Source organism: Ictidomys tridecemlineatus, chromosome Y (genome assembly GCF_052094955.1).
Source record: "Ictidomys tridecemlineatus isolate mIctTri1 chromosome Y, mIctTri1.hap1, whole genome shotgun sequence".
NCBI classification, from domain to species: Eukaryota; Metazoa; Chordata; class Mammalia; order Rodentia; family Sciuridae; genus Ictidomys; species Ictidomys tridecemlineatus.
Window position 1 is genome coordinate 14,945,529 of NC_135494.1, and position 143,788 is coordinate 15,089,316.

A 143,788-nucleotide genomic window follows, 5' to 3' on the forward strand; every position below is an offset into this window, starting at 1 on the left:
TTCACCCCGAATGTTAACTCCTAAAGCTAGAAAGGCATTAAAAATTATTGAGACATATATGGAAAATATGCATTTAGATAGAATTGATATAAGTTTGCCTTTATTATTTATTGTACTACCAACAAGAAATATTCCTACAGGAGTATTTTGGCAGGAAGGTCCATTATTGTGGATACATTTATCTTATTCTCCTAACACTATTCTTACTAGGTATCCTGAGGCTGTAGGACAATTAATACTCAAAGGTATAAGAGCAGCAAAGACAGTGTTTGGAATTTCTCCCAATAAAATTATTACTCCATATACTATGGAGCAAATTGATGAGTTAGCTAATGAATTAAATACTTGGGCAATAATCATGTGTAAATCGAATGTTTCATTTGATAATCATTTACCATCTAATCCTTTGTTGTCTTTTTGGTCTAAGCATCCTGTAGTTTTTCCTAAAATGACAAGAAAAACACCTATCGTGAATGCTCCAAATATATTCACTGATGGGTCTAATAATGGTACAGCTGCAGTAGTTACCCCTGATCAAACTTTTACATTTTTAGTTCCCAAACAGTCAGCTCAAAAGGTAGAGCTTAATGCAGTTCTACAAGCTTTTATGATGTTCAAAGATTCTGTATTTAATTTATTCTCTGATAGCCAGTATGTAGTTAATGCTATAACATCCCTTGAAGATGCTGGTAGGATTTCCCCTTCCTCTACTGTTTTCTCTTTGTTTTCCACTATACAAAGTCTAATCTGGGATAGAAAAGATCCATTCTTTATAGGACATATCAGGGCACATACAGGATTGCCTGGAGCCCTTAGTTTGGGCAATGATTTAGCAGATAAAACTACACATGATATACATATTTTTTCTACTGTAGAAGAAGCTACAAATTTTCATAAAAGGTTTCATGTTAACGCTAATACTTTACAGAAGCGTTTTAAAATAACTAAGGAACAAGCCAGGCATATAATAAAACAATGTCAAAATTGTGTGACCTTTTTACCACAAGTTAATCTTGGAGTCAATCCTAGAGGACTGATACCTAACCATATTTGGCAGATGGACGTCACACACTTGCCAGAATTTGGAAAATTAAAATATTTACATGTTACAGTTGATACTTCTTCCGGATTTTTGATGGGCTCCCTTCATGCCGGAGAAAAAACTAAAGATGTTATAGCTCATTGCTTACAAAATTTTGCCACTGTGGGTGTTCCTAAACAGTTAAAAACTGATAACGGTCCTGGTTATACGTCTAAATCTTTTAAACAATTTTGCTCATCATTTGGTATTACTCATATAACAGGAATCCCATACAATCCACAGGGACAAGGCATAGTTGAAAGAGCTCATCAAACTATTAAAACGTACCTATTAAAACAAAAAGAGGGAATTGGAAAGGGGTATATATCCCCCAAAGATAAACTTAAAATAACTCTTTTTACTCTAAACTTTCTAAATTTGGATTCATCAGGACTTACTGCTGCGGAAAGACATATGTATCCGAAAAATGTACATAAGCCTAAGGTACTTTGGAAAGATATTCTAACAGGACAATGGAAAGGTCCCGACCCAGTTATTGTCTGGAGTCGGGGTTCCGTTTGTGTGTTCCCACAGGGAGAACAGCAGCCGATTTGGATTCCAGAGAGGTTAACCAAAACAATTTCTACAGAAAAAGAAGATGATTTGACTGAAATCCATAACAGCTGAAATCCAGAGCTCCAGCTTGGCTATTCTTACATCTGCGACAGTGATTAACCACGGTGCCTTTTTTCAATATCTATTTTATTATTGCATTTTTCCCACATCATAAAGTTCTATTTTATTTTTTGAGCTCATACAAACCTAGGTTAATGTTTTTCTGATCAGTTTTGTTTTTTGACTGTTTTTTATTTTTTGACTGTGGAGTTTTTAAACATTGCAATGGAGATTTTACCTAGGTAAAGCTACAAGGCCGTTATTATTGTCTTGTATGTTGTATGTTATGTGTGCCCTGTTTTGTGTTGCATGTCAGTATGTGTGTATGTCCATATTTTTATATGAGGAGCGCTCATGAAAAAATGGATCCGAATTTTTTTTTTTATTCACGTGATTTAAGTGGTTTAATCTAATTAGGTAAACAGCTGTTAATGATTGTTTTCAAGGGTGGTTAATAGATCTGTTTGCTTACTATTGTTTTTAAAGGTGATTAACAGATCTGTTTGTTTACTTTCACTTTTCCTTTTCATTATATTTAATAATTCTGTTCAGGATAATGTCTCTTTAACATCATTGCCAGAATTCCCATCTCCATCCCAGTGCCGGTGAAGACAAAGAAAACCAAACTACAGCTTCTATGATAGCTACCACAGTAAACTGTATAAACTGATGCATCAATGAATATAACTCAACAAGTAATGCTCAATCAAGGACTTGATTTACTTTGGGAGGAAATGGACATATTGATAGACTCCTCCGATTTGAACCGCCTGCAGAACTTGCCTGGACTATATATCAGTTGCATGCATTGTGAACTATCGTCTGGTGCAGCGAATTGTGGTACTGCTGGCATATTTTTGCTGATGGTGTCACCAGTGATGCAATTTCCTTGCCAGCGCACCCCATGTTAATTGTGGTAATGCTGACATCTTTGCTGATGGTGTCACCAGTGATGCAATTTTTCCAAAGGAGCCGTCAATTGGCTTGGTGTCGTGGCATTTCTGTATCTTCCTCCCTTCTACTAGTGATGGTCTAAAATTTGGGGGCCAACAGAGGTGAGGCAAGAACCTCACCCCCCCACTGGCACCAAGGTTAAATTTGGGGGCCAACAGAGGTGAGGCAAGAACCTCACCCCCCCACTGGTGCTTAGGCCTATCCACAAGCATGGCTGAATGCTGGACCGGTAGTCAGCGACGGGTTGATCTGATTGCAGTGGATTCAACCTAAGACAGGGGACTGACGCCTAGAGGTCAGTTCATCCGATGACGGGTAAGAACCATATGTTGAATTGGACAACCTACCAGGCACGGTCCTAAGCCACATTGCTTGTTGTTTAATTAATCAGAAGGGGGGAGATGCTGAGGGCCATTACCAAGTAGGAATGACGCATCGAAATTTCCTTGCCAAGCGTACCCCATGCTGCTTAGAGGACATTTGATGGGACATTGCATGCATGCTTTAATGAGGTGACCTTGCTCAAGGACCAAGGCAGATCCGGGTTTAGAGCTGATCAGGTTTGAGGAAGTAACCGGCTCCTTGAGTTTAAGGCGTTGCCAGTTTAAGATAATGGGTTTTAAGGAAGTTGGAAGTTGAAGATTATTGCTGGGATTAGGGTGTTCCTGCTGCTTGTTCCCATTGAGTTCTCGTGAGATAAAAATGGGATTTGGAGAGAGCCTCGTGGAGTAGGTGGTTGGTGCGGGAGACAGCAGAACGCGTTTGCCCCTGGACCTGTGTGGAGGTGGTGTGAGAGCTGGAATAAAGAATTGCTGTTTGAACCTACAAAGCTGTGAGTGCCTCGTGATTCTGGTGCCAAGCCGAGACATTGGCTTTGGCAGACTTCCTTCAAAACCAAACGTAAGCCAATCTCTACTTCATCTGACACAGATCTGCCAAGTGATTATGCCACTCAAATGGTGTGATGTCTATAAAACCACAATATATTGTGCGAAGTAGAAAATCGTTATTCTACTTATTAGAATACTTGTTATTGTTCTAATATTGCTAGAATATTGTTTGACAATTATTTGAATACCTGTGATGTGCCAGATATCTAATATGTATAGGAAATAAAAATGTATTTGATATGATCCTTGCCCTCAAAGAGCCTTCCCTCTAGTAAGAACAAGCTACCTGGGGATATTTGTTTTTCCTAGACGGAGGAAGTGAGGCCTAAGTGGAATATCAGTGAGAAACCCAACAAATCTGAATCCAGCTGAGATGGACCATCCTCAGCACAGCTCAGCAGGCACCCTTCACTGCCCAGTAGCCCACTGCATTCCACTACGGTGGCCTTTGTGTCCGTCCTCATTGACTTCCACCCTGGTCCTAAGTATACCCACAGTGTGCTCCATCCCCAGCCCCTGCCTGACCCCATGGCAGTGAGGCACCATTGAGAGCCACTGGCTCACCAAGCACCTCACTAAGACACCAAGTCCTGGCTCCTATTTGTAGTCCCTTGGGGGGTTGTTTGGATGAACTATTGCCTGGCTCCCTAATCCCTCTGATGATCTATTGAGCTTAAAATTTTCACAAATAATGAAGTGAATTGCAGACATAGCGCCATCACTTTAAAGGTACATTTTGCTGAACTATTACTTTTACCAAACCCACAATGCATTTTCCACATATCCTGATGCTAAACATAAGCCAGTACTTTATTGTGTATCATCTGAAGAAGCAATCTGCCAGTTTCGTCTCCATTGGAAGAGATGGTGGATTTTATGAAGACAATGCAGAAGATATAAAAATTATGTGTGAAAACCAAACCCACATAAGTACAGTTATCTCATACTAGATAAAGGCACCATAAGCCTACATTGAAGAAAAGATAGCCTCTTAACAAATGGTGCTGGGAAAACTGGAAATCCATCTAGAGCAGAATGAAATTGAACTTATATCTACTAGAAGAAAATGTAGGCCCAACTCTTCATCATGTTCACTTGGGAACCAACTAAAATGCATGAAGCAAAATCAAGAATCAATAAATGAGATGGTGCCAAACTAAGAAGTTTAGCAAAGGAAATAATTGAAAACATGGAGAGAGGGAGAATTTTCTCCCCTAAAAATGAGAGAAAATCTTCTTCATCTGCCACTCAGGTAGAGCATTTCTCCAGCATATGCAAAGAAAACCCAAAAGCATAACACCAAAAAATGAAATAACCCAATCAGTAAATAGTTAAAGGAACACAACAGGTACTTCACTGAAGAAGAAATACGAAAGGTCAAATCATATATGGAAAAACGCTCAACATCTGCAGCAATTAGAGAAATGCAAATTAAAACTACACTGAGATTCCATCTCACTTCAGTCAGAATAGCAATTATCAAGAATACAAGTAACAATAAATGTTGACAAGGATGTGAGGGAAAAGGCCTACATCCATTCCTTATGGGACTGCAAATTGGTGCAACCACTCTGGAAAGCAATGTGGAGATCCCTTAGAAAACTTTGAATTAAACTACCATTTGGCCCAGTTATCCCATTCCTTAGTTTATACCCAAAGGACTTAAAAACAGTACTACAGTGACACAGCCACATCAGTTCACAATAGCTAGGCTATGGAACCAACCTAAGTGCCCTTCAACGGGTGAATGGATAAAGAAAATGTGGTATATTTACACAATGGAACATTACTCAGGTATAAAGAAGAATGAAATTATGGCATTTGCTGGTAAATGGATGGAACTGGAAACTATTATGTTAAGTGAAATAAGCCAATCCCAAAAAACCAAGGCCAAATATTCTCTTTGATATGTGGATGCTAATACATAATAAAGGTGGGGGGCAAACAGAAGTTCATTGGATTAGACAAAGGAATGAAGGGAAGGGATGGAAATAGGGAAGACAACAGAATTAATCCGACATAACTTTTCTATGTTCATATATGAATACACAACCAGTATAACTCCACATCATGAACAACCACAGGAATAGAATCCTATGTTATACACCATGTATGTATAATATGTCAAAATACGGTCTACTGTCATGCGTATCTAAACAAATTAAAAAAATTAAAACCATGGGTGGCATTGTAAGGGCAACCAAAGGGGGTCATGAGCTATGGACCTGACTCAGCAATTTGTCTTTCCCTACAGACTCTAAAAAACTTGACCCGTAATTCTGTTCTTGGAGAAGTGCCTGATTCTAGGGGCTGGGGCAAGAAAAATACAAGATAAATCTGGAGCATATTGTGCTAGAAAATTAAGGAAGAATTTTGGGTTTTGTTTTTTCCTATAAGAAAACCAAGAAAGATGTGGCATATCAAAAGAATATAGATGCCAACCTGAATGAGCCAATGGCTAAACCTAGAAAAATTTGAACAATAAGTAGAATAAAGTAATATTGAATTATCACCCAAGAAATAAAACAGATATTGATATAAATAAAAGGGAGCAAAGGATGATTCTTCCTTAGAGAAGAATTCCAAGTGATGTGGAAGGCATCATTAGAGTCCCAATAAAATAAATGCTATAGGCAAGATCCACTAAGGAACAGACTTTTGTGAGTAAAACTTCAGGAAGAAACAGGTACTTCTGGAGCCTCCAAATATCTCACCACTGTTGATTCTGCGGTGGTTTAACATTTGTCCACAAATGCTTTAATGACATCCTAGAAGGTGGAGTTTAATTTACCTCCCTTGAGTTTGGGTAAGACAAATAGAGAATGGGAAAAATAGTTTCCCGTGAGGAAACCTCACAGATGCCTTCTCAGTGATTGGGTTTAACCTCACCAGGAACAAGCCTTGTGGCTAGCTAGCATGCATCCTCACTGTATAATGAGAAGATCCTTTACCCCAAGTTTTCCCCAAAACCTATAATTCTAGTCTACGTGTGAGAAAACGAGCCCAAATTAGGGGGACATTCTGCACAGTTCCTGACTAGTGTTCACAAATTTCAGAGCAAGGAAAGAGTAGGAAGGACTGATAGATGGTCATAAACTAGAGGAGACAAAGTCAACAGGACAGTGGCACACACATGCCATCCTGGACTGGATCCAGGACAGCCAAGGGATATTGGAGGGGACTTGTGAAATCCAGATAAGGACTGATAGCTACAAGTGGTGTTTAACTTTTTGAAATGTGCCAGGATCTAGAAGAAATTGACACTAGTGGGAGCTTAATGAAGGTTATATGAGACTGTGCTACCTTTGTAATCTTTCTATAAACCTGGAATTTTTTTTTCAAATTTAAAGAAAAATGTAGAATTAAAATAAAAAATGTGACCCTTGTGTTGTAGTTCCACTGAGATGTATTAAAGATGAGGGGTAAAATGTTTTTTGGGGACAAAATCTCGCTGTGGTGCTCAGACTGGTCTCAAACTTCACGTGATCCTCTCACTTCAGCCTCCTGAATGGCAGGGATACATCCTGTACCACTGCACCCAGCTTGAAGTCTTAATGTCTTAAATTTCACAGACAAAACAAGAAGATGGCGATTATTTTTCAGCTCCTCCTTTGTTGTAGGAAGTGCCTCATTCTGAAGAGTTTTTGGATGATTCAACCGTCTGGGGTATTCGCTGCAACAGAACACTGGCACCCAGTCCTAAGAGCACAGGGGACTTCACCTCTGCTGCCCAGCTTGCATCTACCCCCTTCCACAAGCTTCCAGCAGACGCAGTGAACAATCTGGAAGATAAAGGTATGCGACATACTTTTTCAGTGTCTGTCTTCTACAAACATTAGTATTAGTTGGTTCATTAGTATTATAGTGTTCTTGAAAATTCAAAGGGGGACGTTCGAAAACCATAAAGGGGCTTGGAATCCATTAATTGTTTTTTTCTTTGGCATACTAACTTCATAAAGTCCACATATTTTGAAAATTTAATAACAGATCATAGGTAGAAATGGGGGAAACTTATAGAAGCATATAAAGGCAAATATACAAAGTCCAAACCATTTGTACAGGAGTATGATTATGTTTTTCAAAAGTCAAGAGGGGAGCACTGCAGATAATTATTTGAATGCTAAAAATACTAAACATGGTTTTTAATGAATAAAAAAATAGCCAATTTTGGTCCTTGATACATTCCTATAAATTTTTATTATTTCAGACATGCAGCCAAGGATACATTACACATAAAATAATTTTGTTTTTTAGTGTTTTGCTTCAAGGGAATAATGACAAAACTCACAAATACTCTTTTATTTCTACTGCATCCCAAATATAGCACCCTATATAAAAGAAATATATATCTCTGAATTGAACCCTGATATGTGGCATTACATTGAGCACAGATAATTATTATTTTTTTATTACCAACATACAGTATAAATACTATGAGATCTGGGACTTCGGTACCATTTCAGTGACTACCAATTTACCAGCCAAACTCTGTCACTGCTGGTACTTCTTAAAAGCAATAATGAAATAACTGCCAAGGAATTTCACTTCACTAATCTCCTGAACCTGGCTGTGACCTGTCACCCATGCCAGTGACCACCTGTGTGGTCATCCTGTCTGGAGTGGACCTGCTGCTCTCTGGACTCTTTGTTCTTGAAGGATCATTATAGATCAGATGTCAAAACTGAAGTGCTCCCCTGTACGAGAGGGTTGAGTGATTTTGATTTTCCGCATCTTATTGCACTTTGCCATGGAACACTATTTTGAAATTATAATGAAAATCATCATATAAAGGAATTCTAGAATTGTAACCATGTCAAATGGTATGCGCGTGCATATACATGCATGTAATGTTTGTGTCTCTCGTTTTTTGTGTATTTCAGAAAACATGATAGCAACGCAGTGCACCCATGTGCCGTTGAGTTCTTGTGTTGAGAATGTGGTGGAGCCCTTGAGAGACAGAAAGTTCAGGTAACTTGCAGTTGTGCCCTTCTCTGCATTTCCACTTGAGCTTTCCTTTTCCAGATGTAAGAGAATGCCTAATCCCATCCTAAACAACTCATAAAATGCTTAACAATTGGCAGCTTATAGTCAGAAGATCCTCTAAGCCCAGTAATGAGCCCCCCTCTTGGTATCAGGACAGTGAGAGAAGCAGCTAGGGTGACAGAGTCTGCAATTGACTTGTACTCTTTTGGGGATTAGAACTGGAAAGCCTTTTACCAAAAAGAGACCCTGCCATGTGAAGACTGTTGCAGAACTGGGCAAACAGAACTGCTTTTCATATCCAGTAAAATTGAGAAAATTGATGACTTCCTTTTAAGAGAAGAGAGGGTACTTAAGCCTCCTAAGGAATAAGCAGTAATGGCAGACTCAGCACCGTAAACCCCACCATGTCTGCGCAGGCTGTAAACCTCAGAGATCCTAACCAAGGCTGCCATCTTCTGGGTAACTATTTTATTCTAGACACAGTACTTACGCTTTTCCTGGACTCTGTCTTTCAGTTAGTCCTTATAATAATTGAGTTGTGGGGACTATTCTTTCTTTTTCCGTTATAGATAAGGAAATTGAGTCTCAGATAAATTATTGACTTAAAGTCATAAGGCTGCAAATTTACAGAATTGGAGTGTGAACCTGTATTTGTCTGAGTGCTGACCCCTTCTTCTCACTGCCTCTTATTAGAAACCCACAAGGCACAAGTTCAATTAAAAAGCAAAAATATATTGAATTTGCATTAATTTTATTATTGATGTTAATCACTTCTATATGTTTAGGTGGATTTATTTTTTTTTCTTAAGTAATTTCTGTTCACATCTTTTATCTAATCATTTGTTTATTTGGGTCACAGTTGAATGAGGTTTTTGATAACAAGAGCCATCAGGAGTGGCTAAGCCCAGCCAGACCTTTGACTCACAAGAATGCCATAAGCCATCCTTGATGTAAGATTAACTTAGAAGTACATAGGGCAGAAATCCCAGTTGCTGGCTGGGTGCATCCTACCCAAGGAACTGTTGTCTTTGGCCCCGTGTGACAGTTCAGTTGCAAGGAAGCAAGGCTCACATGAACCAAGTGCAGGAGCCTCGCTTAAGAGCCTTATGCAACACCTCCATCAGGTCCCAGGGTGCCCATGAGAAAACCCACTGGGCACAATTTCAATTAAAAACCAAAATTTATTGAATTTGCATTATTTTATTATTGGTGAGTTAACCATTTTCTACATGCTTATGCTAATTCTTTTTTTTTCTGAAAAATGAATAACTGAAACTATGGGTTCCTAGCAGATATTTGTAATTCTACTCCAGATACAGTTAACCAGTGAGGGTTATTTTTAACCATAACCAATGGTGACAGAGTAAGTTTTTAGGGGAAAAGAGCTAACAGTTAACAGACTCAGATTCTTATGGACAAGAGAGAAAGATTTTGTTAATCATTTATGCATTGACAGTAATTTGGATACCCATGTTACTAGTATCGGTAATATGAGGTATGGAAACAATTTTTCAATGTACAGGTAAGGTACCCCTAGTGTCTATTTGAGAAGCCAAATAGTGGCCAGTACTATTTGAACTATCATGGTCTTGGGAAACTAGGGAACACTAGGAAATATTTGCAGTTGAGAAAGGGACATATTTATTTGTGATGTATATGTATAGATGTAAGGGTTAAATGTGGGTGTAGAGATATACACGATTGATTCTCATTGTTCCTTGTAGTGTATACTGGACACTTGTCTAGGGGAAATACATGCTTATCCTGTGGGCCTTTGTTGCCATGTTTGTTTAAAGTCACCTTATTTAACACATATTACTCATGACTTACATTGCACTTGTGCCTGGATGAGGCTTACCTGTTTTCACTGTAAGGCATCTCAGAGCCTTCTATGCTTAGGAACAATAGACACACTTCAGCAAAACACCTGAAATCCCAACAAAAAGCACAGAAATGCAAAAACCATGGCATTAGACTCCAAGCAGGGCAGTGAGGAGCATAAGCTGTAGGCTTCACCTTGCTCCACCTGGCCTGGGAACACGCACCCAGATTTTTCATTTCTCTAAAGTCTGCAAATGACTGAAAATTATATGAATGTTGATCTGGATGTTTAAGTAAATTTTAACACATAGGTGCATTCACAAATCTGAAACCTATGAATGGGAATCAGCTGTGTATGCATGTATATACACACACCCATATGTATGGAAATGTGTAGGATTTTGTTAGATTGTGGTTGACATTTTTTTGTTGTCTGAATGTTATAAAAGAAGTCATTTTTAGAAAGAAGTTAGATATCCAGTCTTGATCATAGCAGTGCTGCTGAGATACCCTTTCTCCCGACATTCCCTGCTAAATAATACCAAGCGTATCACCATCCCCATTTATCTAGTATATCATCATGTCTTTGATTTTTATTTCTATTAATATTGGACTAGCTTTGTATTTGCCTATAGTTGTGTAAGAAAATGATTTAATCATCTCAGGCTGTGCAGCATATTTGAAGTGACATTTCTAGAATGAAAAGGAAACTCTGTTGCAGAACTTTTGTGTGATCAAGTCCATTAGGCTTCTAATAATAGGGTGTTTTTATTTTCTCTATAATTTTCTCCACATCCAGTTCAATTCAAGAGAAGAGCCCAGAAGGCACATGCCCCAGAGACCTCTCTTTGGCATCCTTGCACCATTTCAGCCAGCGTGCCCCGGGTGCTGCACTTACCCAGGAAGCTGTACGGGGCCTTGAAGCTTGTAAACTCACAGACACTGACCGTGCCATTGTGGAGGACCCGTCCGATGCCAGTGCCAGGCCCCAAGAAGACCAGATGCAGATGGGTCCCCATGGGGATGTCAGTGCTCCAGGTGTGCACAGAGGCTCAGGCTTAGTCATGCCATTAGGACCACAGCATAGGAAGAGCTGTTCTGTGGAAGAACTCAGAGGGGGACCGGTGTGCCACTGAGTAGAACCTACAGTCAGACACTTCTCACTGTACTGAAGTGCAGTCCAGCAGGAATGTACTTGAAGGGCAAATCGATCCATTTTAATTTTAGATTTCAAGTTAAGTACTGTTGGAAGAGGGAATTGGAATTCGAGGGCCTACTGTGTGTCAGGCATTTAATCTAATGCTGTTTTCCCCACTTTACAGAAAAGTCAACAGAGGGTCAAGATTAAAGAGATCCCTCCTACCACCCCTTGTCACCCAGACAGTCTCACCTACTGGTAGAGAATATGGACTAGAGATGGAGTGGCTAGGGGACAAGGCTAGGTTCTACCCTAGCAGTCCTTTCATAATTGCCACTAATAAGAATACGTTATTATTCTAAGTTGGAGAGAAACCTTCATCTTCCCTTTAGAAATTCTTTTCTATCTTGGACCAAAGTACAACTGATGTGCAAATTGTGTTTTGTGGGTGTAAGTGGGAAAGCAGTTAAAGACAGTGTATCTGTCTGAGCACATTTGAGGTCACTAACCAACTCCATGTGTGCCTTAAATGTGCAGCCATCACTGCTAAAGGCAGGACCTAGCATTTTAGGTGAGCGGAGTGAGATGCAGATGATATCCCTTTGTCATCCTGAATGTTGATTTAAACTTTCAAATCCAAAATGGCAGATGGTCAACTGCACAACTCCCAGTTCTGACTTTTGGAAACAATTCTCTATTACTTGAATCAATGCTCTATAAAGGATGAGACTTTTGAAAGCTTAATTAATGAATGAATGTCTCCACTTGCTTTATCTAAAATTTATTAAGTAAAATCTTTGAATACTGAACTCATGTTTCTTTTCTTATTCCTGTTCCTTTAAGACTTCACTATTGAGAATCCGTGGGATGATAAGTTGATTCTCAAACTTCTGTCTGGGCTTCCTAAACCAGTGAGTTCCTATCCAAATACTTTTGAGTGGCTGTGTAAACTTCCATCCATCAAGCCCAAGACTGAATTTCAATTGGGTAAGAACTTTATGGGTGATATAGCTTTGAATTCTTGTTCATCCATGGAACGTTGATGGTGATTCATGTGTATGTGAGATTCTCCTCCTGTCCCCCAGCCCCAGTAAAGAGTTACAGCTACAGTATTGAGAAATCTTGTTAATCCATGGCAATAGAACCATGAGTGCTGTTGGACTGGAACACATTTAACTCAGAGATCTCTATCAAAGTAAAAATGCACGTGTTTAGGCTGGGGAAGCTCAGCAGCAGAGCACTAACCTGGCATGTGTGAGGCTGCGGGTTTGATCTCCAGAACTGCAAAATTTTAAAAATGCAGTTAGACTATTTAAGAATTTCTTGCAGATTTTATAGTCAAAAACAGGCATTGATAACAAAATAAGGATTTTTTTTTTCCATTCTGACCACTTTTCAATATACTGAGGCACTAAGGACGTTGATAACAAGCACATGTGCAACTGTCACCACCATCTTATTATAAGTTTTTATCATCCGAATGGAAACTTGGTTATTTTATTTTATTTTTTTTTTTTAGTACTGGTGCTTGAACCCAGGACTTCACACGTGCTATGCAAGGACTACTACTGAGCTACATCTTTGGCCTTTTTTATTTTATCTTGAGACAACGTATCCCTACATTGCTCAATCCAGTGTCAAACTTGTGATCCCCCTGCCTCAGCCTCCTAAGTAGCTGGGATTACAATATGCACCACCACACTTGGCAGAATGGAAACTAATTCTGTGTGGACAGTGTGTGTTACATGTTTCTTAAGAAGAGGGATAGTATTATATACTCATTTGATAATATTTCTGGAAAACTCTTGATGAATACTCAAAACTAAAATAGTTGGCTTAGTGGGAGTGGGAAAGTGGGTGGTTGTGGATAAGGCGAGAGCAAGGCTTTTCACACATAGAGCTGCCGTAGGCCTTCAGAACAATTGAGGGGCCATCAGAGTTCCCCATGCCTACCTCCCTGCCCCTCACCCAGATCCTCTGTTAGCGTCTTGAATAAGTGTGCCTGCTGATTGTGACAGTGATGAGCCAGTACCGGTATGTGGCCAAAGTCCACGATTTCCTTCGAGGTTCCCTGTACTGTGCGTTCTGGGGTTTGGAACGCTTGGCAGATCTCCTCGCTGCAGGGCACTTCAGAATAATTGGCCTGCCTTGAGTCTCCTGTGCTTTCCCCTTCTCCCCTTCCTCTGCACCCCAGAAGCCCTGGCAGACACTGACTGGGCCCTTTATTCCACAGTTGGCCTTTTCTAGAATGTCATGTGTTTGAAATTACAGTTTGTAGCCCATCAGGCCATTTCCTGACACTTAGCAACAGAATTTAAGGCTCCTCTTTGCCTTTTCATGGCTTTCTAGCTTTTTTTGAATCACTGAATAGTCCCCACCGTCTGGATGGCCCTGTACCCCACAGCTCATTTACCCATTTACCTACTAAAGGCCACCTCATTGCTTCCAACTTTTGGCAATTATGAATAAAGTTGCTTTAAACATTGTATGTAGGTTTTTCTATGGACGTATTTTTAACCCATTGAAGTAAATACCAAGGAGTGTGATTGTTGGATTTCGAGGCATGAATATACACTCATCCCTCAGGTCTGCACAGGCTAGCTCTAGGAACCCAGTGGGTGCCAAAGTCCATGATGCTCAAGTTTCTCATATAAAATGGGTAGCCGTGCATATAACTTAACATATACTTTAAATAATTTTGAGGTTACTTACAATACTTTGTACAGAGTAAGTAGTTGATATGCTCTATTATTTAAGGAATAATGATTTAAAAATATTTGTACATATTCAATCTATAGTTGGTTAAGTTTATAGATTTGGGGACTGGGGATGTGGCTCAAGCTGTAGCGCGCTCGCCTGGCACGCATGCGGCCCGGGTTCAATCCTCAGCACCACATATAAACAAAGATGTTGTGTCTGCCAAAAACTAAAAAAATAAATATTAAAAAAAATTCTCTCTCTCTCTCTCTTAAAAAAAAAAAAAAAAGTTTAGATCCTCATATACAGAGGGCTGAGTGTTTGCTTATATGAGAAAGTGCCAAGCTCTGCTAGTGTGGCCATACCATCTGTGTCTTTATCAGCAGTGAGCAAGAACTCCCTGCTACACCCTCGCAGCTTTTGCTGTTGTTTTTACCCTTCTGGTAGGTGTGCAATAGTGTCTCACTATTTCAGGGTGACAACAGTGATGTTCACCAGTGAGAGTGAACATTTTTTCATGTGTTTACTTGCTGTCTGCATACTTTTAATGAGCTATGTGTTCAGATCTTTTGCCCATTTTTTAATTGTCATATTGTTAAATATCAAGAATTTCTCAAATAGTTTAGATAGCAGTTCTTTATTAGATACTTGTTTTGCAAAGATTTTCTCCCAGTCTGGTTTGTCTTTCTATTTTTTTTTAAATTGTGTCTTTTAAAGCACAGAAGTTTAAATATTAATGAAGTCCAGTTTATCAGGTTTTTTTTTTCCCCTACAGGTCATGCTTTTGGTGTTACATCGAAAAACTCATTGCACCAGTGGAAACTTAAATAGTCTTCTGTATTCTTTTCTAGAAGTTTTATAGTTTTATTTTTTCCGTTTCGGTCTATGCTCCATTTTAAGTTAACCTTTGTGCAAGGTATAAGGTGTGTGTCTAGGTTCATTGTCACTTGTGCATGTCTGAATGCTTGGCACCACTTACTGAAGACACTGTTTCTCATGTTTGATCCTTTGCCCAAGAGCAGTTCTAAGTCTGTGTGGTTCTGTTCTGGACTCAGCTCTTTTCCATGGGTTTGCTTGTCTCTTGCCAGCACCACAGGGTTATGGTCAGTCTCAGAGTGGGATGAAGTCAGCCCTTTACTTCCTTCTTCCATCTCAATATTGTGTTGACTTTCTGGGTCTTTTGCCTTTCCATATAAACTTTAGAATCAGTTTGTTGGTGTTCACAAAATAACTTCTAGATTTTTATTGAGATTGCATTTAGTCAAATTGGGAAGAGATGACATCTTGACAAAATTGAATCTTATCCCTGTACATGGAAATCTCTCCAATTAAATCTCCTTTGATCTTTCATCAGAGTTTAGGTTTTCTCATATAGATCTGGTACATAATATATATTATTACCTAAGTATTCTTTGTTTTTTAATTTCTCATTCTAATTGTGTATTTCAGGAACATAGAGAAGTAATTGTATTTTATATATCTGCTTTGTGTCCTATAAGCTTTCTGTATCCACTAATAGTTCCAGGAGATTTTGTTAGTGTTGATTCTTTAGATAGTCCTGTCATCTATAAAGAAAGATAGTTTTATTTCTTCCTTTTCCAATCTGTATACTTATTTTTTTAAAATGTCTTATTGCTGGGCTGGGGATGTGGCTCAAGCGGTAGCGTGCTCACCTGGCATGCGTGTGACCCGGGTTCAATCCTCAGCACCACATACAAAGATGTTGTGTCCACCAAAAAACTAAAAAAATAAATAAATAAATATTAAAAATTCTCTCTCTGTCTCTCACTCTCACACTCTTTCTTTTAAAAAAAAATTAAATAAATAAATGTCTTATTGCACTAGGTGGGAATTCTAGTACAATGCTGAATAGAAATGATAAGAGACATCCTCACCTCATTCCTGACCTTGGGGATGCATCTATGTAGTGTATCACCATCAGGTCTGATGCTGGCTATAAGTTTTGTACATGTTCTTTATCAAGTTGAAGTTTCTCTGTTGCTAGTTTGCTCAGAATTGTTATGAACGGATGTTGGATTTTATCAAATGTTTTTCCTGCATATGTTAATATGATCATGTGATTATATTATGTGATTATTCTTAGCCTGTTGGTATGATGGGTCAGGTTAACTGATTTTCAGATGTTGAGCTATCCTTGTGTTTCTTGGATCATTGCTATGGTTTGAATGTCCCCTTCAGATGTCATGTTTAAATTTAATTGCTATTGTCACAGTTTAAGAGGTGGGATCTTTAAGAGTTGATTAAGCCATGAAGGCATACCCTAACGATTGAACTGAGGCCATTGTTGCTGGGTGGGTTAGTTGTAATGGGGGTTCTGGCAGGCCATCTCCCGCCTCACCCTCACCATGTGATGCTCCTACCATCTTAGGATGGACGATGAAGATCCTCACCAGTTCTAGCCCCTCAATCTTGGACTTGTCAGCTTTTGGAACTATGAGCCAAATAAATCTCTTTTCTTTATAATTTATCCAGTTCATAATATTCTGTTATAGCAGCAGAAATCAGACTAAGACAGTCGTGGTATATAACTTACTGTATACATTGTTGGATTTTACTTGCTAATGTTTTGTTAAGATTTTTACATTCATGAGAAGTATTTGTCTGTAGTGTTTCCTATAATATCTCCATCTGGTTTTGGTAACCTGGAAATGCTGACCTCATAGAATGAATTAGGAAGTATACACTACCACTATTTTCTGGTAGAGATTATAGAGAATTTCTATAATTTCTTCCTTACAGATTTGATAGAATCTGTCAGTGAGTGCATCTGAACCTGGTGCTTTCGGCTTTAGAAGGTTATTAGTTATTAATGCAATTTCCTTAATAGATGCAGAACTATTCCAGTTATCTAATTCTCTTTATGAGCTTTGATAGATTTTGTCTTTCAAGGAATTGGTTCATTTCATCTAAGTTTTTCTCACTTGTGAACATTATGTTCTGAATACTCTTATTATGTCTTTAGCGTCCATGAGCCTTTCATTTCTCATTATTTGTGTCTTTTTTTTTTCTTAGCTTACCTGACTTGATGTTTATCAATTTTATTAATCTTCTCAAAAACACAATTTTTGGGGTTTTCTTATTTTTCTCTATTGATTTCTTTCATAATATTTTCTTTTGTTTACATTTAATTAGTTCTTTTTTTTTAAGTTCCTAAGGTGGAACCTTAAATCATTAATTTTGTATCTTTTTTTTGGTTATTTTTATTCTTACTTTTTTGTAAACAATTCTTTTTTAAAATGTGTTATTTTTAGTTATATACTCTTTCTTCTTTTCTAAGTCCTTCATGAGACTTCTTCAATCCATGTGTTATTCAGAAGTGTGTTTAATCTCCCAAGATGTAGGGGCTTTCCAGCTGTCTGCGTTAATGGATCCCCAGTTTAATTCCACTGTGGTCTGAGAGCAGACATTATATGATTTCTATTCTTTTAAATTTGTGAGGGTGTATATTACAGCACAGAATGTGGTCTGTCTTGGTGAATGTTCCAAGTCAGTGTGAGAATGTCATATATTCTGTAAATGTCATTCAGATCCAATTTTCTATTTAATGGTCCATTTCTTTTTTTTTTAATGTTTATTTTTTAGTTTTAGGTGGACAATATATTTATATTTTACACAATATATTTATTTTTTTATTTTTATGTGGTGCTGAGGATTGAACCCAGTGCCTCACGCATGCCAGGCGAGCCCTCTACCAGTTGAGCCACATCCTGAGCCCCTTAATGGTCCATTTCTGATGGAAGGATATAGGAATCTCCAAGTGTAATAGTGAAGTCACCCATTTTGCTTGCATTTCTATCAATGCATGCCTCATATATTTTCACATTCTTTTCATGAGATGTATACACAGCATGTCCTGTTGGAGAATTAACCCCTTTTTCATTCTGTAATGCCCCCTTTTATGCCTGTTAATTTTCCTTGATCTGAAATCTGCTGTATGGAATTAATACAGCTATTTCTGTTTTCTTGAGATAACTGTTAGCATCCTATATCTTATTAACTGTTAATCTGCATTTGTCGTTATACTTTCAATGTGTGTGTTTTCATTGGTGGGTGAAGATCATTGGTGTTCTGAGTGATTATTGATATAGCTGGACTCATATTTCATTTGTTAGTTTTCTAGTCATTACACTTGTTCTTTGTGGGTTTTTTTCCCCCACTCTCTGCCTTCTTTGGCTTTGAATTATTTCATATTCTGTTGCGTCTCCTCTCTCAGCATATCAATAATATTATCTTTGTCACATTTGCAAGTGGATTCTGCAGAGTGTGCAGTATATATACACTCAGAGCCAGTCCAAGTCCACTTTCCGATAGCACGTCACCCCCTCACAGCAGGGCCCACACCATGCGGCAGGGGTGTCATTCCCTCCCTCCTGCCCACCTCTTCTGTCATTGCTGCCGTTGGTTTCACTTATCCACTGGTATGCCACCACTAGGTGGACACTATTGTTTTGAACAAATGGGTTTTTGTTAGATAATTTAGAATAAGAAACATCAAGTATTTTACTTAACACTCTTTGAGTCTAAGTTTCTGGCCTATATTATCTTCCTTCTCTCTGAAGAACAGTGCACGTTTACCAGTGACAGATTCCCTCCATTTTTGTGTAAGAAAGTCTTTATCCTTCACTTTTGAAGGATAGTTTCATGAAGTAGAGCATTCTAGCTGGTGGTTTTTCTCTTTCAGCCCTTTAAATGTTGTACTGCACACTCTTGCTTGTGTGGTTTCTAAGGAGAAATCTGATGTACTTATCCTTGTTCTTCTGGAAGTAAGCTCTTTTTATAGCTATTTCTATTTTGTAGCATTTTTCAAATTTTTCTTTGTCTTTGATTTTCTGCATTTTCTTTGTGATGTGCCTAGGTGTAGGTTTTTCTATCTGTCCTGCCTGGTATTCTCTGAGATTCCAGGATCTGTGGTTTGGTGTTGGTCTTGAATTTTTGAAAACTCACACTTTTTTCTTTTCAATTTACATTTCAGATTTTCTCTTAGGGTGTCCTGGAGCTCACTGATTCTTTCCCTGGCCGTGTACAGTCTACTAAAAGACATTCTTGGTTTCTGGCACAGAGTGGGTATTTTATTTCTAGCATTTCTTTTTGCTTCTTTCTGCTTATTTGACCTCTTTGTTCTTGAAAATTGTCTCCTTTTTCTGTTAGAATCCTTAGCACATTCATAACAATTTTAAAAACTATCCTGGTCTGATAATGCTGAAATCTCTGCCCATTTCCAGTGCTTGCTCTGCCTCCTCAAGCTGTGTTTTTTCTTTTAATATGCCTTGTCAATTTTGTTGCTGGCCAGACCTGATGGACTGTGTAAGTGGAACTAAGATAGTTAGGCTTTGGTGTAACCTTTATCTGGCTAGAAGTTAAGCTGTGTTGTCTTCCCTGTTGCCTTTAAGGTTCCCTAGAGACTTTCTTTTTATACTAGGGATTAAACTCAGGGGCATTTTATCACTGAGCACATCCCAGTCCTTTTAATTTTTTATTTTGAGACAGGGTCTCACTAAGTTGCCTCCTTAGTCACTGAGATTGCAGGCGTGCACCAAACAACCGAGAGTCATCTTCTTAGATAATCTGAGGAGTACTGTCCTTCCCATTGCTAATTCCAGCATGGTGTCTGCTGTGAATCTCTGTGTCTTCCTCTCCATCTCCCCACTTTGGGTGCAGCAGTTTTCCCTCTGATCTCAGTTTTTTAATAGTTCAAGAAGAGCTGTTGAATTTCAGTTGTCCAGTTACTTTCTTGCCATAAAAGTGGAGTGACAGCTTTCAAGCTGCTTATGTGCTAGACTGGAAGTCAGATTTTTTTTTTAAATATATATTTGATTTTGAATGGGAGGATTATTTTTAGAATTTTTAAGAATCAAATGCAACATCACCATGGTCTTTTTCTCCAAAATCAATAACCCCAGTGTAACCACAAGGAAAATATAAACAAACCCAATTTGAAGGACATCTGACTAGTACTCTTTGGAACTATCAAGGTCAATTAAAAAAAAAAAGACAAGAAAAGTCTGAGACATGTCACAGGCTAGGAGTAGCCATGGAGATAGAATGACTAAATATAATGTATCCTGAAACACAGAAAAACTAGTGAGTCTGCAAGTGTGGATTTCAGTCAGCAGCAGCAGCACTCCTCGGTTGGTTCCTTGTCTATGACATAAGAGCCATGTGGGATGCAGAAACTCCGCTTTCTTGGCCACTTTTCTATCAATCAAAAACTATGTAAAATTAAAAGTTGAATTAAGTATTTTAAATTGTCTATTACAAATGTTGCTATCATTTTATTTTGCCCTTTTTATTTTAATTTTTTTGTTTTATTTTAATAAAGTTTTATTTTTCCAAATGCACAGTTGCTTGGACCTGCTAGTGCATCTGCACAGCAACAGGGGCATCTCCATCTCAGTATTTCTGGTGCAAATTACTTGAGCTCTGTGCTTTGACACCAGTTTGAAAAGTCCTTTACTGAGGAGCTCCTGAAGGGCTGCCCTGGCCAAGGAACCGCAAGTCCTTATCCCTCGAAGACCCCAGCTGTGCTTAGAAGCTCGGAGTTGGGAACGTCCTTACAGAGTTTGTCATAAGTAGCTTTGTCAAACAAGACTAGATGTTGAGCTTGCCCTGATCTTTGCCTTCGGACCACTTCTTCTTTTCAGCGTTGCTCCAGATTTATTCACTGGGCCCTTGCCTTTCTTGGCCGACCTTCCGGTATCTCTCTTCTTCTTGTCACCCTTGAGAAGCGTTGCAAAGCCTGGAGAGCAGCACCAGCTATTGGAGCCTGGTCAAGATGTCTTTTTTATTTTTATCCTATTGTAAAATGTGTTTATTTCAAAAAGCTTTATGTATCACTTCAGGGAGGATTTCTCCTGTCATCTGCCTGCAAGATGGGCAGCACAGGTGCTGCTCATTTTAAAATGCGAGAACCTTGATGGGGAGGCACTGAGTGCCCAAACCCACGCACCTTAGTGACCCCCGCAGGCTGCCCTGAACTTGGTAAGGGGGCTCTTGTTGCAGGTATTTACTTCCTTTCATCTAAGCCTGTAAAACATTTCCCAAGCAACTGTGGCCATTTTTATTTATGAAAGCAATTCAAGTACAAAGAAAATTTTACAAATTCTTCATTTGGATAAAGTCCTTAATATTTTGAGCCCATTTGTCATTTTGACACATTTATCTCTTCCCAGGTTCTTCACTGGTCTACATCAATCACCTTGTTGGAGAAGGGGCCTTCGCCTAAGTCTATGAAGCTACCCAGGGAGATGTGAATGAGACCAAAAATAAACAGAAATGTGTCCTAAAGGTAAATGGTGCAAATACATTTTTGAACTGTAGAGAAATGATTTTCAGCCTCTTTTTTTTTTTCCTTTAAGACAGTGATGTTTTTATTGAGCAATTAAGAAATAAAACAATACTATGAGGATCTGGAATTGCTTCCTGCAGAACAAATCATGATGTCATTGCTTTCTCATGTCCCTTATTAGGATACTATTTTCCAGAATGTGACTCTGGATATAAATAACACATACCTGGTTTTGCTTGTAGGTCTAGAAGTCTGCCAACCTCTGGGAATTCTACATTGGTACCCAGCTGATGGAGAGACTAAAGCCAGCTGTGCACCACATGTTTATCAAATTCTATTTTGCCCACTTATTCCAGAATGGGAGCATCTTGGTAGGAGATCTCTACAGCTATGGGACACTATTAGTAAGTGTTCTGTTTTTATAATATGGATATGAATTTAAGTGCATTTCTGGTTTGTGCCTTACCCATATATTTTCTGGTTAGAGCTTTAGTTGGAGTGCTAAACAGGGGCAAAGTCCTTGACTTGAAATTTCATTAATCCTCATCCAACTCAGGATACCATTTGCATTGTTTCTAGAATGCCATTAACCTCTACAAAAATACCCCCGAAAAAGTGATGCCCCAGGCTCTCATCATCTCTTTCGCTATCAGGATGCTCTACATGATTGAACACGTCCACAGCTGTGAGATCATTCACGGAGACATTAAGCCAGACAATTTCATACTGGGAAACAGGCAAGTGTGGACCTCTGAACAGGGTTCTTTCCTGAACATCTAGCAGCCCTTTGTCATTTGTGCTCATTTCTTGTCCTGAATTGTATTTAATCTAGGTTTTTGGAACAGAACGATGAAGATGGCGATTTGTCTACTGGTTTGGCACTTATTGACCTGGGTTAGAATATGGATACGAAACTTTTTCCAAAAGGAACTGCCTTTACAGCAAAATGTCAAACATCTGGCTTCCAGTATACTGAGATGCTCAGTAACAAACCATGGAACTACCAGGTACGGACCTAAAGTAAGAGGTTTGGAAAATTTTCCTCTGTTGTACCTACCAGATTTTCCAAATGAATTTGGAATCTTGTTAGTTTGAACTGGTCTCTTGGACACAGTTGAAGAAGAGATGGGGGCCAGGAACGTGGCTTAGAAGTAGGGCACTTGCCCAGTAAGCATGAGGTCCTGGGTTGACTCTGTAGCATTCAAAGAGAGAGAAGGTAGTAAAGGAGAGATGGGACTTAAGGCTCAGGGGAAGGGAGGTATGAAATTCTGTTCCTGAAGAGTACACTTTTCTTATTATTCACAAGAAGGAAAGCAGATATGTTCTGAGTTTGACCCTAGGAAAGGTATTTAATTATCTGTGAACCCTTCAGAACGAAAGTCTGCCAATTCTACTTTATATGTGCCTGTAACAGATATAAACTGCATTAGAGTATGTCACTCTCTTCCCATTTACCTTGACTTTACCCCTCAGTGTTGGCCGGGGTGGTAGGAAGGGGGGTGCAGAACTTGGTGCCCCTAATCCTCTCACCCTGAGCATCAACTGGCACCTTAGTAGGAGGTGCTGTATTGCGATTGGGCAGAGGGGCTGCTTGGTGCACCAGTGCTTGAGCAGATCACAGTTAATGCTGTGAACTTGTGCCCGGGAACTAAAAACCCAGCTCTCATTACTTAAATAAAAAGGTGACAGATTATTGATATTATCTAATCTTTTGCAACAATATAAATTATTTAAATGAAAAGGCTTGTGATCATAAAGCAGAATGTAAAGTTTAGCTGATTGAAGCTGTTCTTTAAAAATAAAAATACAGAATGCCAGCTTATGTATTCACAATCTGACCTTTATCTGTGAAATAGATTTGAACAGTCAGACCAAACATGACATTCTATGTCAAAGCCAAAGAGGAGGTAGCTGGGTGACATTAATGCCAGGTATCTTGGTTGTCATGCTAGGGTAACTGTCTTCAATTCCACACATCGTATGGGAATGGACCTGGAGACTAGAATACAGTGATTTGAGGGTCAGGTCATATATTTTACCTGCTAGTACTAGTAGTCTTTCATTGAAGTTTTTAAGTAGTTAAGAAAAAAATGCAAATATTTCAAATATAACTTTATGCAAAATTTACCTGAAATAACTGGGTTTGATTTTGAACAGACTATTGAAACTCTGTGTAGGTATATCCATGTAAAAGTTTTCCTTTTTGTATTCTATGTATATCTTCTTAAGCTGTATTTTACAAATGATGCTTTGGAAATGGATTTGTACCACTATTAATAGGTTTTTATGTTTTTCTTTCAGATTAAGTCAAGGCCAAGTCGTGTTTCCTTGATCCTCACCCTGTGGAGCTGTAAGATGATTCCTCTCCCAGGAACGAGCATCCAGGTGCTCAGCAGACATGTTTGCCTCTGTCTGTTTGATGGCAGTAAGGTAAGCTCACTGAGTTGAACCATCTCACACAGGATGATGGAGAAGCCCTTGTGTGGTACCACACATTAAATGTGGAATGCGCTGTGTGTGTGAGTGTGTGGTACCGCAGTGGGTTAACCCTGGCTCTTCAGTGTGTGATGTTGGTACACACACAGTTAACCCATCTGGGCCTTAGATTTCTTCACTTATGAGAGGGACTGGTACCTGTCTTCTAGTGTTGTGTACAGTTCAGGTCTAAGTATAGAGCATTGCATTTTTGAAAATGCAATGTATATCCAGCTCCCCAGACAAGATATGGAGCATCACCATTTCCCGTGAGGTCTCCTGGAATCCTTTTCTGCTCAACTCTTCCCTGATTCCTAAAAGACCATTTTTTACCTAATACCAAATGATAGTCTGAATGACTTCTAAAAAAATAATGTATCTTTCATGAGATGTAGCTTAAGTGGTGCTTAGGTAGAAATTCGTAGCTTTAATTGCATATACTAGAAAGAGGGAAGGTTTAATATCAGTGATCTAAGCTGGGAACTTAAGAGACTAGAAATTGAAGAGTGAGTTAAACCTAAGAATGTAGAAAAAAGGAAATAACAAAGAGTAGAAATTAATGAAATAGAAAACAGATGGACAGAAGAGAAAATCAATGGAGATGAAGGTTGATTCTTTGAAGAGATTAATAAAATTGAAAGATGCCCAGAAAGACTGACTAAAAAGAGTGAAAGAAAGCCGGGCGAGGTGGCATATGCACACCTGTAATCCCAGCAGCTCTGGAGGCTGAGATAGGAGAATCGCAAGTTCAAAGCCAGCCTCAGCAACAGTGAGGTGCTAAACCATACAGTGAGACCCTGTCTCTAAAAAAAAAAAAAAAAAATAGGGCTGGGGATGTAGCTCAGTGGTTGAGTTCAATCCCTGGTACAAAATAAAAAAAACAAAACAAAAAACAAATTATCAATATCTCCCATTGAAATAGAAACATCATTACTGATCCTGCAGACACTGAGGACAATAAGGGATATTATAAGGAATTGTATGCCAGTAAATCTGACAACATTGATGAAATAGATAATTTTATAAAAAACCATAATTTACTGAAACTGACATAAGAAGAAATAGAAAATTTGAATTTCTGTTTTAAAGAAATTACAACTTCAATTAAAAAAATTCCTACAATGAAAAATCCAAGTCCTTATGGCTTCACTCTAGTGACTTCCCACAAACATTTAAGGAAGAAATAATACCCATCTTATGCAAACTCTTCCAAAGAATAGGAGAAAACATTCCCTAACGTATTTCCTAAATCTAGGAAAAACATGACACCAAATGATGACATTACAAGACCAGTATCCTTCATGGATATAGAAACTAAAATCCTAAACAACATTCTCAAGTTGGATCTAGCAATTTATAGAAAGGACAGTAGGTCACGACCAGCTGGAATTTCTCCCCATGTTCAGATGTACACACCTGTGCATCCAGCATTGGACATGCGAAATTGTAATGTTATTTCATCATATTAGTAGACAAGAAAAAATCATGTGAACATCTCAATAAGCAAAGAAAAAACATTGACAAATTCCAGTGCCCATTCACGAGTTTTAAGAAATCCTCTACAAACTAGGAACAGGTGGGAACTTCCTCAAATTTATAAAGAACAAGAAAAACCTAAATTTCTCTCATTGACAGTGAAATGTAGAATTTTTTTTTTTTTAGTCTAAGATTAAGAACAAGTCAAGGATGCTAAGAAATAAAAAGATAACTCAGTTTTTTAAATGAGCAAAAACTTGAACAGGCCCTTCAAAAAAGAAAACATGAGAAACCAATAGGCATATAAAAATATACCTAACATGTAATACATTATTAGGGGAATGTAAGAGTTACAGTGAGAGACCCACTTAGATGCTCCATACAAGAAGCCCACCTTAAATAGAAAAGGTAAGTTAAAGGGAGGAGGGTTCACTATTCAAGATATTAATGTCCGGCTGGGAATGTGGCTCTGTTGTTGAGTGCTTGCCTGGCATCTGCAAGGCCCTGGGTTCAACTCCCAGTGCATTAAAAAAAAAAATGTCAAACAAAGTAGATACATACCCAGTCACACCATGTTAGAGCTTCAAAACACATGACCTAAAAATTGATGGAACTGAAAAAAGAAATGGGAAAAGCCACCATTATAATTGGAAACTTCACTACTGTTCTCTTAGGAATATAGAACAAGCAGACAGAAGATGAGAAAGGATATTAGGAATTGATTAACCTATTGACAAACTAGGTAGGATCAGTATTGAGCAGCACTTCACCTCTAAACAGTAAGAAGCATGTTGTAAGTGCATGTGGAATATCCACCAGTCTACACAGGTGGACCTAGGTCAGAAAATAAACCCCAACAAGTCTAAAATAGAGTTGAGAGCCAGGTATCGTATGGCCTTTGAGCACATGAGATTAAGCTAGATATCAGTAACAGAAAGATCCGTGGGCAAAGTCTTCAAATGCTTGGAAATTAACAGATTTCTAAATAATCAATGAGTCAAAGGGAAATTAGAAAATATTTTGTACTAATCACAAAGTGGAAGTGAAACAGACAGTCTGGTAGATGTCAGCTAAAGCCTAGTTAGAGGGGTTCCCAGAGTGGGTGGGAGCCGCAGAAGAGCTCCTCACAGCCTCACCCCCTGAGCTGAGGAGCCCCAGGCCTCCGTGGGATGTGCAGGCAGAGGCCCTCTGGGGAGGGGACTCCAGGGGGAGCAGGGTGGCCGCCAGTGTGGAATCCTGACAGGGAGTGTCTGGAAAGCAGGCAGTGTGAGAAGCAGTGCGCGTCTGTCCTAAAAACAGCAGAGGGCACTGAAGGAGGTGACATGATGAGATTCATGTTCTAGAAAGATCTCTGGCTCCTCTCCGAAGAATAAATAGAAAAGGTAAGTTAAAGGGAGGAGAGGGCAGCCAGAGGGGACTCAAGTGGACCACTGGGGGCAGGGCCCTGGCATGGCAGGCAGAGGACAATAGGCATCATCTTGAAGAAGCAAAAATCTGGATCCAGCTTGCTTAGGATTGCCCCTGGCGCTGGCATTTGCACAAAATGGGACCTTGACCTTGCTCTCAGGCTCCTCCTCTTGTACCTCCTGGGATCAATGTGAGCAAACTGGGTGATTATAAGTAAAGCATGGAGAACAACACATGGAGCATAATAAGTGCAACCAAAAGAGTGATGACGATTACAGCTTGGGTGGAGATCAGGTCGGGGGAGATGCAGAAGGCGGGAATCAACGGGATTGGTGGTGGGCTGAGTGTGGAGGGTGGAGGGAGAGCAGGTGTGGAGCGGGCAGTAGGTCTCAGACATCCACCCCTGGATAGACCATGGTCACACGCACACAGGTAGGGAGGCCTCCGGGAGGACTGCGTGTGGCGCTGCCCTGGTGGTTTTCTTCCACCTGAACTTGGAGTAAGGGTGACCACAGAGCTACTGTGCACAAAAGCACCACCGCAAATGCGCCAGGAGGTGTCAGCAGTGACCAAGAAGAGAGGACCTGCTGTACTCTCCTGTTCTCACGTGAGAACCGAAAACAAAAACTAGAATTTCACTTTAATAACAGAAAATATGGGATTCATTTTATATCCAGATCCTAGAAGTTCATTTATGAAATTAATTTTTATCAGAGTTCGAAATCGAGAAGTTTTGCATCACATTTAATAGTTAGAAAATTGCATTATTTGCTCTTTGAAGGCTTCTTTAACAAATCTAGCCTATTACAAAGGAAAGCTCTGTTGTCGAGCCTGGGCAGTGCCAATCCAGAACGCCCTCCCAGCACCCACCGTCCTCGCAGGGCAGGTGCACCCACACCTTCAGCGTCGGGGGGAGCCTCAAGCCTCTGGGTCTGCTGCCTGCTTTTCTTTTTTGTTTTATTTTCTAGGGCTGGGAGGGAGCCCAGCTTTGTTCTGTCTCCCTGTTGTCCTCTGTTCTCTTTCCTCCTTCTTGCGTGTGGCTTATTCGTTTCTTAGAACTCCATTCTGAATTATCCGTGGTGTTGAGTGGTCTCTCTGGGTGGCTTCCTGGGTGCTTGCTGTAGGTGTCATTTTATACACCCAGCTAATCACAGTGACCACAGGCAGCGTTCTGGTTGGAGAGAGGCAGAGACTGTCCCTCTCTCTAATTCTCTTTGTCCTCATTCACTCACAACTGACTTGCACATTTCCTCTACATACACTGAAACCACATCATCCAGCCTTACAATTTTTGCTTTAACCATCAACTGAGAAATTAGTAGTATTTAATCAGATCTTTACTGTTCCCATTGATCTCCTTCCTGATGTTCCAAGATTCCTTCTTTAGCTTGTCTCTTCTGTACAGAGAGTGTCCTTTAAACATCCCTTCAGGGTGACAGATTCTCTTAAACTAGCTTTATCTGAGTATCTGTCTCCCTTCCTTCCTAAAGGACCTTTCCACTAGATGTGGGACTCTGGATTGACAGTTCTTTTCGTCTACCACTTAAACACCGTGGTGCCACCTCTTCCTGGCCTCTGGTTTCTGCCGAGACACCCACTGCCATCTGAGTCATTCCCCTGGCTTAACCTGGCTGTTTTTCTCTCTTGCTACCTTCAGTGTATTTTTTTTTCCTGTTTACTTTAGAAGTGTGGTGTACCTGGCACAAATCCTTTTGGATCTCCCCTGTTTGGAATTTGCTCAGCTTCTTAAATCTGTCGGTTTCTGTCTTTGGCTGAAATTGGGGATTTTTCAGCCATTATTTCCTACAGTACCTTTTAAACTCCTCTCCTCTGGGACTCTGATGACACAAGTGTTAGATCTTCTGTTTTAGTCCTCTAGGCTTCTGAGGTTTCTACCTAAAGTGTCACTTCCTCTTCTAGTAAGCATATCTCAGATATTGAGTATTCACTTGATGTGGTTTATTACTGTCACAAGGGCACAAATGTGAATCTATTTTATCAGCTCCTTCATTGTTTTATTAATAAGTATTGGGACCATTGTTTTCACTGTTTGAAAAGTTAGATGCATACTATATTGGATGAAGAAAGAAACCCAGATCTTACAGAACTGCATGAAATAAAAAATGGAAGCCCCTCCTCTCCCTCTGCCCTGACCAATATAGCCACTGGTAATTATCTGGGACTAAGAGGGTGATGTTTCAAAGAAATTCCTACAGCCTGATCTGAAATCGGAAAATCTTTCAGGTCCTGAGCAACATTCACACTGTGAGGGCCACGTGGCAACCCAAAAAGCCCCAAACCTGGACCTTTTCTCCCCAGGTAAGAAATGTGCTGAGTAGCAGAACAGGAAACACCCTGCTTTCCTCCTAGGCGACCAGCAGTTAAGACCTAAGACGAGGCTGTGGAAGCATCACATTCAGCACAGAGCACATGGAGCCACATGTGAACCCTTAGATTCTTTACTGTTCTAGGAGGACTTTGATTAAAGTTATTTGTGTTTCTGACTCACCAAGGTTATAATTCCAATGAATCATCCTATTCATTGGATTTCAATTTTAGGAAATGCCCATTTGATGAAAAATGCAGACAAGAAGATAAAATTTAGGAAGTGAAGTGTTTTTCAGAAATGGAGTCTTACAACTGCACTAATGACAGTTGTGTTTTCCTCTGATGAAATGAAAGGTGCCGCCTAGGGAACCAGTACACTCCGGACTGTCAGAACTGGGATGAGGTTAAGGTTTCTACCACTGAGTCAGTCTCACAGGGATGGATGCTAGTGAATCCAAGATGTCTCTCTGTTCTTTTAATAATACAAATTGTCTGTAGTTCACCTACTTCCACCCCCAGGTTTCATTACTTGAGTGTTTACTTCCCTCCCTCAACTAACTCCCTTTGTTACTGCACCCTAATTACCCTTCTCCTAATAAAGATCTTAACACAAATGGGGGTTCTTTGAGAGGGCACTGGCTGTGAGTGAGGCCCGCAGCTTGCTGGGTGCGACAGGCATCCTTGCTTGACTACAGCACAATGCCTGAAAGTGAGCGTGGCCTCCTGACCTCCTGACCTCCCTGCCTCCAGGGAGACACACCACATATCTTTGGGTCTGTCATTTCACAGTTCTGTGATGCACAGCTGTGTGTCATGCTTTCTCAGGATATAAAGGTGAGCTTTGGGAGGAATAACAAAGTGCTTGTCACCTTCCTGAATGAACTGAGGTATCCTTTACGTGCCCACATTCTTCCTAGTGCATGAGGGTTTACTTGTATGTCAGTGGGGAAGAAACACAGCTGCAAATAATAAGAATGCTCTCTACTTAGGATGCTGTAGCCACGCACAGGCCCTTGGGTCCCTGGTTTATTCAATCCTTAGAGTGGCCCTGTGGGGTGGGCACTATGGATTACTCCGATCAGGCAGGCTGTGAGGATATGGGTCTCCAAGCGCTTTGGGAAACACAGAGGAGAGGGAAGTTAATTCTAGCCCTTGAGCCTCAGGAGGTTTTGTAAAAGAAAACTAGACCTCAAAGACGGGGTAGGGTTTTATAGGCAAGAAGGGGGGGATGGATGCTGTGAAGGGAGAGGGGTGGGAGGAGCCCAAGGGGAGGGGGGCCTGTTCCAGGCAGGCATCAGGAAAGCCCAGCAGACATGTGTGCCCAGCCACTCAATTCTGTTTAAAATGAACAGCGATTGGCATAAAAACCTTACAGCATATGCCAAGTGGGCCTTGAGCACCTTGGGGTGGTTTGCTGCACAGGTTGTATGTTAGCCCTGCTCGGAGAAAAGTAAGTGAAGAGAAAGGTGTTTCCCTCAACAAGGGAGCTGAGTGTGTTTACCAAGTCAGTGGTGTGGATGGGTCAGTCCGTCTGCTCTTAACTTTCCTTAAGAGACCTTTGTGGTAATGCAGAGGCACAAGCCTTGTGCCTTGGACGGGGCAGAACGCCCCTTCCCACTGTGCACTGTGGTCAGTAACCCATGTTCCTTTATCATTCCAGGTCACTGGCTTCTTGCCATGCTTGCTCCATGGCGACTGTTTTATCAGGTCCAATTCTTCATCTCCAGACCTGGGAATATTATTTGAACTTGGAATTTCTTCACAATGTATGTCAGACGCAAGATAAATGTCACTTTATAATATACCAGTTAAAAGGGAATTGGCAGGCTGGGTGCCATGGTTCAGGCCTGTGATTTCAGCGACTCAGGAGGCTGAGCAGGAAGATGGCAAGTTCAAAGCCAGCCTCAGCAACTTTGAGAGGACCTAAGCAACTTAGTGAGACCCTGTCTCTAAATAAAAAATTCAAAGGGATGGGGATGTGGCTCAGTGGTGAAGCACCCCTGGGATCAGTTCCCCCCCCAAAAAAAAAGGAGTGCTGGAGTGTGTGTGTCTGTGAGTGAAGTCCTGGAGGGTTTCCCTAGGTGGGATTTTCATCTCTGGTGGAGCGAGCTGTCAGTGCTCATGATTCTTATGCAGTGCTGCTTTCTCAGTGGCATTTAAGATGAACAGGACCTGCTTACATGTGTAGCACCAGTGAACGCCAGAGCTCCTAAAGAATGGAAATTCAGAACAGAAGGGGTTTTCAGAAAGTGATCAGAAGCACCGTGGCACTTCAACCCCAGGACCCAGTGCACCTGGCCCTGCAGTCAGCAATTCTTATTGAGAGACCTGGCCAAGTGGTGGTTCTGTGTAGGGAACACCAGAAGCATGGTGTCATGTGAACTGCTGGAGCCGAGGCGTGGCCATGCTAGCAGCCCTCCATCTCCCACCCCCTAGCAGCATCTGAATGCAGTATAGGAACCCGGCCCCTCGTAGCCCAGAGCCACCACAGGTACAGTGTGTACTGCATCATCCCGTGTTTCTTTAGGACAAGTAAACCCAGGGGAGTCGCAGATGAGTCAGAGCGAGGAGAGGAGCAGCCCGGAGCCAGGCCCAGTGGCCTCTGGCAGTGGACAGTGGGGCAGACTTCCAGGTGTCAAGGCCTTTGCATGCTGAATCCCCACAGTCCACAGCAGGGAGACAGAGCTTGCTGATTCAGGAGCACCCATGTGCCTCTGGGTGATGACACAGGAAGTGCTCAGCTCCTGAGGCACCTGTTGGCACATCAACAGTTTCAGGGATTTTCAAGGGAAATTTTGACAAAAGGTGAGCATCACTTAAAGTGCCACCTCTGCTGTACCATGGGACCCACCACGTTTCATTTGATTTTCTGGGGCAGAACTGCTTAGCCCTAAGCGGGGATACTGGCCTTGTTCCTTTCAGGGGCTTGCATGTGCTTATAATTTGACTCGTTCAGATGTTGTTTCTCAGACTTGTTTTATTTCCTAGTCAACGGGTGAGAGAGGAGAGTTGAGTTGCGGCTGGGTGTTTCTCAGGCTCTTCGATGCCAGTGGCGTTCCAATACCAGCAAAGTAAGTGCTCTGCGAATTCCTAGCAGTTGTGTGATTTTGTAGAAGTTCTTTTTTTAGGATCAAGGAACTCAGGTTTGTTCTGTTGGCATGTCAACAGCTTTTGGGGCGAGGGCTTTTAATGTTGATTTTAGTGTTGTATAAAGTAGTGTATGAAAGCAACACACACACCCTCACCCAGAGAGGGAGAAGGACACATAGGACATGTTCTAGAATATGCTTGCACTGTCTGCCTGCTGGGACTGTTCCCTGAAGTACTGGCACATTCCACCATGCTGAAAACGGTGCAAAAGCTAAGTCCAGGGTCCCCAGGTCCTCTGTGAATCTGTGTAGGACATTGAAATTATAGCAGTTTTTTTAATATTTATTTTTTAGTTGTAGTTGGACACAATACCTTTATTTATTTATTTTTATGTGGTACTGAGGACTGAACCCAGGGCCCCGCACTTGCTAGGCAAGTGCTCTACCTCAGCCCCAGCCCTCCTGTAAGCAAATTTAAACTTTAAAAGCACAGTGCAAGCCAGAAGCAAATATCCTCATGCATACCACAAAGTTGGAATGTTGTTAGCCCTAACGTAAAAAGAGCCCTTGAAAACTAATAAGTAAAAGATCATCTGAATTTGTATTTATTTATTTATTGGTTCCAGTGATTGAACCCAGGGGTGCTTAACCACTGAGCCACATCTCCAGTCCTTTTTATTTTTTATTTTGAGACAGAGTCTCGCTGAGTTAGTTAGGACCTCACTAAGTTACTGAGGCTGTCTTTGACTTGTGATCCATCTGCCTCAGCCTCCCAAGTCACTGGGATCATAGGCATGTGTCTCCTCACCCAGCTCATCTGAATTTTTAAATGGGGAAAATAAAGATCTAAGTCTAGGATATAAACAGGACATTCACAGAGGGCTACAGATGGACAAGCAGTAGGGAGGATGGTGATCAAGATTCTAAATTTGTCATTACGGAAACTCAGGGTGCTGGGTTCCACACTGCCTGTATAACAGGAGGTATGCGCCATAGTGTCCAAATTCCCCCCCTCTTTAATCTGGGGAAATAATTCCTACCCCACAAGCTCCTGGTGAGGATTAACTTGGATAGCATGCCCTGCACAGCCTCCTTACCACTGAACCCTAGTTTCTAATTTCATCCTAGCCGGAGCAGGAGGGGCACCCCATTATCAGGAGTGAATACAGAAACTCAAGTTTCTTATGATTCTTTAAAAAATATGTTCAGGGTTTTCACTTATACTTAGAAGAAAAAAATAAGGAAACATCCAAAATTCCACCTTGGCAAAGTGAGGTCCCAGTTATTTCCTAGAAGGTGGAGCTCGGTCTATAGGGAAGCATTCTGATGTGTATTGTGAGGCACAGGGAGTCACAGGGTGGGTGACAGTCAGGGCAGGAGACTTACTGAAGTAGGGGGAAGGACAGAGGAATTTTTCACTTTTTACGTGTCCTGTCTATGCCATTCCAACATTTTTCTTAAATATTTATTTTCTAGTTATCGGTAGACACAATATTTTTATTTTTTATTTTATGTGGTGCTGAGGATCGAACCCAGTGCCTCACGCATGCTACGCAAAGTGTTCTACCTCCAAGCCACAACCCCAGCCCCCATTCCAACATTTTACAACGATCTATGTTACTGTTTTATTTTAAAAATCATATAAATTCATAATGGGTTAATTTTAAATATTGATTCAACACATTTAAAAACAGTAATTACTTGCTATTAACAAGTCATTCAAGTCAAAACATCTTTATTTTTATTTGTTTATTTTTATGTGGTGCTGAGGACCGAACCCAGTGCCTCACGTGTGCAAGGCAAGTGCTCTACCACTGAGCTACAGCCTCAGGCCCATCTTAATAACAGAAATCTTTCTCATTTTCATATAAGTACATTTCCTGTGTTGATGCTTGGGACAGAGTCTCTTTGCTGAGATGACACCCCATGGAAGGGTCAACACTGTCATTCTCATCCATCAATGAGACATAATTAGAATGAATACATTTGTGCTAAAAATGTTTCACTTCTGGTTCAGGTGTCTACGGAATGCCCGCCATGCGCAGCCATCATAGTATGTTATTCTTTCACAGAACTTAACGAGCTCTTCTTGAATGGTGGCACTCCTTATGAAAAAGGTGTTGAAGTGGACTCTTCAGTGTCCAGAAGAGGTACTGCAGTGGTGCGCTGCCTTCTGTCAGCTTTCCGTCACTGTGACGGAAAAGGTTTGAGGAATTTAAAACAGATGTTAACCGATTGGAGGGATGAGAGGGCCTTCCTCCAAGTCACACAGGGGACAGGAGACGGTGAGCCTGATGCAGGTTGGGGAGCAGCAGGGGAAGCTGACTGAGTGGTGGCTTCCGCCCCTGGGTCAGGGCCTTGCTTTAAATATCCCCTGTTCCTTCTCCAGAGCTGACAGGTGCTTGTCATCACACACGGGTGTTGAGTCTTTCAGTAACTGTTAATAACGTGCTCCTGGGGATTAATCTCTCTTTACCAGCCCCGCCTCTTTTTTCTTTTCCTGGATATTCGTGGCCCTTTTTTGGCAAATCTTTTCTCAGAAAATTGTGTTTTTTTCCCAGTGTGAGGAGAAGCAGCACAGTAGCGGTCTTTGTCAGGGGCCAGCCGGACCCATGGGGCCTAGTTCTCCCTCTTGCTGCTGCTGCCAGCCGCTCCTCCCGGAGCCCAGGGCACCCCCGCAGCCCTGTCAGCACAGCGCTTCCGGCAGTTTCTGTGGCTCCAGATACTAGCTTTTAAGTCCCTTCACCATCTCAAGGTCAGGTTTGACTGTGGTGCAGGGGGTGGATGAAACTAGGAGCACTCTTCTGTGTGTTGGCTTACTAAGAAGGGCCCTGGGTCCTTGTCCCCAACCTCAGGGACTGAGGCTCTCGCTTGAGTGTAGTGCACATGGGCACCCAGACCTTTGGTATCAGAGCATGCCTCTCAGGAGCCCTGCTGCTGCTGCCCCTGCCCCTTACCCAGACTTGGGCTGTCCTGGCATTGCCTCTGCACATGGCGGGATCCTGCCGTGTGCGTCCCTGGTGATGCTAAGGGTGGGTTTGGGCACCCTGCTGTTGTGACCCAGGGACAGGCTGGCTCACCGACAGCAGGCCATGGCAGTGAAACCAGAGGCCCTAGGCCTTTCCAAAGCCGTGGACCATGGGCTGCGGTGTACCTAGGTCAAGGTCAGGGGCCAGATGTGAACTTTAGGATGTTGCTGCCCTGCCTGAGCACCTGGAGGGGCAAAGGCAGGACTGACCCAACTGGGCATCCTCGCCACCCATCCTGCTACCTACAGAGAGAAGGGAGCGAGTGTGGCACCTGCAGCCCTCTCCTCTCTTTCCAAGGAGCATCCACTTCCAGCCCCACCTGCCATGCCTACCAGCTCCACCTTGGCTCAGCCATATCTCTGCTCCCAGGAGACACGAGGGGTCTTTCCAGGACGCCAGCGAGCACAGAACAGTGGAGCAGCAGCGCCAAGAGCAGGAAGCCCAGTATTTGTCTCAGAGCCCTTTGTCCCCTAGGGCCCTAGCTGCCCCAGCCCACAGCCTTACATGAGTGTAGCCTGTGGGTGTCAAGAGACCTTGAAAGTGTGGATGAAGCTGGGCAGACCCCTGCTCCCTGGAGAGAGCTCCAGGGTCCTGCACAGGGGCCCAGCAGACTGTTCAGCGAGCTGGCTGGGCTGGGACAGGCTAGGGGGCGCTGTCATCGTGGCAGGGAGCACACAGGTGTCTCAGGCTCCCCAAGGCTTGGCTTTCTGACTCTGGAGCTGTTTCAGATCTAACTTAGTGCTCTATAATGTTTAGCCTTCTCTCAGGGTTAAATAGGAATTACCTCTCTCGTTCTGGAGCTCTTGTACAAAGGGTTCAATTTGCAGTGATCAGGTTCTCAGCCCCTTAGGGGAGGGGAAGCTCCGAATTTTAACTCTGAGTTCTGAGCACCAAGAAGCGCTGGCCTGTAGAAGGAAGCTACGTGCACGTGTGTGTGGCAGTGCTAGAAATGGACTTCCCTTTGCCTTTTTGATGCATTCTTTTTTCTTTTTTTTATTTTTATTGTTGGTTGTTCAAAACATTACATAGTTCTTGATATATCATATTTCACACTTTGATTCAAGTGGGTTATGAACTCCCATTTTTACCCCGTATACAGATTGCAGAATCACATCAGTTACACTTCCATTGATTTACATATTGCCATACTCGTGTCTGTTGTATTCTGCTGCCTTTCCTATCCTCTACTATCCCCCCTCCCCTCCCCTCCCCTCCCCTCTTCTCTCTCTACCCCCTCTACTGTAATTCATTTCTCCCCCTTGTATTATTTTTCCCTTTCCCCTCACTTCCTCTTGTATGTAATTTTGTATAACCCTGAGGGTCTCCTTCCATTTCCATGCAATTTCCCTTCTCTCTCCCTTTCCCTCCCACCTCTCATCCCTGTTTAAAGTTAATCTTCTTCTCATGCTCTTTGTCCCTACTCTGTTCTTAGTTACTCTCCTTGATGCATTCTTTTCCTCTCTTTTAATGCTGTTATATTATTGCTAAAAATAAATAGGATATGGCCTACCTGAGGCCCATTCACCCCAATCACAGCACCTCTGCCACCAGAGACTGCTGGTCCCCGTGTGAGGTCAAGAGGATATGTTCTTACTTCTTCAACTCAGGTAACCTTTGGTGACACAGAACTTTCTGGCCATCTTAGGTTTGGAAAAATCAGGAGGTTTCTCTAAAGGAATTTAAAAAAAAAAAAACAGGTAAGCAGCATTGCCTCATGGAGTGGGAAGGTGCCAGAAGGAAAGGCGTGCCCACTGTGGGAGTGCCCAGCCTGCCAGACAGATGAACAGGGAGGTGGGCAGCAAACAGCAAAGGAGGGGGTGAGAAGGAAGGAAGGAAGGAGGGCTCAGCCTTCCCCTGCGCAGCACAGCGACCACTGTTACTCAGCAGCAGCTGGAACACAGGCCATGGGGGCCTGGGGCAGAACAGCCTCTGGAGTCGCAGCATGACTGCTGGGTGCACATGGGGCACTGAGGCTGCCAGTCTTCGGCTCCTAGGTCAGGAGTAGACATGGGAACCTGAGTGGCTTCAAAGAGGGCTGAGGCTGCTCCCGCCTGGAGGTGGGGGAAACTGGCCTGCACCATGCCTTGATGCTTCTGGACAGTGGGCAAGGTGCTGCTCCAGTTCCCAGGAAGCTCAGGAACGGGGATCCCCTCGCTCAGGCCAGCCCAGGGTCACGATCACCGTTTCCTTCCAGCCAGCTGGAAGCCTGAATGTGGCCCCTAGGATAATTTTTCTAAAACTCTGGGGTTAAGATAGAGGATTAATTTATAAAATTAAGATTTCTTTTATAACTTCTGAGTGTAAAAGTGAGTCTCTTATAGGAAAGCATATAGTTGGATCTCGTTTTTGCAGCCACAGGCCTCACTCCTAGGAAGCTGGGGACAGGTGAGGACTCTAGTTAGTTGCTGTCCAGCCTTAGCTCACCAGCTGAGGTGACAGCTCCTCTGGCAGGGCTCCAAGGGGCCCACCTTCCCCAGGGAGACGGGGGCGGGGCCTATGCCAGGGCGGGAACTTGGATATGGCCTACCTGAGGCCCATTCACCCCAATCACAGCACCTCTGCCACCAGAGACTGCTGGTCCCCCACAGCTCGGTGTGGGAGGAGCCCGGAAGTAGTGCCCTGGAGGCGGGGCTGCAGCTCTGGGTGTGGTGGGTCCAGCTCCTGGGATCCAGGAGCAGAGAAGGTGAGCTGGCCAGGAGCGGCCCAGGTCTAGACGCCCACAGGAGGTTGGGACCCCAGGAGGACTCTGACACCGCCCTGGAACCTCGGCCCCGGGTTGCCTGTCCCCTGGAGCCCAGGGCGGTCCCCACAGCGCCCACCGCCCGACCCCGCTGTTCTGGATCTCACCTAAGGGCTTTCCTCAGCGGAGCTGCTGGTCACAGCTGGTGGGTTTTGATTTGCAGGGTCCTGTTCAGGATGCGGTGGCCTCAGCAGTGTGGCCTGCGCCTTGGACCTCAGAGGAGAAGAGGTGGCCTGATCCATCCACAGGCCCCCTGGAGAGGGGAGGGCCCATGGAGGAGCCCAGTGTGACCTGGGGGCAGGAGGCGGGTTAAAAGACAGACCCGCCCAGGTATTTCAGGTCTCACTGACTCTGTGTCCTTTTGTCTTCCTGTCGCACCTGTGGATTTTGTTTTAAGTCCTTGCTTTAAAAACCCTCTCCTGTTCCTTCTGTGTACCTGACCCATCATTTTAAACCATGTTCCAAGGTCACTTTTTGGTGTATGTGTGGTTCTGGGGATTGAACCCAGGTCCTTGAGCCTGTTAGGAAAGTGACCTACCTGAGCTCCACCCTCAGAGACCCCTGTAAACTTCTTCCCCTCTGCCACGGGGTCAAGTTGCCAAGGCTGACCTCGAAGGTTCCTCTTCCTCAGCCTCCCTGGTGGCTGGCATGACAGGCATGCACCTGGGACTGTCACTCTAGCCTGTGATGGGAACTCATGTGCATCTGTCCAGGGCTAGGCATGGTTCTGCAGAGCTGTGCTCCAGGCTCCCTGTAGGGCTGTGGAGGCTTCTGCTGCCCAGCAGCCCTGGTGCCATGGCCAGGGCTCCTCCCACCCTGGGGCAGGCAGCTGCCCATTGCTGTAGGCTGACCTTATTTTCTTATGGCACCCTTACATACCCTGGAGTATGTTGGATTGTTTGTCCATTACGAGTCTAACAGGTCCTCTAGAACCTTCAAATAATTAGTAAAATTCCTAAAGAGTAAGTGAGCATGCAGAGAAATTGGGCTAATGGGAAGAATGATGTTGGATGATATTTTCATGACTTGAATATATTATCCAACATGAAGTTACATTTTATTACTTACAAAATAATAAAATAATGAAGCAATACCATGGGCTGAGCCAAAATATATCCCCAGGATCTTAGGCATTCTGTAATAAATTTGCATCATTTGAAGTATAGAGTTGATCATCTCTGGGTAATGAAATGGAAGTATAGGTATCAAAGCCAATGATCATCTGTTTCCAATTTTCTGTGATTTGCTTCAAGTGATAAAGTGGTGATATTTATTAATAATGGATCAAATAGGTTCATAATTGTTTTAGATAACAATTAGATGCCTTTACACTTTAGGCTATATGGGCACATTTGAGAACGGTTCCAGCCATTCTCTCATCCTTTGGGTCATTCCCCTCAGATGTCCTGTGAGACATTTTCTATGTGAAGCTTTAAGAGGAAGAAGAGAATATTCTGTAAAGAAAGCCTTGTGATCTGTGCATTATAAAATTAAATGGGTTCATTCAGAAATCAGAATTTCTATTGAAAGCTATTTGCATGAGCCAAATAAAACCTATTTCTAGGCGTCCTGGTGAAGACAAGGTTTTATCTTTATATGTCTCATTGTTTCTGCCTTGCGACCAGCTCGAGCTTCATGAAAGAAGGTTCAGTTCATAAGAAATTGCTAGTGAGTTTTAAATTAAAGACACAAGACTCTCATTACCTTTCACACAGCTCTGAGACGGCTTCTTCTAGCTCCCACTTCTAGCCACCTAATGTGGTGGCGAGGTTTACACAAGAGACTAGGGAGAGAAGGAGAGCATGCAGGGAGTAAGCTTTTATTGGGGAATAAAAAATTCAAGGGAAAATCCCATCCAGTGAACGTTAAGGGGGGCAGCATCCAAAGGTCAAGGGCAACGATTGGGTCTTCAGGTCAGTGGCCAGGCACGCCTCTGCATGGACAAGCCCTCGGACCTGGGAAAGGGTGGGGAATGGCTCTGACACAACTATGTTTGAGCGCCTCTCACCCAGCCAGGGAAGTAACTCAAATCACGTGCGAGGATGGCCTCCCACAATTGTCTGTTTTTTTTTTTCTTGTTGTTAAAATGAAATTCATAAGTTGGCAGACCATTTTTTCAGATGTGTAACTAGATGCCATTTAAATTACCCACCTTTAAATGGTAGACATTTTGTACATGAACACTGCCTGTCTGCACCTTTTTTAACAACCAGTCTGGGCTCAGGAGCCCAAATACCATTGTTAGCTGGAACATGTTCTTCAATTTGGCCTACTTGCCAGTATCCCCTGAGGTCATCTGTTCAATGAGCTTCGTTACTCCTGCTCCCTCACTGGCTTTCATAGAAACCACATACTGTCTATGAATCAGGGACACCAATCCCACAACATTGTGTTCTTTGAGCATCCAAAGTCCCACTTTTCACTTCACCATGCCTGACATAAGCAGTAATATTTATCAGCAAATGTGAGGTTTTCAAAGATCCAATTCTATGTGCTCCTTTCTCAAAGAGCATTAGGCAGGGCTATAGCATACATAAATATTAAGTAAAGGCCATAGTTTTAAAATGTCATCCATTGAATAGTTGACACATGTCTGAGATACTTTTTATTTTGCAGGAGGTATTTTTTAATAGGGAATTCCAACAGCTACGTAATAGTGAAATGAGAAATCTTGCATCCATTTTATTCTTTGTTTCTTATGATTTTTATCAGTAAGGATAAGATACTTTCTTGTTCCAATGCAGATGTTGCCCACTTCTGTAAATGGATGTGGGGTGTCACCTGCTACTTGCATGTCTGCATGTTGTGCTTGACACTAATATCGTACTTGGTAGGTGGCAGAAACTTCAATACTGAAGTTAAGGTCTTGTGTTGTAGCAGCAGAGCTGAAGATCCTTGGTGTGCCACCTTCTGCAACCCATGCTGCTCTGTTCGAGTCCTTTAATGACTTCCTGGTGATGAGCATCATGGTCTCCTGGTCTTTGAGAATGGCCAAGCATTGCTCTGTGAATGTGGAAGATGGGCGTGTGGAAGGCTCCAGGGAGGATGGATCATTGAACATGTACTCTAATCCATATGCCTCTTTAATGACCTGTTTTTCTTCTTTGGTTTTAAGGGAGACAGTGCCCTCAGACACTTCTGTGCAGCTGGGAATGCAGGCTTCTGCTTCACCTTGAAGGAAGCATTAATGATTCATTTCCAGAAGACATCAGAAGAGAGAAGTGAGCCTCTGGTATCATGCAGGTTCCTTGCATTGCCCATGGGCTAGAAGGGAGAAGAGTTGCTTCATGAGATTTGATCCCCTTTTTCCTGAAGAGTTTCACACAGAGGTGAGTCCCCAGCATGTGTAGACACCATTTCAGACCCCTTTGTTGACGGAAATGAATCGCACCCCCTGATGATGTGGAAGAGCTAAAGATGTGTTTGCTATGAATTTTCTATTTTATTTCTCAGGGCCTGAGTCAAGCCAGCCATTGTGATGTCAGCGCATGAGCTGCTGGTCAAATGTGAGGAAGTGGTCTTGCTTTATGAAAATACCACCCTGATTCAGTGAGCCAGAGGCAGCCTGCAGTCCCTGTTTTCCTATAAAGGCAGATTGCTGTGGATGGCCTCTGGCCTCGTCATGCAGCCCTGCTCAGAGTAGGGGATTGAGGGTCCAGGCAGATCCCTAGTTCCTTTTGACCTTTATTGCCATTGGGCCACCCCAGGGTCCTTGGACTCTACCTGGTCTTCTGGCCTGGGTCAGGGGATGTGAGGTTTGGAATCCCCCTCTGTGGCAGGATCCCAGGTCCCCCAGCCACTTGAGGGCAGCACATCCTTCCCTAATTGTGTTAGAGGGGGAGGATTCTCCCACCCATCCTCATCCATGCTCATCCCACATTTTGTCGCTTGACACCTGAGGACCTTTATTCATTGACTTAGTGGTTAGTGATGATGGTTACTAAGACTAAATGACTCTTTCAAGTCACATCACGTGCATGGTAGGGCTAGAGCATGGATCTTCCCAATTGATTTCATGGGACTCTCTCATGGAAACTGTGACTGCTTCCTAAACACACACTCTACATTTGGAGTGTCAAAATTCTTGGCACTGCCTCCTTGGCAAGTGTATCTTCTCTTCTATGTGGGAATTTCACAAATATTTTCCTTTGGTTTGTGGAGGTCATGCAGAAGGGATTTCATTTGAAATAGCCCAAACAAGAAATACCAGTTGTCTTTTTCACACATGGATGTGTGTAGTGAACACCTCTCTCTGTGTGCTTGCATGAGTTGCTCCTTTGAATTTGTTGAAGAATGGTTGGCTGGGGAACAAGGTAACGAGAGATGGATATCAATGGTTGTCAAGTATTCTGAAGTGAAGAATGTATTGAGGATGTCAAGGCTTTTCTAGCCAGTTCCTATGGCTCAGTCAGGGATCAGTCAGAGGATTCTGTCTGGTAGACTCTTTGGAACAGATGTCAAAGTGGCCTGGTCTTACCCTGTCCAGGACTAAATGCTGAGCTTGAGTGGGAGCTTCTTGTCATTTCAAGCATTTCCATGAGTCTGTCCTCTGTTCTCTTGTATCCATGTGGTTTCTAAGAGGAAAGCGGAACAAAAATTGAAAGTATGGTGATTGATTATTTATACCAATGTTATTTCAATCAACTTTGTATAATACGAAATTAACTTTCTCCTAGTAAGATTTCAAATGTGAGGAAATAATGAAAATATTGGGGTTAGGGGATGAGAATATGCAAATCAAACATTTTTGAGCACCAAGACCCGTTTTTTGTTTTTGTTTTTGTGTTTTTAACTTAAATAATAAAGTGCCAGAGGACCATACCTGCCATTCAGCCTCAACAACCTCCAGGTCCAGCTTCCAGGTGGCCCATTTCACCAGGGTGTGTGGGACCACACTGTCCTGGGATGAGAGAGCAGTACCCATGGATGTTGTCATCTCACAGAGTAGATATTGCCAGAGACAGTAGGGAGCTAGTGGCACATGAGGAAGGGAAGAGCTCTCAGGATGGGAAGAGGGGGCCGCTTCGAGACTCACTGGGTATGGCACGAGGCTGCTGGGTGTGGTGTTGGCCTGGGCCCACTGAGTGGGGCAGATCCGTGGTCTGTGTCCCTGTACCCTCCTCTGTAGCCTGTGTTGGCAGCAGATCAGGGAATTGGGATCAGAAGTGCTCCCAGTAACACAGGCACCAGCCCCCAGAGTGTGTGCCTAGCCGTTTCCCCACCTGGCCTGACTTGGTGCTTGTCTTGCCTCAGGGCTGAGACCCTACAGTCTCTGATGAGGGTGTCTGTGGTCCAGATCCAACCTGCATGGCCAACAACTCAGACCTTCAGCTGGGTCCTAGGCTGCTGCAACCAAACTCTGTCAACTGGGTGGCCGACAACAGAGGATGTGTCTTCCTTTGAGCTCCAGAGGCTCATCACAGTAGGTGTTGGGCTGTCCCAGTTCCATAACCCCTCCCAAGTTTCAAGGGGACTGTCCCCCCAACTCTCCCAGCCCTTCCCACTCTCCTACTGCTGCCCACGATCTGTGGTTCCCATATGGGCATCCCCTCCTTACTCCATCCTCACTTAGGCTGTATCCCCAAGTCTCCCTGGTCTCTGGGTCCAGACTCTCCTCTTCCTACAAGAATATCAGAAATTGGATTTGGTCCCAGTTGATGCCGAGTTCCATCATGTGAGCTCTTAGCTTCATCACTGTGCAAAGACTCTTTTTCCACACAAGTTCGCACGACTTTTGGCTGGCTAAGAATTTTCAGGGGACACTTTTCTAATGAGTACACTTTCCTTCCTTCAGATCTCCCCCCAGTGAGCATTCCTCGCACCCTTGTCCTAGTTCCTTTATGGCAGGTTCCCTCCTTATGGCTGAGAGGACCTAGTGACCCCTGGATTCACACATTCTCCTTAATCACCAACACACTGCAGAAATCTCCATGGGACTGCGGTGTTTTGCATTGGAACCCACCCCCTGACCTCTAAAAGTGGTCTAGACAATTGGGTTGGCTCCCTCCCTCCTAAACCTCTTTGATGTCCTTTAAAGTAAGTTATTCTTTTGGATTCCTTCCACAGTAGGCAAGTCCTTGGATCCCCCGCTAGAAAGTCTTCCAGCCTGAAGGTCAGATGTGTCCAGATGTTGAATTGAAGGATATCAGCTCCTAGAAGCCCTCATCCTGGCTGCAGTGTTACCTCCCCTCAATGCAAAGCAAGAAAGTGCAGTTGGCCCTGCACCCATTCTTCTGCATCCATGATCCCCACCAGCTGGAAATCCAAACTATTAGGAAAGGAGTTGTGTCTCTCTGGACAGATACTTCTCTCCTCATTGTTTCCTGGATCTTACAGTGTTACAGAGAATCACACTGCCCTTTCATTGTATTAGGTGTCAGAAGTCATCTGGAGATAATGGAAGTGCTACAGGAAGAAGATATGCAGGGTTTAAATGCAAATACTCGGGCACTTTTGTAAGAGACTTGAGCCTGTGTGGACTGGTGTTTTGGGCTGACTTTGAACAAATCTCCCTTGGATTTCTTGTAACATTTCTGGTTTCTGGGCTTGGGAGTGTTCAGGACTTGTGTGTGAGTCAGCCTCATGGGGATGTGATGGGGGGCAGTCGGAGCTGTTGTGCAGAACCTCAGTGATGGCTTGTAAGGCCACCTGCAACACTGCAAGCAGCAGACGAGAAGGGAGCCCGCTCCCCATGTGTTCAGCTTAACTCTTGTCTTATCCAAAATCATGACTTGTGAAATGTTGCAGAAATGGACTCATGCCAAAAGTTGGGATGTTCTGGGGAGCATGGGCTGTCATTCTATTCTGTCTCTGCATTATGAAGTGTTAGTGGGTGGGAACTTGAAGACGTGCTTAGGCCATGGATTCTCCTTCCCTGGGAAAGGGCTTCTCAAATCAGCCCTTGTCCCTCTTTCACATGCTTCCCCAGGAGAACACAACAAGAACGTTCTTACAAGTTGGCCCCCGGTCTTGGTCTTCCAGCCTCCCAAGTTTGAGAAATAAAATCTGTGCTATGAATTACCCAGTGCCAATACAACACAAACTATGCTAAGCTAAGTCAATCAGCAGTCTCCCAAGTGTTTACATTGTGGTAATTGACACCAAACATCCGTTTTGTAATTAAACCATTTTGGAGTACACAGTTGAGTGGCATTAAGCATGTTCATGTTGGTGTATAGGCGTCACCACCATGCATCTCCAGAACTCACGTGGACATACTCTTGCCATCAATGCTGAATTCTAGTGCCCTTGAGGCCTAGGAAAAGAACATGGTATTTACTTTTTATGAACCTGATAATTGAGAATCTGAGATAAGTGAAATCCTACAAAATTTGCCTTTCTCTGGACACGATCATTTTCAAGAAATGCAGATCACCCTCACTCGTGGGCATACCAGGTCCACTGCTAACTCTGCGGGTGTTTCAATTGCACTCTCAGTGACAGTGGTGACTGTGTGCACATGAGCTGTGTGTCCAGCTCAGATCTCAGGATCTAGGGTCTTTGGTTTCACACAGCCTATAGGTTGCCTGCTCCTCCAGATCTCTGCAGGCCAGTGGCATGAAGGCCCTGGGCCTGGTGGTTTCTTTAGTGAGTGCAATACGTGTCCACAGTGTCGTGGGACATGATGGACTATAAATAGAAGCAATGCCTGGATACTCCTGGGATCTCAGTAGGCTCAGCCTGTGTGCTGAGAATTGTTGTGACCTCCTAATTAATGGGCCCCCAGAATCCCAGAGAAAAGGGCAAATCCAGAGCCAGTTGAACTTCAGTGTCTCTGAGAGAACTTTTGGGGTGGGGGGCCGGGATACATTGATGTGAGGACTCTGATGCAGAGTCACGTTTTTCGAATCCAGGTAGAGGTGCTCAGGAACAGCCTGGGCTGGCACGTGAGTTCCCCACCTCCACACCTGTGGAACATCTTGGGGCTCTGATTAGCACAGCAGCCTGACCACGTGAGGGCATCTGCTGTCTCTGCGTACAGTGAGCTGGGTTTTCTTCACGTCCCTCAACAATTCCACATAACACCAGCTCTGAACCCAGAGTCCTGGGCACTTAGTTGAGGCTCCATCAGCTCCCACCTCTCTACCTGACAGAGCCCTCCTGGCTCCCTCTGCACTCATTACATTGAAGATGAAAACCTGGAGGGTGGGACTTCCCGTCATCCAAAAGTTCGCAAACACATTCCACTGTGGCATTTGTTCCTGGAACCCAAATGGTTGGGGGTCCACAAGCACCCTGGCATCCATGTGTGGGAACCATGGTAGTATAATCAAGAAACAGGAAGGAGAGGGGTTGGACTGATCAGTACAGATGGCAGGGCATAGTACAGAGTGGAATGGAGAGTTCTCACCCGGGGTGATTGTTGTGATGTGCACAAATGCTCTGCTGGTGCTGGGGTGCCCGCATGGTTTCTGGGGTCTTGAAAGGCTACAGATGCCCACAGAGTGTTCTCAGATGCACAGTGGGAGGCCCGTTGCAATATGTACATGTGGAAGAAGTAGGATACCCCCTTAGTGTGGAGGTGCCATCTAGAAGGCAGCCTCACTTCTCTGAAAAACTTGATTGGAAAAAAAAGGTCCGTACCTGTGCCCAAAGGGCCATATATGCTCCTGGAAGTTGGTGGTGGAAATAGTTCTCCATCCATTAATCACTCCCTCACTCACTAATGTCCTTGTGTCCTTGAGAAAGGCTCTCCCTTTCCTGGTTTTCCTGAATAGAAATCCTCTTGCCTCTTGGGTGAATAGGGTTATGGGTTGTGCAGAGGGTGGTGGTTTACTGAGCATCTTAGAGACTGTCCTTTATGGAGTCTAATGATCCCAACTGGGGAATGAGGCCAGGGTCCTAACTGTGGTTAGTGTGAGGACACCATGGGTTCAGAGAGGGAAAGAAGGACAAGGGAAACTCAGATGTCCCTTCATGGCCCCTGGAGTTAGAGGACTTACCCCTTTGCACCTGGGATCAGGAGACCTCATTTTTTCGAGGACACGCACACTCGGACATTAATCTTGAGTGTGGGTTCCTTTCTGGGGTCCAGGGCTGTTGTTAGCCACCAGGAATGACAGTGCTCTCCATGCTGATTGGAGCCATTTTTGCCAGGAAAGAGAGCCCATGGTCACGCCTTGTGCAAAGCATCCCACGCCAGGGGCTCCCATCCCTACATTCCTGTCCTGAAAGGAAGCCACTCAGAGGCAAGGTGGGTCCAACCACCTCCCATGTGTTCACTCATCACTCTGTTCCAGCATCACCCCAGTTAACAGTCCTGATGGAATTGGATGTGTCTCAGAATGTCACCCTCATGAGCTCTACCCTGCTACAGCTGCAGTTCTGCAGTGGGAGAAACTCAAAACCTCAAAACACATGCACAAGGAAAGAAAAGAGCAAGAGCCAGAGCCCAAACAGGCCAGGTGTGGCAAAGACAGCTGGAGTGCCTAGGTTGGGACTCAGAATTATGTCAGTGGGGTGGCATTGCTGCTGGCACCAGCATGATAACAGAGAGCCAGCCCTGCTCATTTTGGGGAGCAGTGTGTTGGCGAAGGCAGCAGAAATTGAGAGGCAGGATTGTGTTTGGCCCTAGGAGGAGGTTGGGTAAAAGGCCAGTGTGAGTTGGAGGGCTTGGGCAGATAGAGAGGTCAGGGTACACCCCAAAGCCTGGAGACTGCACTTGATGTCCAGGGTTGTGAAACACCACCTCCCCTCTTACTCAAAACTGAGAGCAAGGGGCATTGATGAGTTCAGTTTGTGTGCGGCTGCATCCAAGGTGGCTTGGCTAGGCACCTCTGTTTCCTTGACTCAGGAGGCTGGGAGTCCAGTCTCCACTGAGGCTCAGCTGGGAGGATCGGACTCTGAGTTTATGCCTGTGTTCCTGGTAGGATCCATGTTGGCTGAGCCTCAGTGTTTTTGTAATGAGAGGATGGGTGATCGTCATGTCTTTATCACAGGACACACTTGCTAAATGGATTTGTTTGCTCTGAGGAGGAAAGAGAGAGAGGGGAGTGGTGCTGGAGACAGGGATGCAGACAGGGATCATGGACTTGGCATAACTCAGTCTTGGAGGTGATATCCCATCACCTGTACCCACTTCAATTCCCATGAATCCAGAGGCTGAGCCCCCTTGAGGTGAGGGGTGAACCGGTTCTGGGCAGCAGGATGCTGTGGTACCTCGGAGTCTCTGTGAGACCCCAACACTAGACACACTTGGCCCTTTTGAAATCTTAGGAGAAGCCTTGGGAAGTTGTATGGCAGAGGGGAGCAGCCTCTGCATCTCAGTCCCCTCCAACTTGCCATGGTGTAGAGAGGGAACTGCAGCCACGATGGGACGGACATTGGCCACATTCCTGTGTGGGACACAGGCCTGATTGAGTTGGGGTGCATTCTTTGTCTCTGCCCTTCTTGTGATTGTCCCATCTCTACATTTGTGCTTTAGCCACCTGTGAGTCCCATCTCTGGTTTCAGAGAGAATAGAGGGTGTTATGGGCCAATAGACACAATAAACCCTAGAGATTAGATGCTACCCTACTTTCCAGAAAAGACTGGGCACAGCATGAGTTGCACATTAATGGGACCAGGGTCCAAAAGCTGCTGAGAAGGAAGGACTAGTTGTGAATGCATTTTTGAAGGCTCCAAGCTGGAACTCTAGTGGCACCAAGCAGGGCAGATTTTGGTGGGGATGTTTGGGTAGTTGTTGGTGAACACCTGCGCACCTGAGATGGGTAGGCATGGAGAAGAAATCAGCAGCCCATAGGGCTTTTGAAAGTGGTCTTATGTGAAAAGAGGCTCAGGTATGGACACAGGAAATGACATCATTGCCTTGACAATGGATCAAACAGAACATGGAACCCTGGTATCCAGGCACCCACTTCACTGACCAAGCCATCCGAGCTCATTTGGTTGGAGAAACTGGAGTGAGAAGGATGTTCTCCTGTGGTTGCAAACAATGCCGAGCCTCAGGCTCCCAGGAATCTCAGGGGGGCCAACTAGCCCTTTTGTGGATGCACTGGGTGAGGCTTCATCTTAGACGCCAGAGCCTCTGGAGATTGTCGCAGAGGAGCTCAAGAGTAACTGTAAGTAGCACAGGGCAGGTGAGCCCAGCAGGCCCTCTAGTCTAATCCCTGATGAATGGCCCAGGACTCCTATTCTGACTCTGTATGTGTGTGTGTGTGTGTGTGTGTGTGTGTGTGTGTGTGTGTGTTTGTACTGATGGGAACTGTCCCATTGTGCTTTGACTCTAGTGTATTGGCACAAGTCATTTTTCTGTTTGTCACCATTTCCATTTTGAACCCACCATTCTTGGTCCCAACCCAGGGTGAAAATGATGAGAACACGGAGGAGCCCTTCAGGGTACAGAGCCTTGAACCTTACAGGCAGGACCAGCTTAGGAATGAGCTCCTGCCTGTCATTTGTGGGAGAAACCTACATTTCAGCAGCAACATGGGGTTAATCTCCTGGGATTTCATCCCCACCCAGCAGGTGCTGGATCTCTTGTTCCCAAGGTAAGCACCAGACCACCAAGCCCAAGTGTGTAGCCCCCTCATGCCTGGGTCTTGGGGCTGCCATGTACCTCTCAGGGACCCAAAGGTTTGTGATACCTAGTGAGATAGAGGACCACACTCATAGTGGAATGTCAGCCCCGAATGGGACGAGTCCTGGAGGTGCCTGCCACAGCCTTGCAAGGGGAGTGAACTTCCCCTCTCAGGCAGAGAAACCATTCTGACTCCAGCTGATCCACAGAGGTCCGTGGAGCAGTCCCCACACACTGGGCACCACAGCTCAGTGGTGTGCACTGAGCTCATTCCCAGGTGGACTCAGCAAGGCCAGGTGGTCTTTCTGGTGTGATGTTGGCTTTGTGAAGAACGTAGATCTGTGCCAGAGGCGTCTCAAAACTCGGGCCTTGGAAAAGCACTTTTGGGTTAATAAAGACATGTTAGTTTCCATAGTGGGACAGAGCATCCTAGCTGGGACATAGCTGGACAGGGGCTTTGGACATGGCAGCTCCCACACCCAGAGATATGTGGGAATCAGCAGTTTGGGCTCATTCACTGATGAACATGGAGAAAGCACCCACTGTGTGAAGACACGTTTCCAGTCACGTTTCATAATTCAGTGAAAAATGGGGTGCAAATGACTGCCATTGTGTCCCTTTTCATGGGGGTCAGCCTCAAACCGCAGGTGCCATGAGTACATATCCTACATGTGACTGCATCCCTGACTCCATGGGGCATAACTGCACGTTGTCCTCTTCAGTGACTATGGTGGACCCTTGGACCAACTTCAACATGGAATGGGCTTGGGGTCAAGAGGGTGGGCTCCTGTTTCTAGAGTAGGGACCTGCAAGGTGATTTGACTTGGGAAGGCTGAGGAAAGACTGCTCTCCCCAATTCAGTTTTCTGCCTGCAGTGTAAGGTGTGGGGCTTCAACAGTAGGAGGGGTAAGGCAGGGAGTTGTAGGTAGTCATGGTCCTCTGGGGAAGGCCCTGGGATAATGGATCCCCTACTCTACACCTCCCTGTCCTCCCTCAGGGCCACAGAGATGTGGTCTGCACTCATGGGAAAAGAGAGGTCCACCGCTACTCAGGGGGACTCAGTGAGAGCTCACAGAGAATGAGGTAGCATTGCAGCCCTCGCCAGGGGAGGAGGTGTCTCTTGAGCCCTGAGAAGAGTGGGCAGGAGGACAGACACTCCTGGAAGGTGCATTTCAGGTTGGAGATCAGGTAGCCAAGAGGAAGAAGAGTGTCAGGCCTGCCCAGAGGAGGGGAGAGCTGGTCATACCATGAATCTAACGCTCCTTCGTTGAAGGTTCTTTGCCTAGCGACCTGTCCTGTCCCTGCCTGTACAGCCACTGTGTCTTTCCTGAGGTGGACTGGTGTGTTCAGAACCAGGGACGGTTCAGGAGGGTAGGGTCAGAGGTTTGCTCTGGAGGCCATGGCGAAGGCAAGGCCAGGGTTTTGCTGACTCCACACCTGCCTCCCCACAGTGCCTCATCTTCTTTCCTGGGGACCTGGGTGAACTTCCACACCGAGGCTTCCCATCAGCCTCCAGGCTCTCTGAGTCTGCAGCAGCTGCTGCCATACGTGTGGCTCCTCCTGAGTGGCTTTAACCTGGAGCACCAAGCACACCACCTGCTGGCCCCAACTGAAGATGGCATATCAAGCCAGGCAGAGCCTGAGAGCCAGGTGGACTGTGGTGAGTACCTAAGGGTATATGAGGAAAGGTCTGACTGTTGTTCCACTGCAGGGAGTCTGTATGCCTGGTGTTGTGTTGGAAATTAGGATAAGCCTTTGTCCATTCAGGAAGTGACCCTAGTTTGCAAAGAGGTCCTGTGTGGGCTAAGGGCCTGAGTTCTTCCTGGCAGAAGGGGTATTGTCTGTCTGTGCGAAGGTCAGGGCAAGGCAGTCATGTTGGCATCTTTTCTCCTCTAGCTACAAGCTCAGTTCCTGTCACGGCTCCTCAGCCAACCCCAGAGCCAGAGCCTTCTCCCAGGGAAGGGGCAGAGCCGGAGTCCAGGACATCAGGGGTCTCCACTCAGTACTCCCCACGGCCCAAATATACCAATCCGATGAGAGGCAGGTGTGTCATTCGCATCTACCTGGAAAATGAAAGGACAACACAGTATAGGAGCATCCTGGTGAGTCTTCGAGCAGGGGAGTCTCCTGGGAGCCCACAGTGGGGAAGACCGAGTCCACAGCAAACACTTTGGACTAGGCCTGTCTTCTTGAACTGGAGCTTCTGGAAGGTCAGGAAGGAGAGCAGAAAGTGAGGAAGAGAGAGGCGGGAGAGCAGCAGCATGCCAGGTCTGGGTGCGAGTGGGCCTGCGTGTTTGGGGGTGTGCAGGTCAGAAGTGCAGGAGTGAGTGCTGGGTTCAGAGGAGGTCAGAGAAATATCGAGGGTACAGGCCATCCTCTACTGACCTTGGTATTGAGGAGGAGTATATTGAACCGTGGTATTGAGGAGGAGTATATTGAAGCAGAGGAGTTGGCAGTCATTTTCTTGTGTGTGGGAGGGGATATGTTGCTGGTTGAAGGGAAGGGAGCCATTGTAGAATGATTAGGGTGGGTAGGTGTGGGTCACAGAGAACTGGGGGCCTTGGAGGGGCCCATTAGTGTCCTAGTTTGCATGTATGTGAGTAGAGATTTAGCAGGTCTCTCTGCAGGATCTTCCTGGGTGTGGAGTATCCATCATGAGACTCTGGTGACCACCTCCACGGGAGCCATGTTGAACCACTGCACCTGCTGGGTCCAAAACTCCTGACACCCCAGCAAGCACTGACACTCTCGAGCCCAGCAGCTTCCATGCCTATCATTAAAGAGTCCGTGTGTGTGTTGTGCCTGGGTGTCAAGACCAAAGCACCTAGGGTTTGTGCCTTGTCCACACAAAAATTCAGCTGCATCCCAGACCAGAGCAGGGATATGGAAGTCCACTGGACCATTCCTCCCATCTGTGGGGACTAGAGTGTGCCTTTTGGTCCTTATTCCCTTGTCCCTGTAGGGCATAGCAGGTTGAAGCAAACTCTTGTACCAAGATTGGACTAGAGGCTCATAGGAAGACCCCACATGATCACATGAAGGCCTCAGGTAGCAGGGTATCAAGATGGTGCCCTTGTGTTGAGAGCTCTCTTGTCTCTGATTGTCCTCGAGCACTGTCCTCTGGGTAGCTACTCCCAAATTCCCTCTCTGATGAGCTTTCTCCAACCCTGCTCAGGTGACCTCCCAGGACAGGACTCCAGTCGTAATCCGCAAGGCCTTAGATGTACACTTGCTCCAGCAGAAGGATCCAAAAAACTATGAGCTTCTGCATATTGTCTGGAACCATCAGAGTAAGTGGAACCATCAGAGGGTAGGGAGCAGTGAGTCACAGTGGGCTCACGATAACTGGGAGACAAAACACAGTGTGCATTGGCCCAATGCCCAGGAAGAGTATGGTGGGACTTGTGCACAAAACAAAGTGTAATGATGGGGCATCAATCTGCAGGTTCTTCATGTTCCCCAGGGGCTGTGGACCTGCCTATCGTGTTCTTTCCTTGGCCTGAGGAGGCATTGCAAAGCTATTATCCACAAAGGGCCAAGAAGAGAGGCTTCTTTGTCTTGTGTCAAAGAAGACAGACAACCACAGGGTGCCTACTTTGGCAGCCTTTCCTGACCTAGATGAGTACATGAGAAAAGCAGTTCAATGAAGAATCATTTCTGGCTTCCAATCTTTTTATTCATTGCAAACTGAGTCCACTTAGGACCAGAGGCCATTTCTAGAGAGAAGTGTGTAGTAGAATAGAACCCTTCACAGCTTGTAGACTGTTCTTGGAGAGAGAGAGGGAGGGAGGGAGGGAGGGAGGGAGGGAGAGAGAGAGAGAGAAAGAGAGAGAGAGAGAGAGAGAGAGAGAGAGAGAGAGAGAGAGAAGAAGAAGAAGGGGAAGGAGGAGGAGGAGGAGGAGGAGGAGGAGGAGGAGAAGGAGAAGGAGGAGTAGAAAAATGAAAATAAGTTGAAGGAGAAGACCATGAATAAGAAGTTCAAGATGACTATAAGAAGAAGCATGAGGAGAAGATGAAGAAGAACAAGAACAAGAAGGAGAAATACAAGGTGAACAAGAAGTATAACAATACATTGATTAAAAATGTGAATGAGAATTATACTCATGAGCAGGAAATGCAGTAGTGGGGAATTCAAGAGAAATATATTGCTCTGGATGGCACAGCCCTGCTGTGGACATCCTCCACCCATGCTCAACACACCTCCAAACCATACCCCTCCAATTAGTGTAGCCCTGCATGAGTGGATGAATCCACTGGCAAGGTGGAGGCACCCACCATCAAATGCTTTTCCCCAAACCCACCTGTGATCATTGCTGCAGTGGGGAGAAAACCTTCAACACATGAGTCTTTGGTGACCAATCCAGATACAAAGTCTAGCTGTTTCTCTTTGTTGGGTCCAACGTGAACTAAGAGAGTCTGGGGTACAAGGGGCTATTTCCTTGAAAGGTGTTCCTGTAGTGGACCTCCTGTGCATAGAGGGTCCTCAGGGAGGAATCAGTGGGGAGTCTTTGGTGGAACAGTAGCTGGATTCGGGGGCTCTCAGGTCTGTGTCTGAGACCTGAGCTGGCAGAGGCTCTCAGTTGTGGGGGATGTTGGGTAGTGTATTTTTTGAGTGTCACCTACCACGCCTCTGCCCCTGCCTCTCCAGAGCTGAGGGTCCCTGCTGATGCGAAAGTATATTACAGCCTGATTGGAGGAGTGCATTATGACTTTCTTCTTCGGGAAACAGATGCCAGCAAGTCATTGAAGGTCAAGCCAAAGGAGGTAAACAGTCACCTTCTTCACTCTTTACTCCTAGTGCCACTCCACATCCTCCAAGGGGACAAGAACCTCAGGTTCTGGATGGATGTTGTAGAATGCCCACAGAGCCAACTGCCAGGCTGGGTGGGGTGCAGGTGCTGGGCTTTGCTGATGTTGTCATCCCCCACAGTTCTTGGAGCCTTCTGTGGCAGTGGCATCCAGGACCCCAGCAGCTGTGAGCAGCAGCTCTGCAGTGGCTGCAGGATCATTGCCCCAGGCCACCCAAAGCAATGAGTGCTGCATGAGAAAAGTCACCAGTAGCAGCTCCTCACTGCTTCACTCCAGCGAGCAGGTGGAAGACAACCGCTTTATTTATGTCCTCCTAGAGGGACAGAGCGAGAGAGAGTCAAAGCGCATCCTGGTAAGCCCGACAGTAGGGCTGCCTCCTGGGTGTCCACACAGTGGAAGGCAGGAGACACAGCCAACCCCGGGGCTGTGGTGGGAAATAAAGAAGAGAGAGGTCCATCTTAAGGGCTTGACCTGAGGAGGGAGAGCATCAGCATGCCCAGCTCCAGTGGTGAGTGGGTGTTGTAGTGTGGGTTTTGCAGGCCAGAAGTGCAGACGGAAGTTCTGTGGACAGATGAAGTCAGAGATATGTCCAGGGTGTAGGCTGCAGTGCCTAGAACTTGGTATTCTCAATGAGTGAGGTTGGAGCAGAGGAGGTGGCAGTGACTTGTCACATGTGTAGGAGGGGATGTGTTCCTTGTAGCAGGGAAGAGAACCTCCTTAGCATGACTAGGTGTGGGAATTTGGGGTCGGGATCACCTGGGGGGTCATGCCAAAGCTTCGGAATGTTAGCCTTTGCATGTATGTAAATGCGGAGCTAAAGGGGTTCTTGGCAGAATTTCTCTGGATGTGCAGTAGACACGCTAATGCTGCAGGTGTCCAGCTGCAGAGAAGACACGTTCAGTGACTGCCAGTGCTGAGTCAAGTACATCATTACAACCAGACCCCCACCGAGCTTCCAGAGGCCAGGGCCTCTCAAGGCTATCATGAAGCACTCAAGTACACACTCTTGTATCTGAGTCTGTTTTGTGTAGTGGCAGTCAGGACCAAAATTTTCAGTGTGTCTGCCTCTTCCACACACAAAGGCAGGCTGCACCCCAGAGCACACTTGGTGCACAGATCCCTGGCCCATTGCTCTCGTCTCAGTGAGATGAGAGTGTGTCTGTGCATAGGCAGTTTGGTCCTTTGACCTGAGTGGAATGTGGCTCCCCAGGGGGAGGGGAGATGGCAGGTACAGGCAGATATTTGTACCAAGATTGTTCTAGTAGCACGTTGCAAGAACCCAGGGGTTATATGGAGGCTACACTCAGGTAGCAGGATAACAAGATTGTGCCCTTGTATATGTAGCTGAGATTTCTCCTGAATGTTTGACCACAGTCTTCTGGGTAGCTCCTCTAAAAGCCATTCTCTGATGACATTTATTCCACCCTGATCCAGGTGACCAGTGTGGATACAGTGAAGAGCCTCATCCGAAGGGCCTTGGACCAAAATTTGTTGCAGCATGAGGATGTGGACAACTTTGAGATGCTGAGAATGATTCCTCTGCATGAGAGTAAGTAGGACAATCAGACAGTGGGGAGACATGATCCACAGTGGGCTCAGGATAACTCACAGCCAAGAGAAAGTGGGCCTTGGCCACAAAGTACCAAAGTGTGGTGGGCCTGGTGCAGGAGACCAAGTGCAGTGATGGGCGTGTCCAATGTGGAGGTGCTCAATGAGGCCCAAGGGGGCTGCTGAACCTCCCTAAATGTGTTCTCCCCTGGACCTGGTCTGGCAATGTGAAGCTAATATCCATGAGGGCAAGGCAGGGAGAGGCTCAATCCATCATCAGTTTGGTTTATGGCTCACTGATAAGGATGCCTTCAAATGAAGAGGAGGAGAACATGGGTCCTGATTGGATCAGCATTGCTATGGACAGAAGCAACACAGGTCCCAATCCATGGCCAGGATATGAGAAGTCCTGCCTACTCACAGGAATGTCAGGATTGCAGCAACTGGTAACAGGACTCAGTGAAGAGGAAGTCAAGGCTAGGGGACAGCCTGTTTGGGTTCTTTTGGGAACAATTCCAAGTCCTCTGTGCCTGGGTGCCCATCTCCTGAAGATATCAGAATGGCCAGGTTATTATTCCTTCCAGCAACAAAGAAGGGCTCTGAAGAACAGAGGCCACAATGCTGAGCTGTCCACAATTCCAGTGCTCTTTCCTTTCTTGTGAGCCAGACACTCCTAGCCTTCACCATCCCAGCCTGTCCACAATAGAACCCACCATCTGTAGGGCACGTAAGTGAGTTTTCCAATTTTCCCACACCACCTCATTTGGGTTGGCTCTGTCTCACACATGAGGAAGACTGAGGTGCAAGGAGCTGGGCAAGGGGCAGTGTCTGCGAATCTCAGGGACTTGGGAGGCAGTGCAGGAGGATGAGGATTTCCAAACAACCTCAGAAACTTAGGGAGACCCTGTACCCAAGTAAAAAGGCCTGGGAATGGTCTCAGTGCTTAATTGCCTCTGGTTTTATCCCTAGTACAAAAATAAGCCAGTCAATAAGGAATTACCAAACTGAGAATCTACGAAGATGATTTCAGAAACAGACTTTCAACCCAAGCATCAGTTGAGAGCAGGCTCCAGACCAGGGGAGGTTTGTGTGTAACAGACGTCAAAAGGGAGGACTACGGGGGGCCTGGAACCCACTAGGTGTGATGGCATCTATGCCTTATGGCAGGAGGGTGGCAGTGATGCTGGCCCTCTCCTAGATTTTGGAAACCTTGTTTTCATTGGGGAAACTTTATGGAGGTGGAATCTATTTTAGCAATCCTGGTCCAGATGAGGTGCGGACTTCCACAGGTAGAAGCCTATCCAGAATACGGTGTCTGTTAGGAAGTCTTTCCTGACTGTGACAATGACAAAGAAAGGAAGTCACTTGTCTTTGGTCTTGGTTTCACTCCTGGCCATTGATTGAGAACTGATTTCATCTTGGACTACTGAACAGAGGCTGCATCTGGGCAGAAGAGTGTGATAGATTTGAACTCCTCAGGATGCCCCACCATTGCCAGAGATATAAGGAGAAGGAGGAGGAGAAAGAGGACACAACTGAGTGGGGAGAGGATCACACGATGAAGAGCAGGAGGAAGAAGAAGAAAAAGAAGGAAGTGAACAGAAGGAAGGGTGGAGGGAGATACACAAGAAGAAGAACAAGAAGGAACCATGTAAGAACAAGAAAAAGACCCAGAAAGAACTACAAGAAGATGCAGGACAGAAAGAAGAGCCAGAAGTAGAACAAAAACCAGAATAAAAGTACCAAGCAGACAGCACATGATGAGAAACAAGGGGAAGGAGAGCGAACCTAGAAAACAATAGAGTTCTCCAGGGCACCACCCTGCTGAAGTCCTCCCATGTCCATGCCCAACACACCTCTGATGGATACCACCTCCCCTCCACGTAGTCATCCATGAGTGGATTCATCCAGGGCAAGGGGATGAATTCGCCCACCATCCAACGCTTCCCTGAATGCCCATGTGTGAGCATGGCTGCCCTGGGGAGAAAGGCCTAAGCACAGGAGCCTTTGCCAATCCTGATGCAGAGCCTAGCAGTGTCCCTTTGGCAGATCCAACCTGCACTGAGAAGTTCTGGGCCCAAGGTGCTGTTTCCATTGCCTGGTGCTCTTTTGGTTTAGAATCCTGTACATCATCTTCTCCAGGGAAGAATCACTGAGGGAGTCTTTGGTGGCACTGTAGCTGGATAGGAGGGCTCTCAATTCTGGTGCAGGCTCGCCCTGGCGGAGACTCTCAGGGGTTGTGTGTGTTTTGTGGTAAAATCCTTGAGTGCCATCTAACAATTCTCTCCACTTTGCTCTGCAGAAATCAAGGCCCCTGACCACTCACCCATGTATCAGTCTAGGACCCCGCGGATAAAATATTTCATCGTGAGGAAACGCCGCGAGGTCAAGAGAAAGGAGGTAAACACCTACCTTATTCAAGCTGTACTTGTGTTGCCGTTCCACTCCCACCTGGGGAAATAAGAAGCCTCAGCACCTGGACATATGTGCTAGAAGCCCATAGAGCCAACTGACAGGCTGGGGTGGCTTTCTGTTTCTGGGTTTGCTGATGTTCCATCCCCCACAGTTCTCAGAATCAACCTGCAAGTCCTCCAGGCCGCATTCCCACAAGCAGGTGGGAGACACCTGCTTAATTCGTGTCCACTTAGAAATACAAAGTCCAAAGATGGCCAAGAAGGTCCTGGTAAGCCTGGGAGCAGGGGTGTCCCCTGGTGCTTACACCTGGGTGGGGAGCAGACACTGGTCCAATACCATGGACTACTCATGCCCTCTTGAATTTGGAGCTTCTGGATGATCAGGAGGATAGAGGGGAATCAAGAAGGGAGAGGTCAGTGTGAAGGGCTGGAGCTGAGATGAGGGAGAGCAGAAGCTTGTCCACCACCATGTCTGAGGGAGTCTGTGTGTCAGGTGGCAGCATGCAGTCCAGAAGGGCAGAGGCAGGTATAGGTGACAGATGAGAACAGGCCAGGACCTAGATTGCAGGTTCCACTCTATGGGATGCTAAGGTCTATGGAGGAGGACAGCAGTGTGAGGTTCTGCATGTTCCTTGAACAAGGAGCTGAGAGGGTCTCTCTGCAGAGTCAGTATGGATGTGGAGCAAGCACACTAAATGTCCAGGTAACCCAATGACCACCCTTGCTGGATGAGGTGCCCTCCTACACCCCAGCCAGCACTGAGCCTCTGGAGGCCAGGAGCTCTCGTGGCTATGTTTCAGCACTCCTGTGTGTGGTCATGTTCCTGGGTCTGATTTGGGCCCTGGCAATCCAGACCAAAGCCTGTAGGTTTTGTGCCTAGGCCATTCCCAATGCCGCCTGCATCCTCGGGCGGACCTGGGATCTTGTAGGCTATTGTCCAATTCCTCTCAACTTGTGGGATGAGATTGCATCTGTATGCAGGTAGTGGGGTCCTTTCACTTGGAGAGAAGTGCAGCTGCACAAAGAGCAATGGCAGGTCCAGGAAGTTATGTACAAGGATTGGGCTAGTAGCCTATGGGAAGAGCCCACGAAATGAGCAGGAGGTCAGCTTCAGGTAGTAGGGTCATTGATGTTGCCCTTGTATTTAGAGTGGAGGTGCCTCCAGAATGCCCCTGCCCACTGTCCTTGAGTAGTCACTTCAAGGCCCATTTCCTGAAGGCCTGTCTTTCATGCTGCTCCAGGTGACCTGCCAAGATCGGGCTCCTGTCGTCATCCGCAGGGCCCTCGACCTACACTTGCTTACTCAGGAGAAGCCGGAGGATTATGATCTGGGCCAAATCATCTCTCACTGTCAGAGTAAGTGAGACAATCAGATGGCAGAGAGCAAGGGTCAGGATGTGGACTCAGGTCAACTCTTAGCACCAAAGTGTAGTCTCTGACCCCCAAGAACACTCCAATAGGTGTGTTGGGTTCGTGCACAAAGCCAACTGCACTTCTGCTGGTGGAAGGTCTCGAGGTCCAATGGTATACCCCAGTGAATATTGTGGCTCCCCACCAGGTGCCTCCCCTGTACATGAACAGGTATCCAAAGCTGACATCTTTGAGGAGTGAGGAGGAAAGCCTCTTTCCAGGAGCAGTATGCTTTCATGGTCTGGGATAGGAGTGGTTTCAGAGGAACATGGAATGCATGGGCTAAAGAGGGAACTGGCATTTTGTGGACTGAAGCAGTAGGATTGAAAGCCTTCTGTGTGACCAGAAAACCTCTGCCTTGGCAGAGCATTGCCAGGATTCTAGCAAGCAGTAACAGGATGAAATTGGGAAGAAAACACAGCCTGGGAGACAGCTTGAATCATCTGTCTTTGCATAAATTCCATGGTCTTCTGTACCTGAGTTCACTTGCCAAGGAGTGATCACAATAGCCAGGTTGTGATCCCTAACTAAAGTCAGATGAGGGCTTCCTGAGCACATAGCCACAAAGCTCATCTGATAATAATGCCAGCACTTTTTCGTTGGTTGGTTGGTTGGTTTTTGTGAGCCAAACACCACAGCAGCCATTATCCCAGCCTATGTATGCTGAAGACCACCATCCCTATGAGTTCTAGAATCACTTGTCTCCTATCTTAACCTACTGTTAGGTTAGTAGAATCAATGGAAGAGGAAGTCTGTCTGGGGCCTTGGTAGCCTTAGAAATTCATAGCAGAGATCTTCACATCCAACCCAGAAGGGATGGAGAACAGGCTCTAGGTTAGAGGAGGGTGACAGGAAACACGTGTTCAGAGGAAGGAGAAGCGGGCTGTTGTATTCTCCCACTTGGGGTCATGGCACCACTGGGCCATACACCATGTCGGAGGGAAGCAGTCCCTTTGCTGGCCTTTGGAACCATTGTTCTCAATAGGGCAGCATTTGGAATGTGGCCTCCATTCTCAGAAGCCTGGTTAACATGAAGGTGGGCTCCACCAATGCAGAAGCATGGCTCTAATGTGGTATTTGAGCTGATCAGCCTGTCCTCACTGTGGCCATACTTGAGGAATCCTAGGCCTTTTCTCTGGCTTTCACAACTTTCTCTTTGGTTGTGTACTGAGGCTGTCTATAAAGCTCTAGTGTGTGGCAGTGGAGAGCTTCTCAGCCCTTGCCAAACAGGCATAGACTGGGAGAGAGAGAACAAGGCTGGGAGAGAGGGAGAGAGAGAAAGATGGAGAAGGAGGACCTCTACTTGGAGAATGAGGATTCAGTGGAGCCTACAGGAACAAGGTATTATTGCCCAGGGCGCACCCCTGTTTAGGTCTTCCTCCAACCACGCTCAACCTTTCTTCCAGTCCCTCCCACCTCCCAGTAGTGTATTCATCTTGAATGAGAATTTTATGTTGACACCAGAGCACTCACCATCCAATGCTTCCCTCCAAACCCACTCATGAAGATGGCTCATGTGTGGACTGAATCTTCGGCACAGGAGCCTTTTGTGGGAGATTTCAGATGCAAACCCTAGTGGTGTACTTTGGCAGATGTAAGAGGACCTGGGATGTTCTGGAGTCCAAAGCTTTTGGTAGGAACCGACATTAGGTCTGTGGAAGTGCTCTGCCTAGTTCTTCCTCAGGGAGGACTGTGGAGGCTGTCTTGTTGGTATTGGTGCTGAATTGGAGAGCTCTCAGGTGTGTGGCTCTGGCCTTTTCTGGCACAGGCTCTCAGATGTTGGGGTGTCCCAGAGAGCACCTCCTGAGCCACCTTATTTTGTATACCCCTCTCTTTCCAGAGCTGAGGATTCCAGCGCAGGCCAATGTATTTTACGCAAAGAACCCTCACAGAAAACCCATCTTCGTGCTGAGGAAAAGGAGCCTCCCCCAAAATAATGATGAGTGGATCCAGCCTCAACCTCCCTCTCGTCCTACAAAGAAGGCTCCAGCCCTCCTGAGGATGCTTGCAAAACCATTCTGCTGCTGTGTGCCTGGGCAGGGCTGAGGCAGCCCAGGAATATTTACATTGATAATTATTTTCTTCAAAGTTTGTATCTATAGTTTGCCATTGTCCTTGACCTTGTTTAGTAACATAGTTGTTACTCTATCCTGTATTTGTTGTTTCCATTAATATATTATTATTTTAAAATATATATGTTTTTGTTTCCTGATCTACTGTGATGATTTGAGTATACTAAATGTAGCAGTGATTCCTAAAGGACACATCCAAACCAACAGGAAGGAATGTTTCCTTGTATTAGCAAGAAGTTTGGTTTTTAGGAGTTTGGCAGATGGCATTATCTGAGTCAGTTTTCCAATGGGGGCAATGAAGTATCGGCTATCTTGGTACAAATACAAACAAAGACACACTAGAGCGCACACACACACACACACACACACTAGAGCACACACACTGACTGAGCGATAGATACACAGATGGAGTTGGTCTCTTCTGAAATACTTTGGAGATGTGGTTCTGATTTTTCCCATTTTGGAGTATTTTACATTGATAAGGTGTCTTGCAAATGAATCCCATGTCTGAAGAAGACATGCATGTGTACTTCACATGCCACTTTCTACATAACCAGAAGGTCATGTCATGTAATATTTTTCATGCAGCTGTGTTTTCACTGTGTACCATCCCATGAGGTCAGCTGTGGAATTTTCCACTGGTAGCATCACAAAGGAGATCCACTCTTTGAATTTGGGGATATTTCTGATTTTCTTGATTCAGATTGGAAATATATATATATATACATACATATATATATATGGTTTTTGATGAAAATTCTGCATTTGATGATAATGAATGCCATGCATCTAGGAATCTGTAGACTGCAGACAATGAATGGATGCCTACTGTTGTCTGGACTGGTCTGCAAAGTCCTGTAGCATCTGAGCATGTGTGAGGGCTGTACAGGTCTTGCCAAAAGTCCAGGTCTGATGATCCTGCACAAAGCTGAGCTAGTGGTCTCCAAAACAGCATAAGGGCCAAGGAGAAACACAGTTCCACACAGAAGTTGGGAAGCTACCTTATGAAGGTAATCATATGTATGGGATCCTCTTGCTAGGTCCCTTTTTCCATTGGGCCAGAACTGTTTTCTGAATGTGCTTGCTGAGAAGAGCTTGGAATTTTCTATCTGAAGCAGTTTATGCAAGCTGCTTCCACTTGCAGGAACAAAGTGTGTTCTCATTGACCACTTTGGGCTTTCCCTGGTTCAACTAGAGTGTGTCAGAAGCACTTGTAATGATTGGCATTCACGGTTTCACATTGAAGCCTATGTGCCATCTGTCAACCACTGATGGCTGCAAGTGGGGAATGGAAGCCATTTGCTGCAAGCAGTTTCAACTTGCAGGACTAACTTTGTTGTAAGTAGGCACATGGTGTTTTCTTCTGTGTGAGCTAGAAGAAAGAAAAATTGCTCCTTACAGGTGACAGGCATGCTTTCACATTGAAGCCTCTGTGCCATTGATCAAAAACAGTTCACTCATTTGGGTACCTGCACTTCAAGTGTATATTGTAAACAAATGTGATAAGTGGATGTCAGTGAGACTTTGGAGAACTGATCTTCTCAGCTGGTCCTCTTTCCTCCTGCAAGTTGGTGATCTCTTTCTGGTGCACTTTGTGTTTCATGCCTGAACTGTGCTCTGAATGTGCTTGATGAGAACAGCTTAGAAGTGCAGAAGTAAAACTGTTTGTGGAAGCAGCTTCAAGTAGCACAAGCTAACTTGTTCTCAGTGAGCACATGGGGATTTTTCCCAGGTTGAAGAAGTGTGAATGAGAATGGCTTCTCAGAGCTGGTAGGCATGTTTGCATTTGGCAAATTTTGCCATCTGTCACACACAGTTCCTTGCATGCAGAAACCTGCATTTCAAGTGTTCTCAGAAAGGTCCGATGAGTGGGTTTCCATGGAATTTTGTGGAGTTCATCTTTTCAGCAGTCCTCGTTGCCTTCTCAAAATTGGTGATCCTGGGTGCAAGGCCTCTCTTGTCAGCCAACATTGTATTTTGGGCCTGACCTCGGTTCTGAATGTGCTTGCTGAGAGTAGTTTGGGAGTGCAAAAGTAAAGCAGTCTCTCAGCAGCTTCAACATTCAGGAGCTCATTTTATTCTCAGTGAGCACATTGGGGTTTGTCACTACTTAAACTAGCATGAAGAACCACCGCTTCTCAGAGGTGGCAGTTTCCCTTTGAAGTATTTGTACAATTGGTCAGTGCGAGTTCAATGCAGGCAGGCACTTGGATTTCAAGCGAATTCTGTGACAAACAATTGAGCAATGGATTTCAATCCACCTTGGGGAATTGCTCTTCCCAGTGGGCCCACAGTTCTCCAAGTTGCTGACCTAGGTCCAAGGGCACTCTTGCTAGCACTCTTTGCATATGGGCTGAAACTGTGCTCTGAGTGTGCTTCCTGAAAATATTTTGGAAGTGCAGCACAGAAGAATTTTGGCAAGCAGCTTCCACATTAGGAAATGACATTTTTCTCATCGTGCCCATTGAGCTTTGATCCTGGCTGAAGAAGCCTTAAATCCAATGGCTTCTGAGAGCTAACAGGCACAGTTTTCATTGGAAACAACTGTGCTCTTGGTCAATGGTAAGTTGGTTGCTGTCAGGCACCTGCAGTTTCAATGAGTTTTTAGAAAAAGGAGACCAAGGGAATACAATGAAACCTGTGCAATTCATTTCCTAATCAATGTTGGTGATGCTAGACCAGAGTGGACTTTTGCAAGGATACTTTCTCATGTTTTTTGCAGGAAATGTGTTCTGAATGTGCATCCTGAGATGCATATGTAGGGGGCAAACAGAAAAATTTTGTGCACAAGTAGCTTTGTTCTCAGTGAACACGTGGCGATTTTTCCCTGGTTGAACATGCAGGAAGCAGAACCTCTTGTCAGAGATGATGGTACCATTTCACTTGGAACCATCTATGCACTCAATAAAGCAGAGGTCATTGTAGTCAGGCTCATGCAATTTCAAGATAGTTTTTAGAATCCGTTTGAGGAATGGATTCCAAAGAATCATGGAGGAATTGAACCACCCATCAGACCTATCTGAGCAACTGCTCCAAGGTACAAGGGCTCTCCAGCTAGTGCACTTTGGATATTGAGCCTGCACTGCTCTCTGAATGTGCTCAGTGAGAAGAGTGTGAAGTGCAGAAGAGAACCAGGGTGTGCAAACAGCTCTAGAGTGTGAAGTGCAGAAGAGAAGCAGGGTATGCAAACAGCTTCAATTGCAAGATGTAAAAGTGTTCCTAGAGAGCACATTGGGATTTGGGCTTGGTTGAACTAGTAGGATTTGGAACCCCTTCTTAGAGCCAGCAGTCCCGGGCTTTACTTAGAAGTTTCTGTGTCTTGTATAAAGCAGAGTTTGTTGCTTGTGGGCCTTTCATTTCCAGTGAGTTTTCAAAAAAAATTGAGAAAAAGATTTCAATGAAACTCTGGGCCATTGATCTTGTCAACCGTCCAACTTTCCATGTGAATACTGGTGATGATGTTAGGTCCAAGGGCTCTCTGGGTAGCACAATTTGCACTTTGGGTGTAAAGTGTTGACTGAACGTGCTGGGTGAGAAAAGCTTGGAAGTGCAGAATGGAAACATTTTGTGCAGGCAGCTTCCAATTGAAGGAACGGTCTTGTTCTCTCTAAGCACATTGGGTTTTGTTTCTGGTTGAAGCTGCATGAAGCAGAATTGCTTCTCAGAGCTGGCACTCTCACTTTCTCTCTGAAGTATCTGTTCCATTAGAAATGCAGGTTCCCCTCATGAAAGCTCCTGCATTTCTATTTTGTTTTCTGAGTAAGGGGGAACCATTGATTTCAGTGAAACATTGGCAAATGGATTTTCTTCAGAGGGCAGCTTTCCTCTTTAAAGTTGGTGATCAGAGCTACAAGGGCTCTCTTCTAGGTACACTTTTCCTATTGGGCCTGAAGTGGGTTCTGAATGTGCTTGCTCAGGAGAACTTTAGAAGTTCAGAAGTGTAGCGGTTCATGCAAGCAGCGTCCACTTGCGGCAGCAAAGAGGGTTCCCAGTGAACAATTTGTGGCTGTCCCTGTTTGAACTAGAGTGCCACAGAATGATGTGTAATAACTGGCAGACACAGTTTCACTTTGAAGTCCTTGTGCCATCAGTAAATGTGTTTGTTGCATGTGGGTCCCTGCATGTCATTTATCACTAAACTCATCCAAGTCCAGCAGAACACGAAGCTCACATATTGGCAAGGAAGGCTGTGCTTGAAAACATCTCAAGCCCTCACGGGTGACTTCAGCTGAGAGTCTGTAGCATTTCCTCCTGGGGCCTCTTTTCCAGTGATGCTGCCACCCTGCCCTCGCCAGCTTCCCTCCCTTTCCCATCTTTCCTCTCTCTGGTCCACTCCTCAGATCCCATCCTCCCTTCAATAGGGCCTCATCCAGGAAGCCTGCCCATGTGCCTCCCACTTGATTCAAACTTCTCCAGTGCACTTGTTGTCAAAGCAGGGAGTCTGAGGAGAGAGGGGCTCTCCTTTCTCCACATTGAAGTCTCTCAACAGGGAGGACTCTGCTTTGGAGAATGAATCTTCTAAATGTTATTGGGCTGGCTTTTGAAATCTCGTGTGGTTTGGCTAGATGTAGAATTCTTCCATAAAATTAAGCATGATGTACACTTAGAGAGCATTTTCGCTTCCTTCAGGGTGAAGCAGAAGCCTGCATTCCCAGCTGCACAGAAGTGTCTGAGGGCCTTGTCTCCCTTGAAACCAAAGAAGAAAAACAGGTCATTAAACAGGCACATGGATTAGAGTACATGATCATCCCTCCTCCCTGGAGCCTTCCTCATGCCCATCTTCCACATTCACAGAGCAATGCTTGGCCATTCTCAAGACCAGGAGACCATGATACTCACCACCAGGAAGTCAATAGGAACATGAACAGAGCAGCATGGATTGCAGAAGGTGGCACACCAAGGATCTGCAGCACAGCTGGTAGAACACAAGAGCTTAACTTCAGTATTGACTTTCTGCCACCTGCCAAGTATGATATTAGTGTCAAGCACAACATGCAGACATGCAAGTAGCAGGTGACACCCCACATCCATTCACAGAAGTGGGCAACATCTTCATTGGAACAAGGAAGTATCTTATCCTTACTCATAAAATTCATCAGGCACAAATTTTATTCTTTGTGTCTCATTTCACTATTATGTAACTGTTGGATAATTAAATAATACCTCCTCCAAAATAAAAAGTATCTCAGACATGTATCAACTATTCAATGGATGACATTTTAAAAACTACAGCCTTTTAATATTTATGTATGCTATATCCTTGCCTAATGCTCTTTGAGAAAGGAGCACACAGAATTGGATCTTTGAAAACCTCACATTTGCTGATAAATATTACTGCCTATGTCAGGCATGGTGAAGTGAAAAGTGGGACTTTGGATACTCAAAGAACACAATGTTGTGGGATTGGTGTCCCTGATTCATAGACAGTATGTGGTTTCTATGAAAGCCAGTGAGGGAGCAGGAGTAACGAAGCTCATTGAACAGATGACCTCAGGGGATACTGACGGATAGGCCAAATAAAGAACATGTTCCAGCTAACCATTGGTATTTGGGCTCCTGAGCCCAGACTGGCTGTTCAAAAAGGTGCAGACAGTCAGTGCTCATGTACAAAATGTCTACCATTTAAGAGTGGGTAATTTAAATGGCATCTAGTTACACATCTGAAAAAAATGGAATGCCAACTTATGAATTTCATTCTAACAACAACAACAACAAAAAGAAAAAACACTGACAATTGTGAGAGGCCATCCTCCTACGTGATTTGACTTACCTCCCTTACAGGGTGAGAGACGCTCAAACACAGATGTGTCAGAGCCATTCCCCACCCTTTTCAAGGTCCCAGGGCTTGTCCCTGCAGATGCCTCCTGGCCACTGACCTGAAGACCCAATCATTGTCCTTGACCTTGGGATTCTGCTCCCCCTTAACCTTCACTGGATGGGATTTTCCCTTGAATTGTTTATTCACCAATAAAAGCTCACTCCCTGGTGTGCTCTCCCTCTCTCCCTAGTTTTTTTTTTATTGGTTGTTCAAAACCTTACAAAGCTCTTGACATATCATATTTCATACATTAGATTCAAGTGGGTTATGAACTCCCATTTTTACCCCGTATACAGATTGCAGAATCACATCGGTTACACATCCACATTTTTACATAATGCCCTATTAGTAACTGTTGTATTCTGCTACCTTTCCTATCCTCCACTATCCCCCCTCCCCTCCCCTCCCATCTTCTCTCTCTACCCCATTTACTGTAATTCATTTCTCTCCTTGTTTATTTTCCCATTCCCCTCATAACCTCTTACATGTAATTTTGTATAACAATGAGGGTCTCCCTCCATTTCCATACAATTTCCATTTTCTCTCCCTTTCCCTCCCACCTCATGTCTCTGTTTAATGTTAATCTTTTCTTCCTTCTCTTCCTCCCTGCTCTGTTCTTAGTTGCTCTCATTATATCAAAGAAGATATTTGGTATTTGTTTCTTAGGGATTGGCTAGCTTCACTAAGCACAATCTGCTCTAGTGCCATCCGTTTCCCTGCAAATTCCATGATTTTGTCATTTTTTAGTGCTGAGTAATACTCCATGGTGTATAAATGCCACATTTTTTAAATCCATTCATCTATTGAAGGGCATCTAAGTTGGTTCCACAGTCTAGCTATTGTGAATTGTGCTGCTATAAACATCTATGTGACAGTATCCCTGTAGTACACTCTTTTAAGGTCTTCAGGGCATAGTCTGAGAAGGGCATTAGCTGGGTCAAATGGTGGTTTTATTCCTAGCTTTCCCAGGAATCTCTGTACTGCTTTCCAAATTGGCCGCACCAATTTGCAGTCCCACCAGCAATGTACAAGAGTACATTTTTCCCCACATCCTTGCCAGCACTTGTTGTTGTTTGACTTCATAATGGCTGCCAATCTTACTGGAGTGAGATGGTATCTTAGGGTGGTTTTGATTTGCATTTCTCTGACTGGTAGCGATGGTGAGCATTTTTTCATGTACTTGTTGATTGATTGTATGTCCTCCTCTGAGAAGTGTCTATTCAGGTCCTTGGCCCATTTGTTGATTGGGTTATTTGTTTTCTTATTGCTTAACTTTTTGAGTTCTTTGTATACTCTGGATATTAGGGCTCTATCTGAAGTGTGAGGAAGAAAGATTTGTTCCCAGGATGTAGGCTCCCTATTTACCTCTCTTATTGTTTCTCTTGCTGAGAAAAAACTTTTTAGTTTGAGTAAGTCCCATTTGTTGATTCTTCTTGTGCTACGGGTGTCCTATTAAGGAATTTGGAGCCCGACCCCACAATATGTAGATTGGAGCCAACTTTTTCTTCTATCAGACACAGAGTCTCTGATTTGATATCAAGCTCCTTGATCCATTTTGAGTTAACTTTTGTGCATGGCGAGAGGAGGGGATTCAGTTTCATTTTGTTGCATATGGATTTCCAGTTTTCCCAATACCAGTTATTGAAGATGCTATCCTTCCTCCATTGCATGCTTTTAGCCCTTTTATCAAATATAAGATAGCTGTAACTTTGTGGATTAGTCTCTGTGTCCTCTATTCTGTACCATTGGTCCACCTGCCTGTTTTGGTACCAGTACCATGCTGTTTTTGTTACTATTGCTCTGTAGTACAGTTTGAAATCTGGTATCGCTATACCACCTGATTCACACTTCCTGCTTAGAATTGCTTTTGCTATTCTGGGTCTTTTATTTTTCTATATGAATTTCTTGATTGCTTTATCTATTTCTACAAGAAATGCCATTGGGATTTTGATTGGCATTGCATTAAACCTATAGAGAACTTTTGGTAATATCGCCATTTTGATGATGTTAGTTCTCCTATCCATGAACAGGGTATATTTTTCCATCTTCTAAGATCTTCTTCTACTTCTCTCTTTAGGGTTCTGTAGTTTTCATTGTATAAATCTTTCACCTCTTTTGTTAGGTTGATTCCCAAGTATTTTATTTTCTTTGAGGATATTGTGAATGGAGTGTTTTTCCTCATTTCTGTTTCAGAAGTTTTTTCGCTGATATACAGAAATGCCTTTGATTTATGCGTGTTGATTTTATATACTGCCACTTTGCTGAATTCATTTATTAGTTCTAGTAGTTTTTTTGTAGACCCTTTTGGGTCTTCTAGGTATAGAATCATGTCATCTGCAAATAGTGATAATTTAAGTTCTTCTTTTCCTATTTTTATGCCTTTAATTTCTTCCGTCTGTCTAATTGCTCTGGCCAGTGTTTCGAGAACTATATTGAATAGAAGTGGTGATAGAGGGCATCTCTGTCTTGTTACAGATTTTAGAGGGAATGCCTTCAATTTTTCTCCATTCAGAATGATGCTAGCCTGAGGTTAAGCATAGATAGCTTTTACAATGTCGAGGTAAGTTTCTGTTATCCCTAGTTTTTGTAATGTTTTGAACATAAATGGATGCTGTACTTTGTTGAATGCTTTTTCTGCGTCTATCGAGATAATCATATGGTTCTTATCTTTAAGTCTATTGATGTGGTGAATAGCATTTATTGATTTCCGTATATTGAACCATCCTTGCATCCCAGGGATGAATCCTACTTGATCATGGTGCACAATTTTTTTGATGTGCCTTTGTTTCTGATTCGCCAGAATTTTATTGAGGATTTTTGTATCTAGGTTCATCAGAGATATTGGTCTGTAGTTTTCTTTCTTTGAGGTGTCTTTGTCTGGTTTCAGAATCAGGGTGATGTTGGCCTCATAGAATGAATTTGGAAGAGCTCCCTCTTTTTCTATTTCCTGAAATAACTTGAAAAGTGTTGGTATTAATTCTTCTTTAAAGGTTTTGTAAAACTCCACTGTATACCCATCCGGTCCTGAGATTTTCTTGGTTGGTAGTCTTTTGATTGCTTCTTCTATTTCATCGATTGATATTGGTCTGTTCAAATTGTGTGTATCCTCCTGACTCAGTCTGGGCAAATCATATGACTTAAGAAATTTATCGACGTCTTCACTATCTTCTATTTTATTGGAATATAGGTTTTCAAAATAATTTCTAATATTCTTCTGTATTTCTGAAGCATCTGTTGTGATATTGCCTTTTTCATCCTGTATGTTAGTAATTTGAGTTCTCTCTCTTCTTGTCTTTGTTAGCATGGCTAAGGGTCTGTCGATCTTATTCATTTTTTCAAAGAACCAACTTTTAGTTTTGTTAATTTTTTCAATAGTTTCATTTTTCAATTTCGTTGATTTCCACTCTGATTTTAATTATTTCTTGCCTTCTGCTACATTTGCTGTTGTTTTGCTCTTCCATTTCTAGGGCTTTGAGATGAAGTGTGAGCTCATTTATTTGTTGGTTTTTCCTTTTTTTGAGGAATGACCTCCAGGCAATGAATTTCCCTCTTAAAACTGCTTTCATTGTGTCCCATAGATTCCGATATGTTGTGTCTGTATTTTCATTTAACTCTAAGAATTTTTTGATTTCCTCCTTTATGTCTTCTGTAACCCATTGATCATTCAGTAACATATTGTTCATTTTCCATGTGATGTAGGATTTTTCCTTCCTTCTTTTATCATTGATTTCCAGTTTCATTCCATTATGATCAGATAAAATGTATGATATTATGTCACGACCCCCTTGCCCGCAAGGAAGACGTGACTCAGGAATCTTCTTTCAGCAGTTTATTCAGGCCCTTGATATTTTTCTAATAATTCTCCTAATAATTCTCGGATGCCCCTCCCAGCCTTAAGAAAGCACCACGAACCCCAATGCGAAGAAGCTGCCACGTGGACCCTTCTCACAGGGTGGTAGAAAACAACACGCCAACTCTCTCTGATAAGGAGTTGACAACACGCCAACTCTCTCTGATACGGAGTTGTCCTTCACAGACCACAGCGGAGCCAGCGCCATCATGTAATGGCCACCACAGTCCACAGGAACGGCTCACCACAATATTATCTCCACCCCTTTATATTTACTGAGGGTTGCCTTATGACATAATATATGGTCTATTTTTGAGAAGGATCCATGTGCTGCTGAGAAAAAAGTATATCCACTTGATGATGGTTGATATATTCTATATATGTCAATTAAGTCTATGTTATTGATTGTGATATTGAGTTCTATACTTTCTTTATTCAACTTTTGTTTGGAGGATCTGTCCAATGGTGAGAGAGGTGTGTGAAGTCACCCATAATTATTGTGTTGTGGTCTATTTAATTCTTGAACTTGAGGAGAATTTGTTTTATGACTGTCGAAGCACCATTATTTGTTGCATAAATATTGATAATTGTTATGTCTTGTTGGTGAATGGTTCCTTTTAACAGTATATAATGTCCTTCCTCATCCCTTTTGATTAACTTAGTCTTGAAGTCGATTTTATTCTATATGAGGATGGCCACCCCTGCTTGCTTACAAGGACCGTGTGCTTGATATATTTTTTCCCAACCTTTCACCTTCACCCTGTGTGTGTCTTTTCCAATCAGATGTCTCTCCTGGAGGCAGCATATTGTTGGATTTGTTTTTTTAATCCATGTTACCAGCCTATGTCGCTTTATTGGAGAGTTTAAGCCATTAACGTTTATAGTTACTATTGATATATGGTTTGTACTTGCAGCCATGTTTGATTATTTATCTTTTTTTTAATTTTAGTTTGTTTCTCCATGATTAGCTTTCCCCCCCACCCTCTGTCTTTACAGAGGGACTTCTCATTGATGGTTTTGGTTATTGTTTTTCATTTCTTCCTCGTGTAGTGTTTTGCTCAAGACGCTTTGCAATGCTGGTTTTCTGGCTGCAAATTCTTTTAGCTTTTGTTTATCATGAAAGATTTTTATTTCGTTGTCATACCTGAAGCTTAATTTTGCTGGATATAGAATTCTTCATTGGCATTCATTCTCTTTCCGTGTTTGAAATACGTTGTTCCAGGATCTTCTCGCTTTCAGTGTCTATGATGAAAAATCCGTTGTTAACCCTATTGGTTTACCCCTGAATGTAATATGCCTCCTTTCTCTTGTAGCTTTTAATATTTTCTCTTTGTTCTGTATATTGGATATCTTCATAACAATGTGTCTTGGCGTTGGTCTACTGTGATTTTGTATGCTCGGTGTCCTGTATGCATCTACAATTTGTATATCCATTTTCTTTTTTATTTCTGGAAAGTTTTCTGTAATTATTTCATTCAGCAGGTTACTCATTCCCTTGGTTTGAATCTCTATACCTTCCTCTATCCCGATGACTCTTAAATTTGTTTTTTTTATGTTATCCCATATCTCTTGGATGTTTTACTCGTGATTTTTTTACCAGCCTTTCTGAGTTGGCTAGACTCTTTTCAAGATGATATATTTTGTCTTCGTTATCTGACGTTCTGGCTTCTACTTGCTCCAATCTGTTGTTGATACTCTCATTTGAGTTTTTAATTTGGTTTATAATTTCCTTCATTTCTAGAATTAATGTTTGATTTTTTTATAATCTCTATAGCCTGATAAAGATGCTTAACTTCTTCTTTTATCTGTTTATGTAATTCATTTTCAATGTGTTCTTTCACTGTTTGAATTTGCTGTCTCGTATCCTCTTTAAGGTTCCATTCCATCTGTCTAAGGTATTCCTTGAGTTCTTTATATGACCATTTTTCAGATGACTCTAGGTCCTCCTGAATATTTAGGCTGTCCTGCATTGTTTGTACTCCTTTTCTTCCTTGCTTTTTTATGCTGCACATGTTACTTCTTGTTCTGTTTGACTGCTGAGTTACTGTTTACTCCTATAAATTTATTTGATGCTTGGGAGAAAAGGTATTAGAAGGGAAGGGAAGAAGTCACTAAAGAGAATGAGAGTAAGCAGGTAGAATTCAAGGAAGGGGGAATAAGAAAATTGAAAAGAAATGAAAAGACAAAAGAAAAAATAGAAAATAAAGAAGGAAAAATTTTTTAAATAATAATAGTAATAAAAAATGAAAATTAAAATTAAAAAAAATTAAATTAAATTAAAAAAATTTTTAAAAAATTTTTAAAAAATTTAAAAAAATTAATAAATGCAGTCTTAGAGTTTGATTAACTTCTCTTCCAGTAGGTGGAGCTGTGCCCACTGGGTCAAGCTTCTCCTCTCAATAGGTGGGAACCAATCACTGTGCAGCAGCTCTTCCTCCCAGACTGGGCGGGTCTCCAATCCTGATTGTCTAGGGCCTTCTCTTGTGTGTAGTCACTTCCCCACTTTTTCTCAAGCCAGGACCCGCTCACAGGTGACGTTCACCACAATACTGGCTACACGCCAGGTCTGCTGCTCCTTGGAGCCTGTTTTCATGAACGCCTGGGCACACTCTCCCTGTTTGCCATTCCCTCAGACCCTAAGTTTGTGGAGTTTGGGGTGGAGAATCCCCAGCGAATTTGCTTGCCCTCCGGTAGCCACACCCCCGGTAGCTGGTGCAGGAGACCTCAGTTGTCAGCACTGGTGGGAGCAGTAGCCGGGAGTTCCACGCCTCGAGTCTGGCTATTGCGTTCATGGGAGAGTTGGGAGGGGCCCTTAAGGTTTCCCTGCTGCGTGGAGATGGCTAGGGTATTACACACCTGTAGCCACAGGTTTCAATGAAGTTATCTCCTCCACCACGTTCTGGTGAAGTCAGTTCTCTGCCATGGTGGTATCCCATGCAAATGGTGACATTTCGTTCCCTCTGCCTGGTGACCACTGCAACGGGTAGGTCCTGACTGTCTCTCCCAAGCCCCAATTCAATCCTGTGGCAACTGCCTATGAAGGCTCAGTTGGCATTTACCTCCGTAAGTTCATGAGGGCCCACCAGTTGTTTCCGTGGGATCGTTAGTGCTGAGTCACAGCAGTTTGTCTGAGAGAAGCAGGCGAACGGGAGGGAGCTTGAATTCAGCCGATCTGGGCTCGGTGTGTGTTCTGAGAGGCCCACACTGCTCGCCCCAGTTCCACGTCAGCTCAGCATTGCCTAGTGATCCTGAGCAAACACCATTTAGACAGATTACGACTCCCTATGCCCACACAGTTGAAGAGGTCAGAGACTTGATCTCTTCGTGCCCGCCGCCATGTTGCCGTTTCTTCTCTCCCTAGTTTCTTGTGTAAACCTCACCACCACATTAGGTGGCCAGAAGCGGGAGCTAGGAGAAGCTGTTTCAGAGCTGTGTGAAAGGTAATGAGAATCTTTTCTCTTTAATTTAAAACTCACTCGCAATTTCTTATGAACCTAACCTTCTTTCATGAAGTTCGCACTGGTCGTGAGGCAGAGACAATGAGACATATAAAGATAAAATCTTGTCTTCACCAGGATGCCCAGAAATTGGTTTTATTTGGCTAATGCAAATATCTTTCAATAGAACTTTTGATTTCTGAATGAACCCATTCAATTTTATAATGTACAGATCATAAGGTTTTCTTTACAGAATATTCTCTTCTTAAAGTCTCACATAGAAAATGTCTCACAGGACATAGGAGGGGAATGACTCAAAGGATGAGAGAATGGCTGGAACCGTTCTCAAATGTGCCCATGTAGCCTAAAGTTTGAAGGCATCTAATTGTAGTCTAAAAGAATTATGAATCTATTTGATCTATTATTAATAAATATCACCACTTTACCACTTGAACCAAATCACAGAAAACTGGAAACAGATGATCATTTGCTTTGATACCTTTACTTCCATTTCATTATCCAGAGATGATCAACTCTATATTTCAAGTGATGCAGATTTATTATAGAATGCCTAAGATCCTGAGGATTTATTTTGCCTCAGCCCATGGTATTGCTTCATTATTTTATTATTTTGTAAGTAATAAAATGTAACTTCATGTTGGATGATATATTTAAGCCATGAAAATATCATCCAACATTGTTCTTCCCAAAACATTAGCCCCAATTCTGCTCATGCTCACTTACTGTTTAGGAATTTTACTAATTGTTTGAAGGTTCTAGAGGACCTGTTAGACTCCTAATGGACAAACAATCCAACATACTCCAGAGAACGTATGAGTGCCATAAGAAGAAAATAAGGTCAGCCTACAGCAATGGGCAGCTGCCTGCCCTCGGCTGGGAGGAGCCCTGGCCATGGCACCAGGGCTGCTGGGCAGCAGAAGCCTCCACAGCCCTGCAGGGAGCCTGGAGCACAGCTCTGCAGAACCATGCTCAGCCCTGGACAGATGCACATGAGTTCCCATCACAGGCTCGTGACAGTCCCAGGTGCACGCCTGTCATGCCAGCCACCAGGGAGGCTGAGGAAGAGGAACCTTCGAGGTCAGCCCTGGCAACTTGACCCCATGGCAGAGGGGAAGAAGTTTACAGGGGTCTCTGAGGGTGGAGCTCAGGTAGGTCACTTGCCTAACAGGCTCAAGGACCTGGGTTCAATCCCCACAACCCACATATACCAAAAAGTGACCTTAGAACATGGTTTAAAATGATGGGTATGGTACACAGAAGGAAACAGGAGAGGGTTTTTAAAGCGAGGACTTAAACCCTAGAATCCACAGGTGCCACAGGAAAACAAAAGGGCACAGAGTCAGTGACACCTGACACTTGGGCGGGTCTCTCTTCTAAACCGCCTCCTGCCCCCAGGTCACCTGGGCTCTCCTCCCCTCTCCAGGGGCCTATGGGTCAGGCTACCTCTTCTCTTCTGAGGTCCGTGGCGCAGGCCACACGGCTGAGGCCACCGCGTCCTGAACAGTTCCCTGCAGATCAAACTCCACCCGCTGTGACCAGCAGCTCCGCCGAGGAGGGCCCTCAGGTGAGAACCGGGAGCGCGGGGGGTCCGCGGTGGGTGCTGTGGGGACTGCCCCGGCGGCTCCAGGGAACAGGCAGCCGGGGAATGAGGCTCCAGGGCGGCGGCAGAGTCCTCCCAGGTCCCCCCTCGTGTGGGAGCCTAGACCCGGGCCACTCCCGGCAGCTCACCTTCTCCTGTCATGGACCCCGGGAGTCGGACCCTCCATCCGGGATCCACCACCCTGGAACCACAGCCCCGCATCAGGTGCTACTTCCAGGCTCCTCCACTTTCCAGAACTTTCCCACCTCTGCAATCCTTTCAGCCATTTTGGTCCTTTGTCCCCAAGCCCAGGGCTGTCCGTTGCCCTGTCCTGTCTGCACTTCTGGGACTGTGCCTTCACTGGTGCCAAATGGTGGGGAACAGAAGAGGATGAGGTGCAGTGGGGTTGCTGCCCTCCTGGAGTCTCATATCCACTAACTGGAGAAGTTTCATCCCTCAGGGCTTCAGTTCTTGTGGTTCCTGTTGTGGTTTCTGCCCCAAATGCCACAGGATTGCCTGGGGGCTGGGGTCGGAGATAACAGAAGAGCAAGGATGTGGGGGTCTGCAGCATCAGGAGACACCTTCCCAGCCCTTGAGCTGGAATTTGAGGGCCCTCTCTGTGTGAGCTGAGGCCCATTTTGGGTTTGAAGCTGCCCTGCGCTCAGGCCAAGCCACACAGGCGGAAACTTGCACTCTCACTGCTGGTTGGTGAGACCCCAAAGTCTGATTTTCTTTCCTACTCTGTCTGCTGCAATTAATTTCCAGAGTCCACACATCTGCCCAGGTCTTGTAGTTGTATCCCAAGGAGGAAACCAGATGGGGCATCATTACGCCATCTTATCTGAAGATTGAATCATTGCCTTTATTTTTAAGGACATTTCAACGTATGAAATTCTAGTTGATAGTTTTCAACTAATTACTGTGGAATTGTTGACCCAGTGTCTTCTCGCTCACATTGTTTTAGTAAGAAATCTGCTGTCGTTTTAAACTAGGTTTCTCTGTAGGCGATAGTGTTCCTCCGGCTACTTTGGAGGTAACTCTCTTTTGCGATTTGATTATGATGTGCCTTTATGTTTTTTTTGTGCTTGTGGTACATTGAGCCTCTGGAATAGTAAATATGTGGTTTTCATCAATCCTGGGGTGTTTTTAGCCATTATTTCTTCAAATAGATTTTCTATCCTCCTTTTCTCTTTCTGAGATTCTAATTACATTAACATCAGACAGCTTGGAGTTATTCCCAAGCTCACTAATCCTACATAAATTTTCTATACTCATTTTTTGGATTTGTTCTTTTTAGACATACATGACAGTGGAGTGTATTTTGACATATTATACATACATGGAGTATAATTAGGATCCCGTTCTTGTGGTTGTACGTGATGTGCAGTTTCATTGGTCATGTCTTCATATATGAACACAGGAAAGTGATGTCTGGTTCATTCTCCTCTCTTTTCTCATTCTCCCTCCCTTCCCTTCATTTCCCTTTGTCTCATCCAATGAACTTCTATTCTCCCCTCTCCCCTTATTGTGTGTTAACATTCACATATCAGAGAGAACGTTTGGGCTTTCGTTTTTAGGAATTGGCTTATTTCACTTGGCACGATTGTCTCTAGGTCCATCCATTTACTGGCAAATGCCATAATCTCATTGTTCTTTATGGCTGAGTAATATTCCATTGTGTATGTATACCATGTTTTCTCTATCCATTCATTTGGTGAAAGGCACCTAAGTTGTTTCGATAGCTTAGCTATTATAAATTGAGCTTCTGTAAGCACTGATGTGGTTGCATCACTGTAGTATGCTGATTTTAAGTCCTTTGGATATATACTAAGGAGTGGGATAACTGGGTCAAATTTTGGTTCCATTCTAAGTTTTCAGATGAATTTCCATACTGCTTTCCAGAGTGGTTGCACCAATTCCCAGTCCTATTTGCCATATATGATTTATTATTACTTGTATTCTTGATAATTGCCATTCTGACTGGAGAGATGAAATCACAATGTAATTTTTTTTAGCTTTATATCATTTACTTATTTTCATATGGTGCTGAGGATCAAACCCAGTGCCTCACACGTGCTAAGCAAGTGCGCTACCACTGAGACACAACCACAGCTGTCAGTGTAGTTTAAATTTGAATTTCTCTAATTGCTAGAGATGTTGAACATTTTTTTCATATATTTGTTGACTGTTTGTATTTCTTCTTCTGTGAAGGGTCTGTTCAGTTCCTTTGCCCATTTATTTATTGAGTTATTTGCTTATTTGGTGTTAAGTTTTTTGAATTCTTTATATATCCTGGAAATTAATGCTCTCTCTGAGGTGAAGGTGGCAAAGATTTTCTCCCATTCCATAGGCTCTCTTTTCACATTCTTGATGGTTTTATCTTCTCTTTTTAGTTTGATACTATTTCATTTATTGATTCTTGAGTTCACTTCTTTGCTTTAGGAGTCTGGTTGAGGAATTTGGTTCCTAAGCCAACATGATGTAAATTTGGGCCTACCTTTTCTTCTAGTAGGTGCAGGGTCTGTGGTCTAGAGCCTAGGTCCTTGATCCATTTTGAGTTGAGTTTTGTGCAAAGTGAGAGATAGGGGTTAAATTTCATTTTGCTACAAATGGATTTCCAGTTTTCTCAGCATCATTTATTGAAGAGGCTATCTTTTCTCCAATGTATGTTTATGGCGCCTTTGACTAGAATAAGAAAACTGGATTTATGTGGATGTGTCTCTGTTGTCTTCTGTTCTCTTCCATGGGTCTTCATGTCTGTTTTGGCACCAATGCCATTCCACTTTTGTTACTATAGCTCTGTAGTATAATTAAGGCCTGGTATTGTGATGCCTCTTCCTTCACTCTTCTTGCCAAGGATTGCTTTGGCTATTCTGGGTCTCTTATTTTTCAAATAATTTTTTTACTGCCTTTTCTATTTATGAAGAATGTTGTTGAGATTTTAATAGGAATTGCACTAAATCTGTATGTGCCTTTGGTAGTCTGGCCATATTGTCAATATTAATTCTGCCCATCTTAGAACATGGGAGATCTTTTCATTTTCTAAGGTTTTCTTCAATTTCTTTCCTTAGTGTTCTATAGTTATCTTTATAGAGGTCTTTAATCTCTTTTGTTAGATTGATTACCAAGCATTTTATTTTATTTTATTGAAGCTATTGTGAGTGAGAGAGTTTTCCTAATTTCTCTTCCAGTTGATTCATCATTGGCTACATCAATTTTTAAAAATTATTTTTCTCTTTGAGTTTTGTTTTGGAGACTTTCATTACTATTCTTTAAGTTTGTTGATCTTTCCTTCTTCAGTGTCTAATCTGCTATTAAATGATATTCAGTGTATTTTTCATGCCTAGAAATTTGATTTGGGCCTTTTTATATTTTTCATGCTTCTAACTAAGCATGTGGAATATACTTATAATAGTTTCTTGAATGTTTTTGCCTGCTAATTCTAATGTTCATGCCACTTATGAGCTTACGATGAGTTATAATGGTGATAATAGTGATGCTTCTTTGCCTGCCTAAAGTTTTTGATCAGGTGTCAGACACTGAAGTTTTACATTTTTGGTGCTGAATTTGTTTTTGTCTTTCCAAACTCTTTTTGAGCTTACCCGAGATGCAGTTGACTTATGTGGGAACACGTTGATCCTTGCAGATCTTATGTTTAAGACTTGATAGATGAGATAGATCAGTGTATGATCCACGGTTAATTATTCCTGGGACTGAGGCACTTCCTTCTGATCTCTACCTAGAGCTGCCCTGGAGCTGAGCTTTTTCAGTCTGACTGGTAGGAACAGTGACAGTCCGTCCCCCCCCATGATCAAGGGGCACCATTTCCTCTAATCCTTTGGCTGCTCCTTTCCCAGCCCTGGGTGGTTTCCTCACCTTCACGCACTATCTGTGGCTCTGCTTGACCCTTGAAGGGGACCCTCTGCACACCTCCAGAAGTCAGTTGCCTCCTCTCTGACCTGTCCTCCAGACTCTAGCTGGCCTGGTCTCCCTGGACTCTCAGCTCCGACCCATCCACTCTGGGGTCTACTGGGCTCTGGTTCTCCATCCCTGTGCTGAACCTGGGAACGTGACCACCTGGGAGAAGGGTTTGCCAGGCCTCCTGCTCCCAACCCTCCTCTCTGGGCTCCTCTTTCAAAGCTGAGCGACTGGGTCTCCTCAAACCCCCAAACCCCTCAGGATGTGTGGCCCAGCACTTTCCACGTTCTGGAAAGCACGGGCTCCTTCCCTCTGTCCCTCTGCTAGGTTCTGCTGTGCGGGTGAAGGGTGCTGAGGCCCTCTCCTCACCTCCTGCTCCCATCCCGCCCGCCTTCCCTCCTGAGCCCACCCAGCAGCTGCATCGGCTGCCCTGCCTGGAGAATCCGTCACCCCTTGCAAGCCGGGAAAATGCAAATAAAAGCAAGATTATGATATTTTTCATAAATAAGCAATGCAGCAGCTCAAATCTGGTTCGGGCCGTCAGCTGAAGCCACCAGAGACATATCGGTGTTGAAATATTTGCGTATGTTCTCGTGGAACATTTACTGTGGCGCGCGCGGGGCTCCAATAAAGCTTTTATATAAATTATTCATTATGGAATTCAGACGGAACGCCAAAGCCCTCCCACCCAGGGACGGCTTTTTTACTTCCGTTTTTTTTATTACCTCTGAAGAGCTCATCTTGTTAGCATCCAGTGCCATCAGCCAGGCAGGCCGCATAATTAGCCGGGGAAGCGGTTGTCTGGGGAGACGGCGCTGACCTTATGGTCACGTCTTCTCAAGGAAACTTGGCCTTTCTTAAAGGGTTTTCTCTGCTGGTGGACATGCTAGTGTCCCCTCCCATCCTCGAGACCTAGTGTCCAGAGGGTTGCAGGGAGATCAGAGCCCTGTCTGTCTTGCTCCCTGTCCCTGGAGAGGAAAGGGTGACCCTAGGCACGGCCCTTTAAAGCTCACAGTGCTGCCCGTGCCCCACCTAGGAGGTCTGCCTGGGGACTGTGTGACCGAAGCCATCATGCCGACTTTCCGGGTGAGGCTCAGGGATGGTTCTGGGCTGAATTCTGACCCTGGTGACTCAGCCCCAGGTCTGAGGTTCTCACCTGTGGTACCTGACCTGTGACCTCGTGTGGAGACGGGATCTTCCAAAGATGATTAAAGTAAAATGAGGTCATTACAATGGCCCTAATCCAACCTGACAGATGTCCTTATAGGGAGGGGACATTGAGACACAGACACACAGATTGGGCACATGATGTGAGGTCCCAGGAGAAGACGGCAGCTACCAGCCAAGCAGAGGGGCCCCAGGAGGCACTGACCGGGGACCCCTGATCCTGGGCTTCAGCCTTCGGAACCGTGGGGACGCGCACCCTGTTGTGGAAGCCGCCAGCCACAAGGCTGCTCCGTCAGCCCCAAGGAGCCGACCAAGGCTCTTCTCCAGGTTCAACCACAGCGGGGGGGCTCTGACCTCCTGGCCTCAGCGTCCAGCCTCAGTGTCCGGCTGGAGGAGCAAGGAGCAGGTTTTGTAAGTGGCCTGAAACCTCCCATGGAGCCAGCGTGTGGCGGGAGGCGGGCGAGGGAGGGAGCTCCTCCAGCAACTTCATTTCCCCTTTAAAGAACTCTGCAAAGCTCTCTGTAAATATTTGCGGGATTAATTTCCCAATTCACGAAAGAATAAACGAACGACTGAGCACATTGGCCGGTCTCACTTGCTCGGGACAGTGTCTCAAACAAGACGCTATCCCAGCGGCAGCCTGCGTGTTTGGTGACCACAATGGCCCAAGTCCCTGGGCCTTGTGACCTCCTCAAGGGCCCTGACATGGCACAGGTTCCCAGGGCAGCACCATGGGACCATTCTGCCAGAGCCTCCTGGCCCAGCCTCCGGGAACGATGGGGCCTGCGGGCCCAGACGGCCTGGGGCATGAGGGCAGAGCCTGGTGCAGAGTCGGGCACACCCACTCAGAGCCGTGGTGGCCAGACAGCCGGGCCTCACCTTCCCTGCCCAGGGTCTTCCCTGAGAAGGGCAGCGCCAGCCAGATCCATGCGGAAGTGTGGCCTGGCGCACCCTGGCACACCCTGGCTCTTCTTGTGCCCTTCAGAAGGTCTTTTTGGGATTTTACAATGTCTCTCTTCAAAAGTGATGCTAAGGCATTATTCATTACCTTTTACCCCTTAGGGAGAAGCAGGGGGTGCATTAAATACGAACACCCCAAACCCGTGCAATCTGATGGATTGGTGCTGACCGTGTCCACCCTCCACAGAGGCTGCTGCATCCTGGGGTCCTTCCAGGTCCTCAGGGCTTCCCTTCTCTCCACCTCGCAGTGGCTGAGGGGCTGGGTCAGGAGGCCCGTCCCCTCCCTCTCTCCCCTTTCTTCTGTCCAGTGGGCACCAGGCCCTTTGCACCACTGTGTGTCTGTTGCATCTCCCTGACGTTTTCTGTTACCGTCTCATGGAAGATTCTAGCTGGCTGACCCTTCAGCCTGGCCGCACTGCAGCTGCCCCTCCCAGCCTCCGAGCAGGGAGTTCTGATCGCAGGGAACATCCTCCTCCCACTCCCTCTCCCCTGACCAGCCTGACCCAGGCTTTGGGATCCTGTGGGGCTGTGTCCTTGTCCTCACTCACCTGGCCACCCCAGGCCCCTAAGCTGGACCTGCATTGTGGCATTGGGCTGGCATCAGGCTCCCAAAGTTTCCTCTCCTCGGAGCCTGGACCCTGACAGGTGGCCTCCCTCCACCTGTCCAGGACTCTCTCTGCAGGAGCCACTCTCACTGCATGTGGCGGGCCTCGGGCAGCTGCATAGTGAGGGGGCTCTGGGAGGGACAGCCCAGTCCTGCTAACCACTCATTCGCAGCGATGCCGGCTGCAGAGAGGCAGCACTGGGAGCAAGGGTGGCCCTGCGCCCAGGACGGGCACCCCTTCTCTTTGCCTGAGGCCCAGGGGCTGTGGGCTCCTCCCCTTCCCTTCCATGTCCCCCCTCCAAGTGGGGCTCCTGTGTGACACACATGGGCCTGAGCTCTGGCACGCAGCCTGGACCGTCTGTCCTCCTTGTCCTTCACTTAAAAGCCACAGAGAGAGTCGGTCTGGTTTGTCCCCACCTGTTCTGCCAACAGCTGTGGCACATGAGTTTGGGGTCTGCGCCTGTGGGCTTAGGGCCCTGGGGCTCTGCGGTTCTGGCCCCCTCTGCAGTGAGAGTGGAGGGGGATGGTGGGCTTCTGAGGCAGGTGGGCAGGGAGCCCCGCGTCCCCTCAAGTTGGAGTGACAGGCAGCGGGCCTCACTGGCCCCACCTCTCTGCTGTTCCGCCATGTGTTGAAATGCGTTCCTGGAACACTCCTCGCCATCTGTCTCTGGAGCGAGATCATCGCTGGCTCTGGAGAGGAGCTCCAATTTGCAATTGTAAATTGTCTTCCCCCCCTTTCACTCCACGTGCAGTGGCTCTGACGGCTTGAAGAGGTTGTCGGTTCTCAGTGAGCATGGCTCCTTTTCCATATGGCACAAGACACACAGCGGCTCTGGAGTCCTGGAGGGCCGGCCACTTCCTGGGCCAGCTGCTGGGCAGAGGAAGCCAGGTGGGCGGGAGGAGTCCCCTGCTTGGAGCCTTTCTCCAGCTTGACCTTGGACTGGTTCCAGGCCTGACCCTGGACCATCCTGGACTCCACCAGGGGACCCGTTTCCGAGCGCACCCTGACAGGTAATGTGTTAAGAGTGGCCTCACAATAGCACCTGTCCTGGGGCCTCTGTGCCCCAGGCCCCTTCACAGCACAGGGGGGTCCTGGCACCTGTCTCCGCATCATGTCCTCCAGCTCCTATCTCAGCTAAGGGCCCTGATGAGGCCGCTGCCTGGGACCTCAGCCCACCTCTGCCCCAGTTATGACCTCCTGATGGTTCTTCCTGGACGTGTCCCCCATGCCCCTCCCAGCCTTTGTCCTTCACTGTGGACTAAAGGAACTAACGTCAGATCTTCAAAATTCTCCCAGGCAGGAGAGGAGGGGAAAGTGCTTCCCCACTCACTCCAAGTGCAGCTTCTCCGGGTACCAGGTCAGGGGACCAAAGACCAGAGCAGCAGGCCTGTGGCTCCTCCAGGGCTTGCTCCCCTGGCGCCTCCTGCCTCCTGCAGGGGCCTCAGTCCAAACACCCTCCGGTGAGCCTCCCTGGCTGCCAGCCTCCCCCAGCCTCCCCTGCCTAGCCCTTCCCTCAGCCTGCAACCACCAGTGCTTGGCCTCTTGCTGATTGCTGTCTGTCGCCCTCCCTAGGTGCACACTCCGCCTCTCTCTCCTTCAGGCACCTTGATGTTGGCCCAGCCTGGAGCTGTACCTGGCTGGCGGTGGGCACCTCTCTTGCCTGGTGTCGAGCAATGCCTGTGGCTCTCCAGGACCACGGCCTCAGCAGCTGGACTTAAGCTGTCCGTGCTCGCTGTTTTTTGTTAGAGCTGCGTGACTTTGCACACCTTGGCTCTGTGTGGCAGGTGGCAGGTGACTGCCATGTTTTTGGTTTGTCATTTAAAATGCCATCCCCGTTTGCTCCTCCTGCTCCCCCTTCCCCTCCTTCCCCCCTTCTCCCCTTCCCCTCCTATCTCTACAGTAATTTCTGAGGGTTTCTCTCCACGGCCACTGTCACTCCCTGGTCCATACCTCCACCTGCACTTGATTGTTGCAACAGACAGGGTTCCTCCTCCAACCTGGGTGGTGCTTGGGCTAGTGGAGCCCCTTGACTCCCCACCTGGTGCGCAAGGCCTCCCTGGCTCCCTGGCACCTGCCTCCTGTCCCCCTCCCTTGCACTTGTGCCTGTTCACACCCAGCACCCTCCCCCCGCCCTGCTGCTCTGCCCAGAAGGATCTCTCAGATCTCCGCTGTGCTGTTGTGACATGCTCTCTCCCCAGGGAGACTGTGGCCACTGGGTGCTGAGTGGTGGGGGGGAGGATCACCACCAGACCAGGGGCCATCACAGAGGGGATCAATGCTGTGGCCATAGCTTTGTGAGCTTCTCAAGAATTAGGCAAAGCCAGGTTTCCTTTTGCAGGGTGGTGTGGACCAGGCCAGGGTGGCGTGGACAAGGCCAGGGTGGCATGGACCAGGCCAGGGTGGCCTCTCCGTTCCCATCCTGAAGGCTGGCCCAGGGTGGCTCTCACTGAGTGTCCGTGGGCAGTGGAGCTCTGGGTGTGTGGTGGGCAGGACAGGCTGGGTGAGCGCAGGCTAGTGCAGACGTGGCGGAGGGCTCTCAGGGCAGACCCCCACACCAGGCTGTGTGCCCGGGCTCCATGCTGGCCTGCAGAGAGCTCCTGAGAACGCCCTGCACGGGTCTCAGCAGGCAGAGGAAGCGCTTCCTGTTCCGGGTCAGCCAGGCGTGGTGCGCCAGGAACCCCCTTTCCCCTGGACAGCTTGAAGAACTCAAAAGCAGAGGGGCTCAGGATGTGACCTTGAACTTGAGCTCTGCCCTGGTCTCTGCTCACCTGGGAGCCATGGTTTTGCATTGGAGAGTGGTTCGCTCTGTTCCACGACAATGAGCAGGGGCCCCAGGGGGCTGGGCCCCGGCACACACGCTGACTTGACTCTGGCTCCATCCTGGTGGCCCAGGTGTCCTCACTCTGATCACAACTTGGCTGACGTCTCCCCTTGGCCTCTCATCCCCAGAGCTCAGGGCTGGGCGGAGAGCGGGCCTTCCCCAGCTGCCCAGGTCAGGGCTGTGTGTTCATGAGCGCTGATTCCGCTTGATCAACACGTGGGTTCTGCCTCAGGCCAGAAGGAGCTGCCTGGGGAGGAGTCCGTGGGCCCCTGTGAAGTGGGGGCCCAGGAGGACACAGGTGCTTTGGAGCTGTTGGTCCTTGGTGCACACAGGGCCCTCTCGTTGCAGGTACAGTGTCCTCGAGAGCTCTCAGCCGTGGTGTCTCCTCATTTCCTCCCTGGTCACATGACCTGGGTGGTGCCGGGGAAGGCCTCCCTTCATAGAGTCAGGAGAGAGGACACCTGCCCTGGTGACAGTCCCTGCTGCTCTATTGTCCCTGAGCTCCTCCCCTCCTTAGTCCTTTGGCCACAACTCAACACTTAGACACATAACAAACATCCCTTCTTCTTGGGTGGGACACAGGGCCACCCTGACAGTGCCGGGTGGCAGAGGGCGTACAGTCCCTGCAGTGGAGGGCAGTGGAGGGGTGCAGGAGAAGGTAAGGGCCACTGGGTCAGTGTCCTGCCTGCCAATGGTGCTGAGCTTTAACTGGTTCATCTGTGTGGACCCAGCTGCACCCCAGACTGGACCAGCCATATAGCTCTCACCTCACAGAAAGGGTCAGAGGCCCAAAGTCCCTGGCAGGTACACACCAGCAGCAGGATTGGCGTGAGCCGGTGAGTGTGTGCATTAACATGTATGATGGCCGGAGTGGGTGTGCACGTGTGTGTATGCAGTTAAGTGTTTAAATCACACTACCCTCTATCCCTGGCTGAGCCACGGACCTGTGTGCACCAATAAGGACAAGAAGCTCCGAGTCACGAGTCCCGAGGCCGTGGGAGGACTGTGCGGGGAGGACTGTGTGGGGAGTCCTTCCAGGAGGAGGACTGTGGCAGAGAGCTGAGACCCGGAGTTTTGAGTTCCTTTTCTCCCCATGGACTGGTATGCGTAAGGTCCTGTTCCCGGCCCTTTGGTGGCTGGAACTGCTGTGGGGTCTCTGACCTGGTCTCATTCGCTCCCCCCAGAAGGCAGGTGGTGTCCTTAGGCTGGCTGCTCTGCTGGCACCAACCCAGGCACAGTCTGAGGTCCTCTGTGCTGGCCAGCTGAGCTGCCTCCCCATGAGGCTGCTTGTTGTCTGTGTCTGTTGGCTGCACAGGGGGCTGGTTCTTCCTGCTGGCCTTAGGGGACAGAGGTTGTGGGTCACCCACTCCAAGGTTCAAGGAGCTGCTCAGGTGGAAACCCAGGGGGGAATCCCTCCTCCCAAGCCCATTGCTGACCTGACTTCCCTGCTGCATTATCTGCAGGGACACAGCTGTCCTCTGCCCTGTGGCTTGAGCCCCAGCTCAGGTCCTGGGTGGGGCCTGGCACTCCTTTGCCCGCCTGTCCGAGACGTGGGTTTCCTAAACTTGGGGAGAAAGCCCGTCTTTTTGCTGGTACATGGCTGCTGTCTGCCCAGGCAAACATTTTAAATTATCCTCATTTAATTTGGCTAATTTAGAAGGAACGACTGCAATGATTTGCTCAAGTCACAAAGTCTCATGGAGAGATATTAATATTCTGATTCCAAGAGGGATCTGTGTGAATTCCTCAGTTATAGATAACACAATTATATTCCTAAATTCTTCCCCTAAATTAGTACAGATGATTAAAAATACTCTTGCCTTTTAATGAATCCTCTGAACAATAGGATTATGAATACAAATGGATCATTATCCCCTCGCACAGACCTGGTGGGTGGGAGGGCAGGAGACGCGGGCACATCCCACTGTGGTCCTGTCCCCAGATCCTGGTGTCAGTGGGGAGGCGGGGCTGGGTGTCCACCAGGTTATGGTGGCAGCCCAGGGGAAGGGACAGGGTCTCCCAGCCATCCGGTCACTTCCTGCTGGTTGTGAGGGTGTGTGGGGAGGAATTTCCCTACCCTCTGGCATCTCTGGCTGAGGCTAAGAATTACATCGACACGGGACAGATTAACAGGAGAAGGACACACATTTATATTAGAATCGTCCACGTGCACAGGAGTCTTCCCAAGAAAACCAAGACCCACAGAGGAGCCGGAGCAGAAGGCTCACGCCCCCGTTAGACAGGACGTTTGTACAGAAAGGACGAGGCAAAGGTTCTGGCCAGAGGCAGAAACTCAGGGGAAGAGGGTCGATGGCAAAGAGTGAACGTCAGGGCTGGGGGGTTGCGGCTAAACTGACCATCACAGTTGATTTTCTGTTGCTAAAACTGAATACTCCACACCACATAATACACAAAGAACAGAGGCTTATTGGCTCCTGGTTCTGGAGGGTGGGAAGGTCAAGGGCGTGGCACAGGTATCTGGTGAGGGCCTTCCTGCTGGGTTGTCACATGCTGAGACACAGTGAGCATGTTGCTCCTCTTACAAGGCCACCAGTGCCAAGGTGGGACCCCCCATGACATCATCTGACCCTGATGTCTTACTCAGAGTCCATTGCTGTGACAAAATGCCCAAGACAAACAACTTAAAAGGAAGAAAGGCTTATTTTGCTCATGGTTTCAGTGCCTGGTTTCTGTGGCCTGTGGCAAGGTGATACATCATGGAAGAAGCATGGAGCCGCAGAGCTGCTCACCTCATGGTGGCTGGAAGGCAAGGAGAGAGACAAGGGCCCCAGGCCCCCAGCACTACCTTGGAGGGCACTCCTCCAGGGACCGGACCTCCTCCCACTGGGCCTCACATCTACAGGTTTCCATATCTCCCAGTAGTGCCTCAGGACCGTGACCAAGCCCTAAACACACAGTCTTTGGAGGAAACTGACGATCCAAACCATGACATTTTGGTCCTGCCTGCCCCCATGTCCATCTCATATGCAAAATGCAGAGCATCAATCTCTGGGGCTCCCTAAAGACTAAACAGTGCCAGAATTTGCCAAAAGCCGAGTCTCAAGTCTCTGAGACTCAAGGCAACTCCCAGCTATGAAAATCAAAAGAACAAGTTATATGATTCCAAGATACAGGGGTGCAGAGTAGGCATTCCTACTCCGAAAGGGAGGTGTAAGGGAGTAGAGAAGAAAGATTGAACAAAGGAAAGATCAAATCCAGCTGGGAAACATGAAATCCTGTAGCTCCACGTGTGGCACCCGGAGCACACAGTGGCAGAACGTGACCTCCAAAGTGTCTGGGCAGCGTCCCCCTGTGGCCTGGCTGCAGCCCATGGCCTCTTTTTTGGGCTGGCCCTCCACATTACCTGCAGCTGCTCTCAGCAAGCTCCGGGGTGCTGGCATCTCTGACTTCCTGGGGTCCACACTGCTGGGTTCCTTTCTCTTTCAGTTTTGTGTACCCCCCCCCCGGCAGGGGTTGCTTGCAGGGATCCTGACCCTGCCACACCCTGCATGGCCTCCCTTGGAAATCCCAGAAGCCTGCAGGACCCCTGGCATTCTGCACATCTGCACACCAGGTCTGCCACTGGCCTGAACATCAGCCAGCCTGCATGGACCACCACTGCAGGAGCTCCTGAGGGCTTGGATAGCCGAACACAGGGAGAAGATCCTGGGAAAATCATCCCTGGACAGCTCTGTGTGAGTATGCTGCCCTCCCTGGGTCTCTCTTCTCAGGCAAATCTCTGGACCTGCAAAGATGGGGTCTTGCTGATTCAAGAGATGCCCTCACAGTTTTCTTCCTGTTACCCAGTCCACAGTGCTCGGCTTGATTTTAATAGTGTTAATTTCTTTAGCAACCACAACCTCCTTGGATACAACTTTTAGTACTCCTTTTCTGGATATACAGCAAGTTTTTCAAATCTTTCGGCTTTGTATCTTGCTCCCAATTTTCACTGTAAATATGGATAAAAGCAACAACACCCATCCCACTGTCCGAATACTGTGCTGCCTTGAAATTTCCTACATAAATTAGTAAAATTAGTTCATCACCTTTAAATTTGGCCTCACACAAAGTCTCAGGGCATGGACAAAACACAGGCAAGTTCTTTTCCAGAATGGAACATGAATGACCTCTAGTCCAAATCCCAATGGAGTCCTCATTCTTTTGGAAACCTCATCAACCTGACCTTTACTGTCTGCATACCTGTCAGCATTCTGGTCTTCTGGGTCCTCACGAGAATTGCACATCAAGATCTGCTGATAGCAATCTGGGCTTTCTCTAACCTTCTCCTCCAGACTTTCCCCAATTCCCACTGTAAGGCAGTTCCAAAGGTCTCTGAATCACATCCTCAGATACAGTCACAGAAACAACCCTGCTTCCTGGTCCCGATTTTCTGTGTTAGTCAGCTTTCCATTACTGTGATAGACAAATGCCTGAGATAGATAAGGGGGACATCCTAAGGAGAACATGGTTATTTGGGTTCATGGTTTCAGACATTTCAGTCCATGGTCACTTCACCTTGTTGCTTTGGGTCTGTGGCCAGGAAGACCCCTCTGCTGAGCTGGAGGGTGGTTTTCAAACAGCAGAAGAAGCCCAGAGCCTCCCAGGGCCAAGCTCCACACAGGCCCCAGATGGGCCCTGAGTTGACCTGGCAAATGTGGAAGGGGAGCAAGGAGAGGCTCCAGAAGCTTTCGGAGTGTGCAGGAGTCCGGGGCAGGGGGCCAGCGTGCCCGAGGCGTGGCTGCACCGTTTCCTCCAGGGTGCGCCTGTACCTGTAGGGGATGCCTGCCCCTTCTTCCACTGGCAGGTGGCCTGGGACTGGTGTTTAACTTCTCGGCCTGTTTCCTCATCTGGAAGGCAGCAGGCAGTAGTCCCTACTGTGAAGACTGGTGGGGGGACTCAGGGGCCAGTTCCTCTAAGCCCCCCTTGCATACTGGGCACACATGGGACTGGGGCTCTCCCTCCAAGAAATGGCCATGCCTTGTGTTCAGCCAGCCTAGTCTGAGGGCGGGCAGCCTACTGCCCTGCAGGGCGTGCATAATAGCTGTCCTTCTCCTCCTGTGCAGACAAGAGGGGGAGTGAGGGGTGAGGATGAGGGTGTGGGGTGGGGTGAGGGTGAGGAGTGAGGATGAGGGTGAGGGTGAGGGTGAGGGTGAGGGGTGAGGGGTGAGGGGTGAGAGGTGAGGGTGAGGGTGAGAGTGAGGGTGAGGGTGAGGGTGAGGGTGAGGGTGAGGGTGAGAGTGAGGGTGAGGGTGCGGGGTGGGGTGAGGGGTGAGGGTGAATGTGAGGGTGAGGGGTGAGGGTGAGGGTGAGGAATGAGGGGTGAGGGTTAGGGTGAGGGTGAGAGGTGAGGGGTGAGGGGTGAGGGGTGAGAGGTGAGGGTGAGGGTGAGGGTGAGGGTGAGGGTGAGTTGTGAGGGGGAGGGGGAGGGATGAGGGTGAGGGTGAGGGTGAGGGTGAGGGTGAGGGTGAGGGGTGAGGGATGAGGGTGGGGGTGAGGGTGAGTGGTGAGGGTGAGGGGTGAAGGGTGAGGGGTGAGGGTGAGGGGTGAGGGGTGAGGGTGAGGGTCAGAGTGAGGGTGAGGGTGAGGGTGAGGGGTGAGGGTGGGGCTGGGGGTGAGGGGTGAGGGTGGGGGTGGGGGTGAGGGGTGAGGGTGAGGGGTGCAGCTCCTTCTTGGCCCAGGCTTGGTGTCTTCCTGTTATCGTGCCAGGGCAGTGACCCAATGGGGAAAACCGGGACAGCTCCCAGGCCCCTGCAGGCGGAGGGCAGCAGCAGGTGTTGAGGCTCGTGTGGTAGCAATGGGGCTGGAGGGTGTGGTGGTGCAATGTGAGCCACTAGGAGGAAGGTGCTTCTGTTTCAAGATGTCAACACAAGCTCAGGTCAGATCCCCCAAGCAGGCTGGACCCGGCTCGGCAGGAGGCCCCTGAGCCCGCTCTGTGAGGCAAGGAGAGGAGCAGCCTGGGGCCTGGGGCTCCCAGCTGGGCATTGCCTCGGAGTCCTACCCTGCTTGGTCCCAGCCTGTGGTGGCCCTGGGAGGTGTGGAAGCTTTAGGAGGGACCAGGGACACTTATGTATTATTTCTGATGTGTTTAAAAACTCAGCTGCTTAGTTGTTGTAGGTGTAACCTGAAGAGGCACTTGGACCTCGGCCTCTTCCTCTGTCTTTGCCTCCATGCCACCATGATGTGATCAGCTTTGGAGGTGTCCCCCCAAATCTCATGTGTGAGATGGTTCAAGGGGGTTCAGAGATGAGATCATAAGATTATGAGAGGTGTGACCTCATCAGTGCATCAATCCCCTGATGGACCAATGGGTGGTAACCCTGGGGGCGGGACAGGAGCAGTACGTCCCTGGGGGCATGAGAGGTATATTTTGTCCCTGGTGAGTGGAGCCTGCTCTGCTCCCTGTTTGCCATGTCCTGAGCTGTTTTTCTCTGCCACGCCCTTCCACTCTGATGTCCTGCCACACCTGCGGCCCTGAGCAATGGGCTTAGCCATCTGTGGATGAGTCCTCTGGATCTGTGATCCCCAATAAACTTTTCCTCCTCTGATTGTTCTTGTCAAATCATTTGGTTCAGCAACATAAATTCTGACTGAAGTCTCTGCCATGATATTCGGCCTCACCACAGACTCAGAGCCATTGGCAGGGTGACCATGGATGGAATGAAACCTGTGAAACTCCCTCCGGAGTCAACGTAAATCTTTCCTCTTTTTAAGTTGATTGTCTTAGGTGTTTTGTTACAGTGACTGAGAGCTGACTCACACAGTTGTCTAATAAGATCTGTTATGTAAACTCAAGTTGCATCAGGTGATGAATTGGGGGCAGGAAGACACCTTTGCAAATGTAAATTTCCCTTGTAAAAGGAAAGTTTATTCTCTGCTTTTAGCCCAAAAGGGGAGGGCAGAGAGGTCTCCCTGTTTTGCGATTTTTTAGTTGCTTTCAGCTCAAAATAGTCCTTATGCTCCAATGGCATATAAAGGGTGGCTTGTGCTGGTCCCCTTTATGGGGATTTGCATTCCTTCCCACAGGGGAGGCAGGGCTAGAGGCCACAGTGGGAACCTGTGTGGAGGCACTGGTGAAGGAGACTGACCAGTAGCAGCCTGGGCTTCAGAGGATGCTCTGTGCTCTGAGGCTGCGTGGCCTCCTCGCTCAGGCCTGGCTGGGACGAGAGAGTCACAGCTTTCCGGCTGGGTGCTGTGGTTTGGATATGAGGCATCCCCAGAAAGCTCATGTGAGACAACGCAGGAGTATTCAGAGGTGACATCTTTAGATTAGGAGAGCTATAGCCTAATCAATCAGTGGATCACACTTGAAGGATTAATAATTTGAATGGACTAATGAATGGTGACTGTAGGCAGTTAGGGGGTGGATAGAGGAATTAGGTCCCTGGGGCAGGGCTTTGGGTTTACATCTTGTGTCTGGCAAGCAGAGCTCGCTCTTCTTCCTGCTCTCACGAACTGGGCTGCTCCCCCGAGCTTCTGCCATCCTTGTGCCGTGCTGTTCTGCCTCACCTCGCACCCAGAGCTGTGGGGTCAGCTGACCATGGATGGAACGTCTGAACTGGGAGCCAAAGTGAACTTTTCCTCCTCCAAGTTTCTTTTCTGTTAGACGTGTTGGCCACAGTGATGTCAATGTGCCCCGAGACGTGGGCTTGGTGCTGTAGACCATCTGACCACGTGGTTCAGAAGTCTTTGAGATGGTTTGTAAGAGGAGCTTGGAAAAGTCTGGAGATGTGGGATGGAGATGACTTAGGCCACTGTAAACAGAGCTTGCAGGGATTCTGGTGAGAGCTTAGATGAGCAGAATGACAATAGACTGTGACAGTCATGGCTGGGATCACGAGGTCACAGAGGGAAGGAGGAGAGGACTGGGTGTAAGACTTCAGGCTACTCACTTTACCTTCCAGCAAAGAAGCTTCTACACTTGGCCCAGGTTCTGAGACCTTATGGGAGGGTGCATTTGAAAGCAATGGACGCATCAATCTAGTGGAAGAAATTTCCAGGCAGCCCGGCACTTCGTCGGGGTGTGGGTGTAGCAGGTTCACTGCGAGAACAGGAGCAGAAAGTAGAGAGGAAGGGTCTTTAAAACTTGCGATTTGACCAGAAAAGTGTGTTTACAATGAAGGCCAAGGAAAGGGAGGTTGTTAAAGAGACTCCGTCTCCTAAAGAGACACTAAGGGCTTTGTGCAGAGACCATAGAAAAGATGGCTCAGGGCGTTTCAAGGGGATAAAAGGAGAAATTCCTTTGAGAAAAGACCATGGGGACATCCTGCTGGCACAGGGGACCTTGGAAGATGTTCCACTATGTGGAGCCACTCAGGCACTGAGAGGTCACTGCAGCTGTGGTCCCAGAGAGCCTGGCTACTATTCCAGATGGTGGCAGATCTTGGACAACCGTCCATGAGGGTCCGGCTCTGCAGGAGTGCAGGGTGCTAGAGTTAGAAGGTCTTGGGGTCATCCCCCAGAGTTTCAAATAAAGGCCTGGGAGGCCAGCAAGGGAGAGGGTGGGAGTCCCAGCAGGTGGCCCTCGAGGTGGGAATAAGATGTGAGAAGGAAGGAGCAGTGACCATGGAGACCCCCAGGGTCTAGAAGCCAGTAAAGTGGACATCTGCTAGAGGACCAGCCGACACGGAGCAGAAACAGGCCACCAGAGAGGCTGCGTGGGCTGTACAGCAAGGCCACAGACACAGAGCTCATCACGAGGCCGTGTGCCCAGGTGCTGGACGTGGAGCTGCAGGACGTGTGCCCAGCTGAATTCAGCCTTGTCCTGCACCCATGCCTTCTTTCTACAACCACACTGCTCCCTCTTGTAGTGGAATGTTCATTTGTGCCATTCTATATTATGTGACTCACTCTGATCCTTACAGGGGCTCACAAGCAGAGGTCGCCTTGAGTCTCAGGTGGCATTTTGGACTTGGCCTTTTGGGCAATGCTGGAACAAGACCATGGGGACTCCTGGAAAGGGACTAAGCGTGTTTGGCTTTGGGAGATGGACATGAGCTCCGGGGTGCCAGGGGGGGACTGTTATGGCTTAGATAGGAGGTGTCTCCTTAAACTCACGTGTGCGACATCAGGAATGTTCGGAGGGGAGGTAATCAGGTCACGAGAATCCATCACCTAATCCATGGATCGATCCACTTGACAGATTAATAGTTTGAATGAATGGATGGAAGCTGTAGGCCAGTAAGGGTTGGCTGAGGAGTTAGGTCCCTGGGGTGTGCTTTGGGTTTCTGTTTTAGGCCTGGCAATCGGAAGTCCCTGTTTCCTGGCGATCATGAACTGGGCAGCTGTCCTCCACACACCCTTCTCCCACAGAGTTCTGCCTCACCTCGCACCCAGAGCAAGGGAGTCAGCTGGCCATGGACTGTGCCTCTGAATCTGGGAACCAAAATAAACTTCTCCTCCTCTAAGTTGTTCTTGTTGGGATGTTTGGTCACAGTGATGAAAACCTGGTTTAGGCACGAAGAGGACTCTCCAGTCAGGCCACTCTGTGGGACAGGCTGCGCACGCCAGAGACCCACAGACAGTATCACTGGGCAAGGTCGGAGTCTTGGGGTACGTTTCCCTCCTCCTGAGCGTCAGCTCCTTGGCCACTGACATCTGCTGGTTTCATTCCAGGATCAAGAGTGGAGCTGGCCGTGATTACCTGGCGCCAGCTCACAACAGGAGAGGTGTGGCATCTGGGAGGCCCCTGGGCTGGGTCCTGGGCTCCTGGGGGAGTGGAGCTGGCTCCTGGCCATCCATCAGGGCAGTGGACTCCTCTCCATGAGAAGACACATGGTAGCTTAGCCTGTGGATACAACTGTGTGGTCAGTGGGTCCGGCAACTTACCAGTCAGGCTGAGGAGGATCTAGCTGCTGTAACAAATGTGTCCTGACAGTGGCTTTGCCAAGTTGGCTTCTGTTTCCCCCCTCATAACAATCCTTTGCAGGTGTGCTAGTCCACAGTGGCTCTGCACACATGATGCAGGTCCTGCTCCCGCCCTCCCAGACATGATGCGGGTCCTGACTCCCCCCAACTCTGCCTTCTCTTCCTAGGTCAGGCATTCTGTTTGACCTGTTTTGGTGCCATGGATACATGAAGCAGCCAGGGGGAGTCTGTGGATCCCTTGAAAAATAAGATTTCAAAATTAATGAAGTAAAAATACATGATTAAAAAGGAAATGCCGAAGGTCCTTGTGAGAATATCTACACACGTATTTGAGGAGTCACGCAGGGCTTTTTGATGGATACGTCCAACACCAGATGAAGGTCTAATTAAGCTCTAGGAATCTGAGGGAGTGAGGAGTGTCATGTGTCTGCAGTCACTGTTGTGACACGAATATGCCTGTGATCTCGGGCTGTGACTGAGCCCTGGGTACCGTCAAGGTGCCTCTGTGGTTTGTGGCCCATTTCTCAGCTGAAGGAGGGGCTGTGTTGGAGGAGCCTCGTAAACATCAGCAGGCGATTCATCTCATCCAGGTTCACAGCCCTCGGGCCGAGAGCCGTGTCCCAGGCCTCACCATCACTGGGAGGGAATGGGGGGCACCCTGCTTTTAATGGCTTTGGCCTAGAAGGACAAACTCGAAGCCCCCCATGTTCTGTTGGCCAAATGACCTGCTACCCTACATGCGAGGGAGCAGGGCAGCTGCAGGGGGACTCTGAAGGGACAGGACTGTCGGTGCAGTGTGCTGGGTGAGCGCCCTGAGTCCAGGGCAGAACGCGTGGCCCGCTGACCCGGGCCCTCCCTTCCTGCCTGGCTTTTAGCCCACCACATTTGCTGAACCCTGGGCCGATGCCGGGGGTCTTGACAGTCTGCTGGCCACCGTGATGACATAACAGTCTCCGTCCCCACGCAGGCAATGCTCAGAGTGGAACCATGTCTCCCACGCTGAAGGCCCAAGCCCTGACTCCTAGGACCCGTGAAGGGACCCTGTTGGGAGAAAGGGTCTTTGTGGAAATGCGGTTAAGGTGAGGCCATTGGGGCAGCCCTGGCTGCAACGTGACCAGGGCCCTTCTTACCAGAGGGAAATGTCGAGTGAGGACGAAGGGGGAAAGGCGTGAGACGACAGGGCCGCCAGCCGAGGGGCACCAGCAGCCAGGGAGGCAGTGGGTTCCGCCACACACCAGCCGCGTGGCCTGCTGAGACCTGGGCTATAGACCTCCAACCGGGGGAGCTCACGGTTCTCTTGGCTGAAGCGCTGGACCCATGGGGTGTAGCCATGGCATCCCTGGGAGACCAAACGCTCCCGAGTGGACGGCTCTCGCACTTTCAGATGTGACGGTGTCACACCCACCCTGTTTCTGAGCAGAAGTCACTGTGCCCCTGCTCTGCACCCTGAGCTGCACTAGGTTCTGGGGCTACAGGAGCAGAAGGGACCCAGTCCTTGTTCTCATGAAGCTTCCTGTCCAGGGTCCCTGCGCCCAAGTCCATAGACAGTGTAACGAGGTTTCCATAATGACAGCAGGTGACCCAAGGAGGGAGTCCTAGGAGCACCTGGTGTTCCTCGGGCAGAGGGATGCCAGCGCCCTGGGAGGGTGGTCAGGCTAGAGTGGCCCAGGGCGGTCACAGGTGAGCAGGGAGTTCCTCCAGGGGCCGAGTCCTGGGGCCTGAGCTGGGAGGCGGGAGAGCGTGAGGCAGCCAAAGACCTGTGCCGCTCTCCGTGACTGGACGTGGAGGGCCCGAGGGGACTGAGGAGGAGACGGAGGTCACAGAGGCGGGGACAGCCACAGTCATGTGAGCCAAGGTCACCGAGGTCAGCTGAAATATTATCCCCAGAAAAGGAGGATGTCAACCATCCTCATGATCAAGGTCTCCTCAATCTCTGACCATTGAGGTTGGCGAGTCAAAAGTGGAATCTGATCATTTACATTCCTGTCTCTAGCCTGCCCGGGCCCCCGCTTACCCCCCACCCCAATCCTCACTGCTTGAGGGGCGCCCGGTGGGGGCACGTGCCGCAGCTTTGGAGAAAGCCCTGGTGGGGAACGCTGGAGTTACGGTTTGAAGTGGATCCCTTCCATGGTCAGGGAACTGTCCACGAGGGTGGTGCTGAAGTTGGGCAGGCCAGAGCATCTGCCACTGTCCACCTCGGCTGGGATCCGCAGCTGCCCCACACAGCCGCAGCTCGGCAGCCCTGCCCTCCGGCTCCCCTGTGTCGCTCACCACCTGACCGGGCTGTGCTGATAGCCGACACTCGCTATGGGCCTGGAGGTAATGGGAGGACAGGGGACCCCAAGGAGAAGGATGCCATCCGCCGAAGCCTTGCCTTTCAGCCCCTCCCGGGGCTCTTTCCTCTGGGAAGGGAATATGGCACTTCTCACAGCTGGTGCTGCACAGCATAGGATTCTGAGCCACATTCGCCTCCAGGCCTGGACACGGGACCTGCTCCTTCCTCAGTGCCCCCCAACCCCTGAGCCATTCATTCAGTCTCTTTTATGTTTTCTTCACTCTTAGATTTAATTATGGGCCTGATTTCAGCACCATCTGTTTTCTGGCTGCGAGACACAGGGGTCACTTTTAATGGTGCCGCGGTGTCCCGACTTTGACAGCTACCTGGAACTTGAATCTGTGGGCCCGGCTTCCATTCTCTCTGTGGAGTCCGAGGCTGTTCACGGGCAGCCGCTCTCCTGGCCCTGCGGTCACCACGCTGCCTGCTCTAGTGCCAGTCACTGCCTAGGCTGAGGCTTGTGTCCACTGCCTGCCAGCACCTTGCCACACACACTCTGGGTGGGAGACTTGGAGCCCTGATGCTGCTCAGAGGGTCACCACCCCCTGCCACCCCCTGACATGCCAACTTGAGCAGGGTGGCTTAGGGAGCAGTGTCACTTGGGCTCCATCAGGTGGACAATCCAGTTCCAGAAGCCACCTGAGATTCACTCTCTAAGTTGGTTTTGGAGCAGAGCCTCGGACAAGGTCTTGGGTGCAGATATTTTAAAGGGAGGTCAATCCCAGGAAGGGGACAGGGACAGACATAGCTCCCGACTGCAGAGCTCCAGTGACCCGCATCCACCCACCAGGCCCCCCTACGGCCTCCACCAACCCAGTAGTCCATTCAGCGACCAGTGGATCAGCCACTGATGCAGACAGAGCTCTCATGATTCCGTCACTTCCCGACAGCCCCGACTCTTGACATTGCTACAGCAGGACCAAGCCTTCAATAGCCGGGACACTCTGGATCCAAACCATGATATCGAGGTGAAGGGGCCTCCATTGCTTCCCAGCAAGCCCTGACCTAACACCCCAAAGCAGAGCCACACAGTGCACCCAAGCAGCCCCGGGAAACTGTCCACCTCAGTGGTACTGAAGTTAGGTGGGCTGCGGGGCTACAGCCTGGAGTACCACCAGGCCCCCTGTGCCCACTAGGGTGCAGATTTGGATCCAGAATGGATTTGAAATACTTGAACACCTTCTCAACAGCCTGAAGTCTTCCTGCTGTGCTTCATGCTTTTGTTGAACAGTGCTGATTTCCTCGACCTCTGCCCGGCCTTTCAACACAGCTCCTGACTCCCCAGGGACTTGCGTTCTTGGTGGGGGGACTGCACCTGTACCTGGAGAGCGGAGGGAAGCAGACCAGCTGGGCCCTTTTGGTGACCTGTTTGTCAGCTCCTGTTGGCACAGGGGAAGGCGGCCTGCCTGCTGTTGCCCGGCGTGGGAGGAGCCTCGCACCGACTCCTGTTTTTGCATTTCGGTCGAGTAGCCTGCTGGAGGCTGGGTAGGGCGGGACAGGATGCTATAGTCTCTGGCTGGGATAAATAGCGCCTGCCCCAGTTTTCTCAGTTTGGGCTCCTGGAGGGAAACGTCAGCTGGCCCATCAAAAACAAAGTGCTCCCCGTGGGATGGCTTAAGCACATCACCTGGGAGGGCATTTCCTCTCCTGCGTTTCTGAGAAGCCTGCCCTAGTTTCTCTCCTGCCTGCCGCCCTTGAGCTTCCCCAACCGGAGAAAGGACACAGCGCTCCCCCTTCACAAAGGAGGGGCCCAGGAGCGCTGGCCAGGGGCTGCCGTGGCTCTCTGGAGAGGTGCTGAGCCTGACCTTGCTCAAGGAGAGGCCTCATCACAGATGGGACCCAGCGGGACGTGAGGACGTGAAGGCAGAGGAGCTGGTGGCAAGCAGGTGGCCCCAGGCCAGGGCCTCCTGGGTCCTCCCCATGCACAGGGCCAGTCAGCGGTCAACGCTCTGCCAGAGGGAAAATGAGGGACCCCGGGTTTGGGGATGTGAAAAGTTCCCCAATTGTCTGTGCCTTTCCTGGGAGCCCAGGCCATCTTCTCAGGGTCAGGGCACAAAAGCTCGTGTCGGGGCTGTGCACTTGTCCAAGGTGCAGCTTGAATGGGTCACCACATCCTTCTGAGCCCCAGCTTCCTATGTGCAGAGGGCACAGCTCTTGCCCTCCTCAGCTGGTCACGGGGTTGGTGTGGTGACACCAGGGTCGGGCCCCTTCAGGACACGGCCCTCAATGCAGTGGGCTCCTCTTCCTTCTCCCCGTGGGCTGCCCTGTGCTCGGTTTCTGCATGGCCCAGCAAGCACGTGGGCTGGACTGATGGGCCACGCGTCCCCACGGCAGCTCCAGGCAGTCTGGAGAGTGGCTCAGAGCCACCACAGATGTGGAGGCACCGCGAGCCGCCTCCCTCTTTGATCTCTACTTAAAAAATCCTATCCCCTCAGTAGCCTCACTTTAGGCTGTTCGGTTCTGCGGATTTCCAAATCCTCCTTTAAATAAAGACCAAAAGGAGTCAGTGCCGGGCCTCTGCGCCCCTCTCCTGCTGCTGTTCGTCTGTAGAGCTTGGGCTGAGAGTGCTAGTGAAGGACTCCTGAGGATGAGGAGTACCAGACCCGGGACTTGAAACTAGCGGGGAGACGTGGTCACCTGCGCGGCTCCAGCTCCTCGCCGGCCCCTTCCTGCGCCTCTGAACTGCCAGGGGCAATTGCTGTCATGTGCTAAGCATACAGGGCGCCATATGTACCACTCATTAGCTCTCACCGGGATCTGGAGGGCTGGTGACTGGGACCATCATCCTGTTTTACAGTCAGGAAGCTGAGACTCAGGGAGGGCAGGGATTTGCCTAAGATCCTATAGAGTAAGTTGTTGATCTGGGATTTGGGCTCTAGGATTCTGGATGGAATTCATGTGTTTAAACACTTGGCCATACGGCCAAGGACTCAGGCAAAGGAGAGTCCTCCACCGCACCTCGGGTCAGCCCATTTCCCACTCCAGCGCATTCCAGGTGTGTGCGCACGGAGCTGCCTGGGCATTTGGGATCCCAGCACATTTCCAGAGACGGCACCTCCTATGGCATCCTGGAGGACTTGGGACAGGGATATGAAGCAATGCCCAGGAGGACCTGGGGCCAATCCCTATTGTGACAGCTCCAATAAGGAAGAAAATACCTGCTAATTTTGCACCAAGGTCAGTGGTGTGTTCAACGCAGAACCGAGAAGCCATTTTTCTCTGACCTTAAAACAAGGAGGAAGGAGGGTGAGCTGAGTTTGTGTCAGAAGCTGCCAACCCCCTGTTGCTCTGTCCAAGGGGAGGCCTGGCTCTCTTGCATGTGCCCTGGGCAGCAGGACCTGTGTGGTTTGGTGAGGGAGGGCACCATCAGTTGGAAGGAGAGCTCTCGGCAGAGGGGCAAGGACTGCGCTGAGCCAGGCTCCTGCATCCAGGGTGCAGCAGGACTGGCCACTGGCAGCACTGCCCCAGAGGAGGGGGCTTTCTAGATCTGCTATGGGGTGGGCCCCCCAGGGTCCCCTGGCCCTTCTCAGCACCAAGAGATGGCCTGTGTGCGTCAGGAGGGGAGGGAGGATGAGAAGTGGCTGCCTCTCCACACCCACCTGTGCAAACTCTCAAGAGGGACCACCTTCCTGCCCACCGCCTTGGCCTCTGCTCTGCGCTGGGCTCACTGGCCCCCTTGACCTCCACCATGGTGTCCAGGCCACATGGGTTCACTTCAGCTGCCCAACATGGTACCCAGACATGCAGCAGCTCCAAACTACACACACAACCCTGGTGACCTCTCCTGGTTCTGTGGCTGGCCGTGGAGGGCCCTCTGGTCCCTGCCCAGCTGACGTGTCTGTGGCCTCCAGGCAGGTTGGCTAGTGGTGGGAGGTCTAGCGTGGCCTCTCTTACCTGCCTCTCCTGCAGGGGGCCTCTTATCTTCCCACAGGCTCAGACCGGCCTGGGCATGTGGAGGCCCGAGGCCTCCAACCACAGCAAGAGGGCAAGATCCAGTGGGCTCCAAAGGTCCACGTGGAGAGGGTAGGAGGCCATGGGGTCAGAGAGGGGCAGGAATGGGTCTCCACCAGTGATGAGGGTGTGGGCCACCCAGGAGTCTGTGTTTCAGGGGTCACCACTGTAAACAGGCGTGTGGGGCAGGCCCAGGCAACGCTGTCCGTCCAGCTCAGTGCACACAACCTGAGGTCCCTCTGGGGACAAGGCCCCAGGCAGGATACAGGCCTCATTCCCACAGCAAACCCTGCTCCGAGCCAAGCCAGGAGCAGCCGTCCCCTCAGCCCTTCCCACCAGCGGGCAGAGGGCATCTCCTTGGTGTAGATGCAGCGTTGTTTGGAGCAACACAGGCCACAGAAAAACCAGGGTCACACATGGAGTCCTCTGTCTTGCCAGTCTGTCCTGTGGGCGGAGGGCTACTTGGAGAGGACAGCGGCGGGCAGGAGGTGTGGACGTGGCTGCTGGGCACCGCCGGCCCTCACGTGCTCTGCTTGGAGGTGGGAGACCTGCTGCCTCGCAGGCTCCTTAGCATGCGGAGCAGCTACTGTTGGAAGTCCGAGTGGTATTCACGTCTGATTCATTTGCTGTAATGAAGTCTTTTCCCCCCAGGTGCCATCAGGCGGGAGCTTCCAGGAAGGCAGAGGAAGTGCATGCGGCGACGAGAGCCACCTCTGCCCTGCAGGCCATGGGGGCCTCGGCCAGGAGCCTCGTCCTGCATCGCTGGGCTTCCTGCACCTGGACGCTGAGCCTCCACCCCTGGGCCCCTGGAGGGGTCCCACCCCCAGCCAACCTTCAGCTCCATGGCTCTGTGCGAGGGAGCCTTCAGGGTCCCGAGTTCATGGGCAAAGGGGGCTTGTGAGGCCATGTGCTTAAGCTGCAAGGACTTGTCACCAGGACCTGCCTTCCCTGGTGCCTTATGAAAAGCCATTGGCTTGGGAAGAGCTAGCTCGTGTAGACTGACCACGAGGCATCAGATTTTCCAGCCAGTGCGCCATCGTGGGAGGCCCCAGGACCTCCCTGTGCACCTGAGACTCAGAGGACCAGCGGTTACCTGTGTGAGAATCCACTGCCGACTTCCTCCCCGTGCAATCTGTCTCCACGGCTGAGGAGCATCGTGTTGCTATCGCATGAAACAATTGCTACAGTATCAAACAGGTTTATGTATGGAGGGCTTCCATCTGTCCTTCCATCCACCCATCCCCCCATCCATTATCCATCCATCATCTCTCTGTTCGTCCGCCTGTCCATCTATCCACCATCCATCCATCCATCCATCCGTCTCTCCATCCGTCCATCATCTGTCTGTCCATCTTCCCTCCCTCCCCTGTTTCCACCCATCACCTGGCCTTCCATTCAGGACGGGTGCCCAGGTCACCGGGAGCTGACGGTGGGCTCTTAGCCCTGGGGCAGGCAGGGCTCCTCCAAGCAAGTGCTTCAGCAGCGGGTCAGTCCCTGTTTAGAAGGAAGAAGGCGTCCACTCTGTGAGCCCCAAGGTCCTTGTTCCTCCAGCCAAGGAGTCCCTTCTGCTCAGTCTTCCCGCCTCTTCCTGTGAGGCTTGGGGAAAGGACCTCAAAGAGGGAGAACAGCAGCAGATGCCTCAGGCACCCTATGTGGGCTTGGGAGATGAGGTCCAGACACAGGGCAGGGCGGGTGTCGGAGGGGAGGGGAGGGGAGGGGCCACACGGAGACCACGCCCCCTGCCAGGAGCCCAGCTCACCACAGCAAGCCCCCTTCAACAGAAGGAAGCCAAGTACCTAGGAAGAGTGTGGGGACCTATAAAACAGGAGGGGCAGTTGCCAAGGGACAAGCCCACCCCTGCAGAAGGGGGTTTTCACTCAGTAGATGAGGCTCAGAGCATGATGGAGAGGAGAGGATGCACTGGCATGGGCACCGTCCCAGCCACCCGCAGCTGAGGGCGGCCCAATGGGATGCTCTCGTTTAATATCGTATCACGTGATTGTGTCCCCCAGAAACACTCCCAGATGCGGGGACCCAGGGTGCGTCTCAGAGGCCCCCCGCTGTCCTCTGTGATCAGGGAAGCACCCTGGAAACAGGTACCACCCAGCCCTCTCTGCAGCTAGCCAGGAAGGAGCGGGGCTCTCATCCTGGCCAAACAGGTGTAGGCAGAAGTCCCTACAGAAGACGTCCCTTCAAAAGCAAAAGGAAATCGTCAACTAGAGGTGGCTTTCGCCTCTCTGCCTTCCTCCTGCTGGGATGTGCACGCCATGCCTGGGACTATGCAGCCATCTTGCAACCTTGAAGATGAAAGCCACCTGCTACGGAGGGCACAGGGAAAGAGAGCAAGTTCATGTCCCCACCCTGCACCACCCTCCTCTGGACATCTGTCTCAAAGGTCTAGGATTAGGCAGGCAGGACGGAGAGGGATGGTCAAGAAACGAGGGCAACTCAGGGCAACAAGACATCTTCTCTCAGGCCCAGAATGTGACTGAGTGTGGAGACAGGGTCTTTTGAGGGGTCCTCAAGTAACGTGAGGTTTTTAGCTTGTGTCCTAGCCCAGTGTGCTGTGGGGAGGAAGAAGAGCCCCCGCAGCCCCCAGAGGGGGAAGCAACTGGAGGGAAGGTGGCGGGAGCAGGGGGAAGGTCGCGGGAGCAGAGGGGGGGTGCTACGCCCCCAGCTGCATCCTCAGGGCTGGTGAGGCCGGGGGAGGGGGCGTGGGTCTGGATTTAGGTTTCTTCACTTCTCTGTTTTAAAAATGATCTAAAGTGTGATTTTAGTAAATAGGATGAAATTAAAAAAAAAAAAACTGCCTCTTTATCGGAAAGAGGGCGGCCACGGCTGGACCTTTGGCACCAGCAGCCCAGGCCTTAGTCACTCCAGTGGGGTCTGACGGGCCACTCCTCCATCTCGGGCTTGTTGCTTTGACTGTGAAACGAGGGAAACAGTCGGGCTTTCTTGGAGGTTTAAAGGAGGATTACAATCAAGTGGTCTGGGCAGCGTGGGCAGGCCGGTGCCTCCCCCCACAGTGGCTCTTGTTCTATTTTCTGGCTAGAGCACCGCTTTGGAAGGGGACCAAATAGCTGCTCAGCAAAACTGGAGGGGGGCATTCGTCTCTCCCTCTGTCAGGGAGTGAGCCCTGCTTTCTGGTTTAGAAATGGGTCTCAGGGGAGCTGCCTGTACAAAGGGGCACCCAGCCCTACTTCCAAGGTGGCCTGGGCGACACAGCTGAGCCCTGACCTCTGATTGGACCCCTGGACTTTCTCCAGGTGCATTTGGGGATGCTTTTGAGCTGCTGGGGAGTTGCCAACAGTCACGATGCAGTGCTGGGGAAGCACCAGGAGTGACATGTCATGGGCGCCCGGGGATCAGAGGCCCACCTCTGCTCGGAGTCCCAGTTCTAGGAGGGACATGGAGAGGAGGATATGTGCTGACCTGGACTTGGCCCTGCCGGTGCTCTCCCCGCTTCTGCCACGAGGCCAGCGTTCCGTGTCATCCTGGGGCCGTGCTCAGCGTTCTGCATGGAGGCCCAGCCGCCCTTCAACCCCACATACTTGGACCACAGCAGCCAAGAGCTGAGCTGCTGAGGGCCTGGCAAGAGCCCCGGGAACCGCCCCCTGAGCTTTCTTATTACAGAAGCCAAAACCAGCAGCAGTGTATAAAACCACGAAATGACCCACTGGCAGGAGGCACACATAGGCTTGATACTGGTCCTGGACAGGAAGGCCCCAGGGCAGGTCCCCAGGCTGCCTGTCCCCTACACCCCCAGGCAGCTCCTGGACCCACATCTTCACCCTCCTTGTCTCCCGGGCCTGCACAGTTTGACCTCAGAAGACACCTCCAAGGCCACTCAAATAGTCCCGCAGGACAGGGACTCAAAACCAGCCAACTCTGTGACAGTCTCTGAAGGGGCTGGGCAGACGCCATTGTCACCAGGCTGCATGGCCAGGAGGCAGGATGTGGGGCCTTCAACTCTGAGCTTCGAAGCCGGCCAAGCCACAGGAATCCTACAGACTGCATTGAAGCCTGTGTGGCACAGGAGGAGGCGCTGCCCGTGATGACCTTGTGATGTCCTTGTGACACAGGACACATGAGGCTAGACACCGGAGGAAGTCGCAGGATGCGGGTTTACTTAGACTGCCGCGGTGCAGAGGGGCTCACGCCCAGACACCTTTGGACCTTGAGCCTGGAAATTGCTTTCGACTCATCCTCAGGGGGTGGTTTCGTGGCAGTGGGTGGGAGCGGTTGCTCTCTGTCCTGTAGTCTTGGGCCACACAGAGCTTTCACACGTCTTGTCTGCAGACCTGGCGCATACAAGAGAGAGAGCTACCATCCACAAAGCCCTCTGCAGGAAGCTTCTGCTCTCCTGTGGATACCCTTCGGAAAATCCTTCTGACAAGAAGAGAAGCTTTATTATGGCAAGGGTCTCAGGGTGGGGGAACTGGTCTGTTGCTTAGGGTCACTTCCCAGAAACTTGTGGCACCTCCCAGATGAGGAGGGAGGAATAAACACTGCCGAGGAGACCAGCGGTGGTGGGTTCGGGGATTCTTTCCCCACAGGTCAGGAGGTCCTCTGTTGGTGTCTCCCAGGGCTGGCAGCCGGGCTGGAGAAGCAGAAGGCCATGGCGGCAGGCTAGTGTCCCGCTCTGCTGGCCCAGACGTGGCCCAGCCTGGACAGAGGTCCTGTCTACAGCTGGCTGCTTCCTGGGCTGCGCTCAGCTCTCGGGTGGGCGCTCCTGCCGGGGCCTCCGTGGTGGCGCACACGCAGATGTCTGCTTCCTCAGGCCAGCGGCGGTCCCTTGGGGAGGCGGGGTTCCTGATTAGCCTCGGCCCCTGGGACACTCTCCCTCCACGTGTCCCCTCTGCCCCCTGAGGTGGAGGAGCACCAGGAGTCCCTCCCCACAGCTCCCACACACCCGAGGGCCCTGGTGCCCATCTCAGCATTCTGACCCACTCTCCCTCCCAGAGGCCCCTGGGGGTCAAGGTCAGGGAAGGGGCTGGGCCTGGGGTGGGTGCTGCCCAGGCCCTTGGGTTTGCCTCCCATGCCACCCGACCACGGTGGGCTCCTCTGCTCCCTCGACCTCACCCCCAAGGAATCGGCCCTTAGGCCGACCCGGCCCTGTGTCTGCATCCCAGCTCTGTAGGGGACACCCTAGCAAGGGTGGTGCTGGGGCAAGGACTCCAAGGGGGACAGGAGGTGACAGGGGAGGGGTGGAGAAGGCTCCTGGTGAGGCTGGGCTTGAGTCGGTCTGGAGGTGAGGTGGCATGTCAGGGCCAGGGCAGGGAGGTGCAGGGACAGCACAGCGGAAGGCACCCAGGGTCCGGGGCAGGAGGCAGGGACAGGACGGCCTGGTAGGCGGCAGAGGGTCTTTGGCTGTGGGTCTCTGCCTCTGGTCATGATGCGTGAGCCCTGGGTGGGGGACAGGGCTGTCCATGCTGGAGGACACCTGTGGTTTGTACAGTGGCCTTGGGCCTCCTCCACCAGGCTGGGAGATCTCACTTAAATACTTCTGACACCTCATTCCCAGTGACAGCCAGAGGCTGTGCACCTGGAGAGTGGGCCACAGAAGCCCCCAGTGCACGGAGAGCGTCTTCTTTCATAAATTGAATTTGGCGGATGCACGCCGGCTGCCCGGCCTTGGACACTGCGCCCTCTGGTCTCCCCGGGGCCCCTTGGCCCAGCTCAGCGGCTCCACTGCAGCCGCGGGGGGTGTGGCCCCTGTACTCAGCCTGCCACCTGGTCCTCCGTGGACTTTCTCCGAGCCACAGGGGTCTCATCACAAGACTAGGGTCCCGAGGGATGGCGGTCGAGGAGCCAAGAGGGGCCCAAGGACAGTGCATGGGGGCTCCAAATACGGCTCCCAGGGTCACTTCTGGAGAGGCCATGTCAGGTTAGGCTCCCTCAGGGAGGGGCTACCAAGGGGGAGAGTGTGGCTTGGGTGGGGGATGGTGGGGGAGGGCCTGGGGGAGGACAGGGCATCATGGGGGAGGGCAAAAGGAGGGGATATCGGGGGAGGGCATGGCTGGGGGGAGTGGATGGCATGGGAGGGGGCAGCAGGGGGAAGGCCCTGGGGCACCTGGTCCTGTGGTGGGGGATGGCTCTCCCTCCCTGTAGCAGGGGTGTTTGCTGTGTGGCGGCGCGGGCTTGGCAGGCAGCTGGATGCTTTGAAGGACAGCACTGTTGTCACCCAGCAGGGTGGCCCGAGGGGTGTTAATAGAAGGGGAACAGGCAGGCTGTCTTGCTAAAGAGTCATCTGGGAGACGTGGCCCAGCCTGGCAGGGGTCACGGCTACAGCCCAGTAAGTTCTGATGCTGAGGAGGAGCTTTAGTGCTGTCTTCAGGAGGAAAAGGGGCAGTGCCACCAGCGGGCAGCATCACACCTGCATCCAAACTTGGCCTGTGCAGGGCTGGAGGGAGGCGGCCCTGGGCTCTGGGCTGGCCCTGAGCCTGTGTACGATGCCCAGCATCCTCCTGGCTCCACGGGGCCCTCCGGGAGGGTGAGCTGAGCAGGCAGGGAGTCGTGCTGGCCTTGAGAGCTGAGCTCTGTCCCCAGGGAAGGTCCTTCGGACCCCAGCTAGCTTGCCTGGCGTGTCCACAGGGAGCTCTACCTGCCTTCCCAGGGCGTCGAGTGGGGAAGGTGAGGCAGGGACAGCCTCTGTCCTCTCTGCCTTTGCTGCATACTCCAGGTGGCCTTTCTGGTTGGGAGAACTTATAACTTATCGTGGTTAAAATAATTTGATAATAATAATAACAATGAAGTGCGGCCTAGGGGCTCGGAGCTCAAACGTGGATCATAGAGCTGACGTTCTAAAGCCATCCCAGCAGCCCAGATCTCTCACCCAAGGTCCCTGTCAAAGACGGTGACGTGGTGACCAATCGTGTGTGGCCAGGTCAGGCAAGGCCAAACAATCCCACTGCACCTCACCGGCCTCATCAAAGGACAAACGGAGCCCCAGGAGCAGATCAACGAGGTCCCAGTCTGCCATGGAACAACAGAGCAGTACTGGAAGGAAATACAGATGACACGTTGGTTGAAGAACCAGCCCCGGGGCTGCGGTAGCTCAGCACAGAGCATTGCCCAGCGCGCAGGCCTGGGTCTGACCCCCAGCACCATGTCCTGAACACAGAGTGACTCTGGGGTTCCCACTCCGGCTCTTGACTCACTGGGTTCCAGAACCAGAAGAGAAACCCTGGGGCAGGAGGTGCGGGCTCCATTTCTGTGACCCAGGAATTTCCAGAACACAGGACCCTGAGCAGGAGGGAGTTGTGTGTCCCTGATGGGGGCAATGGTAGTCCCCGAGGGCGCTGCTGAGTCTTGAGGGGGCCCCAGGGCCAGGCTCTGTCTCAGTCCCTTCTCCGACAAGGGAAGAGGCAGAGAGAGTGCGAGCTTGTGTGTGTCAGAGCCCAGCATGGACTGGGCTTGGGTGTCCACTGTGGGGTGGCCACGGGGGCTGGCTACAGCAAGTCAGGGAGGGAGCCACTCAGGTGTGGTTCGGCCGGAGGAGGGGCCTGCAGTCCCTCGGCAGGTGTGTGGTCAGCGGAGTGGGATGGGACAGGACCACCAAGACCCAGTACCACACAAGGTGTTCCTGGCCAGGTGCCCTGTCTGGGTGTGAAGGAGCTCCTTTGTCTTTCAGAATGGCCACCTTGCCCTGGGTCAGCACACAGCCCTGGTCACTGCGCTGCTGCTAAGCCCAGTCCTGGGGCTCCTCTGGTTGTGGTCCAGGATGCGTCCACGTTACTGCCGAGTCGACTTCTCATAGAAGTCAACATCACGTCCCGGGTGCCGATGTGTGTCCTGCTGGCCCCGTGTCCGTGTTTCCACGGGGAAAGGAGTCCTGCGGAAGGTGGCCGTTCTGCTCCTGTTCTTTGGGTGGGGAAACCGGCCTCGAGGCTGGGAGCATGGCCTGCTGTGGGTCAGCTGTGCGGCTCTCCCTGGTTCAGGCTCAAGCCCTCGCTACCAAGTGGACACTGCTAAATATATTTTCCTCCAAAGATGAATAAATGGGCCTTTACGAAAATTTAGTAGGGGAATAGACCTCAGCTGAAAAATCAAACACTTGGAAAACCACTTAGTGTTTTTATTTACAGAGCAGCTTGGGTGGTCCCGAGCTCTCCTGCGATTTATGGCTGCAAAGCCAGTTCCTAACACCAGGTGCTCTCGAGCTCACAGGCCCCCCAGGCCCCCGTTTGTACTCCATCCGCCTCCGCAGGATGAATGGCAGAGGGTGCGGGGAGGAGGGTGCTGCCCCAGCCAGCCAGGAAGGGCAGGGCGAGGGGCAAAGTGCTTCCCGGAGGAGACACTGCAGTTTGTTCAGAGGCTCATGTGTCATTCACTAGAGCAAAAATAAACTCTATTGGCCAGGAAAATAGAAGCCCTTCTCCCCGCCCACTCCGAGCCATCTGCAGCACAGCGGGGACGAAGGGGACAGAGGTGGAGTTTGCCTAGACATCACCCCACTTTGAAGATCACACTGCTCACCAGGTCCAGGGACGAGCCTCTGCCACCTCCCCAGGGACAGCAGGGACCCTGAATGCCTAAGCCAGGGGCTGCGCTGGGACAGGTGGTGCCTTCAGTTCCAGAGGCCCCCACCTGCGCCATGCACGTGGGAGACTCCTTCAGTCTCTCACTCACCCACTCACTTACTCACTGTCTCACCCATTCACTCTCACTCACTCACCCACCCATTCACTCACTCACCCATCCACTCACTCACTCACTCACTCACCCATCCACTCACTCACTCACTCGCCCATTCACTCACTCACTCACTCACCCATTCACTCACTCACTCACCCACCCATTCACTCACTCACCCATTCACTCACTCACTCACTCACTCACCCACTCACTCACTCACTCACTCACCCATTCACTCACCCACTCACCCACCCATTCACTCACTCACTCACTCACTCACCCATCCACTCACTCACTCACTCACCCACCCATTCACTCACTCACTCACTCACTCACCCATCCACTCACTCACTCACTCACCCACCCATTCACTCACTCACTCACTCACTCACCCACCCATTCACTCACTCACCCATCCACTCACTCACTCACTCACCCATTCACTCACTCACTCACCCACTCACTCACCCACTCACTCACCCATTCACTCACTCACTCACTCACCCACCCACCCACTCACTCACTCACTCACTCACCCACTCACTCACTCACCCACCCATCCACTCACTCACTCACTCACTCACCCATCCACTCACTCACTCACTCACTTACTCACCCATTCACTCACTCACTCACTCACCCACTCACTCACTCACTCACTCACTCACCCATCCACTCACTCACTCACTCACTCACCCATTCACTCACTCACTCACTCACTCACCCACCCACCCACTCACTCACTCACTCACTCACCCACTCACTCACTCACCCACCCATCCACTCACTCACTCACTCACTCACCCATTCATTCACTCACTCACTCACTCACTCATCCACTCACTCACTCACTCACTCACCCATCCACTCACTCACTCACTCACTCACCCATTCATTCACTCACTCACTCACTCACTCACCCATCCACTCACTCACTCACTCACCCATTCACTCACTCACTCACTCACTCACCCATTCATTCACTCACTCACTCACTCACTCACCCATCCACTCACTCACTCACTCACCCATCCACTCACTCACTCACTCACTCACCCATCCACTCACTCACTCACTCACTCACTCACTCACCCATTCACTCACTCACTCACTCACCCATTCACTCACTCACTCACTCACTCACTCACTCACTCACCCATTCACTCACTCACTCACCCACCCATTCACTCACTCACCCATTCACTCACTCACTCACCCACCCATTCACTCACTCACCCATTCACTCACTCACTCACTCACTCATCCATCCACTCACTTACTCACTCACCCATTCACTCACTCACTCACCCATCCACTCACTCACTCACTCACTCACCCACCCATTCACTCACTCACCCATTCACTCACTCACTCACTCACTCACCCACCCATTCACTCACTCACCCATTCACTCACTCACTCACTCACTCACTCACTCATCCATCCACTCACTCACTCACTCACCCATTCACTCACTCACTCACTCACTCACCCATCCACTCACTCACTCACTCACCCACCCATTCACTCACTCATCCATCCACTCACTCACTCACTCACCCATTCACTCACTCACTCACTCACCCATCCACTCACTCACTCACTCACTCACTCACCCATCCACTCACTCACTCACTCACTCACTCACCCATTCACTCACTCACTCACTCACTCACTCACCCATCCACTCACTCACTCACCCACCCATTCACTCACTCACCCATTCATTCACTCACTCACTCACTCACTCACTCACCCATCCACTCACTCACTCACTCACCCATTCACTCACTCACTCACCCATTCACTCACTCACTCACTCACTCACCCACCCATTCACTCATTAACCCATCCACTCACTCACTCACTCACCCATTCACTCACTCACTCACTCACTCACCCACTCACTCACTCACTCACTCACTCACCCACTGACAGGAGAGTTTGAAGTAAACAAATGACAGGAGAGTTTGAAGTAAACATGTTTTGATGAAAAAAGGTGCATAAGTTAGAAATATGTGTGAGTTAGATAAGGATATAAGGTAAACATGTTTTGGTGTATTTTAGCACAAACAAGTGTGATAGTTTAGGATAAGCGAGTTGTGATGCAATATAGACACAATCTGTTAAGATAGGATAAGAGATAGAAGCCACGACGTAAACATGTTTTTGGTTTGAAGTGTTGTAAACAACTATAGTATTTAAGGGCCAAGAAGGCTGAGCTCTTTGGTCAGTTCAGATCCACGATGTCCGTGGGTCAACATCGAGCGAACTGAACCCAGCCAGTTCCTGTGCCTCGTGTGATGTAATGAACCTGGTGTGAATAAACCAAGCATTCAAAAAGGCATATCGTGTGCAGCGGCTTCTTTCTTCAAGACAGGGATTGTCGGCTGGGAGCGTTTACCTGGGGCAGAGGCGATCCTGACTCCAGGACCACCTGGGGACGATCACGGGACCTCGCTGCAGTCCTCTACTCCTGTCACCCACTCACTCACTCACTCACCCATTCACTCACTCACTCACTCACCCACTCACTCACTCACTCACCCATTCACTCACTCACCCATCCACTCACTCACTCACTCACTGATTCATTCACCCACTCACCCATTCATTCACTCATTCAGTCGTTCACTCACTCACTCACCCACTCACTCTCACTCACTCACTCACTCTTCGCCCTCATCCACCCTCTCCTCTGCTTTCCTAAACACCACGCCCACACACTCAATCCTCTCAGCTCCATAAAAAAAGGTCAGCCTTAATTTTTCAGGGTGACAGAAGGAAGGCTCAGCGAGGCTGAGGAGTGGGGTCACCAGCAAGAGACCCATGGGTACAAAGTGCAGGAGTGGTCTCCAGACCCGAGCCCAGATTCAACTCTCCCCTGTTCTTAACTCCTGCAGTGGGTTCTAGGGTGTCCCTCAATTCTGGCCACCTGGACCCAGCCGGTAGCTTTTGGAAACAGGGACTTTGTACATGCAGTTTTTAGATGAAGTAATTCCAGATCAGGATGGGCTGTGAACACCTTGAACAATGTCCTGTGAGAAGAGGAGATGGGACCCAGGGCCCCCTGAGTGGTGTCCTGTAGAGAGAGGACAGAGACCCAGGCCCAGGGAAGAGGGAGGCAGAGATAAGGTGGTTTGGAGTAGCCCAGGACTGTCGATGCACCAGGAGCTGCAGGAGGCTCATGAGGCACAGCCCCCCGCCCCCGCCATACGTGAGCTCTGGCTTCTGGCCTCCTGCTCTAAGAGAACAAGCATGCGCTCCCTTAAGCCACCTACGGGTGGCCATCTGTTAGAGCAGCCACCGGGCGCTCACTCCTCAGGTAGGAGAGGAGGCCTCCTAGGACTCCTGGGTCCTGCAGACCAGGACACAGGGCAACTGGTGTGGCCCTGCCCAGCATCCAGCTGTCCTCCTGGGGGCTCTCTGTGCTGGCCTGGTGAGTCTGGGCTCTGAGTGTCCAGACCCAGGATGGTCACTAGCTGGCTGTGGCTTCCTGGGAAAGTCAGTGCCTGAGGCTGCAGGAGCTGGCGGGGGTGGACTGTCAGCTTAGACCCTTGCAAGATGCAGGGATATCTCAGGCGATGCCCCAGAGCCAGAAAGAGAGGATGGCAGTGCTCTAGGCTCCGAGCGATGCTTCCAGGGCAGGCTGCGGGGACCAGGGCTGGACTCAGATGTCAGCATGGAGCTCTGGGGACACTCAGGAAGGAGGGTAGGAGACCAGAATGATCGCTCTCCTAGGCTCTAGTTTTGGAGGAATTGTGAAGAGTGTCGTCTGGATGGAAGGACAGATGGAAGCCCTCCATACATAAACCTGTTTGATACTGTAGCGATTGTTTCATGCTATAGCAACACGATGCTCCTCAGCCGTGGAGACGGGTTGCACGGGGAGGAAGTCAGCAGTGGATTCTCACACAGGTAACCGCTGGTCCTCTGAGTCTCAGGTGCACAGGGAGGTCCTGGGGCCTCCCGCGATGGCGCACTGGCTGTAAAATCTGGTGCCTTGTGGTCAATCTACACGAGCTAGCTCTTCCCAAGCCAATAGCCCCCAACGGCTGTTCACAAGACACCAGGGGATGCAGGTCCTGGTGACAAGTCCTTGTAGCTTAAGCAGATGGCCTCGCAGGCCCCCTTTGCCCCATGAACTCGGGACCCTGAAGGCTCCCTCGCACAGAGCCGTGGAACTGAAGGTTGGTTGTGGGTGGGGTCCCCTCCAAGGGGAGCTGGGCCTCCCTGGAGCTGGGCCTCCCTGGAGCTGGGCCTCCCTGTCGGTCTCCTCTGCCTATGGATGAGGCAGGGCCATCCTTCTGGAAAGCTGTCAGGGAAGCTGACTGCTCTTTTCCCACTCCCCCTCAGGCTCCTGCTGCAGCTGTCGGTCACGGGGACCATGGGGTGCCTGCCGGGTCTCCCTAGGCTGCATCTGCATCTGCAGAGCTTCTCTGGTTGACCTGTGCTCCTTCTTGGGCTCTGGAGGGACATTTGTCTTCTGACTTCCACCAGAGGGGGGTTGTCATGGAGCCCAGAACTTTCTGTCTCTTCTCCAGCCCCTTGTGCACCTTCTGTGCAGCAGAGAGAGGTCCCCTGGTGCTGGGCAGAGACCCAGGCAGGACTTCTGGGAGACTGTCCGAGGTGCCCTGGCACTTGAGGCTGGAGACTTGTGGGAACTAAAACTGGAAGAGCTACAAGTTGACATTAACAGGCTGCTGTATTCGGACCTGGGTGTTCATGCGTCATGCCCACATGTCCCCCTCAGGCTGCCTCACGGGGGGACCTTCACCATCATTGTGAAGTCCACAAAACATAGGCAAGACCCAGACTCAAGGTTCAGAAACAAGAGAAGAGCATAGGATGCAACTGTATCCACAGCTCTGTCCATCACCTACTCACCCAGAGGCACAGCTTCTAAAAGGGCAGAGAGAGAGGCCAAGTACGGAGACCCACGGACAAGTCCGAGTCCCAGAGGTGTAGCCTCCTGGGCGGACACAGAGCCTCCCTGACACACAGAGGGCATGCACACACAAAGGAGCGGAACGCGTCACACTTGGGGCCATAACGCATCCACACATTTCTAAGAGTCAATAAATAACTACACTCTCCAACCACAAAAAAATAAAGATTCAAATGGACACAAGGATAGTTTTTACAAAATCGTAATTTTGGGAATACTAACTTTTTAATTTTTGTGCCAGAGATTGAACCCTGGGGTGCCCAACCGCTGAGCCACATCCCCAGCCCCACACCCCCTTTTTAAAAATTTCAAGACAGGGTCTCACTAAATTGCTTAGGGCCTGACTAAGTGGCTGAGGTGGCCTTGACCTTGACCTTGATCCTCCTGAGCGCTGGGATTGCAGTCGTGTGCCACTGTGCCCAGTGAACACTAAAGTTCTTATGAACACTCTGGAAGTCACAAACCCGCAGAGTGGCGGTAACATGATGCGGAGGTCAGAGCCAGAGCAGCCCGGAGGATGGGAGCTGGAGCTCCTGGCAGCAAGCCAGCGAGGCCAGGAGATGCCCCGGCAGAGCCCAGTGTGCGGGCACCTGGTGTCCTGCATGACAGGGCTGCGCGGTTACCCCACTCCTGGGCCTCAGCACCCATCAGCAGACAGCAGAGAAAACAAGCCTGAGACACCTCGCACGTCACCCAGAGGATGGAGAGTAAACAGACCTCCAACCAGCGTGTGCTTGGCAAAAGGATAGTTTCCATTTCACACTTCACGTTTCCATGGTTAATTACGATCCATGATAGGGTTTATTTAAAATGACCGATTCTGAGCTGTGTCTGAGGGGGGTAAGGGCTACGTTTTCCTTAGCTCTGCTCCTAAGGGCTTGGGGACAGTGTCAGAGGGTTAATTTTGGAGACCTTTTGGAGGTCTGTGTCCTCATGGGCTGGGGCCTTAACTTGGGCTCTGAGCCTGCTGGTTCTGAGTCCCTAGGTGGGAGGACGGTGGCCAGGACGCAGTAGGGCTCCTTGCTATCGCAGGAGCCACCCAGGTGTCCCAGCTCCCTCAATGGCACCTTGTCATGGGTGTTCCTGATGTGGCCAGGGCCATGGAAACAGGAGGGGACAGCCAGCCGTCTGCATGGGTTGGGCGTGGGCTGAGCTGAGGTGTCTGCTGAACCCCATGCAGAGGGTGGGTCTCGTCCTCAGCCTGTGAGGCCCACGCTCTGCTTGTTTTCCTCATCCTACAGTCAGGACAGCACAGAAAGGGGGGTCTGCAAGGACAGGCAGTGAGGACGGGCCCCCAGCTAGTGACAGTGGCAGCCACCATGTACACACACACACACACACACACACACACACACACACACACACGGCAAGCACACCCCTTCTCAGGGTGGGCGTGGGGTCCAGGGATGCTGATTTTTCTGTAATAAGATGAGGTCGCCCTGACAAACTCTTTTATTAGATTTTGTGTCTCTGATCAAGTACAACCAAGCCCAAGGTGACGCTCTGTTGCTTGGTGCCTCTGACGCAGCCATCTGCAGAAACTAACACAAGGGGCCGCGGCTCTTCTTGTTCTTTAAAAGGCTGCCCGTTGTCGCCGCACCTGTAGCAGGGCCTCTCCTCTCGGCCTCCTGCCAAGGTGGCGGGTCTGGGGACCCCAGGTTGGCCGACATGTGCTCGTTATCAAAGGCCTCCCCACACGTGTGGATTTCTGAAGCAGGCGACTGGCCGGTCCCTGCTGCTCCGACCTGAGGAGAAACCCAGAGGAGGGAAGTGCCTGGCGTCCCTGTGTGGACAGTGGGGTCAAGTGTGGAGCCAGGTGGTGGCCCAGGTCCGGGTGCTGGTCTTGGGGGTCAGTGGACCCTTATATCATTGAGAGTGCCCTTGTCTCCAAGCACCCCCATCCCGCTAGATCCTGCCCTGGCCGCCCTGCAGACCTCTCTGGGCCTTGCAGAAGCACCCTCCCTCCCCGTGTGCTGCCCCCTTTCCTGGACACTCCGAGATGCCACAGCCTGAAGCCCCTCCACCCTGTGCGTAACCCCCACCGTGAGTCGGAGGCCCCCGGTTCTGGCCTTGCTTTCTGTCCCTGAGAAAGTCCATCCTGACCTCCCACCTCTGCCTGTCTCTGCCGCCACTGGCCGGTGGATCACCTGCCCAGAGGCCTCCGCCTGGACAGCCAGGTCCCCGTCAGGAGGTGCCCGTCCCCTCAAGGAGGCTCGGCCTTCCTCTTGTCCCTTCCGTCTGTTCTGCCGCATCCCAGCTGAGGGCCAGGTCTCCTCGCAGCTCAGGTGGACAGAGCTCTAGGACACCAGACCCTCCCCTGTCCGGAGTCAGATCCTCTCTCTACAGCCCTCAAGCTACATCTGGGTCTCCAGCTTAATTCTAGGGGAGCCGTCTGCTCGTTCCCTGCCCTGTCCCTGTTGCTGGTGACCTCACCTTGACATCTGGACCAGGGACAGAGGGTCTAACCTCTTGGCCGGCCACCTATCTCCCAGCCCCCTCCCTGTGGGGCCTCCTATACTGTCCCCTCCCAGGCCTCCCTCACGGCTCCTCGCACCCGGGGCCACAGTGGTCACCTGCAGGTGTGGTCTGCAGGAAGCTCTGCTTAGGGCTTCACCAGGACACCCCAACTGCTCATCCAGCCTGCGAGTCCCGGGGCTGTGCCCTTCTTCCCGCCTCTGTGCCCAGGCCTTTGTCCTCGCCTCCCTGAGCTCCCACCTCCGAGCTGTTTGGGCTCCTTCCCTGCCCGTGCACGTCCGCGGCTCTCCCACACCCAGGCTCCGCTGAGCCTCCCCAGGAGGCTCCCTCACCCCGTGCTTCAGGGTCTCCCCTCCCCGGCCCCCTTCTCATGGCTCCCGTGGCTCTCTGTCGGGACGCCCCTGGGTCTCCCTTCTCTGTCTAGAGGATAATTGCTGACTCTGGCTAGGCGGGAAGCCCCCTTTGAGGCGGGAAGCCTCCGCGGAGGCAGGGACTCAGCCATGGCGGGTCACACGCGACGCACGGGCCCAGCTGAATGGACGGGTCAGAACCAGCCTCCTCCAGGAGGCACGTGGTTGACCCACAGAGGAGGTGGGGCAGGTGACCAGGGAGCCTCTCTGTCCTGCGCAGGATGCTGGCCTAGGCAGGGTGGACTGTGGGTTCAGGTGCCTGCTGGGTCCTTGTGGAGCAGGATTCCACCAGGGCTGAGCCCCTGGAGGGTAGTCACTCTGTCACCTGGGCCGAGGCCTCCCTGGGTGGCTGCCGAGGATGTTCCTCTGCTGACTGCTGGGGACAGGGAGCTGGGCACGGGGGCTCAGGGGGTCACCTCGGCATATCAGAGGAGCCCCAAGATGGCAGACACTCTCCAGGCCTTGGGCAGACTGCAGCTTCAGGGAGCTGGGGCTGCCACGCTGGGTGTGGACGTTGTCTCCAGCCTGCAGCTCCGGTCTGGAGCGGTGGTACCCAGCGCAGGGTGGAGGGGGCAGGGAGACCTATCCTGGGGTCAGGAGGACCCACGGAGGAAGCACTCCGGTGAGGCTCAGGCCGGTTCTGGCAGTGCTGAAGCTGGCCAGAGAGCTCCGAGCCCACGTGAGGTGGACCGTGTGGCAGGGGGCTGCTCAGGGGCTTGCGGGTGGAGCATGTGGTGGAGCACCCAGCCCTCCAGGACCCCGACAGGTTGGATCTGCTGAGGGGTGGGCACTGCCACCCAAGCTGCCGGCGATGACCCTGGTCCATCCGTGCCCAGCACCCCGCCTGCCCTGTGGGTGGTGCAGTTGCGGCAGATCCACCTCCCTTGTGAGGGGAAGTGACTGGACCCAGGATGGCCCGACAGGCCAGCCCACGAGGTGCTGGACAGCTCCCATATTCCCTGGAAGTGTCTTCTCCTGCTGTTGTGCCTGAGGTGGAGGCTGTGCTAGCCCAGGGCTCCAGGGACGCAGGGCAGCGGGAGAGCTGTCTGTCTGTCTGTCTACCGTCTTTCCTTTTCCTTCCCTCCTTTCTTTCTCCACATTCTGGAGGGCCCTCTGTTTCCCCAGACCTTCACAGCCACAGCCACTCTAGCCTTTAACTGTTGGCCTGGGTCGTGGCTCGGCCAGGTGGACACAGAACTGACCACAACAGAAGCACAGGCCACAGATAACAAAAGAGTGGGAGGATCCTGGGGCTCCCTTTGAACAGACAGAGGTGGCTGAAGGTGGTCCCGAGAGCCATCTCTGTGGTTCTCGGAGGGCAGCTCTCGGGGACAGGGACAAGGTGGATGTGGTGTGGTGAAGAGGTGCTGGAATCTAATGGCACACACAGGTGGCCCCTCAGGCCTGGGCCGCTGGGGGTCTCGGTTTCTTGAATGGAAGTGCAGGGCACTGGTCTCTTCTGCACCCCGGGGCAGGGCTGGGATGATGTGATCAGCCCTCGGTCCACAGGCCAAGGACGCGTTCAGCAGGGAGCGGGGCAGTGCCCAGGCTCAGAGTCACCAGCTCACAGGCTCCTTTCCAGTGCTGCCTCTGCTGGTCTCGAGGCGGATACTCTGCTTTGAGCTGCGATGGCCACACTTGCTCCCCCCACGGGGACAAGCCTAGCTTCATGCTGATGGCATTCGGGCAGTTGTGCTTGAAGGCACCCTCCTTCGGCCTGGGCAGCTCCCTGGAAGGCTGGCTTGGGCCTGGCGCTGGGGACAAGGGTGCCGGGGACCTTGCTGGGAGGACACAGAGGGGAATCTGACCTGTGAGTTGCTGAGAGACCAAGGAGGGAGTGGAGAGGCTTGCTCAGGACAGACGGAGAAGCGAGGAGGGGTGGGGCCTTGGGTGGGCGCCTGCACATTGACACAGCCATCGGCTGCGCCCGGTCTCCAGGATCCTCCCCTCCCCAGCTCGGGCTCCAGGTCTCCCGGGGGCTCAGTGCCCTCCTGGTGCTGGGGGCTGCGTGGTGGGCCCTCCAGCACCTGCCGTGCCCGGCTCAGCCCCGGAAACACCAGTGCTCCTCTGGCCTGAGTTCCTTTCAGTATCTCAAATTAATTTCATTTTATTTGGATCCTGATGGATTTTAATGTAAGATAACAGCAAATCTTTGCCAACCTCGGGCAGTTTAATAACTGAAACCTTTGATTAAAAATTTTAATAGTCTAGAATGATGAAATTGTACAGGGCTGGGACAAATTAAGCCTCTGCTATCCACACTGACTTAATGATGCTGCCTGGGAATGGGGAAATCTGTTTTCTTATTTTTTACCCCAAAGGAACAACAACGAAAAATTAAACTCTCCAAAAACAAGATTTCCTTACAAAATCAACTCTGATTCTTCTGTCATGGTTTCTCTATTTAGCGCCCACCACGGCGCAAGCCACGCTCTCTGGCCCAGAGGCAGCAGGGGCGAGTCTGAGCCTCACCTGGGCCTCCGTGGCTCAGCGTCTGACCCTGTGTGGGTTTTCTGGGCGCCATGGGAGCTGCCCCTGGACTGAGGACAGCGGCAGTCGCTCTCACTGAGGCAGAGCCCCTCAGCAAGGGGGCCAGGGCCGTGCCCCTCAGGCGCTGGGAGAGCCCTGTGCCTCTTCAAGGTCCCTGTGGCTCTGCAGCGGCTGGCCCCTGCCATCTTCTCACCATGTGCTGTTTGGGCTCCTGTAGAGGCCCTGTCCCTGGGTGTAGGACCACTCAGATGACCGGGACAGTCTCACCTCCAGACCTTGACCGAATCACATCTGCTCTCAAGGTCGTGTTTTCCAAATCAGAACATCAAGCCCAGGTTCCAGAGATCAGGGCTTGGGCGAGTCTTTTGCAAGCCGCCGTTGTATCCGTTGAAAGCCTCTCGTCACCCCAGGACAAGGTGGTAGGTAAAGACACTGGGTTCTCCCATCTGGGCACAGGAGGCCTGAGGGATTCTCCATCCCTGAGCAGAGCGGCTGGGCACCAGCGCCACGTGGGCAGCAGGGAGAGCTGGATTTTCACACTCGGGAACCCTGAGCCCCCAGGTGGTGGATTTGGAGGTGGCCCTGGAGAGGGGAGCAGGGTTGGACGAGGCCAGGAGGGTGGGGCCCTGAAGGGATCGGGCCATTCCACGGAGAATCACCAGAGAGGTGACCCCTGTGCCCCACGTGAGGTCACAGAAGGTGTGTCCACAGCCAGGAGACAGTCCTGCCAGTTGGCCTGCCCTCGCAGGCTCCAGACTGTGAGAAGGACTGCGGTGTCCAGGCTCCTGTTGGGGGTCTCATCATGGACATCAGCACAGAGGACACGAGCCCAGCTTTGCAGGCGGCAAATCAGCTGCCACAAGGACTCTTCGGTTCTCCACTGCTGTAACCCACCTGTCTATTAACCAGTTGTCTACCTGTCTGTGGATCTGTCCAGCTGTCTCGTCTATCACCCACCTACCTATTTCTGTCCCTCTAGCAACATCTCTCTATGTACCTGTCTTTACACCTATCATCTGTCTACCATCTGTCTGTCAGTGTCTGCCATCCATCTATCATCTATTATCTATCCTCTATCTACTATCTATGATCTATGTATCCATCCATCCATCCGTCCTTCCTTTTATCAATCCATCCATCCATCCATCCATCCATTTATCTATCAATCTATCCATCCATCCATTTATCTATCAACCCAGCCATCCATCCATTTATCTATCAATCTATCCATTCATCCATTTATCTATCAACCCAGCCATCCATCCATTTATCTATCAATCTATCCATCTATCCATTTATCTATCAATCTATCCATCCATCCATCTTCTATCATCTATCCATCTTCTCTTCTCTCCTCTCTCCTCTCTCCCTTGAAGACGTATCTATCTTGGAGCTGTGGTCTCCCCTCCTGGCCATTCTGTGTCTGCGGAACATGGCAGGACAGGCCCTGCACCCCGGACGCTGGGTAAGGAAGGGTCTCTAGCACTAAAACATGGCAAGTGGTTGCAGCGTCTTCGAGCTCAAGGCGGTGTTTACACCTTGAACATTTCTAATAATTGTTTGAAAGAGCTCAGCGTCCCCCAGCGCCCCTGGAGGAGGACCAAGTCCCACAGCAAGCCTCGCCCACCTGCCTGGGGCCACCTTCAGCCTCCCCTCCACTCTCCAGTGACTTGGGCGGCCTCGGCCCCTGAGCTGCTTGATGGGAGGCCCCGTCTCATAAAGTTACCAGGGAGAGGAAAGCAGCAGGGCAGCGGCCAGACCAGAGGCGGAGGGGCAGGGGTGAATCTGGAGGCAGAATCAGACATGAACAGCGGCTCCTGGGAGATCTGAGGCTGCCGGTTCTCCGGAGGGTCTTCCCTCTGTCTTTCAGAAGACGCTGGCAGGGAGCTGGCCCTCAGGGATGTGCTTTTGGCCCCAGCGAGCTCCTATTGTAGCTGGGATAAAAAGACAGGTAGGCAGGTGTCTGTGACGTCACCCAGCCACACAGGGTCCTGGAATAGACCTCAGACAAGTCCTCCCTGGGGCGGAGGCAGGAGCAACGCCCTCCCGCAGAGGTGGGGCAGGCAGGTTGGATGGCGGCTGCAGGGGGCCGGGTGAGGCTCACTGTAGGGCTCAGGCTCCTGGGTGTGGGGACACAGAATTGAAACACTTCTCTGTAAGTCGGGGTGCCCAGCAGGGAGACCAGACAAGTCCATCCTCCCACAGAACTGTCCATCTTTTATTTTGAGGTGAGAGCACCTGAGATCGACTCTTAGCAAGAGACCTGGGTCCACAGTGCCATCAAGGCCAGACCTCAAGTCCTCAAGTGCCCGGGTGACTGGCTCCCGGCTGTTCCTTCTGCTTGCCCACTGCTCTGTTTTCCTCTCCATTGTGCACACTGTTGTGTTCTTTTTTTGTTTTGATTTGTTACTGGAGACTGAACTCAGAGGCGCTTAACCACTGAGCCCCATCCCCAGCCCTATTTTGAATTTTGTTTAGAGACAGGGTCTCGCTGAGTTGCTTAGGACTTTGCTGTAGCCGAGGCTGGCTTTGAACTGGCGATCCTCCTGCCTTGGCCTCCCAAGCTGCTGGGATTACAGGCCTGAGCCACCGCACTCAGCTCTGTTCTATTCTTTATCTCTGTGCACTGGACAGTTTTCTAGATCCCACCTGCAGATGGGAGATCTGGTGCTGTCCATGGCTCCGTGTGGGGTTGGGTCCTCTCCTTGGGGCTGGGGCATCCCTTGGGTTTGAAGTGGGTCACCTCTGTGTCCCGGTGGGTGCTGTGGAGCATGGGCTGCAGGGTGCTGGTTCTGGAAGCAGGACACAGGAGCACAGGGCAGTGACTGGCCTGGAGCCTTCCTCCTCCCCCTAGCACACATCCCCTCTCGGCCCTCCGAGGCGGGCCTTGTCCTCAAGCCGACAGATGACAGGGAAGCAGGACTGTGTGCAGGGTCCATGTGGCCCAGTGCCTCCTCCAGGGCCTGAGGTGCCAGAGTTGGCAGGCTAAGTTCTGCACACCCCGCAGCCAGCCAGCAGAGGGGCCCGGCTCCCACCTGGGAGGTGTTTCCTCCTGGAGCCGGGTGCAGCGGTGAAGCCTGTCATCCCAGAAGCCATTATAATTATACACAATAGCAGGATTCCTTATGCCATCTTTGTGTGTGCACATATGTTAACTTGTTCAATCTCACTCTCCAGTATTTTCCCTTGCAGCACGTTATTTATAAAGTAACCCTTCATCCTGTTGCTACTCATGCACACTTACCTCATCATATCTATACTATTCTTTATGAACATAAAATCTCAAGATCTGCCTTTTTATTCTGTATTATATTAGCAAATATTTTGCAAGTTAAAACAATAGATAGTCATGAATTTCTTTTTGTTTGCTCAAGCAGGTTCAACAACTGTGCAATGAATAATGAGAAGGTAGACTCTAACTGAACTCTTTACTCCTATAGGCCTGAAATATATTCTTTTTTCCCCATTGTGTATTTGGCTTACCTTGATTGTACTTATTTTTCCAAGGGGGTGTCCCAGTGTGTTTTCTATCTACTGATTACTAGTTCCAATGATCGATTTATCTGGTATGATGGATTCCTGTTGGAAGTCTGTCACAGGACAAGAGAATAGAGAGATCACTGTGAATCTTTATATCAACTGACTATTGATTTCACACAAATTACATTAGAATCCTTTTTATTATAGCAGAATTTTAATGCAAAAGTAGAACCATAGCATAGAGTAAGAACACGCAGTAATTGGAGGTGCACAGTGGCAAATGGCCGGATAAGCCCTCAATTTTAGGGATATGTATTGTCTATTTCATTTGAACACGGAGAGGATTGATGTTCTGGAAATAAAAATTAAATTATGCAAACATAGTCTGTACATGGAATAAAAAGATTCTGAAAAAGTAACTAGAATTAATTGGAATTCCTAACCAATTTCTTGCACATAAGTCTTGCTTTCGTACTATTTTTTCTTTTGGAAACGGACTAATGTAACCTATTAATCTTAGGTAGAATTGCTTATTTTCTAGGATAGTGAAGTAATTACATAGTTGTTTTTATCAAAGTGTTTTATTTTTGTTCCTATCTGGGGTAGAGTAAACAAACATCTAATTTATGTCAACATTTTACAAAGCTGAGTAAATGACAGTGTCAATACACACTTGAAAGGAATATTTGCTTCCAATTCATTGGGAATAATTGAGGTGACAAAAATCTCTTATCAACAGTCCCTCCCTGAACTACAGCTTGTGATGAAGTAAAAATGTATTACCATACTCTTTCCCCCTCTATCTCCTTGAATTTCACTTTTTAATTTTTTCTTCTAGTAAACTGAGTGACATTCAGGCAACACAAAGACTGGCAGAAGTTGGAGAAGAACAAGTCTAAAGTTTTCTCTGTGTTTGGTTGTAACACTGAGTTATAGTTCGAATACTTGGAGCTCCTAGCATTAGACTACTTGATGCAAAAGCTCCATTTCACCCAGCAAATTATCCCAAGCTCAAGGCACAGAGGAGTTGCATAGGTGTGGACCTTCTCTGCCAAAGCAATTTTTAAGGGCCAATCTGAAACCATACAGAGGATTTCCTCTGTTTTATGAGATGGATGTTGAGGAAAGACCTTTTATTTATATAGGAAGTGTCTAACAATAGATGTGGATTCTGCTATTAGGCTTCCTCTTTCTCATTTACTCTAAGATAATTTGAAATTCAAAAAGAAAAGAGCAGAAGTGCAAAAAAGAAAAAAAAAAGGATGTCTTGAATATGCTATCGATGTGACAATTAACCTTTAGAACAGGGCATCCCTACGTCAGGGCTCTATGCTCAAAGTCTGTTTACAGAAGGAGGCATTAATCAAGACATATGAATCCATTTATAACATCTTTGCACTGTTGCTGACTCCAGAGAGAGCTGGAGAGTGAGATGGCTGATGCCTGACAGCTAATTTAAAGCCAAGGTCTTCACTGCCCAGAGATTTATCAGAGAGCCAAGCAGCCAGGATCTTTTATGACTTGCACCTTCTCCCTTTTCAGAGGTAGTAAGTGGAAAAGACAGAAAAAGAAGGTGGCGTCTATTGCAACTGGGTAAAATCACATAAACACCATGCCCTGGGCTTTCATTATAACACCCCCTTCCTGCTTAGAGTTGTTTTTGCTATTCTGGGTCTTTTATTTTTCCATATGAATTTCATGATTGCTTTATCTATTTCTACAAGAAATGCTGTTGGGATTTTGATTGGCATTGCATTAAACCTGTAGAGAACTTTTGGTAATATCGTCATTTTGATGATGTTAATTCTGCCTATCCATGAACAGGGTACATTTTTCCATCTTCTGAGATCTTCTTCTATCTCTCTCTTTAGGGTTCTGTAGTTTTCATTGTATAAGTCTTTCACCTCTTTTGTTAGGTTGATTCCCAAGTATTTTATTATTTTTGAGGATATTGTGAATGGAGTGGTTGTCCTCATTTCCATTTCAGAGGATTTGTTGCTGGGCAGCCCTTTCAAAGGAGGTCCTAGAAGGGACACAAGAAGCAGAAGAATGTGATCTTCAAGGTTCTTTGCAGCCTTAATGTCCTAAAGTACAGAATGGCTCCATGGTTTTGTGTCACGGGATAGCTGTTCATTGCCATTGATGCCATACCTTTAGAATTATAGTTGTTACTCCCTTTAAATCCAACCTTTCCTTTGGACTTCCCATCCAACCAGTCACTTCAATCTGAAACTTCTGAGTCATTTTGACATTAGTCTCTCTTTTCTCAGCTACATTTTTCTCCTGTTGATTTTTAAAATGAAAATATTATAGCCCTTTTATTCAGCCTTTATTTTTATCAAAGTTCTGTGTTCACACAGTTTAACAGCCAAATGGTTTTACAGGGTTAGTAAACAGAAGTCTCCTCTACCTTCCATTTCCTCCTCACTAAGGGTAACTACTTAAGCTCTTTTGATGGCTTTTTTTAGTATATTTCACCCTATTTCTTCCTTCCTTCCTCCACTCCCCTCCCCTCCTCCACTCTCCTCCCCTCCTCCCCTCCCCTCCTCTCCTCCCCTTCTCTCCTCCCCTCCCTTCCTCCCCTTGCCTCTCCTTTCCCTCCCTTCTTTCCTTCATTCCTTCCTTCCCTTCTTTTGGAACCTGGAATTGATCCTAGTTGTATTCTACCACTCAACTATATCCACATCCCTTTTTGTTTTGATATGGGTCTCAGGAAGTTGCTGAGGCTGGCTTTGAACTTGCAATCCTCTTACCTCAGTCTTCTGAGTTGCTGTGATTACTATGATTACAAAGGCTTGCGCCACAGTGCCCAGCATGGCACCATATTTCTAAAGAGTAATTTCATAATTCTAGCTCTTGATTTTTTAGACTTAGATATGATATATTGCCTTCCTAGCAGCAGGTTTATTCTCTTTCGTCACTTTGCCCAACTCCTTATTCATCTTTCTCCCCATTATGCTAAGATTAAAGCTTTATTCAGTCATGTTATTATGACAATTCACAGTTGAGGTGTGTACTCTGCTCTTTCCTTCCAACTTTTTATTTTTCTAGATTTAATAATTGTGTTTTTTTTTGTTTGTGCATACATTTTATTTATTTTCCATAGACATATTTATCATTAGTTCAACCCTAAACTCTTCTACTTCCTCCAAGTCCTTTGCAATTTATTTAGATGAATCAGCTAGTTAATTTCACCATCTTGAAGAAACACTCTCTTAGAATCTTTTGGCTGGTTCTGACCTGCAGTGGTCCAGACTACTTTAATAAAATTTAGCTGCTGTACCATTGACATGCTGGAATTTCTTATGATTTCTCTGATGATACCCTTTTCCTCCTGTTCAGAGCCCTATTTTTCTGTCATTTCTATCTTTTTATTTCTAGGTTGACTCCTTCATTTTGGTGGAATCACTCACTTCCAGAGAAGGGTACTTGAATATAAATGTTTGAAATTTACTTTAAGACCTTGAAAAGAAAACATTTCTGTTTTACCCTTGATCTTGATTCATAATTTTTGGCTGATGATACAATCTTAGAATTACTTTTCTCCCCCAGAATTTTTAATGCAGAGCTTTCTTCTGTCCATAGTTGATATTAGGAAACTTAAAGTCATTGTGATTCCCTAAACTTTGTAGGTGAACCATGTCTCCTCCCTCTGTAGGAATTTGTAATATATTTTTTATTTTATCTCACTGTTCTGAAATTTCAAAATATCCATTTTTACCCCTGGTGCTGACCTTTAATAATCAAGGAAACCATGTCTTTCAGCGTTGGGCTATTTTCTTGAATTATTTCTTTAGTTATTTCCTCTCCTTCATTTTCTCTGGTTTGTTAGAAACTCCACTACTCAGCTTACGGGTCTTCTGGGCTGGATCTCAGTGTTTCTGTCTAAAAATATTTGTCATTACATTGGCATTTTGCTCTGTTCTGGGAAATTTATTCATGGTTATTTTCCAAATAACTGTCTATTCTATTTTAAATTTCTAGTACTAGATTTTAACTGAGTTTTATTTTGCTTCACTTTGTCTTGATAATATTCTATTATTGTTTCATAGATATGATATCTCTTTTTTATTTTTCTGAGTTTATTTACATTAGTTTTTAATCCTTTGCTCTCTGAAGAGTATATTTCCTTTGAGTTACTTTTTAAATTGATTAGTTAAATTTTGGTGTCTGACATTAATGCTAGAAATTTTCTCATGTATCTAATGATCCTCATATATAATAGTAGGAAATTAGACTTGCAAATGTGAGTGGATGATTGGTGACTGTCCCTAATGGGACACACCATAGAATGATCTTACTGGGTCTTCCCATTGAAGGACTCCAGAATACAGAGTCTTTAAGTCTTTCTGTTTAGGCTGGTCAAATTAGCCAGAAAAAGAGTGTTTTCATATCCTGTCTAGGGAACATATGTTTGTTTCTAGAATTCAGGGAGTCAAATTAAAAGAGATGGGAGTCTTAACATTGGACATGTAAACATTAACTTCATACCCTTATTTTCAAGAATTCTACTTGTAGGGAAGGGGATTTAACCCTCCAGAGGTCTCTCACATGTCACTGCTCACAAATACATTCTCAGTTCCCAAGTGTATTTATGCATTTTCCAAGTGTCTACATGCATGTATTCATGTATTTCAGTTTTTCTGTGCTCTTCTTCTGGTCATGTGAGCTTCCAGACTCAAAGTGACAGCAAGTTAGACCCCCCCATCCATATCTCTGACTCTAATCCCCCTGGTTACTGTCTTCTCTGTGCCTATTTTACTCACATTCTGCTAGATATATGGTAGGCCACATATTAGGTGCTTTCCAGGACAGTATAGAAATACATGCTATGACCCCCCCCAGGCCCCCACAGCAGCAGGCTGCACTGTGGGCTTCTTACAATGGATCCTCCTGAACTCTCCATGTGCCAGATGAGAAACCCAAAGCATTCTCCAAATACCAGTTTGCTGTGCAGCTTCTGGATCAGTTAAGTTCAGGCTTCTTTTCTGTTCTGCAGGTTTTTCTGTGCCAGATTGGTCTGTTTTCATCTCTATATGTTATCCCTCCCTTCTCTGGTAAGTCAGCGCTTCTGCCATTGCTACAAACTACTTGGCTTCAAGTGGGTACTTTTTTTTTTTGGTCCTTTTTTCAATATACCTAAATTTCTCATCTCTAAGAGACTCTGAGTGTCTGATTTTGAATTTTAGTGAATCCCCTCTTTAACCCACTTAGCTGAGAAACAGTACTCTCACTACTCAAATCCTGAGCCACAGAGCAACTGGAAATGCAGCCTTCCCCAAAGCAGCCATCTTGAATCTCATCTTTGCTTCTGTGTTTTCTCAAGAAGATCAAGTGGGATATCAATTGTAAAACTATTTGAGAAAAAGATCTCTCAAAAGGAATTTCCTTCATCATTATCATTAGTCTTATTTTTTCTTTTTGCCCTCACTTTAGTTTCCTGCCATCCCTCTTATTTCACAAAAGGAGAACTAGGCAAGATGAATTAACAAAGGACCCAATCAGTGCCAAAAATAATGAGATAGACTTGTTTTTGCTACACGCCCACCACCATGGGATGTCTGCTGGACCACTTCCAGATGCTATTCCATATGTGTTTATATGTTTGTGAAAACTTACTTCTTATTTAGCATATTGCTCAATATTTATCTTAACTGAACCTTAATCAGTCTTTAAATATGAGAAATTACTTAATAAATGTCAAGATTAATTACTTCTCAAAAGCACTGATTCACTATGAAGGCCTCTGTAAATTGAAATAAAACAAATGCCATAAGGTGTTCTGGAATATCAACGAAAGGTCTTTCTGGTTCCTAAGTTTCAAATACACTAAGATCCTTTTATCATCTAGCCAGTAGGAAGAATTGTGAAATACCTACGGATGCTTTCTTAGGTGATTATAAAGGGCTTTTATTTCTGTATTTTGTGGAGTAAATCAACTACTTGGGATATATCAACAATGAAAAACAGTCATTTTCTTGTTGCTCTCTCTTACGGGCTCACATTATACTTCTTCTAGCAGGAATTAAAAATATTATATCCCAATCTATTTGAGTCATTTGAAGTTCAATTTCACCTCTGAAGTGCATATAAATAGTCTCTAATGAAACTCTAGGAGCAGTCATATAGACGGAAAAGGCCAAATAATTTGGAATCAAATTTTTCAAGTAACATTTCACAAAAATGATACATTTCCTTTTTCCATTCTTCATCATACTCATAATTCAAAACTGAGTCTAAATGTCAGATCCTGTGTCCTGATCCCTCTCTCTCTTTGCCTGACAGAATTAGGCTCTCTGCTCTGGGCTCCAACAGCCCCTTTTACTTTCCTCTACAATAGAACTTACAACATGATATTGTAAGTTTTGGGTTTCCTAGAGGGAAATAATTTTCTATTACTCATCTTTGAATCCCCTATGCCCGTCAGGGTTCTTAGCCCATAGCAAGAGCTCAGCATGTTTGTTGAATGAATAATGCAAATCCCCCCCATAGCACATGTATTCATTTACTGCTAGAAAAGTTCATGTTCAAATGTGTATTAGCTAGTTTCTGTAACAAATAAACTCCAAAATTTCAGAGGCTTACCCAAACAGAATTTTACTTTTTATTCCTATAACAGCAAGGTTGTTTTTATCGATCAGTAGGTGGGTAGCTTTTAAGGACTCAAACTCCTTTCTTACAGCTGTGCCTTTCTCCAGGGCTTAAGTCGAAGTCCTAAATTTTTGTTGGCCTACATCTTTGTGATTAGAAATTGCTGGACATACTCTTATATAATGCAGTGCTTGCTGCCTTTGGCAAGCCACTTACCTCTCGGTACTATATCCACCTAATGTCTAATGGAGAGCCCCCTATATACAAGACAATGTTCTAAGCACTTAGGGCACAATAGTGAACAAATTCGGGGCCTTTGTGGAACTTGCACTTTATTGGAGGTAGACCACAAATAAAAAGATGAATACATGAAATTGTGTAGTGTGTTAGAAGGCAATAAAAAATTTTTAAAAGTTACAGCAAAGGTATAGGAGATCAAGAGTGTATAGCAGGGCTTATTGCAAGCTTATCTTATTAGAATTCAAAAGATAGCTGTTTTGAAGTCATATGAAACGAAGTATTGTGAAATTGTTGCCAACTATGACCAGTGTACAAATGTGTGCCTCCTACACAGAGAGCTCACTGTCTATTCTTTACCAGTCCTTTTTATAGCTTCTGTTCACTGGACCAGGGTGGCACATTGATGTAGAGTCCAGACCCCAGACACCAAAGCTATCTCTTTTCCAATCCCAGTTTCCTTCAGTCTGCTCCCTCTTTCTCCTGGCTTTACACATGGAAACAAGTGTGTGTGTGTGTGTGTGTGTGTGTGTGTGTGTGTGTGGTGGGGGTGATGGGGATTGAACCCAAGACTAGCACTCTACCAATGAACTGCATCGCAGCTCCATGAAAACACTTTCCCCCCTCTGTTTGACTTTCAATAATTATTAAATTTCTAATCTGTCAAGTAATGAGCATAGGTTCCCCCACACAGCCGGACCCTCCGTCCTTTTGCCAGAGTGATGGTTTAGGCTACTTCTTTCTGTACCTGCTGCCATCTCCCCCTCTAGAATCCCTCTGTCTGTCTGTTTCCCTGGGTATGCTCCGAGGTGCCTTCCTAGGTTTCTCAGCTTTCCCTTTTCACTACCCATAGGAGCTCACTGTTGACTTTCCTGCCCCTACCCTGGCCACGCGGGGCAGTGACATCTTGCTTTGGGTGTGGCTCATTCCATTCCTTTCATTGGAGGTGCCTCCTTCTAATCTTTTTTCATTGAAGCCTTGGTTCAAAAGACACTTATATGGAGACTCAGTGACAAACCTTATCTCAATCACATCACCCGGCTTTCTCTCTTTAGTTCTTAGGTAGAGAGTGACAATCATGTATTGCTTCACAATGGGGATATGTTCTGGGAAATGTGAACCTCACAGAGTGCACTTAAGCAGACTAGGATGGCTCCAACATCACTACACAATAGGATGTTAAGGGGCCACTTTGGTGTGTATGTATGGTCTACTGTCAACCAAACACAGTCATGGTTATGTGCTGCCCTATGTATGTTCATGTATTGCTTCGTGGCTATTGTAGCTGCTCCTTTAACTTTCTTTAAAGAACACTGAATCCTGATTGTTTCTGTTCCCACCCCCAATTCAGGTTTTAAACACACTGTTCCCTGGAGGCTCTTTACAGCTCCAGTCCAGGAGCATGCTGGTCTCTTGGACTCCAGGATGATTCTCAGTTTATTCCCTGCCCTGTGTCTTACTTTGGTAGACGGTACCTAGCCTCTAGGGCTTGCTCATCCTGTAAGGCCCACCCATGTCTCATTCGTCCCATCCTGAAGCCTTCTCTGACTTATAAAAGAGCTATTTGAACTCAGGAGTCAAAGAATTATTTGTTCACTTTTTCCCACCGATCTTTTCTTTTTCTTTAAGCTCCTTCTTAGAATGGCAAATGTGTATGCACACACACACACACACACACACACACACACCTCACCTAATTATATATTGCTGTGTATTGTTTATTAGTATTTTAGCCATTGCATTTACTTCTCAATTAATTAATAAACTTCTTGAATTATGGTACTTCTGCATCCCCCAAAGGATTGTGTGTGAAAGGCTTGGTCCCCAGCTTCTTGCTATTGGGAGTTGGTAGAACCTTTAGGAGGTGGGTGAGCGGGAGATCTTTTTTTTTTTTTTAAAGAGTGAGAGAGAATGAGAGAGAGGGAGAGAGAGAGAGAATTTTAATATTTATTTTTTAGTATTTGGCGGACACAACATCTTTGTCTGTATGTGGTGCTGAGGATCGAACCCGGGCAGCACGCATGCCAGGCGAGCGCGCTATGGCTGGAGCCACATCCCCAGCCCAGCGGGAGATCTTTAGGTCATTGGAGTTGTTCCTTTGAAGGGGATTCTAAGAGCTAGTCTTTTTTATTGTACTTCGTGGCCATCAGGTGAACAGTTTTGTCTCACCACACACTTCCTCTGTGATATGCTGCCTTGCCACTGGCCCAAGCCATGGAACCAATAGATCAGGGACTGAAATCTCAAAAACTGTGAATGAAAATAAGTCTTTTCTATGTATAAGCTGATTTATTTCAAGTGTTTGTTACAGTGATGAAAGAATGATTAATACATCATCAAAGAGAGTTGTTCAGTAAGAAGGGAGTACTGTTGACATGGGAGAGATATTATAATTCCAGAAATGAAGCATTTCTGGAGATGGTCAGAGTCACAGCTCAAGTGAAAGGTCTTTCTTGAGAGCAGTGTGGATAGTAGAGAGCTTACCCTGCCCCTCCTGTTTTCTCTTTTTGAATATTTCTCCAGACTCAAATGCTTTAGATTTGTGTGCTTACTTGGTCTTGAAGGACTTCATTATGTTGAAACTCACACTGTGTTCTCATTTTGGTGATTAAAAAGATAATGAGAAACTATAATATATACAATGTTCACCTGGATTAGTCCTATTCTTTGGCTCTCATTTTATCACTTTCTCCAGAGCCCACCCTTGACCTGTCTATGTTCTAATATTTGCTACTATAGAACATGTGCTTCTTCCATTGTGGCACACACCAAGTTTTGTTTTTCAACAAATTTTCTTGTCTTCTCATGAACCAAGAACTTGATGGGGACAGTAACCACTATATTAAAATGAGCACAATACCAGCACAGCTTGGCTTCTAGGAAGAGTTGCATATAGACATGCCTGGCATGCCGTGAGAATTTAATACATACATTTGTTGAAAGAATCAATAAGTGAGATTGTACATGAGAGAAAGTATTCACATTTAAATTAAATACCTGTTAGAGGTCTCTAGTAAGATTCCAGGAAATCATTTTCTAACTCAATGAGAAGTAGGAATTTATTTAGAGAGGAGTCTTTAATGACATCCAGCCAGGCATCCATTTCTCTCCTTACATTGTCACACAAGATCTAAATTAGATTATGGCTGAGAAAAATAATTGCATTATATTCAAGTGAATTTAGCGACACAAATTATTTGTTAATAAAGTTCTTTACACAAATGTTATAGATACCAATTTTTGTGAATGTGTGTGATGTTCAGGGACTGTTTTATCACTTTTGAGAAGGATTTTATTAGAGCTATTATCAGCTTCCGTATGTCCAAATCAATGAGAAATCCAATATCAATCATTTTTGGAGGCATCGGCCTTGTTTTGCACAGTCATGGTGTGGATTTTTTTTTGTACCATTCTGAAAGGGGCCTGCAGTCTTGCAATTCTTATGAAGAGGAAATTCCTGTTCCTCGGCCAGGGTTATTTAACATTGGTCATTTCTTATGGTCACATGGTGCTGTGCCTTGGCACTGGGCCCATTCATGGACCCCACATCATGATCCACATCTCCAGATCCCAGTCCTTGACCAGGTTGTGTGGAGACCCCACATGACAGCACTTCACGTAGATTCCCCAGATTGGGAACCTGGTATCCCAACATGTACCTTTTATGGGCCTGCTATCTCTAAGGTCCTGTTCCAAGTCACTGCAGGATCTTCAAGCTTTGTCCTAATTCTGGGTTATCCAATAGAACCATTCCTTCTTGTCCCCTTTTAGTCTTCTCAGTACAGAGCAACCTATCCTATCCCTTCTTTCAATAATAAGACCTGAGGAAGCATAAGATAGATCAGAGCGCCTGGCCTCAGACCCATTTGCAGATGAGCCTTTCTTTCTTTCTTGTGCTCAAAAGGCCCTTACTTAAGGAACAAAGAAGCTCAATTCCTTCCTTTTGGCTGAATCTACAGCAAGAGGAAACAGAAAAAGCACAAATTAATTTCCCAGCTGGTGACCCAGTTAAATCATGTTCTCAATAAATCACATACTAAACACTCAATCCATGTTTACTGAATGCGCTGGATTCTAACATGCTGCAAGAAACCCCTTTTACCATAAAGATAACATTTTAAATGAGCCCTTTGCATGAATATTTCTGCTGGAGGGCTTAAAACTTTGTGTTTTGGAAAGTAAAACTAAACATTCGCTTCACAGTTTTGAACATCCCTAATTTGAAATACTTTCTGTGTGAAACTGACCTATTACTCTTTGTCTGCCTAAAGATTACTAAACTATTGTAGGATCCAGCTATTGATAGTTTATTTTCTATAGGTTTTAAGAGGGATTATTTATGGTAGCCTCCTGCAATCGACACTTACAGTGAGATTTTGGGTTTTGTGGGCATTGTGTTTACAGATAAAGAATGATCAAATTCCTGCATCTCCCTTTGTTCCTCCTTGGTGTTTACTGTCAAGAGCCTATGCTTCCCTGCTCACAGTATCACCTGATAGGTCTGGTCTCTGTTGGACTTCTATTATTTTCCTTGATTTGGGGGATTAGAATGAATGACCAGAAACACATTCTGTCTCCTCAGATACAAGCCTATTAAGGCTGCTGGAAAATGAGCACAATTAGGATCAGCTCATTAGCCACAATGGTTTTCAATGCATCACACCAAGCATGTAAACCTAAGTGGTCAAAAGCATTGTCTGCTAGCCTGCATCTGCACAATCACCTTTCCATATGGTTTCTCTGAAAAATTCCACACTCTTCATAACCGAAGCAGGGGAAATAGAACCTCTTAATGAACAATTGCAATTAGTACACGGGCTCAATGGAAAATAACTATTGTGATAAACTTGTGTAGGTCTTAAAGTATTTATCTGTAACCCTTTTTTTAAAAAAATTTATTTTTCTTTAAGTCTTATAGCACCTTTTCTAAGAGTCCTGGGTATTTTGAAAAGAAGCCACAGTCCAGGTTCAATGCAGATTTGAGCCGGAAAGATGTATCATGACCTTGCCCATGATAGCTGAAGAGGCATCAGGGAGACCATTTTACAGATAATGGTGTGTTAGGTTAAATCAGTTGTTCCACATGGTGGTTGAAAATCCCCAGGGAGCTTTTAAAATTACCAATTCCCAGGTACTACTCCAAATCAATGAAATTGGATGTTTTGGGATGGGATCTGGCACTGGTATTATTTAATAGCTTCTCCAGGTGATTTTACTGTGCAGCCAGCATGGAGAACCATTGAACTGGATGATCCATAAATGTTCATGCCGCTTTCACAGTCTATGAATTATTTCAGGGTGTTTTCCTTGGAAGGAACTTTCTATTATAACGCAGTCTTATTCAAATTGTTGGTGATCTTTTCCTTGTCCAATTCACAATTGAAACATTAGTTAAGAAATTTGAAGAAATAAAATAGTAATTTTGCCCTTTTGTGATCTCAGACAATCTATAGCTAGAAAGTGTGTGTGGGGGGGGTCATTTTTCTGATAGTTAAGCTGTCAGTCCATATTGCAAATGAGGGAGGCAGCACAATTATTTGACTAGGACATTTGTGACCCAAAGGCCTGGCAAAGTCCCTCAGGGGTTTTTCCTGTCTCAGTATCAAGATCAGGTCTCATGTGTATTCTGAAAACTGTGGAATCAAAGGGGTTATTTAACTTGTCGGTTAGAAAACCTTGGAGAGGAATTTCAAATGTGAAGGGTGCTAGGTGGTGCTAATGAGCAGCTGGGTTGAAAAACATTGATCAAAATGATCTAATGTAAATCTTTGTAGAATGTAAAATCTGATTTAGACATCTCTAGTTAATTACCATATGTACAGCGTAGTACAATCTGTGCAGTTTAGGCAAGTTAATTATCTTCTCTAAGCCAAAGTTCTGATCTGTAACATAGAGCTAATAATAGTACCTTTTAATTGAATTATTGTGACACTTGGCTGAGTTATCGAGGTTAACATGGTCATCACTTGAAAATGTTACCTATTATTAAACCTATTATTAAAAGTACCACTACTGCTATTTTTGTTGTTATTGACTTCTGGCCAATGATGGCTCCAGGCAAATCTCCAGTCATAAACTTATCCCTCTCTTGTCATTCCTCAGCAGTGTTTCTGGCCTGGTCTCTGGGGTCTATGGGTTGTGGGGAAGCTGGGGGCTAAGAAGCACTGCTGTGCGGGGACCATCAGCCTTTCTTTGCTTCTGCATTATTCAGCTCTATGCTCCCCGAAGCTATCTGCCCCTTGGATGAATCACAAGTGTCTTGACTCTCCTGGAGATCTCAAAGTTCTTCATGTATCTATTCATTCATTTGTTTGCTCATTCACAAATTCATTAAATTATTCCCTCATTCAAAGCAATACTTAGGAATTATATATGCTGAAAAGTTTCTTTCCTGAGGCAGAAATAATTTGTATTCGAGCATATAAACACACCTGCTTCATTCTCTGCTGCTTTGAGAGAAAGCATGTTTCTAAAAGTAAGTGAAGACCTCAGAGAAATCTGTATGTTGCTTCTTAGAAGCCCTGGAAGCCACTCCCTCACACCCCAAGCCACAGGTGCAGGAGAAATGACCTACTGAGGTGCTAGGGGAGGTTAGCAGGGTCCAGATCCCAGAGCCCAGCACATGGCAGACACTTGGTAATGCCACCTTTATTTCCATAAAACTACCAGCTGCATTTATCATATCGTTAGTCAGTCAGCAGTGCTCAATAGACCTGATTTATTCATTTGGAGGTGTGACCCATTTGCACATGGCTGAGAACGGCAGTTGAGTGTACTGGGTCTGAAATCTTGAGTAGAAAATGTGATTTCCACAAAAGCAAAGGATGAGGGACATTTGCAAACTTGTGTTTATTGCCTTGGTGTCACTGAGGCTCTTGCTGCCTAAGCACAGTGAACCCAGGTCAGACTGTTGATGGGGTCAGGTGGTCAGTGTTACAGGAGGTGACACACTGCTGTAAGCAATACCTCGTCAAAATGCTCGCCTTGTCCTGTGTATGTGGAGTCTAGTGACTAATGAGAACATCCAGGGGCCTTGAATTTGAAAAAATGTGTCCTTCCTTATTTACCACTGTTCTTTTTAAAAGACCTTCACATGAGCCTTCATTATTGACAATTGTTCATTTTGGCCAGCATGCTCATTTTTTATAGACCTGATATTTTCCTGCACTGCTAATTTTGAGAACTGCTTCCATATCGGTTACTTTTATTGATTCAGATGTTGGGTTTCTATAGATCACTGAGGCCTATATTCTGTTTATTCATTATATTGTTGAGCACTATGAGTCTAGTCTTTGGGGGACCTGAGTGAACCCCAAATTTAGGAACAATGTCAGCACATTGGCAGACTGCATTCAAGGATTTTGGTTTTGGGAAACATCTCGAATTAAATAATTCAAGATTATTCAAAATAATAATTCAAAATTAAATAATTTTCTTAGTTTTATAAAATAATACATGTTTATTGCAAAAGCTTTTAAAACTAGAAGAAATATCATAAATAAAATAAAATTACTTTCAGTCTGATCATATATGCCAATACACATAATTATTACCCTCTGTCTCATTCTGTTTTGTGCTACTAAAAATAGAATGCCACCGACACGGTAATTTATAATGAAGAGAAGTTTATTTATTGGATCACAGCCCATTGTAGAAGGCAGAAGGGCAACAGAAAAGTGGTGTGGGCAGGGGAGGGACAGAGAGGAGAGACCAAATTGGTCCTTTTGTAAGGAACCCACTTCTATAATAAATGCCATTAATGCATTCATGAGGGCAGAACCTAATCTTCTGTTAAAGATGCTACCTCTTAATACTGTTGCACTGAGGATCAAGTTTTCAACATATGAAATATGGGAACACATTCAAATAGTAGCACCCTCCTTAACTCCTCTTCCCAAGATCAATTCAACAAAATTATGTTCTGATCATTCACTCAACATGGTATTTGAATTTTTTATCATGTCCTAATACTCTTGAAACAATTATAAAAATAATTGGCTGCATAGTATTCTGTTCTTTGGGTAGATAAATTACCTATTCCTTATCATTGATAATTTGCATTGTTACTGATTTTTTTTTTTACATTTAGAAATAGTGTCATGAATAGAACATATGTGCTGGTGTGATTTTTAGGTGAGGCTGATAATATTCTAGATGTTAGAGTTAATATGGGTCAGAGCAAATTTGGTAGTCATGTTAGTAGAATGCAGGAAGTTTATGCCTATTAACTTTTATGTGATCTTTTACATGTATTTTGGCTTGGAACTTGTTTCTAAGCTTATACATTCATGGTTTACTTATTTTTGGTACCAGGGATTGAACCCAGGTTGCTTAACCATTGGGCAACATCCCCAGTCCTTTTTATATTTTATTTAGAGACAGGGATTCATCTGGTTGCTTAGGACCTTGCTAAATTGATGAGGCTGGCTTTGAACTCTCGATCCTCAAGCTTCAGCAAAATAATTACTTTTTAAAAGAATATTGATACATTTTTAATTTAGTATTTGACTTCCGTGTCTAGTGAGGTATTCATTAAGACTTAAAATGAGAAAAGAAAAAAGAAATGTAAAGTTTTCACCTCAGTTCTCTTGGAGTCATTGTTACATGTTGGGATGAAGAATAGAATATTCCGCCTAGTTTCATGAACTCTTTCTTAGGATTTAAAAGGCTCATAGAAAGAAAATAGAAATGTACGTAAAAATGGAAGCCTAAAAAATATATCCTGACTAATGTCGCGCTTGATTAGGCCTAAACTGCCAAGTCCTACTGTGTCCTGCCACATAATTCACAGTGACCTCAAATTAAAGACCACCCTGCGTTAAGGGGTGCAGGTATCTCAGCACAGAAACAATTTTCCCCTATTCAACTTACCTTGTAAATCCTCTTAATTGCACCTTGGAATATTTCAAGATATGAAGAATTATCTTTCCACTAAGGGATGTTGCTGGAAAATCAGAAAAGTACAACACCCTAATGGTGGTGCGTATATAAATTCAAAATGCATGTGGCTGGCTCTTCTGGGTTTGATCTGAGACTCTAAACCCTCTCTTTAACTTTATTTATTCATTTTTAACTAGCTAGTGCATTCCCATGACGTGATTCCAAATACAAAAGGCACGAAAGCATACATATTAAGTCTTCCTCTCACGTCTGTCCTGGAGCCACTCAGTTCCTCACCCAGAGGTAACTACTGTGTTTTGGATCTGTCCCTCAAATTCATGTATTGGAATCTTGGTTCCCAATGTGGCAGTGCTGGGTTGTGGGGCCTGATAAGAAGTGATTGGGTCATGAAGGTGGAGCTCTTTTGAATGGATTCATATCATTGTTTCAGAAGTGGGTTATTGTGAGTGGGTTGTTATAAAAGTGAGTTGGCCTCCCTGTGCTTTCTCTTTCACATCAACTTGCTTGCCCCTTAACTTTCTGCTAAATTATTAATGTAGCACAAGGGTCCTCATTAGATACAGGTGCCATGCTCTTGGAAATCCCTCCGGAACCAGGAGCTAAATGAGCTTCTTTCCTTTAAATATGACTCAGTTTCTAAGTATTCTGTTATAGCAACAGAAAATGGACTAAGATTCTATTCCATTTTACTCAAATTCTTTTCAGGGTTCCAAAGATTAAGTGAAACCATCAAATGAGATCAAGAAAATAATACACACAATGTACCTGATGACTTCAATACTTGGTGTGGAGAAAGAGAATGCTAATAACTGCATTCCCAAAATGTGATATCTACAGTCAGATCTGCTTCATGGGCTGAAAACAGAAACTTGCACAGGCCCCTGTTCCTGGTTTAATGCTCTGCTCTTGCTATTTTGAAATTCTTAATCATTTTTGAACCAGGGGCCCTCATCTTCATATTTCACTATGTCCAGTTAATTATTTAGCTAGTCCTATCTCAGGTACTTTGAAGATGGAAAACAATAGAATAATTGACTTGAGTAGTCCCTAACTGACATAAGAACGATCACTTCTTTGAATAAAAGTCATGTTTCTCACCTGTCTCTGAGGTCTACCATGTTGAAACATCTACTGAAAATGTCAGAAACCTCCTGGTAGTGTAAAATTTCTGAAAGAATGGAAAAATACCAAACTGAATCATAATGAGCCACTTTTAAGTGTTTAATTGCAGAGAGATCAACTATGTTTATATAATTGGAGTCTCCTTCTCCTCCTCCTCCTCCTCCTTCTCCTTCTCCTCCTCCTCCTTCTCCTCCTCCTCCTCCTCATTTTTTTCCAGTGCTGTGGACCAAACCCAGGGCCTCATGCATCTCTACTACTACACTATACCCCCAGCCCTACCTTATTCTTTTTTATTCTTTTTCTCCCCCCTACCTTATTCTTAAAGGTTTGATTTTTGGCAATTGACATTTCAACAACTCCTGATGGCCGAGGTTATACTTAACAATGGCCACTTAATAAATGTTTTGTACTCAAAATACTTTTGCAGGTGTTTGTGTTTTTCTATATCAACCACAGATATTGAATATTATGGTCTGACCTCAGTTACTGCTGGAGATGAGTAGTAGAAATTACCCAGAAAGGATCTGTGTAAATGGAGTTACTCTATTTCCAACAGGAGCAAACTTTCTAACTGAAAGTGTTTAATCTGCTTCACCTATTAACATAACACAGGCAGATGCTGATTCCTTGAGGAATGGTGCCTGCACAGAAAACAGATTCAGTAGAGATTCACTGTTTCTAGACACACACACACACACACACACACACATATACATGAGGTGGGGGATGGATATACAGGATTTTAGGAGGAAGATTGTCATTTAGTAGAGCACATTGGGGTCCAGACTTTCTTAGAAAGCTGTTGATAAATATGCAATACTCCAGGTTGTTCTCTGAACATGGGCAGTTACTAAGTCTTCCTAATAAAACTTATGAGGCTAGAAGGAGGCTTTCCAGCCTAGTGCAGACCTCCTGGGGAGTAGGATTGTCAGATAAAATACAAGATGTTCAGCTAAATTCAATTTTAGATAAGGCACAAATAATGCTTTTAGTATATCCCAAATGCTATATAAATTATTTTTCGTATAAGTACATCCTATGTAACATTTAAAATATACTAAAAATTATCATTTTTTTGTTTTTCTGAAATTCAAATTTAATTGAGTTTATTTTTATTAGTAAAATATGGTCATGCCATTTGTGGGGTAAGATGGGCATGGGAATCGTAGATGAAGATGCAGACTGAATCAGAATTTAGTCCCTTGGCTGCACTGCTTAAGGTCAACTTCCAAGGCACAGTGGGGAACACCTGGAGGTTATAATCGAACCCATTGCAAGCTTGTGATGATTCATGGAATGTTTGATACTTCGGGGTGAGTGGACTCAAGGTCTCACAATGATCACTAATTTGGCACTTACTATGTTCTGGTCACCATGTGGATGTGCATTGCATATATGATTTTATTATTATAAATTTTATGAAAGAGAAACTATCAACATAGTTTAAAAGATAATGAACAGGATTTTCTTCCTAAAATTGCAATTTTAAAATTTCAATTTTAAAAAGTATTTAATTCAGTAAATTTTGATATATTCACAAGGCTGCACAACAATCACTAATTTCAGAACATTTCATCACCCTGAAAAAAGCTCTCTACCCATTAGCAGTTGCTCCCCTTCCTTCCTTCTGACTAGCCCCAATGTCCTATCTGCTTCTATGAATTTGCCTATTGTTGACATTGCATATGAGTGAATTCACATAATGTTTATTCTTTTGTGTATGATTCATTACTTTTAGCATAATGTTATCAAGATTCATCCATGTTGTACCAAATACAGTATGTCATTCCTTTTTATGGATGAATAATATTCCATTGCATGGATATATCACTTTTGTTTATCTATTGATCAGCTGCTGAACATTTGGGCTGTTTCTACTTTGGGGCTGCTATAATTAAGGCTGCTATGAAGATAGACAGGTTTGATGCAGGAAGCAATTTGATCAATACCATGCAATTCATAGATGATAGATCTAAGATAAGAATCCAGGTTGGTGTGACTCAGAGCCTGCAATTGTAACAATTATTTCATGTTGTTTAAGTATTTTCATAAATCCTCTCACATCTTTATGCACCTTTTTTGGTCCAGATGAATTTGTTGGGCTCTTGCTGACTAGACCCAGGAGTGGGCATGACCAGGCAAATGGTCTTGTAGAATTCTACCCCAGCAACATACTACTGACTGGGCTGCAAAGTGTCTCCTATTTCCAGATGATAGTTGAAAGGAAGAGGATGAGGGGAGATCCTTCCTGTTCCCTGTTCTCTGCCACAATTCCAAATTCTCTACCCACCAGTGCCTAAGGTAAAGAAAAACAGAAAGTTATCAAAAAGAATATTTTATGACGCCTGAAGCTTCACAGGTTTTAATGCTT

At 47.4% G+C, this 143,788-nt stretch overlaps 1 protein-coding gene, 1 long non-coding RNA gene and 1 pseudogene across 3 annotated transcripts; all 3 read left to right on the forward strand.

The window, feature by feature from the left end:
* The first annotated feature begins 3,533 nt into the window (after window positions 1-3,533).
* LOC144372038 (mitotic checkpoint serine/threonine-protein kinase BUB1-like) lies at window positions 3,534-32,516 on the forward strand (annotated as a pseudogene). The gene is made up of 12 exons (XR_013432077.1): window positions 3,534-3,550; window positions 7,161-7,335; window positions 8,421-8,508; window positions 11,144-11,382; window positions 12,326-12,469; window positions 21,370-21,485; window positions 21,728-21,889; window positions 22,065-22,222; window positions 22,318-22,492; window positions 23,787-23,915; window positions 30,832-30,937; window positions 32,160-32,516. The product of XR_013432077.1 is annotated as a mitotic checkpoint serine/threonine-protein kinase BUB1-like (transcript).
* A 5,025-nt stretch (window positions 32,517-37,541) lies between these two features.
* LOC144372040 (uncharacterized) lies at window positions 37,542-45,170 on the forward strand. The gene is made up of 5 exons (XR_013432078.1): window positions 37,542-37,674; window positions 38,193-38,359; window positions 41,145-41,358; window positions 43,283-43,451; window positions 44,096-45,170. It is a non-coding gene; the product is annotated as an uncharacterized LOC144372040 (long non-coding RNA).
* Window positions 45,171-50,821: 5,651 nt separating this feature from the next.
* On the forward strand, window positions 50,822-61,940 carry LOC144372041 (uncharacterized). Its single transcript, XM_078035463.1, has 9 exons — window positions 50,822-51,207; window positions 51,444-51,649; window positions 52,723-52,837; window positions 54,196-54,311; window positions 54,478-54,708; window positions 55,791-55,905; window positions 58,207-58,304; window positions 59,560-59,674; window positions 61,569-61,940. Exons 2-9 carry the CDS (start codon window positions 51,581-51,583, stop codon window positions 61,772-61,774), a joined length of 1,065 nt encoding a protein of 354 aa, XP_077891589.1. The 5' UTR covers window positions 50,822-51,207; window positions 51,444-51,580; the 3' UTR covers window positions 61,775-61,940.
* The last annotated feature ends 81,848 nt before the right edge of the window (window positions 61,941-143,788 follow it).

Coding starts and splice junctions, on each gene's coding strand:
- LOC144372041 (XM_078035463.1), top strand. CDS start 51,581: ATGAGAGGCAGGTGTGTCATTCGCATCTACCTGGAAAATGAAAGGACA. Junction 51,650..52,722: donor CACAGTATAGGAGCATCCTG/GTGAGTCTTCGA, acceptor AACCCTGCTCAG/GTGACCTCCCAGGACAGGAC. Junction 55,906..58,206: donor AATGATTCCTCTGCATGAGA/GTAAGTAGGACA, acceptor TTTGCTCTGCAG/AAATCAAGGCCCCTGACCAC.